A 138,399-nucleotide genomic window follows, 5' to 3' on the forward strand; every position below is an offset into this window, starting at 1 on the left:
TCAAAGTGACTCGAAGCCGTAACGGCAAGACACCCATTAACTCGTGGGAAAAGCTTAAGAAGCACCTTCGTGCTACCTTTTTGCCGCATAACTATGATAGAACCGTCTACAACCGTCTACAGAACCTCCGACAAGGGTCAAGGTCTGTTGACGACTATGCTGAGGAGTTCTCTCTCTTGCTTACTCGAACGGAAATCTTCGATAGTCAAGAGCAACTCGTAGCACGGTTCATCGGTGGTCTCCGGTCGCAATTGCAGACAGCAATGGCGCAATTTGATCCCATGACGATCGCTGAGGCTCACCGTCGCGCAGCAACATTCGAACAGCAGCAGAAAACGTCTCCTTGGGGTAATCAGTCCTCTCGTGCTCGTTCAAATGATTCGTCAGCACCGCCTACCCAGGCTAAAGAAACGGACTCCGCAGTGCAGGCGAATCGTTCTACAGCACATCCAGAAGATCAGAATCTGCGCCGTTCTACTCGTCCTACTACAATCAAGTGTTATGGCTGTGGGGAGACAGGACATCGTTTATCAGCTTGTCCCAATCAGACAAAGCGAGGTTTGCTTGCTGAGGGCGGCAAGGAGGATCAAACTCCTGTTTATGATTCTTATGAAGACGAAGATGATGCTGATAACGAGAACAGAGACGGTCTTGAAACAGAGGGGGACAAGGGTCGTCTCCTCGTGGTCCGACGTTCCTGTACTCTGCCGCGACGTCAAGATGAGCAATGGCTCCGGACAAATATCTTTAAGTCCACTTGCACTATCAGGGGTCGTGTATGCACTTTCATTATCGACTCTGGCAGTTCACGCAATGTCATCTCCGACGACGCTGTGAATAAGTTGGGTTTGCTCAGAGAACACCATCCAGTTCCCTACACCCTTGGCTGGATCACTGAATCTAGCTGCGTGCGTGTTACTCAACGAGTGCTTGTTCCCTTCTCCATTGGTCCTCATTATAAGGATCGCACCTATTTTGACATCGCACCGATGGATATAAGTCATCTTATTCTTGGACGCCCATGGGAGTTTGACAGAAAAATCATACATGATGGCGCAAGAAACACATACAGTTTTATTTGGGAGACTCACCAAATAGTTCTCACGCCTTCTCGCGATCCTGTTACTCCACCACCACCACCAGAGCGTCCGATAGCACAACCTACAACTCTGTTGTGTTCCTACTCGGCGTTTGTTTCAGAACTGCAACTAGAAGGCTTCGCCCTGGCTCTTTTTCCAGCTTCTGATTCGCGGGTCTCGACGCTGCAACCGACTGCATCTTTGACGTCTGTTCTTAGTGAGTTCGAAGATGTATTCCCTGCAGAACTACCTCACGGTTTGCCTCCTTTGAGATCGATACAACATCAAATCGATTTAGTTCCAGGGGCAACTTTACCAAACCGACCGCATTATAGGATGAGTCCAGCAGAGCATGAGGAGCTTCGCCGCCAAGTTGAAGAGCTCTTACGCAAAGGACATATCAAGGAAAGCCTTAGTCCGTGTGCGGTACCTGCATTACTGATTCCTAAGAAGGATGGTTCATGGAGAATGTGCGTTGACAGTCGAGCTATCAACAAAATCACCATCCGTTACAGGTTCCCCATTCCCCGTCTAGACGATCTCTTAGACCAGATTGGTTCAGCCAAAATCTTCTCCAAGATTGATCTCAAGAGTGGTTATAATCAGATTCGAATCAAGCCTGGGGATGAATGGAAAACGGCTTTCAAGACAAGAGAAGGCCTGTTTGAGTGGCTAGTAATGCCGTTTGGATTGTCTAATGCGCCAAGCACGTTCATGAGGATAATGAATCAGGCCTTGCGACCCTTTATTGGTCGTTTTGTGGTTGTCTACTTCGACGATATCCTTATTTTCAGCACGTCCTTGGAGGAGCACAGAGATCACTTGCGTAAGGTATTAACGGTCTTACGCTCGGAGCAGCTTTTCGCAGCAAAACAAAAATGCGAGTTTGGAGTATCTGAGGTTCTTTTTCTCGGTTATGTAATCTCGGATAAGGGCTTATCAGTCGATGCTACTAAGATAGAAGCTGTCCGCTCCTGGCCAATACCCAAGACTGTCTCCGAGGTTCGAAGCTTCCATGGTCTTGCTTCTTTTTATCGCAGGTTTGTCAACAATTTCAGTGCTATCATGGCACCAATCACTAATTGTATGAAGGAAGGGAAGTTTGAATGGACTGAGGAAGCATCGCAGGCGTTTGAGCTTATCAAGCAGCGTCTCACATCAGCGCCTATCTTAGTCTTGCCGGATTTTTCTGCAACTTTTGAACTCCATTGTGATGCTTCTAAGCTCGGTATTGGAGCTGTCCTTAGTCAGAATGGCCGACCAGTAGCATTCTATAGCGAAAAACTTGCAGGCGCACGTGGTCGTTACAGCACCTATGATGTTGAGTTTTACGCTATTGTCCAGGCAATTAAGCATTGGCGTCATTATCTGGTCCATCGTGAGTTTATACTCTTCACTGACCACGATGCTCTGCGACACCTTGATAGTCAAGCTAAGGTCTCTGCTAGACATGCAGGATGGATTTCTTATTTGCAGCAATTCACTTTCGCGATTCGTCATCAGTCCGGAAAGTCTAATAGGGTTGCCGATGCGTTGAGTAGGAGACATACATTGTTAACAACTCTTCACTCTACGGTTCCAGGCTTTGCCGTTTTCGCTGACTTGTACCCTACAGACCCATTTTTCTCGCGGATTTTTGCAGAAACTTCAAAGGGTCCGTACGAAGATTATACTTTGCAGGATGGTTACTTGTTCAAAGCTACAAGGCTGTGCGTCCCAGAGAGCAGTATGCGTCTACAGATCATACAAGAACTTCACAACGAAGGGCATGTTGGCAGGGATCGCACGTTGCAGCTGGTGACAGAGTCTTATTTTTGGCCGACAGCCAGGCGGGATGTGGAACGCTTGGTGGAAAGATGCCGCATTTGTCAACAAGCCAAAGGCAAGGCCTCTAACTCCGGCCTTTATCTCCCGTTGCCAATACCAACGCAACCTTGGACTGATGTTAGCATGGATTTTGTCCTCGGCTTGCCACGAACACAGCGGGGTCACGATTCGATCTTCGTTGTGGTAGACAGATTTTCGAAAATGGCACACTTCATTGCTTGCAAGAAGACCACTGATGCTGTTAGTGTGGCGACTCTGTTCTTTCGCGAGATATACAGGTTGCATGGGCTTCCCACTTCGATTGTATCTGACAGGGATACACGTTTCCTAAGCCATTTTTGGCGTTCGTTATGGAAGCTATTAGGCACTTCGTTGGATATGATTACAGCCTACCATCCGCAGTCAGATGGTCAGACTGAGGTCGTTAATAGGTCACTAGGTAACCTCCTTCGTTGCCTTGTTGGTGACAATATACGGTCATGGGATTTGAAGCTCGGTCAGGCTGAGTTTGCTCATAACCACGCCATTAATAGGAGTCTGGGTCTCTCTCCATTTCGTGTCGTCTACGGCGTTATACCGCGTTGTCCTCTTGACTTGGCAACAACGCCGGATCGCACACGCCATCATGGGGAAGCAATTGACTTCCTTGAAGAGCTTCAGTTGGTGCATCGACAGGCGCAGGAGAATCTCACTTCCTCTGCAGCAAGGTATAAAGCAGCAGCTGACACTAAGAGACGTGAAGTTCTCTTCTCCCCGGGGGATCTTGTGTGGGTGTATTTGACTCGTGACAGGCTACCTTTACGCGAGTACAACAAGCTCAAGTCCAAGAAGATTGGTCCAGTGAAAGTTCTTGAACGCATTAACCCGAATGCGTATCGCGTGGAGCTCCCTTCTCACTTACGAACTGCTAACGTTTTCAACGTCAAGCATTTGTCTCTTTTTCATGGCGAGCCAGACCATCCAGATTCGTGGACGAATCCTTCTCCACCCGGAGGAACCTGATGTAGCGTACGAAGCCTCTCTTAGGCCCATCGGTTTTACATTTTATTTACTAAAGTTTGTGTTTTGGTTTTAATAGGATAATTACAGATCTTTGTAGATTAGTATGGATTTTATTTACGAGGTCTTTATAATCACCTCTCAACTACTTGTAAAGTCACGTTTTATTGAATACCTATTTGCAATTGCAACAGAGCTATCTTAGCACTAGAGGAGTACTCTAATCTATCTTTGAATCTGTCGAGAGCATCGCCATCTTCAAAGACCCCCTTGTCTTGTTGAGAGTATCAACATCACCAAGGAACTACTGATTCTTCGAGTTCTCTTCTGAGTTCTTGTTGGATCTCGTTAGTAAGCTTCCGCTACTCTATCACTAACTATAACCCACATGCTAGAACCGAATCATAACCTCACAAAACTTGACATCCTTTTGAGAGGCTGAAGCTCCTTACGCAAATAAGAATTATACAATCTAACTTTCTTGTGTCTCAAGTCTCATCTCACACACAAACACATATTTCATAACCTAGCCACTATCAAGATGAGTCATAGGTATATCCAAATCCAATCAATTGGTATCAGAGAGAGCTTAGCTTACATGAAGAAGAACGCGGTGATGACGAGGCCAATCGCTAGAGTGAACACAGACAACGTCGGGTACATAGCAACCGGAATCGGACTCGCAATCGGTTTCGCCGTCTTCTCACCGGAGAGAACATGAAAACAGAAACTGTAAGAAATGGAACCGATCAAAATTCAGGTGATGGAGGGATCTGCATTTACCATTTTCGCTAGAGAGACTTCTCCTTCTAGGCTTCGATCTGAGGAACGATGGAAATCGATTGTGAAGCAAGCTCTCCCGGTTTAAACCGGACCGGAACGGTTTACGCAGCTACGGAAATTTAATGTTTTTTTTTTTGCTTTTTGCCCATAGTGAGTCGATTCAGTTTGACCAAAAAAAAATTGATTCCGATTCATCACTAGGCCCCAATACAACTTGCACACTTGTATTTTCTTAAAATACTGTAAAACCGAGGTGCAAAACCTCCAAAATTCAAAAGTTTATGTATTTTATAGACAAGCAAAATTAATCTGTGTATTTTTTGGAAAGTCTAAAAAGTTCGTGTATTTTTTCAGCAAATGAAATTCAGTCTGTGTATTTTTAAGGAATTTTTTCTTTTTTTAATGATCCAGTGCAAATGGTCTAGTCAATCAGAATTAGACATGTAGTAAAATATAATAAAAATAAATTATTTTTTCTTTTTATTTGACATGTGTCACTAATATATATTCAAATTAATTTTTATTTATTTTTTTTCAAAAAAAATTCAATAATTTTTTATTTTCCTAAAAATTTACAATCAAAACAAATCGACGATAATTTTGTTTTTTTTTTTTGAAATTTCTCTCTCTTAAAAATCACTTTGCCTTCTCTCTTCTGTATGATCTTCCTAAGTTCCACTATTCGTTTGGTTCCGGTGGCTTTCTCAGCACCGAAACCATTCCTTCTTCTTAGTTTTTGTTTGTTTGTTGGTGGTTGGTAGTGTAAATTGTGTTGGAAGATTAGGTTTATGGTGTGGCTGAAAGATAATTCTGATTGGGATCCTTTCAATCTGTTTTTGTTTTAGTTAAAGAAGGAAAAGATAGGGAGATTTTCATTGCCATATCCGTATTAGGTTATAGTTATTAATATGAAAATATATTTATTTAAATAGTGTCAAAAAATAACCTACACACCAGTCTTATTGAAATTTAATCAACAATATTAATATATTATATTACATGGAATAGTATGAATTATTATTCATGGTAATAATTACGTGGATGTGAGTGGTCAAAACCATATTATTGTAATAATATATATGTATACTTAATCAAAGTAATGATAGGGTGGATTTGGATTGACATATCAATATTTGGATATAATGATCTAAATTAGGGTATAGATTTATATTGGCGAAATGTTTAACCAATTATCCCAGATTACTCAAATTACTAAAAACGATTAATATTATACGAAATAAAATAGTATTAATTAATTGATTTACAATTTACACTCTGTCAACATATGGTTACTTTGCATTTATAAACTTCTTCACACTGTTTTCAAGTGAATGTTTGTTTAATAAATCAAGATAATTATAAGCTGGATTTCGGTTGACATATCCATATTAGAGAATAGTTAACCATATAATCCCAGATTACTACAACTAACTCGATAACTATACTATACACTATGACATAGAATAGTATATAAAATGGTGATGAGCTTGTATACTTCTAAAAGCGTTTTCCGGTAATTATATGCTGGATTTGGGTTGACATATCCATATTAGGGTATAGTTATCCATTTCCATAGATTACGCCAACTAACTCGTTGACCATATTATACCACTTACCATAGAATACTATACGCTATGACATAGAATAGTATATAAGCTGGTGATGAGCTTGTATACTTCTAAATGCGTTTTCCGGTAATTATAGGCTGGATTTGGGTTGACATATTCATATTAGAGTATGGTTACCCGTATTAAAGTATAGTTATCCATTTCCACAGATTACACCAACTAACACAATGACCATACTATACCACATACCATAGAATAATACGTTATAGGGTGAGCAGCATCCTGAATTATGAAATTTTTTCATTCTTCTAATTTTCCAGGGAGTTGTACTTTAATATATCAGATGTTATAGTATTAAATATAGGGAGAAGCTTGGTCACTTCATATGCGGCCAAAACAGTAGACCGTATGCGAGTAAGAATGGGTGTGATGTGGTTAATTTTCTTTCCTCAGATATGTATAGTGCACGGTAAATACAAACTATATTTATTTGGACCTACGTGGACTTACTTTCTCCTTTTCACCGTCTACTTGTTTGCCACATGGTTATAACCGGAGGAAAATAGGCACAATTGTTAGTTTCTTAATTCAGTCAAAATCAATATACTGCACCTAATTAACTTGTCAAACTTAGACATCTCGCAAATAAGTCATATGGTTTATTAAGACAAAATGGTTTTAAAACCTACTACTTTCTTTGTTCACTTTTTTTTTGTTCACCTTTTAAAACCTACTACTCTCTTAACAATTTTAGAAGGCATTAAATTTGTAATTTAATTTGGTTCAACAAGGTTACATAGCTAAACTACTTTAAAATAGATCTCGTGAAACACATCTAATCTATTAAAACTGAAGTACAAAAAAGAAATAACCCTTAGTTTTTCTCAAAAATTACCAACTTATGCCATTGAGTTAATAAACTGTAGTTTTAATTAATACCTAACCAGCAAAAAAGTTCACGCCACTTAACATTTAATAACACTAACCAAACAGAAATTCGAAACTGTCCTTTCATTGTCTCCAGCATCATCGGTCTATCTTTCTCTGCAAATTAAAACCATATAAATATTTATTAACCACATGTGCTACTTAACAACATAATTCGATGCAAAATATATAATGCTTTCAAATTTATACATTCAAATAAACATTCTTCGCCATGCAAGGAACTTTTGTTCATATAAACCATTGATTTGATGTATGTATTTTGTGTTTAATATGATCTTTTTATGATCAATTGTATAGTTTGTAACAATGTATTTTTTAATCATGGAAAAAATGTATGTATTTTGTGTTTAATCTGATCTTTTTATGATCAATTGTATAGTTTGTAACAACGTATTTTTGTAATCATGGAAAATGTTATATTAAAAAATAAACTACGTATTTAGTTAACTAATAAGATTTTTTAATATTCTTAAACGTTACCTACTACCACAACATAAATCAAACCACGGCGATACAATTGGTCAAGCGAATAAAATCTAATCTTGCTAATCATGTAGAACTATTAATTTTTTTCTATTTTATCGCACTCTCATCATAACAAAAAAGAAAATCATAAACTAAAAAATTGGTATATTCTTAAAATCATAACTTACAAATCACGTTAAGCTAATCTTGAAAATTTAAACTTGCTAATCACATAGGACTAAAATTCAATTATTCCTATACAACATTCCAAAGTTTTTCCTATTTAATCGCACTCATCATAACAGAAAGGAAATCATTAAATAACCAAATCGACATATTAATCTTTACAAGCAAGATTTTCCTTTTTCTATGATCATTTAAATAAACACAAGGAATGTGTATTTAATAATTCAAAACTGTATATTCTACTATCAAATATTCTGAATCACCAGTTACAAAAAAAAAATTCTGAATCACACCTAACAATTTTTTTTCTTTAAATACTACAGCTAGATTTTTGACCCGTTCGACCGAGCGGAAGTCAATTTTCATTTTTATCTTTGATTGTGCTTATGTTATACATGATTTACAATGTGTGTACTAATATAACATTTTGAGAAATAACAATGTGCTTAATTATATAGAATATTATTTTTTCGTATACGGTAAATTATATGACCGATATTTATTGGAAATAATATAAACAAATCCAAATTTTGTATAATTAAATTTATGTTAAATTTATATTAATCTTTATGTTGCTGATGTATCTATATTATTAAGTACACAATTGGATTGTTTGGAAACAAAGATACTATAATAAATGAGATATGTTTGGAAACATCGATATTAGAGATAAATATTTTCTTTTATTTACACATTTGTTCATTGTATTTTTAATAAATTAATAACAAATGAGAATTGTTTAGAAACATGAATAACATATTTAATACTTCTTTTTATTTAAACATTTAGCCATTGTTTTATAATAAATTAAGCAACACTCTTTCTATATTTCTTTTTATTTACAATTATATCACTATATTTACAATTCTATATGGTGAAAATAAAAACACAAACTGAAATATAAATACTATATAATATAAAACAATTTAAAAACTGTATTATTACCTTATTTAGTTTAGTCAAATATAAAAATTTCAAGTGTTCAATTTTCAAAAAAAAAAATCATAAAAGTAAGAAAAAAAGTAATGGCTTATGTTATTAATAAAAATTGGAAATCCATTATATCAGTTTTAAAATATATAAAATGGACTAATCTAATTACCTAAAAACATTGTTTTGTCTAAAATAATCATAAAATAAAATTTAAATTTCATATACATATTTAAAATCATAATAATAATTTAAAGTTGATTTATATCAAAAATTTATTTAAAATATGTATATATTCAAAAGAATATTTTTACTAAAATATTTTCGAATAACCATTATTAAAAGATGTTTTCAATATATATAAAAAATACAACAAAAAGATTAATTTCATATACCAACTTAAATTATAGTTTTTATATTTCACATTAAACTTTAAGAAAATAATATATGTGATTATTTATAAAAAGGTACATATAAAATACTATTAATTATATGATTATTTATATGACGGATCAATACAATTAATTATATGATGACATATATATGATACATAATAGTGACTAGGACTGGGCGTTAGGTATCCATTCCGGTTCGTTTCAGATCTCTTTGGGTTTCAGGTTTCCGAGGTCAAAAGATTTCATTCTCATTCATATATTTCTAAATTTCAGTTCGAATTATGACTAGGGCTGGGCGTTCAGGTATCCATTCGGGTTTGTTTCGAATCTGTTTGGATTTTGGGTTTCCGTGGTCAAAGATTTCAGCCACATTCAGATATTTCTAAATTTTAGTTCGAATTATATTCGGATCTTTGCGGGTTCAGTTCGGGTTCAAATAACCCATTTAAATTATTTTTTAAATTCATTATATATTTTTAATTTCTTAAAAACTATAAATAAAATAATATATTGTATATAAATCTAAATAACATATGTCAAAATACCTAAACTTAACATATAAATTGGTTTGGTTTAAATTTTGGATCAAATAAAAATTATTTTAAATATTTTTGGTGTTTTGAGTGTATTTCCACTATGTTAGATATTTACATTTGACTATTTTATATATTTTCAAGTATTTAAACCAACCTAAAAGATCATATATATTCTGGATGCTTTTATATACATTAAAACTAAAAATAATTAATATATATATATATATAAGTGTATAAATCTTTTTCGGATACATTTTGATATCCAAAATACTTTGGTTTGAATTGGTTATGATTTCGGTTGTCTAAATATCAAAATTTTGAATAAGTTGGATATTTAATCAATTTTTGTTCGGGTTTGGTATTACTATTTCGGATCGTGATCGGTTCGGTTCTTCAGATTTGAATTTTTTTATCTAACTTTGATATTGACATGAAAAATAAATTAACAACAATATATTTTTGAAATATATACCCGCACGGGCGTGCGGGTCAAAATCTAGTACATCTTTATAAATAAAGTTGACTCATTAGTCATTACAAAAAGACAGATAAACAACTAGCAAATGGTGGTTGAACCGTTGAAATTAAGCTTAAAATCTATATTATAATTGATCATCTTATCGACATGTACAATTGCTTAAATTTGGGTGAAATAAACAACTGCAGATGCTTGACAAAAAAAAACAAACTGCGGATAATTTTTTTTTATCAAATACTATTTTTTAATAATAAAGAAAGAGAAATGAAAAAAAAAAAGAAATAGAAATGAAGAAGATAGACATCTACTCATATTTCGATAATTCGATGTACTTGGTTAAATTTTAAAATGAGTCAAAACCTAAGCTTGCGTATGCAATGCCAGACTAATCTTTTATATTGTCCCAATCTAAATTTAAAATTGTACCCGTATGTATAATTTTTTTCAACACATTGTGCATAATTTTTTTAGTCAACACTTTGTACATAATTTATCAAGACCACAAAACAGTCTAAAAAGTAAAAACAACATAAATTTTTATTTAGAAAATCAAATTCCATAGTCTACTATCGTATAAAATATAAATTTAATTATATATTTAATTTTTAACAAATTCATAAATATTTTTGAAAAGTCCAACAAATCTTATTTTAACTCAAAATGTCTAATAAATAATATTTTTACAAAAAACCCACAAAATTTATTTATTTATCAATACTAATAATTTTTTTTCCGAAAATATACACCATTAATTTGGATGATAAGCATAAGCCCAACAAATCTTATTCTAACTAAAAATACCTAATAAATAATATTTTAACAAAATAACCAATAAAATTTATTTATTTATCAATACTAATATTTTTTTTTGAAAAATATGCCCCATTAATTTGGATGATAAGTCCAACAAATCTTAGTCTAACTAAAAATGCCTAATAAGTAATATTTAAACAAAATAACCCACAAATTTTATTTATTTATCAATACTAAATTTTTTTTTGAAAATAGCCCTTAATAATCCAAAATACCTAAATTTAATATATATAAATATATAAATTGATTCTGGATACATTCGGATATCCAAATACTTATATATATTTGAATAGATCAAAAAGTAGTATCAAACATTCGGATAATATATTTGAATAATATATATAAATATATAAATCTATTCTGGATATATTCGGATATCCAAAATATTTCAGTTTGGATTTGATTTCGGTTATTTAAATACAAAATTTTTGAATAATTTGGATATTTAAACAATTTCGGTTCATGTTTGATACTACTTTTTGGATCGGGATCGGTTCGATATTTTGGATTCGGGTTTTTTGCTCAACTCTAATATTGACATAAAAATAGCAACATATTTTAGAAAAATACATCCGCGCGGACGCGCGGATCAAAATCTAGTGCCCCATTAATTTAGATGCCCCAATCTTTGATTTCGATGACTTTCCCTCTACGCCGGCCCTGTGCGTATGTAAAGCTGTATGTGTATCTAATACACATACGCGTATAAATATCGATCTCGTGAACTCACATTTTTCATCTAGTAGAAAAAAAAAATCAACTAAAGAAGCGTGGAAAGTGGAATTAAAAAGATAGGCATCTTCTCAGATCTCAATGTACCTGCTTAATTTTAAAGTTAATATAAAACCTAAGCGTAGCGTTTGCAAAGCTGTATTTTAATAAAAGAGTATACAAAGCTGTATGTACATTTATAAATACCGATCAATGAAATCACATTTTCTTCATCCAGTAACATTCAAATCTAATCAACTACATAAACTCAAAAAAGGATGAATCCTATGTTTTACTTCCTTCTTCCCTTAACCGCTGTTTTGGCCGCGACTGCGAACGCCGGCAAACCAATTCTCGATTCTAATGGTTATCGTGTCATAACCAACGCCAGTTACTACGCTAGGCCTCTTGTTAGCATGTTCGAACTTGCAGGTGGCGGCCTAACTCTCAACACCTTTGGTGTCAACAATTGCCCCTTCTATGTTGGAAAGGAACAATCAGAGTTCGAAGATGGCATTCCCGTCAAATTCTCAGACTGGGAGTCTGGCGATGGGTTCGTTCCCGAATCAGAGAACCTCAACATTGAGATGGACGTCAAAGACACGGTCTGCTTTGAGCCAACCTATTGGCGTATCTCTACGGCCCCGGTGGTCCCTGTGAGGTTGCTCATAAAGACTGGTCCTAAGTCGTCTAATGGTTTGTTCCAGATCAGAAAAAGTGAACATATACGTACGTAACGTACCCGTTACCAATTTTTCCGTGCTAGTATCTGTTACGAATCAAGTTGCATAACTATACACTTGTATCATATCCGTGATATGTATCAACATATTATATCATATGTATCTGTTACGAATCAAGTTTACCATTTGCTAGTTGTTTGTTGGTCCTTTGCTAGTTGTTTGTTGGTCCTTTTAGCTCTATTTATTCTACTAAGTCATTGAAGTTTATCATCTACGAGCGAGTTCTTCTTCTAGATTATATCTCTATCCTCTTTCTCATTTTATAAAAAAATATTTTATACAAGAGACACACGACAAGAGACTTTCATTGGAGATTGCCTTAAACGAATAGGTTTATGTTTTATTAAGATAAAATGGTTTTAAAACCTACTTTCTTAACATTTTTAGAGGACACTGAATTTGTAATTTAATTTGGTCAACAAGGTTACATACATGACCCCAAAAATAAATAGAGCTCGTGAATCACCTTCCCATTTTATTAGTAAACTTGATTCGTAACAGGAAAGGACCAACAAACAACTAGCAAATGGTGCTTGGAAAGTGAAATCTATATTATCAATAAGACAATAATCATCTTCTTGGCGAGTATAGCTGTTTAAATTTGGGTGAAAATAAACAAATGCGAGAGACCTGTATGTTCATGTATGCACATCCGTTTATAAATACCGACAGGACCTCAAATTTTCTTCATCCAGTAACATAAAAATCTAATCAACTACATAAAATCAAAAAGGATGAAGCCTATGTTTTACTTCTTTCTTGCCTTAACCTCTGTTTTTGCCGCGGCCGCAAACGCCGGCACACCAGTTCTCGATTCTAAAGGTCGTGTCATAACCGAAGGCAGTTACTACGTTAAGCCCCTCGGTGCCCTCTTCGACACTGGAGGTGGCGGTCTAACTCTCTCCACACTTAACGGCAAACAGTGTCCCCTCTTTGTTGGACAGGAAGATTCAGATTCGAACGTGGGCATTCCCGTCAAATTCTCAGACTGGAAGTCTAGCGATGGGTTTGTTCCCGAATCAGAGAACCTCAACATCGAGATGGACATCGAAGAAACGATCTGCTTTGAGTCAACCTATTGGCGTATCACTCCGGCCGACGTGGTCCCTATGGCGTTGTTCATAAAGGCTGGCCCTAAGCCGTCCAGTGGTTTGTTCCAGATCAAGAAAAGTGATCGTTTACGTGGCCGTTACCGTATTTTCTTTTGCCCTGACGGTTACGATTGCACCAAAGTCGGGACATATGTGGACCAACAGGGCGTTCGGCGTTTGGCTTTAAACACTACGGCGTTCTATGAGGTTGCGTTCGTGAAAGCTACCAAGACAGAGACGTCGTCCAAGACTGTGTCTATTATCTGAGATAAATCAAAAACTACAAAATTAAGAAGATAAGTGCTATTGCTCATGACTAATAATAATAAAACACTATCTGTGTCCCTTGTTTTCTTTGTTCACCAATCATCATATATGGAACAGAACATACTATTTACTTTGCAGCTTTGTTTCTTTTTGGTTCTTCCTCTCTAGTTTAAAATTCACATGATTTTTGGAAATTAAACAGAACATAATTAATCTTTAGGATGACCACATAAAAGAGGTCACTTGTTTATTTTCAGTTCTGTCTTTTTGAAAAAGTGGTTTTGTTTTCTCGCCAAATCACTCCGTATCATTACAGCTATATGCAAACGAGAACCATTAACATATTCAGTTATCCAATCCTCCAATCCAAAACTTTTTGTGAATATAACAACCTAATTTTTTTGGGGTATATTCTATGTTGCGGATCTAGAGGAACGGATTGAGTTGTTGAAGACAAGAGCCACATGACATGTTTGATGAAATCCTGATTGCTTTCGTAATGGTTAAATGCACTTTAAACACTGCTGAAGGAACAAACTATCATGAGAACTGATTAAGGGAGAGGATAGGAAGACATACAAGAATAGTGATGGAGAGGAAGATAACTTGTATTTGAGAGTGGATGAATCTGATTATTCTTCAGACGAGGTAATCTTATATCCTCCTCAAGGTTATCTTAACATTATAAGCAGTTGTTACATATAGAAAATCATTCATGGAACTAAATTCTTGCTTGAACTTGATCATTGCATGTTCTGGCAATGCCATGACCATTTCCTTTGATGGATTCAGCTTTAGAAATCACAAAATAATGGTTCCAATGTTATCTAACGGTTTACTTGGTGTTGACGTCGATGTAAGTCTTGCCCTAGAATCCTTCGGGCAATTGACAGATCAAGATATTTAGGAAAGAGATGGCTAAAGATATATGACAAACTTTGTCACTGGTTAGACTTAATACACCACATAAAACAATAAATATTATTCATTAAAAAACAATAAATATCATTCATCATTCACTATATCTTCTTCGGGTGGCATAATAAAATGTTCATCAAAATCTAAATATCACGATAAAACAGTTTATTTGATACTATATATGATTTTACAAAATTGAATAAGATCAATGAATTTGATTCACAACAAAAACATGTAAAACAAAAAAAAAGATGAAAGCATTTGATTCACAATAAATATAAAAACACAGTTTATATGATAGAATTTAGGACATAGAAATAGAATGCTAAACAAATGCTATATATAATTGTAGTACTATATTTTAATTAATGGATTTATTCCGGTTGATTGGTATATATACCAAATCATATCTACTTATCATAATTTCTTAAAAATGATATACATTCACTCTATTTAGTATTATTAAATCCAAATCACTTTTTTTATCTTGGTTCGGTTCGGTTTACCGAATTGAACACCGTTAGTTAGATCGTATTTCTTAGGCTGTTAAATGGGAGAACCAAACCGTTTTTTTAAATGTGTTCCACTCATCATATTCATAACAACTTTTTTAACCAACACACAAATAATCAACTTGAGATTTAGGACATTCATAAATCACAAAACTAACCAGAGATTCTTTAAGAGTTTCCTTGAAGCCACTCTTGAATGGCGGAACGAAGGGCGCGGTTAGGGACAAGGTTACTGTGGGCGAGCTTAAGGTTCGTCATTGGTGAGGTCTCGTGACCATTGTTGAGCCATTCTCTTAAGGCTTCAGTTTCATAGGTGAACCCATCGGCTGCAAAACTAGGCTCTCGCATTACTTCCTGAATAACGAAGAGTCAAATCCATTTAAACTAATTGTGGCCAAATGAATCGAGCAAACCCCAAAATTGTCTAAAATTCAATCAGACACGATCATTTAAAACAAACCGAAATGCACACTCTAGTTCGATAACCTATTGAGTCGACCACTCTAGATGATAACAAATATGACTTAAGTCGTCAATCTAGAAGTAGACATTTTTAAAATATCCTAACAAAAAGGTATGCTATCTAGATGGAGGGTTTAAGTCCTGACCTGTGAAATGGGACAGATAAAATATTGGGGAGGCTCGTTGGAAACCGACCGCTGAAACGAGGATGATGCTGACTCACTGTTGTCCAGGTTTAGAAGTCTCAAAAGCTCTTCAGCTGTTTTGATAGCTTCATCTCGCTCTTTCTCGAACATTTCAAACCGACGGGGGCAGTCAATATAAAGCTGTTCTTCGAGTTCCTTTTGGATCCCCTTCATGTTTTCGTTTTCTGCTCTTACTCTATTTAGTTCCTCCTCCGCTTTTCTCCTGCGTTCCTCAATTTCTAGTCCCCGTCTCTGCTCTTCGTAGTACATTGTCTCAAACCCTCTAGCCTGTTAAAGAACCATATGGATGGAATTGACATCAAACTAGGGTTTTAAGGCATGCATGTGTTGTGTGTTAGGTTTTATAGTAACGGGTGCAGGAAATGAGGCAAATTTGACTAACAAGAAAATTGTTGGATCCTTATATTTTCTTATGTATCACAAATCTCCATAGGTTTTAATACTTTTCAGCTAGGAGAAAGGAATTTCAATTAAGAAAACACTCTTCCACTTGAATGAAAAATGATATGTGCTGACTAAACTTGATTTTACGTACTGAAAAATGCGACTCGTTGTCATGTTCAGCTCTCACTGCTTCCTCGTATGGTACCAGAGCAGAATCAAGGCCCTGTAGGTTGGTTAAGGATTCAGAGGAGTGCGGTGAACCCCTACGATCAAACCGTCCCTCCCTAATAAACATGAAAAACAATATCCTGTTAAATTATTCAAAATTATAGTATAATCCTCCAACATACCTCGTTTGGATGAGGTTTCCATTACACACAAGCCATATTTTACAGCAATGAGGAGCGTGTCTAGTCACATAATCGGTTTTTCTAGATATGATATTAACCATGCCCCTGCATCACCATCAAAATATATATAACCTAGAGTGAGCAATTTCTTGTTTAAAGACTCATCTTTGCATCACACGGTTTCATGGCACAATCGAAGATAAATGATCAACTGAGTCGTAGTGAAAGACACAAGAAGGATTCTCAGTATATCCTTACTCGGAGTATTGGGAATCAGCAGCTGCTCCCATAACAAGCTTCTTGATATTGTTTTCATAGATAAGTTCCACAATCCCTTCGCCAACATTATTTGCCAAAATATTGGAAATATCCACATCTTGTTCGATAATCTGCAACATAAGAAATTCTGTGAATTTCATAAATGCTCACCCCTTGTAGATTTTGATCATAATTGTGTTTAGAAAAAAAGTGAATCGCAACAAGATTCCTTTATTTGTGTGGCACCGAAGTATCATTAAGTTGGAAGAGCACTCACTCCTTCATCTACGCAGATATCACGGTACTTGTGAAGAATCTCATACGAACTCGTCAGTTCGGACGCCTGAATTGCATCGATCTCGCTTTGCTCAAGCCCACTTGCTGGAATTCACAGACAAAAGACCCAACATAAGAAGAAAAAAAAAAGGAAATTAAGATATCAGTTGATTCAAGAAAGTAAAGCTTGGTTTTTAGTCAGTCAAGATATATAGTCGACTCACTCAATAATCAGTCGCTTCACCCACACATTATAAACACTAATAAAGAAACCTAGCTTTAAATCCTACAATCAAGAATCTTTTGATGCTGGCACCAACGAAAGAGAGGCTAAATAAGGTAGAAAAAAAAAGAAGATCAATTTCTTCTACCAGCTGCAACAATTTGAACACTGATCAAAGCTATCTTTTTGGGTAAACTAGTGAGAGAAGAATTAAAAAAAAAAAATACTATGTTGGATTCAAGTTCCCAAGAAGCAGCAAAAATAAAAACATAGAGTAAGGGATCCTTAACAAGTAGGGTCGATGGAAATGGGTTGATGAACATGAAGAAGGTAAAGCTTTTTGAGCTGGAGATGCCTCAACGCCCATGTGAGAGTCAGTCTGCTTTCAGAGACATCTTTGCTTACTGCAACATAAACTGTATCGTCGTCAATCAAAGCCTCTGCCATGGATTTTTTTTTTCTACGCAGAGACGACTTCTCTCTTTCCCAAAACAAGACGATAAGACATCTAACTATTAGAAGTGTTATATATATACACATAATACATGATCGGTCCCTAATTGCAAAGATGTTTCCGACCAGTTGTCTTACTCAACTATATTTACTCTTTTCTAAGAAACAAGTGATGACAATGAAAGAACTGAGACATTGCTCACAAGAATTAAAAATGCAAATACCGGTGAATTTTAGTAGATATCCACGCGCTTCTTTGTTTCTTTTTTTTTTTGGTAATCAGCAGGAATAATCTTGAAGGTGCTCTTGAACAAGTCTTTGGACCACCGTCCGCAAAGCCAAAGTTTGACGAGGCCGTCTCTTCTGTTCCATGCTGTGTCGTTGTCATTAGTGGGAACACTACAAAAAACAAAGCCCACTCCGATAGTATTTACCGAGAACTTCCTTTGTTGGAAAAGACACATCTGATAACAAACCGATACATATGATTTTTGTTGAAATTATCTCGGAACTTTCCAATGAATATATTTTCTAGATGTTTTCTCAATATTTAGTTAGTTATTCAATAATATTATGGTATTCATAATTTTTTCTCGGACATTTTTTAGATGTCCGGCTCCAGTTTAAAGACATTGTTTCTCGGACATTTTTTTTTATTTTGACAAAATTGTTTGTCGGACATCTTGAATCACCGCAACATGGCGTCGTTATGCAAAGTTTCTCCCATGAATTCTTACTGTTTTTTTTTTGGTAAAATGTTAAGTCTTACTGTTTTTTTTCTTCTTCTATTATGCACGAAGGTATTCAATTATGTAATTATTAGGCCATCATTATTGGTGGGCAGCCCTTAACTTTTTTTTTTTTTTTTTTTTTTTTTGTTCATCAAACACTTAAGGGCACATAAGGGCAGCCCTTAGATAAGGGCTGCCCTTATGTGCCCTTAAGTGTTTGATGAACAAAAAAAAAAAAAAAAAAAAAAAAAGTTAAGGGCTGCCCACCAATAATGATGCCCTTAGGGCGAATGAATATATTTTCTAGATGTTTTCTCAATATTTAGTTAGTTATTCAATAATATTATGGTATTCATAATTTTTTCTCGGACATTTTTTAGATGTCCGGCTCCAGTTTAAAGACATTGTTTCTCGGACATTTTTTTTTTTATTTTGACAAAATTGTTTGTCGGACATCTTGAATCACCGCAACATGGCGTCGTTATGCAAAGTTTCTCCCATGAATTCTTACTGTTTTTTTTTGGTAAAATGTTAAGTCTTACTGTTTTTTTTCTTCTTCTATTATGCACGAAGGTATTCAATTATGTAATTATTAGGGCGAGAGACATCATCAACCCATTGCAAGGAGGTTTCGGGCCATTTACGTAACAATTTATCGGTCAGTCGCTGCATGCGTCAGCCTATTTTGTCCCTATTTTATTCAAGCAAGCAGTTGGAACTTTACACTGGTTGTGTATTTATTAGTTTCCGGGAATAGCATGTTTGCGGGTTGATTCTGGACATCCGATGTTAGGCCTTCTATGTTATTAATGGGCCTTCAGTCATCAACACGAGAACTCCCGCTTATACTGTGCGTTTCCAAACTATACAAAAAAACAACGCGATGTTTATATTAGTAAACTAAACGACGGCACGGTGTCAATCAGAGAGGAGAAGTCACTGCTTCCGCTTTCGGTCTTGTTTCACTTGGAATTTTTGAAAACGTAAAAAGAAAAGATGAAACTTGCAGGTCTGAAGTCGATCGAGGAGGCACACGAAGACTTCTATTAAACAGTTCATAGTTTTCCAACTTTACAAAACGACGCGATGTTATGTTGCTAAACTGAAAAACGCCAAGGTATTAAATCAAAGTCACTGGCTCGCTGCTTTCGCTTTCGTCTTGTTCAGTTGTAAACAAACACAGTAAAAAACCTAAAAAGAAAAAGATGAAACTCGCAGGTCTGAAATCGATCGAGAACGCACACGAAGACTCCGTCTGGGCGGCGGCTTGGGTTCCGGCGACTGAGGACCGTCCGTCGTTGCTTCTGACTGGCTCTCTCGACGAAACGGTGAAGCTATGGCGAGCTGACGAGCTGGATCTTGTCCGTACCAATACGGGACACTCCCTGGGAGTAGCAGCTGTGGCGGCGCATCCTTCGGGGATAATCGCGGCGTCTTCTTCGCTTGATAGCTTCGTTCGTGTCTTTGATGTTGACACTAATGCTACTATTGCTGTTCTTGAATCTCCTCCTTCTGAGGTTTGGGGGATGCAGTTTGAACCTATGGTATAATAGACTTTACTCTCTTATCAGATGATATCCGGTTATGTATTGTACCGTTGGTTTAGCTTCCTTTTACTGAACCAATGTAATATATATAGAAAACCATGTAACAAACTCTTACTAAAAAAGCTTTAATTGAAAACATTTTACTGAACCAATGTAATATATATAGAAAACCATGTAACAAACTCTTACTAAAAAAGCTTTAATTGAAAACATTCAATATCTCTGAATCAGTTCTTGACCTGATCTTTACTGTCGAGTAGTGCTTAGAAACTATTTGGAATGTGTAGGGGAAGATCAGATAGGAACTGTTTTGGTTGAGCTTTTAGTTGCTAAGTGCTAACATATTCATTCACATGTTCCAAGGGTACAGTCCTTGCTGTTGCAGGTGGAAGTAGTGCCTCGGTGAAGCTTTGGGACACTGCCAGCTGGAGAATACTCTCGACTCTATCAATCCCACGTCCAGAAGCGCCGAAACCTTCTGACAAAACCAGCAGCAAGAAATTCGTTCTCTCCGTGGCTTGGTCTCCTAACGGGAAACGCCTTGCTTGTGGTTCGATGGATGGCACCATCTGCGTCTTTGATGTTGAACGCTCCAAGCTTCTTCACCAGCTAGAAGGTCACAACATGCCTGTAAGGTCGCTTGTGTTCTCCCCTGTAGACCCGAGAGTCCTCTTCTCAGGATCTGATGATGGGCATGTGAACATGCACGACGCAGAAGGGAAAACGCTGGTGGGGTCCATGTCGGGGCACACGAGCTGGGTGCTGAGCGTTGATGCTAGCCCAGATGGCGGAGCTATAGCAACGGGGTCCAGCGACAGAACTGTGAGGCTATGGGATCTTAAGATGAGAGCGGCTGTTCAGACAATGAGTAACCACAATGATCAGGTTTGGTCTGTAGCGTTTAGACCACCTGGTGGAACTGGTGTCCGTGCTGGTCGTCTCGCTAGTGTCTCTGATGACAAGAGTGTATCTCTGTATGATTACTCATGAAAAGAAAAAAAAAACCTTTGTGATGCATCCTCCAATACTAGTTTACGAGGATTCACTAGTTGTAACGATGTACTCTTGCAACAGCTACTTGTTTGTTCAAACTTAAAGTTAGAACTTATTACAAAACTGAGAAACAGATAAAGATAACACAAAGAGGAGTCTGATTCTTATGACCTAAGCTTCTGACTTCCTAGGTAACTCTTGAGAACATCCATGACAGCTCCGAAGTCTGCTTTCACTTCAACAGGAGGGTTAGAGAATCTGCAAGCCATGTCAGGAATCGCTTTGGAGTGATAATCAACCTTCGACTGAGTAAACTTCAACCCATGAGCAGTACTCACAACCACCGTCCTATCCGTCGGCGCAATCACTCCTTGCTTCCTCAGCTTAAACAAAGCAGTCAACGCCACACCCGTATGCGGACAAATAAACATCCCAGTAGAATCCGCCTGCGCCATCGCATCCATCAGCTCCTCCTCCGTCGCCTCCTCCACGATCCCATCGCACTGCTGCAGCGCATACACCGCTCTATCGATCGACACAGGGTCACCGATCTGAATCGCGGACGCAAAAGTGGTACTCGCGGTCATGGCCTTGAAGTCTTTCCAACCAGACTTGTAATGCAAGTAAAGAGGGTTCGCATTAGCCGCCTGCGCACACACCAGCCTCGGTATCCTATCCACAAGCCCCAGCTCTTGACACATCTTGAAACCTTTGTAGAACGCGTAGATGTTCCCAAGGTTCCCACCGGGAACAATCACCCACTCTGGAGCTTGCCAATCAAACTGCTGAAGAATCTCGATAGCCGCAGTCTTCTGCCCTTCTAACCTCAAACTATTCAAAGAGTTCGCCAAGTAGATCGGCAACTCCGAAGTCACCTCCCTGATCAGCTTCATACACCCGTCGAAATCAGTATCGATACTCAACACAAACGCGCCGTTAGCTATCGGCTGAACAAGCTGAGCCATAGAGATCTTATTCGCGGGTAAAAACACAATCGAAGGTATCCCAGCCGCTGCACAGTAAGCGGACAAAGCAGCTGACGTGTCACCGGTCGAAGCGCACCCCACACCAACAACAGGCCGGTTCATTTTCCTTAACCGGTTCACCTGACTAACCAAAACAGTCATACCGAGATCTTTAAAGCTCCCGGTATGGCTAATCCCACAGTGTTTCACCCAAAGGTCGTTCATCTCGAGAAACCGTTTCCCGAACCTCTCGGCCCAGAAGAGATTCGAGTTACCTTCGAAGGCCGAGACGATGTCGTCGTCGTCGATCTCGGGTAGGACCCACTCTTTTTTCGACCAGACTCCCGATCCGTACGGCCACGTGCTCTTGCCGACGCGCGAGTCGAAGAGGTCGCGCCAGTAGGCTCCGTCGAAGCGCTTGAGAGCTTCCATGTCGTGCTCGACGTCGAGGAGGCCGCCGGAGCGGCTGCGGTAGACGATCTCGTCGAGGGAGTAGTGCTCGGTGGAGTTCGGGGGAGCGTTGAAGGGGACGTATCTGGCGGAGAAGGGGTTCACGGCGGTGGAGCGGTGGAGACGAGCGTCGTCGCGGATTGTGTTCTCCGTGCGGCGAGGTTTGACGGATGTCTCGATCGGAGTGGTGTTGTTGTTGGTGTTTCCGTCGGCGCAGGAGATGGCGACGGGGCGGTGGCGGAGGAGGGAGGGAGAGGGGTGGCGGCGGATGGGGTGTTGATTAGGGTTTAGGGGAGAGAGAGAGGCATTGAAGAGAGAAGAGGAAGCCATTTCTAGAGAGAGAAAGAGAAGTGAGATTTGCGGCTGCGGGAGGGAGAGAGAGTGAGAAAGGAGAAGAAAGGCTTAAATTCAGATAAATCTTGGTTATACTAAACCGGTTTTGAACCGGGTATTAGGTTTTCTTAAATCTAACACATGGGCGTAGCGATCCTTGGGCCCATGAACCCATTCAAATATGAGTCCACATCTCTCATTTGTCACGTTTCAGGTGAATTAAGTGCATATTATAAGGTAGATCCATTTGACCAAACAAGAAAACAAAATTAAATTGGAAGATGTATTTTTATCGGTCACGTTTATGAAAGATATATCCATCATCAGGGCCGGCTCTGAACAATGCCTAATGAAACATTTGCAACAGGCCCTCGAAAATTTTGAAGAAAATTACATAGATATAAGCCCCCAAAATTTTTTTAGGCCCCCAAAATTTTTATTTACATAGACAGTGTAACCTAGGTTGCACGGAAGCTTCATCGGATGTCCGCTTCCCGCTTCGAAATCGGAATCGGAATCGGAATCTTGTGGAAGCTTACGGAATCTCGCTTCCAAAACGTTTCCAAAATATTCTTTTTAAAAACACGTTGAAAGCTTACGATTCCATTTTGGAATCACGCTTCCATTCTATTTTAAAATCCATTGTCATGGTTCATAAAAATATAAAATCATAGTTTTTAATTAATATAAAATCTAAATTTTAATAGTAATAAATTAAAGAGAATAGAAATATACAAATATTAAAACTAATACTATAAATTATCTTTATGCATTAATGTTTTTATTAAAGATATAGCACATATTCAAATATATTATGTCAATAAATTTATGAAGTTTTAAAATAATTAATATCATAATTTATTTTAAACTTAATTTATGTGTATTTTTATAGTTTTAATATGAAATCATTTCAAAATTATTATAAATTAATAAATGCTTTATTTTAAGTTTAAATCATATGATTTTTAGTCTTAAATTATATAAATATTTCTTATATATTTAATATATATACATATATATGTATATATAAATATACGCTTCCAACACGTACCCGCTTCCTAAATTTTTTGAAAATTTTGCTTCTGCGCTTCCATACGCTTCCGCTTCCACGTACCCGCTTCCGTTTCCATGTAACGTAGAGTGTAACAGACCCCCAAAATCTCAAGGCCGGCACTGTCCATCGTCTAGCTTTTAAATAAAATTTGAACTTTTCAGCGTGATTTTACGATCACTGTTGACCATTTTAGCATGGAAAAAACCAGCATCAAGACTCTAATCTATGGAACGTGTCGTTATCTTATTTTAGAAACTGCTCGGTGATCAAAGAAGAAAGAATTACACTACGGGTCACTTTCTATATTTATAATTACATCATAAGACAGTTTGTACTATCAAAACACTTAATATATTTTATTGATACAGTATATATGAATTTGAAGCATTTAAGTTTTAAAAATGAAATTTATTTTATGTAAGAAAATTTGTAATAATTTCAAAATTTTAAAGTATCTTATTTTTTATAATTTATAGATATTTTATTATTTATAATTTAGTATGATACTTAAAATAAAACAATTTAAAAACATGGTAATGTTTTTTATATTTAAAAAATCACTATATTTTAATAAATTTTAATGGTATTTTTTCAATATTTTATTGCTATTTATTTTATTATTTTAAAACAATGTATTGATTAGTTTATAAAAAAAACAAGAATACAGCAATATCGAAAACTAAAAACTAAAAACCAAAAATTTAAAATCAAAAATAAAAACCAAAAATCAAAGACCAAAATCTAAAATCAAAATCTAAAAACCAAAACTAAAACTAAAAATTAATAGAAATTACAATCATCATCTACCTCAATCATTAGACCATCCGCAATGCGGATTGTAAAAGAGTTTTTAAGAGGGGTGGAATCCATAAATAAAAAGAAAAGAGGAAGATAGTTGCGAATGAAGAAACGAGTTTTGTCTGTTTCTTCCACTTTTTTGCGGACCCTACAACACGTAGCGATTGACTCCGCTTTTTTTTTAATCAGATAAAAAAAAATTTAGAAACCCAAACGAGTTTTACTGTTGTTGATGCTCTTAGGTGTTTTATTTGATGAAAAGGCCAACTTTAAGTAAAAAAATCGACCAACTGATATATAGAAATCACAAGTCAGCCACCACCAACGTTATCGGTTGTCTTGTACTGCACGCGATCAGATCCGAGATTTTTGAGAGATTTCAAAGGGCTTATGTAGGTATGGCTAACAAAGAATCAAGTGAGCTGGGGAATTTACCAACATCCCCAATGGCTGAGCGGGCCCGAACGTGTGAAACTACCGGAGAACGGCTACGTAATCGTGAGCTGGCCTATGTAAGTAGTACTATTCCTTATGATATGGTTTTGAATTCATGGTCGTTTTACTTTTGGAGTCTCACAGAATAAATTAATTTTTGCTAGGGTTTTGATCTGGATTACAAGAATGATCCGCCTACATTAGTTCCGTGTACTTGGAGTAAAAACTATGCTATCGGTCTCTATGGTAGGATTGGACTCCAATGCTACAATCTTCAGAATGTAAAAAAACTAACTAACTAACTGATATCATCAATCATCACTTATTATTCTCTAATGTCTTTTTTTGTTTTTTTATGTTTCTGAATTTTTCGGTTTTGTTTGTTTTCCCGTTTTGACAGGGAACAAACTTAAAGTTTAAACGCTTGGAGAAACATAGTACCAAGCGGACTGGTAGGTACTCCAGTGTCTACATAACTTTGGACGCAACCGATCCGGCCACTGGCTCTGTCTGCTCTTTTCAGACTCAGTTTAGCAATGCAGGAAGCCACCTTCGGTTGAGGGCTAGGATTACCTGGTTGACCTTTGCCGCCAGAATCAAACAAATACGTAAGATTTCTTCTTATTCAATCAGGACTGTTAACTGTTTTCAAAGGTGACTCTTTTTAAAAAGTGTATTTAGAGGACTAACTGTTTTCTGACATCAGCTAACGAGCCTATAGATGATGACTGGGACGAGGACACACCTGGAATAAATGAGTTCTACAAAGTTCCATTGCCCAAATGGTTTTCTGATGAACGTGGCAGTAAAAAGTATTACGTGGTAATAACATCAGATGATCTATTGATCATGGAGTTTTTTTGACTTGTATATGTTTCAGTTAGTAACCCTTAGGTATCATCATTCGTTTCCTCCGCAGGTGCCAGAATCAGAGCTGCATGACAATGACTGGCTTCAACTTCTCATGGAAGTCGCCTTCTTCTCCAAAGCAAATCGTGTATGTACTTTTCTTTCTTTCTTTTTTTTTTTGTTTTTTTTAAACAATTTTCTTGTCCTCTCTCTCCCAAAGCAACAAAACTTGAGACTTGTTCTTCTCTTACACACATGTAACTGCAGCGTTTGGATGCTTACCTACCCCTGGAGCTCAACAGTGTTGTTGTGGAAACTTTGGAAGATGAGCCTCGTGACAAGCTCAAAGCTGATAACGCAATCTTCTACATTAGTTACAAGTGTTGCGCCGATCCTTGTTCAACGCCTTTGGCTGGTGATCACCGTGCCGTAGTAAGGAAAACCATGGATGGCAAACCAGGCCACATGTGTCTTGAGGTTGCTTTTACCAAAGAACAGAACAAGAATGAAGAAGAGTAATCTGCCTTGTTAGGTTCTATCATCAGTTCTAGTTTATGCAGTTATGTTTTCCAGACTTTTCTTTTGTTTCATGTTTTGTGTTTATTTATCTCCTCTATATGCACACACGATGTTGTGTGTTGTTTTGCTGGTGTTTTTATGTATTCAACACTCTTTTGAACATGTATTTTTGGAATATATATATATATATATATATATTTATTTATTTATTTAACCTCCAACTGAGTTATTCATGTTTGCCTGTGCGCAATTAGAACCGTAGAACTATAAATCCACAAGCTTTTGTTTTAAGAAAAAAATAATTGATCGAAACATTTTAAATTTTTAAAATCTATGGTAGAAGTCAATTTCAGGAGGCATCTACATAACACTCTGAAGAGATGGAATGTGATGATAGTTCCCATACTTCTCTTGCTAGACGACAACTGAACGGTATATGTTCTGTTGTTTCTACTCCTTCTCCACAAAAAAAAACAGCAATCTGGTTCAACTTTCATCTTTCTTTTAAGCATATATTGTCTGCAACAGGAAGGGCCTTATGTAAAACCTTCCACCAGAAATGTTTGAGCTTTGGTGGTATAGGGAGATTCCAAATAGATGTCCAGAGCTTTTGTGGAACTTGATCTTCAGTAGTTTCTGAATTTAACTTTTGAAGTTGATGGTATCCAGACTTACATGTATAACGTCCATCTCTTGTAAAGATCCAGGTTGGGATAATCCGGGGAGCTTGTGATTCTTGGCCGTATGCGAGTTATTAATGGGACATCTTCCATGTGAATTACTTGAGAGATCTTTCTTGTGTTCCATGCATGCTCTTTGATTTTGTTTCACCAAACCTGAAACCACAAGTTGGTCGTTAGCTATCAAGGCTCTTGGCCTGGCAGGTCTTGGTGGATTTTCTATCCAGTTGTCTTTCCAAACTTTTATGTGTTTCCATCTCCAACCCTCCACTTTATCCCCTGTTTTAGTAATGCCCCTTCATAGATACTTCTCCAAGCATGACTAGGTATGTGCTCCAGAGTTGTTAAGTTTTCCATAAATTTAAAAGGCTCTATAAAAGTAAAATAAATTGTACACGCCGAACATGAAACAATAATAGTTCTGGGGTTTGTGGATCTGAATGACAAGTTTGGGGATATGGAGGAGGAAATTGGGAATGATGAGTGGCTGATTGATGATTTTATGTATGGCGAAGAAGTAAAATGTAAAAAGTAAAATGTTGTTTTTTTAGATACATCAGGTAAAAGTCGAGCTTCGGGATGAGGAATGGGACGAAAGCACGGTACATGATTTCTACAAAGGTCCGATGCCCAAATGGTTTTCTGATGAGGCCTTGGAACGTGACAGTAAAAAGTATTACGTGGTAATAAACATCATTCATTGAGTTAATAACTTGTGTTTCTTTTAGTTAGTAGCTTTAGGTATCATTCATTTGTTTCGCAGATGCCAGAATCAGAGCTGCATGACAATGACTGGCTGCAACTACTCATGGAAGTCGCCTTCTTCTCCAACTCAGATCGTGTAAGTCATTCAGTTTTAATATTCCTGTTCTCTCCCTATAAGCAGAACTTGAAACTTGTTTGTTCTCTTACACATGTAATTGCAGTGTTTGGATGCTTACCTACCCTTGGAGCTCAAAAGTGTTGTTGTGGAAACTTTTGAAGATGAGCCTCGTGACAATCTCATGGCAAACAGTGCAATCTTCTACCTAAGTTACAAGTGTTGCGCCGATCCTTGTTCAAAGCCTTTGGCTGGTGATCACCTTTACATTGTAAGGAAAACCATGGATGGGAAACCAGGCCACTTGAGTCTTGAAGTTGCTTTAAAAAAGAACAAGAAAAAAGAGTAGACATGTCACATGTGAATCATTTGTCATATTTAGCACGTTATGTTTTCCAAACTTTTATTATCTACGTGCGATGTTTATGTTTCTTTGGACTAGAACGAGTTGATTCGTATTTAACCTCCACTGATGAATTTCTGTTAATTGGATTGAAACCAAGTAACCCAACACGTCTTCCATATGCACAACTTCTTTTAAGATAACAAGCTAAAACATGTAATATTAACCAATCCAGGTTTTACATTTTTTAAGCATGGTCTTTTTTCGCGAGTATATGCTCCCCAGAATTCTCAAGAGAAGAAACAATATGCAAAACTAGAAACTAAAAAATCAAACATTAAACCAACAACAAATATTAAAAGTTAAAAGAACACAACTAAAATACTGGTTCAAAAGAATAAAACTGCAGAAAAGTTTCTGTAACTTCAATGGCTTGGATATTTATACAGAGGACCTATATCTGCCTGAAATTCAGGGGACAAAAACAAAAAGTGTGATTCTCATTTTTCTATCAATAGTCTTCCTTAAAGGGGGCAAAAACAAAAAACAAATTCTGCAGTTTTATTCATTTGATTTAGTATTTTTTTAGTTCTGATTCTAGTGGTCTCTATAATGTTGGTAGAAACTAATCACTATCCCAAATTCAGAAAATATTTAGTTTATGGCTTATGTGGGTGTGTATGAATAACTTTAAAAAAATATATATAAAAATGTAAGATTATATAAGTTTTGGTATGACAACTAAAAGATTATAACTTAACGTATTTACAAATTGAAATCGTATTAGTGAGTTGTGCTTTAGTATTTTTGCTACTTAGGACTTAGGAATGGAGTGCTTTATTCTTACCATGAATTTTAAGTTTTCTTATTTTCAAAATTTAAAGGCAATTTATACACATATTTTAATTCTTATTGTATCTCCCAAATTCCAGTCTATTAGAAAATATAGATTTTGTCAATAAAATCCATCAAATGGAATTTTGTGGAGTTCGCATAATATTTTATATTAAAAAATTAATGAATCGAAATACCACCTTCAATGATGGTATTTGAATTTTTTTTGCTGAGGCTACCCTTTCACCAAAAATCAGTCATCTTGGACAGGGGCGAGCCAGTAAAAGGATAAAGGATGCACGTGCCCCCACAATTTTTTTAAAAACTAGTGTGTTATTTCACTAATTGTTATATGTACCTATTAAAATTTATAGTTTTACACGTTGGTGCACCCAGTAATTATCACATCTGGATTAGCTACTGATCTTGGACAAAAACAACTTCTCTTTTTTTGCTGCCATGTCCACAACATTAAAAAACTGCCACCGAAAGAAAGCTTGATAAAACTGTTCTGGAGGATACCATTTCCACTTCCAGAGCGCAAGGAACTCAAAGAAGCTACAGATTTGGCTCTGTTTTGTTAAGAGATTCTAGACAGAAGCACTAAGCAAAAACCTTGCAAACTGCGCTGAACTCGTCCACTGATATACCTTGACCACGTTTTTCAGATTGTTTCCCATCTCCATTTTCTGTATCGGCATGAGCTTTTCTCAAGCCTTGAGTATATGACATCAAAAGTTCTTCGCAAGATTGGATATGGTTCAGCTGCAAAAAAAAAATGCTTTTCACCGCTTCCAGACCATAAAACAATCATACGAGATCTTCAGTAGTCTCCTGTCTCAGATTGTTTCTCTGCTTTAAATCAGCAACTTTTATTGAGCCGCATTAGTAGCATCTTGAGACTGTGTTTCAGGGGAGGGGAGTTTATCTCTGCTCCCAAACTTCTGTTATGGACGTCCCTGTCAACAAGTAACCTCAACCAGAGCACGAGAAAGTTTAACTTCAATTTTCTTTTCATAGTAAACCACAACTTACTCTATGTTCTGACTTGGTAAGTTGTACATATCTCTTTGCGTGTGTTTACTTGGTTCTCAGTCTAAACACGCAATGAAAACATGAAGTTAAATAACGATCCCACTCACCAGTTATAAGTCCAAAAAGAGTTGAATACATAAATACCAGCTAACACACACAGCATCGTCCACATAGATAATAAATAAAACATGCTCCAAAAGATAGTTTGCAAAAACATAACTGCTAAAATGTAACACAGACGAGCTCCAAATGTCTACTCTTTTTCTTGTTTTTTGGTGCGAGAAACTTCAAGCATCATGTGTTCTGGTTTCCCATCCATGGTCTTCCTCACAACGGCATGGTGATCACCAGCCAAAGTCGTTGGATCATGGGGATAACCAGACAAAGTCACGGAAGAAGGATCGGTGCAACACTTGTAACTTATGTAGAAGATGGCATTATCAGCCTTAAGCTTCTCACGCGCCTCTGTTGTGTAATCTTCACGAGTTTCCACAACAACACTGTTGAGCTCCAAGGGTAGGTAAGCCTTCAAACCCTGCAATTACATTGTGTAAGAGAAACAACAAGTTTGTTCAATTTGTTTTGTAAGAGATAAGAGGAGTTGCCAAAAAAAAAACAAAAAAGACTTACACGATCTGCTTTGGAGAAGAAGGCGACTTCCATGAGAAGTTGAAGCCAGTCATTGTCATGCAGCTCTGATTCTGGCACCTGTGAATTGAATGAATAAATGATACCAAAGGTTAATATAACTAGAGCAAACTACTAATACATACAAAAAAAAAATTATTAGTTAAATAAAAAAAAAAACTCCACGAATGATCATCATCTGATGTTATTATTACCACGTAATACTTTTTACTGTCACAAGCCAAGGCCTCATCTGAAAACCATTCGCGCAGTGGACCTTTGTAGAAGTCGTGTATTGCAGGCGTGTCCTCGTCCCAGTACTCATCCACAGGCTGCTTACCAATAGGAGTTATTCTGGAGACTATGTTGATCAACGAAAGTCTGGCACCCAATCGTCTGGGACCTCCTTGGTCGCATACCAGCGTTTGGAAAGAGAAGACAGAGCCGTTGGCCGGATCCATTGCCTCCAAAGTTACGTAGAAGTCCATGGATCCAGTCATCTGCATACTATGTTTCTCCCAGCGTATAAACTTAAAGTTTGTTCCCTGCCAAAACCAAAAAGAACAAAAAAGAAGAATCAGAAAAAAGGTGATAGATGTATGATGAGTAGTTAGTTAGTTATACCTTTTGAAAATTGTGGCATTGGAGTCCAATCCTACCATAGAGACCGATATTATAGTCCTTCCCCCACTCAGGCTCAATTAATGAAGGCGGATCGCTGTTGAAATCCAGATCAAATCCCTAACAAGTTTTTACTTGTTCCGTGAGACTCCAGATCATAATACAAAACCAACGACCATGTATTGAAAACCATATCATGAGAAATCTCGGAGATTACTTACGTAGTCCATTACGGAACGTTGCAACGCTAGCAAGGGAGGTAATCGTACTGGTACTGGTAGCCGTTCTTCGGACGATTCACACATTTTCGCCCGCTTATCCATTGACCGAGAGCTTACTTAATCTCAGATCTTATATCTTATATAGGAGTTGGGTATCCTTTATCATAAGGGAAAAAAAAGAATACGCTAAAAATAATCAAGGAGTGAAAATAACATGCAGGAAGCCCTAAATGTTCTTTTTTCGGAAGATAAAAAATTACAGTAATGCCATTCATTTAAACAAAAAGACACAGTTAAGGGTTGAACCCGCAAGAAAGAAGCGAATGACCACATAATGCTGCCACCAGACCAGATTAAACCGTAAACAGTCCAATATATAGTCTTTTTATTTGAATATATGCATATTTCTGAATCATTTTTTGATATAAATCAACTTTAAATTATTATTTTGATTTAAAATATATATATAAAGTTTAAATTTTGTTTTATAACTATTTTAGACAAAATATGTTTTTAGATAATTAGATTAGCTCGTTTTTCGTATATTTTAAAACTCGCTCAAATAGATAGTTTCTCATAATATAATAGATTTTCAATTTTTTTTAATAACATAAATATTTTTTATTAATATATTATTATCTATGTTTCCAAACAACATTATATTATTTTTATACTGATATTCATGTTTTCAAATATATATTTTTTATAGTCTACTATCCATGTTCCAAACAATCATTTCTTTTTAAACTACTATTCATATTTCCAAATAAACATAATTTGTACTTCAATTTTAATAATATAGATAGATATTAGGGTTAGATTTAAATTGGAAACTAAATAAAAATATAAGAAATAAGTAAAATCCAAATACAAATATATTTAAATTTTGTTAAGTTTTATACTAGATATTCATATAAATATTTCAATACACAAAATATTTCATTATTGGACGCAAAGCTAATTATAAAAATGTATAGATTTGTTTTATTATTGCTTTACCAACTTGGTTCTCAGTTTAGTCTAGTTTCACACGAGTTAGAGTTGAGTCCGTATATACACTAGAATAGAATCCCCACGAGTTTTATTTACAGTTTTATTAGTAAATTTAAAATTATATAAATTTAAGTACTTGTTTTTTTTTCTTTATATTTGGAATCTTATATAATATATCCAACATTTATTAAGTCCACGTAAATTAAAACCATAGTTCAATAAAAATAAACATATATAATTAATATAAGATGTAAAAGTTTGATAATGATATAAATGGAAAGTGGGATTTGGTTTAGAGATAAGACAAAATAGTTTGAAATTTGGATTATAATAGAACTAGTGTAGTAGGACAATAGATAGCTTTTTCTAAATTACAATATCTTCAACTTTGTTACATTGAATAAATGATAAAAGAACTCCACTAATGGCGAAAATAATAATTATGTTATTTCAAACAATGATTTAAAACAGATAGAAAGTTGCGATTTCCGCCGTCTGATACACAAATATTGTGATGGGTATTATTACACCTTTTCGCCAAAATATAATTAAAATTAACACTTTCTTGTTTCTTCAATTAACAATAAAATAAAATACAAAAAATGTTGGGGTTGGTTTGTAGTGGAGGTAGAGAATGTAACTCCACGTTCAATATAAACTGAAGCCTAGTAATAAATAAATTAGAAAAGATGAATTTTAGTCCATTATATCATTTGTATGATCTTGAGACTGATCCTATGATATTTAACTAGTCTCTTAATATCTATCTAGTTTTGTAAGGAAACACGTTTGATTTATACAAGAGTTGCCAAAACTCGATGTTCTAACGTAAGATTTGAAAGGGTTGATATATCTATGCTTTTCTCAACTAGAATACTTATATTTAACAATTAATTGATTTTAATAAATCAATTAGTATACTTTTCATATATATTTTTTGTGCACAATACTTTTCATATATACAAGAAGAATCTATCACTGAATTCACTAAAAAGTTGAAATAATTCACATGCTGATACTACAACACTAGTCTAGTAATTACCATATAGGTAGACGTAAAGGGATTGAGACTATTTGAATTTGTTATATAGTGCAACGCATGAAAGGTCTATAAGATCTACAAAGAAGACCTAATTTAAACAAAAACTAAAGTCATTGTTATGAAAACTGGGTTTGCCTAACATATTCGTAACTGATAATGATTTTTGAGGCATATATTCTAGATTGGACCATTAATTTATAACATTAGTGATTGGTAATGGAGGTTACATGGCATGCATGCAAAGGTGTAGTAGTGTCATAATTACTTAGAGCAAACCCCAAAGTTTATATATATAGGGCACTAAGCCAGCACTGTCTTGAGCCACTCTTTCGCATAATGACCTTTCCACTACAATATGACAAATGCTATATTTAGTTCACATGAAACCTTATCTCTCTTTTTAGAAAGGTTTTCATTAACAAAAAATTTACGAAATGCAAAATCTTAAACCATAATAACCCAAACAGGTCTGGTTTACAAATACTAGTTTAAACCAGAAGCTGACCTTCCAATCAAACCTAGAAAATAATATAACCAATTTGCATGTGTCAATCTGGTTATTGGTTAAAGATATTTTACTAGTATTCTAATCCGTGATTCAAAGTTCTAATTTAAGAATATTAATACTCAAATGTAGTACCTAAAACAATGTTCCATGAGTTGAACATCCATACAAATTTATTTAAAAAGAAAAATTAATTTATACCATGGAAAAATGATTAAAACCTATACAAAAGATAATGGAATAAGAAAGATAACACTATTCAAAAAGCAATAAAATAAAAGCACATTCCATGATGAAGTGAGGCAACTTATGTTTACACAAAGAACAATGCGGTCAAGTTCCACTTTTCTTGGATCATAATTAATTTCTCCTTTTCCCTGTTATAAAGCACCAATATATATAAATAACAGCAAAAAGAAGTAACCTGAGATTTTCATAAAACTAATAAAACAGCAATTAATTAAAAGCCAAATTAAGCTAATCAACAAAGGAAACTTGGATTCTGTTGGGTAGACATGTGCCCATGAATCCTTCCTCCTCGTATACCTCCCCTTGGTCAATCATATCTATACCCCTCAAACATAGGTTAATTACACTTATGCCCTCTTTCCCGCCCTTTTTGACCGTTACTAAACCCGTTTGAAAAACATCTTTCACCCACTCTTCAAACAAACCGTTAGCAAAAAACCCACACCCTCTGTAAAACTTCTCGATCAGTTCCGGCTCCACTGTAAACCCGAATCTCTCTTCATGCTGCCCGAGGATCTCCTCGCATGAATCTTTGATCTTCGCCACGAAAAACTTGGTTATATCTTCGTTGGACAAAACTGTGAAATCAAACCGGTTCTTGATAGAATCAAGAAAATTTTCTTGAGTGGCTGATTTAGCTGCTGCTTCCTCTTCTTCTTCTTCTTCGGCGTCAACTCTTAAGTTAAGATCAAGTTCACTTGATCTGAAATTCAACTGTCTTGAGAACTCTTTCTTGATGTTGCTTATGTCGCAAGCCACATCCTCCTCTTCTTGGATTCTTGCATTCTTCATCTTAATCATCGTCGGTGCAGCCTCAGATTCTGGTTTCCTCTTGTTGTTCACCAAACCAGAACTTGATTTCTTACACTTCAGCACCATTGGTATGACAACATGTTCGTTGTCTTCACATTCATCATCTTCTCTCGTCAAAAGGAAGACCATATGGCTCTTCTTCCCTTGAGAATCATCCAAATCTCCTGACTTTCTAGCCTCAACTCTATCAACAAGAAGCTTCAAGAACCGGTCGTCGGCTAAATCAACTCCCTCTATCAAAACAAGAACCTTTTCTCGGTCTTTCAATGCCTTCTCGAGCTCCTCGCACGCTTCACTTGCCTTCGACGTTTTTAGATTGATCTTCAACATGTTATCGACTGACCCGAAAAGAGAAGTTGTGATTGTGAGAGCCAGTCTTCTTTTCGCAGTCACATCGTTACCTGAAACCAGCATCCAAGCATCTCTCTTCTTACTCCTCTTTACAGATTCCTCCATGGCTTCTACAACTGAAGGAAGAACTTCCCCTTGCCATGGAATGTTCTGATGAAGCTTTTCTGATAACTCTCTCATTGTAATGGCTCTCTCTGGTTCTTCTTCATCATCGGATGGAAATGGAGAATGACCAAGTGCAAGAGTAATCTTGGCTTCCACACCTTCATCGTTGCTAATCTTGAACCCATCCAAACTCAGTTCATCGGTTAGATTCTTCTTCAGACCTTCTTCATGATTAGCTCCGAAACTAAACTCGATAGTACACGAGTTCTGTCGTCTGAACTTAGCCACCGAGCTAGATGCACGTGAGTTTGGTTTCAGACCTGACGAGTCCACAAAAGAAACAGAGCTGCTCTGTTCTGCACTCCAGCCAAAGGTTTGAGTAGTCATACCGGGTTTCATGTGGTGAAGAGCTTGACAAAACCGGTTCCATTTCTTCCTCAGTCCACTCAATTCATCTTGAAACTAAAACACATAAAAAAACGGTTCAAGTAAGCTATAGAAACAATAATAAATAAAATGTATATTTCATTTATCAACAATTTTTTACCTTTTGGTTAATGTTGTTGTTGTCTCCATGAGGTTGTAGCCAAGGTGGTAAGATTTTGTGTTGAGCTGATATAAAAGCTTTTGCTTCTTTCTCATAGTTAAAAGCACATTCTCCACAAAAGTTGAGTTTATCTTCTTCCTCTTCTTGTCTTATTCCTTCTTCCTTAACTCTAAAAGGCTTCATCTCCATCACTTGAGGAGCCATCTCAGAACTGTGACCACTGAAAACATCAAGTACTTTAGTGATCAATGGTCTGGAAAAAAATAAAAAAAATAAAAAAGAAGAATAAAGAAAAACCTGGAAGCATGGAGGGTTAGCGAAAGTTCTCCTGAAGGAATTGAAACAGCTTGAAGAGCCCATTGAACATCAAGTGGAGGCTGCTTCATTTGACACCTCATGTATGTTTGGTAAGAAGCTGTCCCCAAGAGCCAAACCTTGGCTCCTGAGTTGCTATACTCATACACCAGTCTCCCCATCTCCTCCACTAGATGATCCGCTGCGCTGTAATGCGATGATGATGCGCTGTTTTCGCCGCTCCACACTGCCCAGTTAAGATCTCCAAGACAAACAATCACACCTTTGCTACTCCATGATGTGAATGAATCTATTTTCCTCTTCAGCTCCCTAACTTGTCCCTCTATATCCTCCTTCTTCATGAAGTTCAAACCAACTTGTGAGAACTGAAACTTGATGAAGTGAGTTTGCTTTAAATCTTCTGGAACTTCTCCTCTCTCTATTCTTCCCATAAGTTTTGCAACCACTCCTTCTGTTAGAGAGACAGAGTCTCCAACAATGACTGTGTTCCTCTTCTTGTTGTGTTTCTTCCCTAGAAGCACTTCAATGACCGGGTTTGCGTCTTCTCTCATTGGAGAAGCTTGCTCAGGAGCAAAGGTTTTTCCTTTAGGGAAGTGGAAGAAAGGGTTCTGCTCAAAAGAGTGATGATTGGTCAAGTGCCCATGCCAAATCTTACTAGGGTTAGGGCTTAAAGTCCCTCCTCCTTGATTGTTTTCACTAGAAGTAGGAGAGCAAGGAGAAGAGAAGACACCAACAGAGGAAGAAGATCCATAGAAAACAGGGGAAACAACAGAGGAGTCATCATCTATGTTACCCTTCACAGAAACGCTAGAGAGTCCAGCTTCTCTCATCACTCTGCTCACACTAGGATCATCAAGAATCGACACAACGAGCTGCTCCAGCTCGACTTTAACCGCCAAGAAGGGTTGGTTCTGCTGGCTCTGCTGCTGCTCCACGCACCCTCTCCTCTGATGCGCCTGAGCTCTCTTCAGAGCCGCGACCAAAGCGTTGGAGAGCGAAGGCTGAGTCTGAAACAGAGGGTTTGGGTTCGTTGGAAGCCTGTTGAGAGCAACGTTGAAACAGAGCTCGAGGGCTCGGCAATGGAGTGAAGGGTGAGCCATTTGTCGACCGAGGGCTGTGAAAGGATGAGACTTTAGACATGCCCGTCGGAAAAGATTGGATCTTGTTGAAGTTAAGAGCGTTGAAGCTACGTGAAGTGGAGTGACCTGAGAATGGCCTCTTCTTCTTGCTAAGGTTAGAGATTGCTTCAAAACTGAAGCAGCCTCTGGTGTTAGTGTCTGGTGCACGGTATAAGCCCCTGTACGCATCACTAAACTACTCACCTTAAATCTTTACTCGAACGCAAAAAAAAACAAAAAAGGTTGATACTTTGAAATTTTTTTTGAAGCTTAAAGGAAGAAACAGAGTAATGGTCGAAGTAAGCTTAGTGTTAATAAGATATGTTTTAATGTTTAGTGTGAGAGAAGTATCGAGGAGATGATGGCCGATCAAGTTATGGTTTTATAATGTTGAGTTGGTTTCATACTTTTGATGTTGTTTTTCTTTAGTATTTTTTTATTAATTTAAATATCATTTTTCTTTTATGTTTTTTTTGTTTTAAATAAATTATACTCTCCTTTTGCTTTCGTCTTTTGAATAGCAAAACAGCTTTCTGAAGCTTTTTTGAATTTCCCACTTCCTTCAAGCTTCGTTTCCCTCCACAGGTTCAAGTTAAAAATGTACTGGAACTATATTTAAATGTCATCTTTATATGTTACATATGAATATTGATGGCCGGCTTAATAATAGCGGAGGGCCAGTGAATTTTTTAAAGCATGGTTATACTTTTTATATATACAAATAGCATTAGTATATAGGGCACTCTAAAAGTTTTTTAATTTCCAGTTTTTTTTTGGAAGAGAAATTTTGAAATAGAACTATTTTGGCTTTACCATAGAAATACTTGTTTTGGTATCATAGGACGTAGTAGATACTCATCTATATTTCCCTTGTTTTCTTGAATCTGCTTCTACATCCGGACTTTATCTAGGTCCGTACCGTATAGTTTTCATGACCCGAAAACAACATTATCGTAAGAAACTTCAGAAAGTTTATAATTAACAAGAAAAAATGTAAAATTATGCACATGACATTCATATGCATGGATGTGCCTTGTGCATATTGTGCATATTGTGCATATTGTGCATATATATGTATACATAAATATTGGTCCTTCAAAAGTTGATTGGGTATTTTAACAATTTTCTTAAAAAATTGATTGAAAATAAGTTCTAACTATTTAAGATTATATACAAACGAGGGGATGTTTGATTGTTCCAGGACATGACTGATCCTAGATCGACAATTTAAAACGCGATTTTGATCCTTCAACCAAAAAATGGTAAATGTTGCCCCGCCGCATGTTTTTAGTCTACCAAAACATCTATCTATATATATATATAAATTAGTGGGAGGACTGAAAGTTGTATTTTAAGTTGTGTTCGAGCAATCTATGTGACCATATTGAATATTTTGAACCGAAAAAGAGTTTTTCGTGATGAGGAAGATCCGACTTCTGAACCTCTGGTCCATGTTCATTTTAATATTTTAAATCATTTTGGTATTCATAAAAAATAAGTTATGTTACTAATGTAATCGGAGAGTCATCACAAACTTAAATTTAAGAAAGACACGTATTAAAATTTACGAGAATTTGATAAAAGGAAATTTACAAGAATATGTAATAAGAAATTTAAATTAAGGAATTTTTTTACAAGAATATTATGCTCAACTAAGTGAGCTATCCAACAAGATTATACTCTTTAAGGTTTTTTTTACTCTTTAAGGTTAATAAAAAGGTATATATTATTTTCTTTTATGTACGAAATAGTATCATATAAAAGAAAGAGTCATCTTTAATCGATTTTCTTCTTCTTGAATTCTCTCAGGTCTCGATCTTCCTAGAACTAAAGAACTCAAAGAACGTAACCACAAAGAAAAGCAAAAGTTAATAGTAAAGAGACGTGAAAGTAATTAAATTTTGCAATATATCAAATGTATATAAACCAAAATATATTATATAAGTTGAAGTTATGTCACTGTTTTTGAGGATGATATTTGAAGAGAGACAGAATTTCATTCTTCAAGTCCCCAAAAGAAAGGAACAATCTGTCTCCTATCTTTCAATTCAAAGCACTATCTTCTATCTTTCTATCTCTAAGCACATAATATACATGTGGGTATGTTTATTTAACCTCAAATATATAATTTGAGCAACTTATATCCAAATATCTTACATTCGAGTATCTATTCAGTGTAATCTAGTAATGTTATAAAACGTAATATATTCTCTTAAGATCTTGACTGAAAAATCTTAGGGGAAAAATATTGAGTTTTTTACACTCTAAGGCAGTTTTAAGATTTTAATTACAATTTAGGGCAGTTTATACTCTTGAGGTAGTTTTTTGTGACTAGAAACCAACTATTATCAACTAGAATCGTTTTATCTAACTAGAGTGGTCCTATATTTTTTTAAAGTTTCTTACCTTTATTTCTCCTTCTTTTTTTCCTTCGTCTTCTTCCTCATTCATTCTCTATTTTTTTTAGAAATTTCATATTTGATTCTTAAATTTCTTTTTTCAAATTTTTTTTATGAAATCGTTTTCTCCATCACTAGATCTATCTTTTGAGATCTGTGAAGCTATAGTTTTGAGATATATGTTAGACGCCCAACATGTTCTAAAGTTGTGTACATTCATTAGTGTACATGTGTACAATAAAAGTTAATGTGTAAAGTTGTATATAGTTGTGTATATGTGTACATTCGTTAGTGTACATGTGTTGAGTTAGTGTAAAGTTGTGTATATGTGTACATTCGTTAGTGTACATGTGTTAGTGTATATGTGTACATTCGTTTTACATATCTACATGAATTTTTTTTATAATAGTGTTCTGTTAAATGATAGTTACATGTACACATATATACTGCTATACGATTTGGATGTGTACACAAAGTGAGGTGTACATGTGTACACGTAATACATCATTTGAGCAATTTCTCTCTGGTTTCTTGATTTGTTTTATTCATTATCTTCGTACATAGTGAGATAATACTTGTATAATAATAATGATGTACATGTCATATTCATTTTGACTGTGTATGTGTAAGATAAAGTATAAATAATGTACATGTGTACAAATATAGAGGTGTACATGTGTACGATAAATATGATAGTGTACATATTTGGGTCAATGATTATATTTGGGTTTAGTCAGATTTCAAGAATGCCCTTACCATGTGTGTACATGGAAAGAAAAAATCCACATGTACATTGTGTACACAATCACTTTGATGTATAATACAAAATTAATGTACAATCATTTTGATGTATAATACAAAATTAGGTGTACACATGTACAGTTGAATGTAATGTACACATGATTTTTTTCATTAATGTTGTAAAATTACGAGAATAACCTCATCTTCTTCCTTAGCCATTGTCGACCAAAAACCCAAATTTCCACATATCTCGCCTATTGTCTTCAATTATTTACATCTCAACTTATTTTTAATGTATTTTTACCCAGACTTGATAGGTTTCAATCTTAATTCATAGCTTTAATCTTAAAAATTTGAACAAAAGTGATTTTTTGGTTTCTGATTTGTTGAAAGATTTGTTCCATCAAAAATATAGCTTGACATATCTTAAAAGATAGATTGAATAATAAATATACTGATTATAAATATATTTTCTTTAAAAAATGAAGAAAAAACAACATTCATTTTAGAAAAAGAAATAGAACATAAGAGAAAGAAACAAAAAAAATAATACATGGGACCCACTTTTTAGTTGGTAAAAAATGACTAACTCGTTCAAGGAAAGGAGAATCAAGAGAAATAGTTAGCATAAACTGACTTAGTAGTTGAAACTGCCCCATTGTGTAAAAGAAAACTTAAAACTGCCCTATGGTGTAATTCTTTCAAAAATATTAGGTTTCTTGTTAGGGTTTTGCCACCACACCTAATGTTATCGAATTACTAGAGAACATTAGTGTATGCATATATATATTACGACATCACATAATAAACTGAATACAAATTGCGTTTCTGCGTTATTGTTTGATGGGAAATTGCATCCTATAAACTTCAAACAAATTAAAATTTACTTAGTATCTAAAATTTCTATCTCACCTATACAACTTACCTCTTATACATGATATTGTCATATTATCCTCACATGCAATCGGTGAAACCTGCAAAAAAAAAAACTAATTAATAATAATAATAAAAAAGTAATTTGTGGCTTGAAAATCACACTCTCTCATATATAACTAATTTTGATGACTTTGAAAAAGTAAAAATCTTCTTCTTAGATTTGTTCTTGAATTGATTTCTTCTCACTAGAAGGACAATCAATTGTGGTAAACAAGAGGTAACGGTGAAGGCGTACACGGTGAACAGACACACCAACTCTTTTATTTCTTTTCTTCCTTTTCTTAACTTATTGATTTTCAGTTTTACAATCATGATTTTGCTTTCATACTTTATTTTCGTTTTTGAATCTTGCAAATGAGATTGAAATTATCACATCAGGGTTAGATCCATGATGCTTTACATATCTAGCGGTGAAAAATAACAATGGCGGGTCGGTAAAAGTGTCGCCATGTCAGAAAAGAGAGAGGAGATGAAGACGATCTCTATATGGTGGTGAAAAATAATGACGGTGATTTAAATGAATTTGTATCCGCATGTTAAAAAAAAGAACTGAAGAAGATGAATTCTCCGTTTATACTATATTCGGTGAAATGAATAGTATAGTATGTATTCTTTAGTGTTGCTTTATGTAAAGGTATCATACTATTTAAGACATATTTATATACTGTTCCTTTAAAATGTAATAATTTGTCATGTCTTAAAATTTGATAGTTCTGTTCTCTGTCATTTTGTGTAATTGATTGTAATATGAAATTCATACTATATTGGTTTATGTGTAATGATTAAAAATCAAATTTAGTTAGATATCAAATAAACTCTTATATTAGTGTACTATACTATATTTCTATTTGATAAAAAATACTATATTTCTATACTATATTGGTTTATGCGCAATGATCAAAACTAAGCATTTACAAAGTCAATTTGAGACAATATTTCAATAGTATTTGAGATAATAATTATATACTATTCCTTAAATATATAATATTTGTCATGTTTTTAAATTTGATAGTTCTCTTCTCTGTCATTTTGTGTGATTGATTGTAATATGAAATTCATTTTCTGATTGTTGGAAAATTTGATTATTTAGGACGTTCATTATTACCATTTTCTAGTTTATAAATCTAAGTCTATATAAATATTATTTATATAGTATAGTTTAATATTACATAATATTATGTATTATTTTAGATTTTGATATTTGGATTTAGAGTTTATATTTGGGTTTAGGGTTTAATGTGGTTTAGTATTTATGGGAATAGGAGTGAGTTTGAGATGAGCATTAGATTTTGAGATTTGGGTTTAAAATTTAGGGTTTAATATTTATATTTGGGTTTAGGGTTTAGTATCTATAAGGTGAGGGTTGAGGTTGAGTTCATCATTAGTGTATAGAGTTTATGATTTAGTATTCAGGGATTAGTGATAATCGTTTAGGTTTGGAGTTTAGTAATTAGGAGTTGGGTTTAGAGTTTAGTATTCTATTTTCCTTCTCTATATAGTATAGTTTAATATCACAAAATATTTTATACAATTTCAGATTTTAATTTTATTATGAAATTATAAATATATGATATAGTTTGCATTTGAGTTTGGGTTTACTGGTAACCGTTTAGGGTTTAGTATTTTGAAATTGGGTTGAGCTTAGATTTATATTTAGATATATGGATTATATTTGGGTTTAGGATTTACTGATTAGGATTACGATTTAGGATTTAGTATTTAAGGATTAAAGTGAGATTATGATAAGTTTTAGTATCTAGATTTAAGGGATAAAATCGATATTCTATATTATTTGACTGATATGAAATAGAATTAATGAAATGTTTGTGGTTGTTATATACGTGACGCGACTGTATTATTTTCCTTCTGTTAGTGACAGTTTGCATTAATTATTGGTCATACTTGATTTTGTCAACGTCATCTCTACATCTTTAAAACACGGGCAATTTATATAAATTAAGGATAAAACTGGTGCAAATGAAATACAATTGTTAAATAATGAAATACAATTGTTAACTAATACATTATATGTCAAAATCAATATTCTGCACTTAATTTATTTCCCAGACTTGGTCATTTCACAAATTCTCCATTGTTTGATTTATAAAATCGCAGTAACACTAATAGCCTAACCTAAAATTGGACCTTTACCGTAATATAGTATAAGTATGAACTCTTCCGGTTTCATAGCTTTGATCTTAAACTTCATTCCCCCTAATGCATGCTTCTTCTAAATGGTGAATTTTCGAAAATTTCCTTATATAACTTTGATATTCCCTTAAGTATTATTCGGATCATACAATAAACCTATATGGCTATATCTAAAGCTAACAGAAAAGATTGGTGGTCCTCGCTGGCGCGCGATTGGTGTCAGGATGAAATAAACATTGCATGTTATGTAGAATGTTAAGCTTTATTGTGTGATGCAGTTAAGTTACCACAACTTTTGATCATGTATGGTACTCGAATTATTACCATCTTTTTATCATTAGTTAATTATTTTTATACAACATGTATACGTATTTCATAATCATTATGTCTTCTCCCATGCAAAAGCTACACCTCACGTACCAAATTTTCTAATCATGTTTAAAGTATTTCAATAATCAGTACATGTACATGAGCTTATACAAACACATGGTTGCTTCTTCTGAATGGTTTCTGACATATAATTGCAGACTCTATCGCAATTCAAAAATATTTTCCTGGAAACATTTATCACGGTCGTTGGTACAAAAAATACATTTATCACCGTCGTTCATAGCAAAATTTAACTTAGTAATTTTGTCCGAAGTTCGGACAAGATCTCTCCCCTCCCCCCCACCAAATCTGAGGCCGGCAGATGCTAATATCTCATGACATGACACAAACATCATTCCTGACAGAAATTGAAGCTATGGGCGCAATGTATATGGGTCGATGAATTCAATGTTAGTTGCTGATATGGTTGAAACCCATAAATTTATATCGTTAAGGTGGAGATGGACAATTTAGTGTCCAAAGTCGATGGCCAGTTTAGAAATATTATAATCCCAAAACTCTAAATTTTATTACTAATAAAATTAAAATAGTGGTTTTTAACACTGGTCATCGAGTAAATCATAATATAATATATATTATGTATTATATAAATATAATGAACAACTATTTGTAACATATGTGAACATGATTCTTCACATAACATTTGGATAGACAATGGTTATGCATGTACGACATCTTCGATAGACATACTTTCTCCGCCAAACCACAACAAATGGCCCTACAACACTTTGGAACCTCCGAAGAACTTGCATTTTATAATCCGTAGAAATTTGCGGTTCTTCTGAGAATCAAACCTCGGACCTAGTATAGAAACCTTTAAACCTTGGACCATGGTGCTTCCACAAAAGAAATAGTGATTAATCAGTATATAAAATGACTCAAATCTCATGCGTACAAAATCTTACATCTTAAATGTTTATTTAGTGTAAAAGCAACTTTAAATCGTAGTAAAATGGTTGATAAAAGTCAAATTCCATGTCCAATCCAAATATACAATATTCTTTGTGAATTGTAGAAGATCGTCTTTTTGAGGCTTCAACATACTAAGCTGAATTTTTAACATGGCAGTCTGTTGCATGTTACATTTTCATTTGCATGTAGTTAGTCTTATCTGCAGAACGATCACTAATGGTGGCAGGCGGATTCAGTAACCGATATTGTATATGTACGTACCTAAGAACCGATTAATTCTAAGCTACATATTATTGGCAACCAATGTTAACTTTTGGGGGTAAAGGAACGTTATTAGAGAGACAAGTCGGGAACAAAAGAAAGGACCAAAAGGAAAATAAAAACAAATAAAGCAAGTAAAAGAATAAAGAAGGGAGCTGTGAAGCGCTTTTGCTACTGAAATCTAAGAGAATGTGATTAAAGTTACACCCCAAGAAAAAAATAAAGCAAAAAGAAAAGTTTATAAAAAGACATATACATGTCTTTAATACGTTTAGTAAGTACTTTCGCTTTCTCGTTTTGCTTCATAATGTATGACTAAATATATTACTGCATGCATCAAAAGATGACGTATTAACTGATCATTGCTGCCACATTCTTTCTCCGATCTCTTAGTTTCTCTGATCCCAACGAGAATATTTCTCTTTATTGTTTTTCTTTTTCCTTGCTTTATAAATCTTCTTTTTATGTGAATTTAAAGATTTTGTTTTCAAAAGAAAGTAAATCTTCCAATGGTATAAAGGGTACAGCTTAGGGTTACTTTTATCAGATCGATTATCTTTTCTTCAATAAAATCATAACCTCCAGGTTAGATTAAAGAATCAGATTTAAAGTCGAATAAAAAAGTAAGAAAAAACAAGGCCATCATTATATTTTCACAACTTTAGGGCTATTGTATTTGGATAGAGAAAATTAGCTTAACCAAATTGGATACATATAACTTGGTAATGTTTATTCATTCCATAAAAGATAATTAGCTTAACCAAATTTATGTACTTTAACAAAGCAAGTAAAACTTGAACTATTAAAACTATCTAGGGAAAACAGAATTATTCTATATAAAATGTACATTTGTGTTTCCAGAAACATAAGATTGAAGCGCCAAAATAAAAAAAAATAGAAAAATTGAAGCGACTTTGTTTAATTCATTCTCTATTAGTATTTTTTTGTAATCGTCTATATGAACTATGCTATTTAGAGATTGATTGTTTACAGATTTTAAAGTAGTTTTAAGCATTTTCTTTTGAAAAAAAACTATTTTTCTAGACAATCAAGTTTTTAGAGAATTAGATTCTCTAAAATCTAAGGAAACTAGTTTTTTCTAATAACTGTATTTTCTAAAGAAAAACAAAAATCTAAGTTTTTATAGTTTTTTCAAAAACCAACGATAGTTTCCCCTTCTTTTTAAAAAAAATTAAAATTTTCATATATTTATGCTTTGATACATTAAAAGAAACAAAGACAATAACTACTATAAACAAATCAGCTCCTAGTAAAATCCTTTGTTTAATAATACAATACAAAAATGATTTCTATTAAGAACGTTTTTAAACTTCTCAATAAAATAATATTTGTTATTTAAATTTATTTTTATGAAAAGTTTATATGTTTTTTGATAATCTACTTTTTCTTTAAAAAGAACTAAAATCTAAATTCTGTTTTTTCCCCTACGACCAAATTGATTGTTTTAAACCAAATAATTTTAGTTATATTTTTATGACATAGATGTTATAGAAATTAATTAAAGTTTTAAGTATATGTATTGTAACTTTGTTACACTTAATTTATTTTTTTATTTAAAAAGTTAGCTATTAACTTTATATATAGTAGTTGAATAGAATATAAAACTAAAATCACATATAAATTAAAAATTATGCTTACTCAAAGAATCAATTTTTTTTTAAAAATATTTTATGGCATAAATATACATACTATCAAATTTATGTATCTATGTAAACAATAGTTTTATTTTGTGTTTATATTGTTTTTTAATAATTATATTATACAATTTATATCTTTTATGACAGTATTTTATTATTATTTTAAAATACATATTTTACTAATATTTTTATTTTATTAATTTTTAAAGGAAACCCATAATCTAAAACTAAAAGCTGAAACAACCAATCATGTTTTTCGAAAAACTAAAAATTATTGCAGAATCAAAAACCGAAAATCAAAAACTAAAATCTACAAACTAAAAACCAAAAGCCAAAGGAACCAAAATCCAAAAACTAATAAAATAATCATCACCTTAATTTCACTTTATGGTGTACATGGTTCGGTTTACTCAAAGTCCACATACAAACATGCAAGCAAATTTAATACAAACCAGCTGATTAGTTATGGTTACTAAGCTTTAGTACGCTAATATCTATACTATTAAAAATAATCCCTAATAAGATTATATTCTTGATTATTTAAGTTATTTAAAATGGCTTGTCATTACCTTTTTTTATTTTTAAAAATGCCCATAGTAAATATTTCTCAATAATTAAGTTATCTCTTTTATTCCTTAATAAAGTGTTTAATTCTTACAGATAGTTTTAGGCAGCAATCTATATCATTTAATGTAACTAATCGTGTACATAAATATATTGCATACGAGTTTCCAAATTATGGTTACAATTTTTTCACATTTCATAAAATAAATCCGTAAATATTCAAACAAGTAAATAAAATATATATTTTAGGTTCCATAAATTATAGCCTCTCTAATATGCTGAATTTTCTTTTTTCATATTAATTTTTTTTAGTAAATGGGCTTTGAGTTCGATTTAATTCTGTTAAAATTTAATAATTATTGATCATCCAAAACATAGAAACAATTATTAAATAATGTATTTAAACTAACTGTTAAAGAATGTTACAAAATACATATATATAATTTAAGTGCAAATATTATGTTATAAAATTAATATTTAAAAATAAACAATAAAAGTGTGGCTTAAAATCTTGTTGATTTGTTAAAGTTTATTTTTTGTTGTCGACAGTTCGGTAATTATGTTCGTTATATAGACTGCCAATTGATTTGATCTAATAACAACTTACAGTTATTGGAGAGTATTTATATTCTTTCTGTATTTCATGTTTCATGATATTTAATTATTAATTTTAAAAGAAAAGGAAAAAAATGAAAAGAGGAAAATTAAAGTGACTATACGATATTACGAAATGTAGTACAGTCTTCAACTATTGCAGTCAAAAAAGCATTTGCTAACCTTTTACATCGGGATAGTTTTCACTATCTTTATAACTTAAAAAGAATATATTTTGGTTTCACAAATAATTCTTTTGATCATCTAGCGACGTATCCAGAAATAAAGGTCAGATGATATATATACGTATCTTTCCTTTTTTTTTGCTGGGAACATTAACTTTTTTTTTGGGAACGTTAACTTATAATCTATTTGTGATCACTTTAGCTTTGTAATATATTATTCACGAAGGATATGCTTAGGCTTAAGGTGAGAATATATATAATTCATTTTTGAGGAGTTTTAACAGTTTTCAAAGTAGTGTCTAGTCGAGTTTATTTGAACAAATTAATCTGGCATGAAAATAATTTTCTGTCAAAAATGTAGCAAATTAAAGCCCGGATTATTGTTTATTTGATGAAACGCATAATTGTTTTTTTTTTTAAAAATGTTAAATTAATTCAAATAAAAAAGTTGTTTTACATTTTGTGTTACATTGGAGTAGAAGTTTTTTAATCAAGAGCTAAACAAAACAGCGTTTGAAGTAGCTATCGAGTGGCAAACCATTTGGCCAATCCTCCTGTGTGCACCGTGTCACGGATGGATGAGAGCCTGTTGCGAACAATCCTGTCCACCGTTTGGATTATCTGTCCATATGTCCTTGGAGTTTCTCCGTGCTTTCGCTGATTACGTTCCCTCCATATAGCATATAGAGTAGCTTGGAACACATATCTCACTATGAATAATTCAGTCTTGTCTCTGTTTTTATCCAGCAGTAGTTGTATGACTTGAATAATTGACACAAATAAGTAGTACGTACTGCCTAATTTGATATCAAATTTACCTCAAAAAGGAAAAGGGAAAACGAAAACCTGAACAAATTATTGAAGAGGATCGGTCAAAGAGGAATAATTAAGCTCTTTCTTTTTAGCAACTTCTATTGTGATGCACTTTTATATTTGTCTTTTGCTGCGTACAGTTGAACGAATGTTTCTTTACTTCCATCACAAGACAAATAAATAATTCAGTAGATAAATTTTTGTAATGGTTTTACTTTTCTCTCAACCAGAACGAATGTTTTTATATTTAGGATATTTGGATATAATTGTGGGTATCTTTAGCTTCTTGGTTCAGATTTTGGGAAGAATTGTAGGTATTTTTTGAGTTTTGAATTTTTAAAGTATTTTTGAGTTTTTGAATATTTATTGGGTTGTTGGTTTTCAGGTTCAAGTGAAGTACTTCAAATTCTTTTTGAATATTTTTAAATACCAAAACCGATACATGTATTTTATATTTACCTTAATTATAAACACAAACTAATTCGAAATCCGAACTGAGATTTTTTAAATAGTTAAATCTAAATGTATAGAACACCTAAAATTGATATAAGAACTGATCTAAATCTGACTCGAATGCATATCTAATATTTATGTTGCGCTTATGTTAACATTTATTGTGTATTAATTTTAACTAGATTTTGATTCGCGTTTTCAAAATGCGGAATATTTTTGAAACAAACCAAATTTATATGATATAAATTGTATTTTTGATTATGTGTCTACATTTAAATGTTACACATGAAATATTATATTTAATATTCTGAAACTCGACCATGACCTGCGATTTAACCTGCAAAATCGCTGACCTTATATTTAATTCGGTTTGGTTTAAAAAACTCGTTATTTAAAAGTTCTATCCACTTGAACCGATGGATGACCAATTATGCAATACAATATGACTTAAAATTTTCATATTTAAAGTATTCTTATTCATGAATGTTTAGATAAATGGTGGATAAATTATGAATATTATGTTCCAATTTTACAAAGTTCGCTATATCAGAGTTTTAGTCAAACTAATTAAATTAAAATTTATATTAATATAATTTATGAAAATAAGATAATTCATTTATATAACCCCTGATATCAAGTTTACTTATATTTTTTAAAAATTAATTATAGTAAAAAATTATTTTAATTTTTATATTGGTCAAAATTTATTTTATTATTATATTTTTCATCATTATTATATAAATTAACCATTGTCATTTAACTCGTCTCATACTTGATAAATTTAATAAATTGTTTTTAATATTATAATTTAAAATATATATATATATATATATATATATATTTAATTATTTATTAGTTTATATATCTTACTTTATTATTTGTTTTAATAAGTTGAGGTATGTTATAAAATTTATTAATATATTTTATTCTGTTATTTTATAATTTATAAAATAGCTAATAAATGGATTAAGTTATTTTATATTTATTAATTGGTGTAGTAATTTAATTATGAACATAAATTTTTGATTATAGAAATATCATAGAAAATGTTATTTCTTATTATATAAATGAAAATGAATCAATGATTCGTTTTTAATTATAGTTAATATTAATTATGATCTTTATTATTTTAAATTAAATATTAAAAAACTTGTATTTATATTTTAAATAAAAAATATTAAAAGATATTATCAAAATGTAATCTTAGGAAAAAAAATACTTCAAATATCTTTTTAGATATTTTATTTTGAAAATATTAAAATAGTTGGTTAGATATGATATTTCATCCGTTTCTAAAAGAGCCATATTTTAGAGAAAAGTTTTGTTTCTAAAAGATCTATTTTTGTATTTTTAATACATATTTTATTAAATTATTGTAAATTAAAAAAAAACTTAATTGCACTTATTGGATTTTTATTTGTTTAAAACTGTGGAAAAAAATAATCACTAAAAACTATGAAAATTTAATATATTTTCTTAATATAAGTAAAATCCTAGGAAATATAATAGAAAATTAAATTAATGTAATGGTCTAACATATATTATTTGCAAATAGATAAAAAGTTTTCTTGTTTTAATATTATTGATAAACAGACATTTTTATTTTTTTAATTGTATGCGTAAATGCTACACGCAAAACTGATAATCATATTTTTCTTTTAACACACTCAAATTGTAGTGCATACTTGAGTACAATACAAACTTTAGATATTCGAACGCGTGAAACCCATAATGCATTTTTGTCTGGGCTAAACTCATAATATAAATACTTCTGTTCGATATATGCCCACTTAGGCCCAAATTATTTTTGCACATTTTGAAAAATTTTCCGGTTCAAAAAAAAATGGAGTAGTCTAACCGAAATCTTTAAGATAAGTGAAATTTTATATAATTGATTCACCTCAGATTTTGAGATATGGGGTGGTTTTTTTTTTTCTTTTTAACTTAATGGCAAAAGTCAATCGATTATTCTATGGACCCCGACGATACTGATATTTTTAAAGAGGGAGTTTTACATAACTGATTCTTTCTTTGGTTATACTTTTAAGGTGCCTTAACCGAAATCTCATCGTAACAGTAGAAATCGCAATGTTAATTAGATTGAGCTGAAAATGAAAATAAGTTGGATCACTCGTTTTTTCTATACTAAAAATATTAGATTTTAAAAGACAAATTCAAAATATGAGCTGCGATTGTATTAAAAATACTCCATATATTTCCTAGCATTTGTTTTGTTACACAAAAATATCATTTTATAATTCCATTGCAAATTAGATTTAATTTTAGCTGAAAACTAATTATAAAATGCATTGATATTATAAATAATTTTATTTATCTCAAATGCTATTAGTCAGAAAAGTGTAATTAATAACAATTTACATATATTTCCGTCACTTTCTTATTCTATCTGAAAAATGTTAAAGTGATATTTATATAGAAACGGATGAAGCAATAGCTAAGTTTAGCTCCACATAAATGCATTCTTCTAGAAGTTGAGTTTTTAACTGAAATAGAAATAAGTTAGGATCCAGATTTATGAATGTTTCACATATATTTACAAGGTGAGTCATCCAAATATGAATTTTCCGCTAAACTGGCTTTTACTTGATATCTTTTGCTTTTTTCACTAAAATTTCATTCATTCATTTGAGGAATATATTTATGGGATACAAAGCTGACAGATTGTAAAATTTCCAGAGACATAGCTCCAAAAAAGGAGAAGTAAAGCCCAATGATCGGGAATCCAAACTAACAAAATATTGCATCTGGATGTTTCTCAATCTCTGTGCATCAGTAAAAATCCAATACTAGTTGGGTACGATATGTTTTTTCGGTTTAAGAAATTTAATTTTTCTAGATAAGTATGTATTTATATAGAAAAAAGAAAATCGAGTTTTTTTTGGACCGCTATAAATATGGGTCTAAGGATTTGTAAGATTATTCGTTCACATAATAATAAAAAATCTTAAACGAGTATTTGCCTCAATTTATTTTGTTTTTGTACTATCGTCTGAGTTAGTTCGCGTTTGTTCATAATACAAAAACGAAACCAAAACATATTAAATAAGGACAAGGATTGTAGAAAGCAGTAAGAGCAACAAAAAATGACAGCAACCCAAAAAAAAAGCAAGTACACCTGAACTCCAAATGCCTTTGATAGAAACTTACCACACCAATTGGTAAATGAAACCTCCTATAGTGAATATCACAGAGAAATGCACGTAGACCACAGCTTTAGGACCGGCAGTTCATTCCAGACACCGCAGAGTCGGCTGAGAAGCAACTCAAGATACCTAATATCTTATGCTATCCAGTGTAAATAATTAATGCACATAAAAATTGCATATTAAAAAGTTTAAATGAGTTCTTAAACAAAAACCATATCAAGTATCCATACGCTTTTTAGCAAAAAAAGAAAAGAAAAAAAAAGTATCCATACGCTTGGTACTAACAGAAGTATGTTAACATATTTTTATTTACCCAAATGAATTTTATTATAATTATCTCTGATCACCAAGACATGTTGCCCCACCCAAGCCACTGGCTTAATGTTAAGACAAAATCGCAAGGAACAAAACACTGTTTGTTTTTTCCTTTGATTAAACAAAAAAAGAAATTCGAACCCTTGATGGAAGAGAGTTTTTGGTTGTATCTTTTGTTACGTTTCCTTAATTCTCATAGACTGTTGCATGTCAACTTTGACGAAGAGCCAGAGAGACGTAGAGGCTATCAGCATAGGCTTGAAGAAGAGCCAGAGAGACATATTTGATGCAGAACAGATAGATCATACGAAAAATAACATGTGCTAAACCTTCCATTCGAATTTCGATGCGTCGTTTTGGAATATATTTGAATCTGCCAAGTCTTTACTTAACAATGTAATTAACTTAAAGTTTTTTTAATTGAATTCAAGAAGTTCTGGACTAAAACCTATAAATCTCCTGGACTCGAATAAGACTTTAAGGTTTATAGTTATATTCACACGTAAGAACTTAAAACATCATTAAATAAGACTCAAATCAGGGCTCCACTTGACCGAGCGGGTCAACTCAGATAATATAAAACGGGTTAAACATTTTCCTCGTGGGAAATCAAATAAATGGGTTGAGTGTGTACAAGTACGCGTTTGTGCTCGTCAGCTTCAGATACGAATAAATACTTGTCCAAAGTAAAAGTCCCCACTCAATTCTTTACGATTTTAAAATCAAACAATTAAAAGCTGATACACCCAAATCTAAAATTCAAATCTCATATTATGTAAATTATTGCAGATTGCAGAAAATTCAAATTTCAAGTTTCGGAGAAAATGATTTATTAAACAATTATACAGACAACAAAAGAAATACTTACAAAAAATCTTCGACATGGTTAAAGTAAATCTGGTCAGAAATAAATCTTCATATGACAGCTCAGGTGATGCTTACAGTTAAGCGTAAATCTTCATAAAATATGTAATATTGTCGGTTGTTAAATTATCTATATAATCTTTTTTCATAATTCTAATATCATAATAAATCAGCATTAAAAAAAAATCAGACGAGCTAAAAAATATTTTTTTCAAGTTCCATAAATATCAATGCCGTCGCGTAAAAAAAATGCATTTGTAATTTGACGAATTAGTTATCATTTAGCACCTATGATTTCTATAACATGTGATTATTCCGACATTATATTGTTTTTACCTTTGCTAAAGCCACCTCGGTTTATTTCATAACCATATATACCTAACAAGACTATTTGTACTCAAAACATCTCTTAATTTAATAAAATGTTGTAAAGAAATATGTGACTAATCCAGATTGTGAGTGAAATAGAAAGATACCCCAATCTATGGAATTTCTATAATTTATTGGATAAAAGGAATCAATTCTTCTAGATCTCTTAATTGAACGGTCAAGATCATACATTTTTCAGGAGATTAAGATCCAACATATTTATTTCCACGTGCCTAAAACTGTACTTCTCTATGAGTCAGACTCTTTGGTCTATTAAATCCTCGGCCCACAGCTGCTTGAAGACAGTAGTACACTAAATAAAAAGACAGAGAGAAAGTAGAAACAAAACCTTCTGTTTCAAGAAAGCATCGTTTGGTGTGTGTGTGTGTGTCCGAAAATGGAAGATCTTGACATTGAGTACAAGAATTACTGGGAAACCACAATGTTCTTCCAGAATCAAGAACTTGAATTTGACAGGTACTTCCAGAATCTTGTAAATTTCCCCCTCTTTTTTTTCTTTTGCTTCTTTTATATTTGGTTGGTCATTAGTTAATGGAAGTGTTAATATAATAAATCTAGTTGGCCGTTGGAAGAAGCGTTTTCGGGTTCAGGAGACTCGAGTTCGCCGGACGGAGCAGCAACGTCGCTGGCGTCATCGAAGAACCTCGTCTCTGAGAGGAACAGAAGGCAAAAGCTTAATCAGAGAATCATGGCTCTCCGATCTGTCGTTCCCAAAATAAGCAAGGTGTGATTAGTTTTATTAATGGTTTCTCTTATTAATTTAATCAACGTTCTCTTTTTTTTTGTGTGCAACTAATCAACTGTCTCTTTTATTTTAATTCAAAAATAAATATATATTCAATCTGGTTAAACCAAATCCAACCAACGTTAAATAAAAAGATAAGCCAAACTATATTTTAGTCCCTAATATATTATAACTCTTTACGTGTAGTGACTGATTAGAATAGGATTCAATTAATATATTAATGGGTTATATTAACATAGTTGGACAAGGCATCTGTCATCAAAGATTCGATCGATTATATGCAAGAACTTATTGATCAAGAAAAGAAGCTAGCAGCAGAGATCAGAGAGCTGGAGTCACAATCATTATTGATAGAAAATCCTACAAGAGATTACGATTGCATCAATAATTTCCCGGAAAATCAGCAGCAAAATCTCTCAGACGTTAATGTCCTGAGATCCAAGAAGTCCAGACAGATGGATTACAATACTTCTGGATCATCAATTACTAGAGTACATAATCATTCACTCATCGAAGTACTGGAAGTAAGTATTGTGTCGTATGCATTTTCTTGCATGTTTTTGTTTGTAGGTTTCAAAATAGTATGATTCCAATTTTATTTTATTTTATAAAAATGAAAAGATGAAGGTGACTTGGATGGGAGAGAAGACAGTAGTGGTATGCATAGCATGTAGCAAGAAGAGAGAGACTTTGTTGCAGCTCTGTAAAGTGTTGGAGTCTTTGGATCTCAACATCATCACCACTAACTTCTCTTCCTTCTCATCTCGTCTCTCTACCACTCTCTTCTTACAGGTCTCACCTTTCTCTCTTTGAGTCTTTGGTATGTTTGATGAAATTACTAAATTTAGTGTTAATTAGCACAAAAGTAGTGTAACATATGTCACTGTTTGGTGAAATTACTACACTTAACTGTTGTTTGCTTTTGGTAATTCACTAACTTGTGACCAAAATGGTCTCCTGACGGCACGTAGACAAATCCTTAGATGTATATCAATCAGTCAAATACGAGTGAAATGCTCTCGTAAAGTGGATTGTTCTCTTTTGGTTGCTCTTGTACATTATACAATAGTTGAAATAATCCAGGAAATGTTTGGGAATATCACTATCAAATTCAACTGGAAAACGGACCCGTTTAGTTACAGTACTAAACTATCTCACACGTCTTAAAAAAGAAAACTGCAATATATATTATTATAATAATAGATTTTATATTTCTTTTGAGAAAATTATATTATAATATTACTATATATGGTGAAAGATTTTTTCGGATAATTTCGATGCGGATAATTTAACACATTAATAAACAAAATAATGATATTTTTATCATCTTTTTTGGCTGATTGATTATAATATTCTCAATACCATAATCTAGTCAATCAATTAAAGCTCCAGTTATTGAGGTGACCAATTGAGCCCATCACATTTGTTTTTAATTTCACCTTGACTTTTTCCCCGGGGTTAGGTTCTCCCAAAAGCTAATGTGATGTGAAATCTAAATGCCTCGTGTCGCATAATGCGTCATCCTCCACTGGAGTACCTCCAGATATACAGTAGCAGCTGTAATATTACAGCTTACATTTTTTTTTTGCCATCTAAAGTATTATTATTAAGATAAAAAGTCCACAAGACCAAAATACAAGAGGCCTAAACGACCGAGCCCAAGAAAAAAACCTACAAAGCCCAACTTCCGCAAAATAAATACCAGATCCAAAAAACCAGCACACACCATTCCATGTGTTGCAACGTGAAACCAAAAAGGAACGTGTGGTTCTGGTTTCAGAAACGTCATCTCCGATGACTGGAAAGTACCGCTCGGACCTGCAAACGTTCCTCCGCCGGTTCAGTAGTCACCATCTTCACTCCAAGTGAAAAGTCGTCGCTGACCCAAACAAGACCAAATCATCCCCGGAACACCACCGGAAAACTCCATGAAAACCGAAAGCCACTCCCAACAACAAATATTAGAAATATCGGATTCAGTTTCATCAACTCACACGCCGCAGCTTCAGAGAACTTTCATCGAGTAAAGAAATCGATATCTCATCCAAGCTCGGCCACCACACCCAAGGAAAAATCTTCTTACAACGCGAGCACTTCCAAGGAGATAAAGCTGGCGACCACCACCGAAGAGAAAACGGCATGATCCCAGAGGCAATTGCCAGCCATCCATCAAGAGGGAGATGCGATGCCGGGATCAAAAGAGCCGACGATGAGAAAACGAGAAGGTCTCATCATCCCGGAGCCAAAGAAAATGAAAGAAAAAAGAACCTGCATGTCCCTTCTTCGCCGAAAGCATGTACAGGACAGAGAAAAGAAAAAGAAAAGACAAGGGATGCCGGACCGGCGGTGGCTTTGAGAGCCAAACCGCCGGTCGGAGAACAGTAAACACGGCTTTTGTTTTAGTGAGAAGGCAGAACGTTTATTCTAGAGAGATTTAATCTAGTGATACTTAAAAGCTTACATTGATTGTATACCCCTTAACACGAATAGTAAATGCCGGCTATAAGAATTACATTGCTCACAATTTCGTGATTTTATTTTCTGATAAATTGATTATGATAGAGCATGCTGGAGGTAGGGCTGCGTATTTGATTTGTTAAATTTAATTTCATTCGTTATTTATTTTGATTTTATCTAAATATTTTGGATATCTATAAATTTTTGAAACAAAACAAATATTAAAAATTAATATCCGTTAAAATCGAAATAATTCACAAATATTAAAATGTTGAGAAGCGGATATCTATTCCGATCCGACAATATATAAATACATGTATATTTTGATTATATTTAAAATTTTAAATGTATAAAATTATATAATTATTATTATAATATATGATTTGATAAATTATATTCATATTACTATTTATATAAAAGTATTACATAAAAAAAGAGAAAAAAATTATGATAACTATAATTTTTTCTTAAATATTGTGTTATTTTAATTGTTAATTAAGTTTAAAATTTTTTAAAATATGTAGATTTATTATTTCTATAAAACATTTGTAAATTTTCTGGATATCTGTTTACCAGATATATTTTTTTCGAAGCAAAATAAATAAAAAAATTAGACATTTATAACATATAAACCAAATAACAAATACCTTTAAACAATACTCTGTTTTCGTCCACCTTTAGACATCGATAATATAAAGCAAATAACAAATAATCGTATTTGTTGTGATTGTTTTCTTTTCCAACCTACAATCACAACAAATACGATTATTTCTTGCCTAACATATGAATATAATAACAATACTGTGCTGTTTTCGCCCACCTTTATAACATTTAAGTTTTTCTTAATATATAATATTACCAGATGATAAAAGTACAGGAAGGTAGACCAGTGAAAAATCGACTCATGGGAGTTGGTGAAGTTACTCAATCATTTTTTCTATAACAAAATGTGGATATTTCATTTTCTAACCCTCTTTTCTCCACTATATAATTACATATATTACTACTATCCTAGATCTTCAAATGGGTTAACAGACTCCTTGGCAGAATTTCATCTCTATACTGAAAACCCTGGTCGAACCACTTCGTTTAAGCCTTAATGATAAGTTTACGTTGCGCGAAAAAGTTATATATTAATATAAATTTAAATGTTTTATATATAGGATTATTCATTAAGATTCGGATAATAACATTTAGGATTCAAATATATTTTGCAATATCGTACCAAATACATCCAGAAATTTTGTATATAAATCGAATATGGATTTATGGATTAGTTTGACCAAATTTTGATATAGTTTAAATTGACAGCTGACAAAAAAATATCGTTAGATTTTTTTGGTTCTGATCTCAAATTCCAATTTGTTTTATCTAAGCGTACTTACGTATGTACATGTTCTGATTTATTATGTCTTATTATGTCTGGTATAAAAAAGAATAATCAGGTATTGCAGTTAAATCAGTTTAATTTTGGAATGAATTTTTTAATTATCTTTAGGATTATGTTCAAACGTAACCTATAACCTATAACCTATTTGTTATGATGGTTTTTCTATTAATTTGGTTATGGATGTATTAGATATATACTACTGCGATATATTAACTTATGAATAAATTACTTATGGTAATGTAATGCTGAACTTGCAGGCGGATGAAGAAGAGAGGAGTACAATAGAGACAAAGATACAAACAGCAATCACAGCTTACAATGATCCAAATTGTCTCATCACCTTATAATCTTACTTCCATGTACTAAATAAAACCGTTCTTTTATGCACTATATGTGAAGAGTTACTGTTGTTAGAATGTACTATTCTAAAAGTTCATTTGAGCTTCAAAACATCTGATGGGTATTATTTAAAATTAGTTTAAATAACACATACAAACTGAATAATACAAAAGCTACATGATACATTCTTATTAGTCTCAAGTTCTCAACGAATCTAAACGATTACCAAAACTTGTCAAGAGATCTAAGTTTTTTTTGTTATCTGCTCTCCTTGATCTCTGCTGTTGGAACATAAACTACCGAGTCTTCTTCATGTAAACTAGAATAAGACTTGCCTAATTTTTTACGGCCTTTCGGTGTTCTAAATCTCTCAAGCCTCTGCGTTACATCCAGTAACTTGTTTTCTGCCCTACAGAGCATCTCCATTACTGCTTCCAGTTCTTCCTCTTTCTTCCTCTCCTTATCCTCAAGAGATGTCTCTAAGCTCATTTGGCTGCTTACCTCTTCCTGTGGCTGTACACAAATAAAGAACAAATAACTTTAAGAATCTATAACTTTTCCAAACAACTGGCCAAGGCAAGTTCATAGGAGCAAATACTACTGAATCAATAACTAGTTATGCTCTATAATAAACTCATTAGTTATATCATACCAGTAGAGTGAGAGAAGAGTCTTTCTGCTCCACATACGGTTGACTTTTTTGATCTTCTATGGGTGTAGGAAAGGAATTATTGGCTTGTTGAATTTCCTCATGACAGGGAGAAACTGTTGTCTGATTCGTAGGATCATTAAACTTGAGCAGAACAGACTTGTCCATGGTATCTTGAATTTCATTGGCTTCTGTGATAGTCTCGCCGTCCATGGTATTTTCAACTTCATTTGTTTCTGTGTTTTTCTCCATGGCAGCCTCATCCACGGTCTCTTGAATTTCATTTGTTTCTGTGTTAGTCTCGCCGTCCATGGTGTCTTGAACTTCATTTGTTTCTGTGTTTTTCTCCACGACACTCTCGTCCAGGGTCTCTTGAACTTCATTCGTCTCTGTGCGTTCTTCCACTACAGTCTCCTCCACGGTATCTTGAATTTCATTCGTTTCTTTGCTTTCCTCCGTGACAGTCTCGTCCACGGTCTCTTGGACTTCACTTGCTTCGGTATTTTTCTCCACGACAGCGTCGTCCATGGTATCTTGAACCTCATTGGTTTCTTTGTTTTCCTCCACGGTATCTTGAATCTCATTTGCTTCTGTGTTTTTCTCCATGGCTGCTGCTTCTGGCACAGAATCTCCAGAGGACGCCTTCGACTCCTCAGGTTGTTTCACACTCTCCGCCTGTAATAGAATCCACACAATGTTTATATGTGACAGTGAAACAAGTAAAAGCGATAACTTTGTAATGAGTTCTTTACCTTCCTATTCTTCAATGCCATGTACCGCGTATTCTTGAACCATTTGCTGACCTGTAAAAAATGAAACATAAGCACGCAGGCAGCCAAGAAAAATACTAAGAAACATCCCTAAGATTATTAGTTTAAGTGTTAACCTTCTCTGGATCAAGACTCAACTCTTTTGAAAGACTATCCCTCACAGATTTTGAAGGAAGCTCATTCTCTGCAAACACTTGACGCAGCTTCTGGTACATTTTATGCAAACAACTTTAAAAACTTAGTAAAGTCTTTTTTTTTTTTTTTAAGATAAAGAGACCAAAACTGGGAAGTAGCAACTTCAGACCTCAACAGCAGCTCTTGGGATTCTGAAAATTGGCCGTCTCCCTCCTTTACCTTCTACAGAAACAGAATCTCTCTCACTCTGTTCAACTGTTTCTTCAACAACATCTTGATCTCTCTTACTGTTCTCACACATAGCAACAGCATCAGATTCCTTTCTTCTCTTCCTTCTGTCACTCGGACCCCAGTCTTCGTCTTCACTACCTTGCTCTTGCAAAACAGCATCCTTCCCAAACATTTCCTGATTACAAAATAAACAAAACATCATCAGATAACACATCAAAGGCATTTTTAAAATCCATGGGTGATGTTGTACTCACATGGTATAGCTTTGTATAGTCAACAGTCTTCCTCTGTCTTGGCCCATGTACAGTTTCTTCATTACTCGTCTCCCCTGATTCCACCACATTCCCAAATTCTTGACCTTCCCACGATCCTGTTGAAAGAGCTACACCATCAGAAGCTAAACTCACGCTAGTAGAAATGCTTTCTCCATCATTATCACCACCACCACCACCACCACTATCGCTTCTGCTGTTGCTTCTTTCCTTCATTTCAGGGTCATAATCACCATCCTCAGAGTCATCCGAAGGCCAATCTGCTTCTTTGTTAAGTGCAGCTTCAGATCCAACACGAAGACTAGCTTCTTCGTTGAAGATATCCTTAAAAGAGTGTAAAGGTTTCAAAACTAGAAGAGTAAAGCAGAGTTATGATAGTGAAGTGTCTCTATCTCTAGTACTTTCCAAAAGGTTTACCTGCCAGTTGCTGTCCACAGGGTATTGAGTTCCTATTTGCGCATTCATCGTATCGATGATTTCGATTTTGCAATCACAAAACTTGCAAAACCAGCCTTGATCTCCAGGAGGTACTGTTGAGATTACATAGAAGAAAATAAAATCAGGTGGAGAAGCTAAACACTGTATAGACTCTCTTAAAAGCCAATAGATAGACAAAAGCATACTGCTTTCTGTTTCCAAAGGAGGGTCAAGGCACTTCTGGTGAAATGCACGGTTACACGTTCCATCACAAAGTATTATATCGTTGTCCAGAGAAGCTTCTCGTGAATTGCACTCCGCACAAAAGATCTGCAAAAAAGGTCAAAGAAACCCCATCAGGTAAAACATAACATGTTAATGATTCTTTCTCCCAATAAAAATCAAATTTTTTTACATGGTCATGATGAATAGAACCATCTGGACCCATCACTTTCTCCTCCATCCTTCCCACCGAGCTAAGAAGATCCAACTGACGAATGGCTTCTCGTAGTCCAAGCTTGCAGTCTAAGATATGTTTTCGTGCTCTCTCCAGCTCCTTGTCCGGTCTTATCTTTTCCCGGCTGGATAAAAAGTGTGCAAAACCACATTAACTGTTTGCTTAACAAAACATTGAGCTAGAAGAGAGTAAAATGTAGTACCTCTGACCTTTCCAACCTTCAGCTGCGTAAGCATCGATAAGATTCTGCTGCATCTTCATCTTAATAAGCAAATACCTTGTTCGCCTCTGCAACCGTAGAGCTTCGTCAACCTCCTCCACAACCTTATTACCCTTTTGCTGTGTCTTGCTTTTCCTCTTCCTCCTTTTCTTACCTTCATCCTCCTCCTCTCCTAGAGAATACTTCTTGTTGCTGAACTTTGAACAGATCTCTTCCTCGGTTTTGCGCTTATTGTACTTTCTCTTACTCGTTGTTTCTTTTCCTTTCTTCTTCACAAGAGATGAGAGTAGAGTAGACTCAGCTCTCTCAACCGAAACACAAGCCTTTTCGGTTTCTTTCTTGACCTTCTTCCCCTTTGTTTCACTCTCTTCCATATCTAGTTCCTTCCCGGACTTATATATCCTCTTACAAGATCATTTCATACAAGGTCTTACTCTGAACATACAGAAAAAAAAAACAGTACCCTAAATGAGTGAACAAATGCAATTTGAGAACAAACCATTCCCATCATTAACAACATCTCACAGTACAAATCAAGTTTTGTACGGGTTAACAAGTACACATACACATTAAAAACACTGCTAAACTCAGGCAAGTTTTTGACTTTTGGTTGAAACTGGCACTTGCAGTGACAAAGATAAAGATACAGATCGAATAATCAAGAAAACTATAGCCTCTTCACCTCATTCATTTACTATATGTTCCCCTGACACAATATATATGAAAACTCTGACCTAACACTTTTCTGAGTTTTAGACAGAATTAAGCAAACCTGGAAGAAATGGGATTGAAGATTGCAGTGAAGAGAGGAGCAATCACGGATTGAGAAAGTGAGATTTTGAGATACTTTTTGCTTAGGACGGTTTGGAGTCACCGGCGACGGCGACTTGAAAGGGTGCGGTTGCGTTTACGTCACTCTCTCTCTCTCTCTCTCTCTCTCTCTCTATCTCTCTCTCTATGTGGCTTTCTTTACTTTCAACTCTTTATTTATTTTCACATCAGGTCCCTTTATTTTAATAGTTCGTTTCGAATCGTCCTTTATTGTTTGGAAAATACATTTTAACCCCAGTAAAAATTTACGCTCCTTTCTTGTTGCCTTTCAGCTCAGTTTATAAAAACTTTACGGGAACGAGTAAGAGCGATTTGGTTCGCATTGGCTTTAAAGAACCTTTGGCGATTCCATGGCTCGAAGACATTCAGGTACATACTCACTCTCATGCTTACTCATTTTTGTAGATAAAAAAAGTAGCAAATGAAAACGTTCTGACCGTATGTTAAGGTGAATGAGTAAGAAAAATGAGGATTAAATGGGAACATATCTAAGACTAAGACCAACTTGGTCGAAATGGGACAAGTCAACAGCAGCAAAAGGGTAAAAACATGAAAACTGCAGCGCGCGCACATTCAACTAAAATTCGAGTCTCAAAAGTTAAAAATTATATGTACTTTTCACAGACGACAGAGTAAGAGCATGAAGAAGGTTTGAGAGAGAGAGTCTAGTCTATGTTGTGGAAGCCAGGGAGTAGTGAAGTTATGAAGCCGAAAACTATCATCTGAATCTCTTTCACTATCCCCCACCACTGATTCCCTCCTTGTCCTCCATCCACATTTTCATTTCCGTTTGCCCTAATCCCATCACCACCTTCGTTCTCTTGTCCCTCTGCACACACAAAGAAAAAAAAAAGAGAAACAAATCGTTTCTGCATAAGTTGTTGCTGTTATGGCTGGCTTCAATTTATACCAACACGGTAGTGAGAGAGAGAGAGATATATTACCGGGAACGGCATCTTGGTTTAGTGGCATTGCAGCTGCGGGATCATTATCAGCTCTCGCAGCAGGTCGTTGAGCTCGAGGTGGTGGTACTGCTGCTCTATGCATACCTTGTGATAGCCATCGGATAAAAGGTGCAAGGGCTCCAGTTTGGTATCTGTTAAAAGAGTTTCCAAAACAGAGGATCAGCTACAAACACCAAAACACTTCACGAACCATGCCATACGAATAAAGATCGAAACCAGATTCTCGAGGTTTACAAGTAGATTACGGTAGCGAAAATCACAAGAAGAGCAAGCCGTTGTCTTGATCCATCTTGGTTGAACAAGTAGATGACAGCAGCAAGCTTGAGTATGAGGAATATGTCAAGCTGAAACGCAATCTCAAACCTCCGTACCACCACTTGCCTTTGACCTGCAGGTTGTTGCTGCTGCACCTGACCCTGCCCGGCTTGTGCTTGGTTCTCTCCCCCAGCCTCAGTCTCATTGCTAGGTCTAGTTCTAAACCAACACACAAAAAAAAAGATTCAACAAAGTCATCTCAAAAGAACAACCACCAGTGATATGAACCACCTAAAAGGATCAACTTTCTATAATATGTTCCTTCAATCTTCAGGCAGTAACAGGAGATGCTATACTCTCACGAGGTTGTAGAGCCAAAAAGTTATCAGAGCAAAGCTTAAGTGACATCCGTAGCATGGTACCTACTATTTACGACTTCACAATGAAGCCAAACCTAGCCATGAAAGATCAGATAGCAATGCAAAACGTCTTATTCACTTGTCCACATCATACATTAACATTGATTAAAGCCAGAGAAACAGATGCATAGAGATCAAACAAGACACAACAACCAAATACATATCACTTGTTCTCTTATTCAGACACAGACGAAATCAACTAGTTTTTCTCCTTCTCCTTCTCAAATTCTTTCACCACTTCCTTCAAATCATCAGTACTTTCTTGCAATTCAACACTTTAAGTTTCAAGACATCAATCTTCTCACTAGTCTGACGGTTGTCGTAAGCTCGCACAAACTGGTTGTAAGCAAACCCCGACACGAGGACCCCAGCACCAACAAAAAATCCGGTGAACATCTCAGAGAAAGCCTCGCACGCTTGAAGTGTATCACTAAACTGAACCGGAGAAGTTTGCTTCACTCCACTCGCACGCTTGTAGTTCATGGAGGCTTGTGAGCGCAATAAGGCAAACTTTGCCAGTGGAGTGAAGCAAACTTTTCCAGTTCAGTTTAGTGATACACTTCAAGCGTGCGAGGCTTTCTCTGAGACGTTCACCGGATTTTTTGTGGGCGCTGGGGTCCTCGTGTCGGGGTTTGCTTACAACCAGTTTGTGCGAGCTTACGACAACCGTCAGACTAGTGAGAAGATTGATGTCTTGAAGCTTAAAGTGTTGAATTGCAAGAAAGCTACTGATGATTTGAAGGAAGTGGTGAAAGAATTTGAGAAGGAGAAGGAGAAAAACTAGTTGATTTCGTCTGTGTCTGAATAAGAGAACAAGTGATAGGTATTTGGTTGTTGTGTCTTGTTTGATCTCTATGCATCTGTTTCTCTGGCTTTAATCAATGTTAATGTATGATGTGAATAAGACGTTTTGCATTGCTATCTGATCTTTCATGGCTAGGTTTGGCTTCATTGTGAAGTCATCTAGTGGCGTAAATAGTAGGTACCATGCTACAGATGTCACTTAAGCTTTGTTCTGATAATTTTTTTGGCTCTACAACCTCGTGAGAGTATAGCATCTCCTGTTACTGCCTGAAGAATGAAGATTGAAGGAACATATTATAGAAATAATGCACATTTGCAAATAATTCACCAATGAATATGATTCCTCTCTATCAATAATGTATTACACATTACTCAAGTACTTACGTGGGAACATTGTAAGTGAGAGGGATGAGATAGTTTGAGGGAAGACCCGTCACATGTCCTCCAAACTGATGTACAGGAACCGCATAGATGCCAGCTCCACGGTTCATTTGTTCATCGTACTGTCCAGGACTCGACCCGGGAACAAGACCCGGATATAAAACCGGATACTTTAGAGAAACACCATGATCCGGATCCTGATCAAAATTGAATCGTCGAGTCAAATTCAACATCAAACCCCCTTGAAAGATCCAAGAGAAAAGGTGGAAACTTTAACTGTTCATCAACACTTAATCCAAAATCAAAAGTCACAAACCTGAGGCTTGATCTCAGCATCTTCCGGTTTCTTGTCGGAAGAACGTTGATGTAATGATGAAGAAGACGCCTTCTGTGGCTCTTCCGCCATTTTTTTCTAGAAAGGGTTATGCTTTTAATACGCAGAAGCTCCCCTTCTCTCCGACAAATTAGTTTCTTCCCCCTTCGGTCTGATAAATTCTCGAGAAGGAGATGAGTTGCTCTGTTTAATTCGTCAGCTCCTCCAATCACAATCAGACATGTCGCTAATGCTTGCGATGTTATTAGTTACTTTGTATTTATAATAAATTGCATATAAACTCCTCGTACTTTTAAGATGATAGATTTTTCACCTGATTATTTGTTTTTGTTTACCAGATTATCAAATCCAAATCGGATTCAGTTGTTTTTGTAATTAGAGAAAAAAAGTTGACTACTAGAAAAAATAATCAGATTGAAGATTAGTTTGGCTAACCAAAGGAGTAGTGGGCCTTATTAGTAATACCTATATTTCAACTGAGCCCAAATAAAGGTCCAGAATGCTAAAGTCTTTTGAGAGTCTTCAAAATAAATTTTGGATTGGATCCGGTTTAAAACTTCTGAACCGGATATTTTGCCAGCACCCTAACCAGAAAAAAGTGAAATCAGTACCAATCGAATTGGAAATAAATATAAGCAAAACATAAATTTTGCAGGCAAAACCGAACTAAATCAAAACAGAAACCAAACCGTGTATATCATTTACTTTCTCAACCAAAAACCTAACCGAAACCCGGTTTAGATACCTTTTAACTTCTTAAAAAAAAAACAAAGAAACTCCAATTCACTGTTTTCATTTTATCTCCAGCTTCCAAAAGTCTTCTCTCTCGATCCCCAATTCGTTTCCTAGGGTTTCAAAAAAGAGTAAGATCGAAATGGCGATGAGGAGAATCTACAGTGAGATCAAGGGGAAGAAGGTGAAGGAGCTCCCCGCCTACATCAAATCGACGTTTTCAGTCGAAACCGTGAAGACATCCGTGAGGAAAGGTCTCGATAACTACAACGACAAGTACATCCAGACGAGCTCCGTAGAGCCTCTCCTTCATATCTGCTTCGGAGGCATGGCCTTCTCTTACCTCGTCGCTCTCCCCAACGAGCGCCGCCATCTCGAGCACCAGCAGCACGCCAAGGAGCACGGTGGCCATTGATATCTCGACGAATCTTTCTCCGATCCCTCCATGTGTTTTTAGGTAATTTTATATAAAGTTTCGATCTTTGTGTTCTCCTGATTCATGGGTTGTTTGGTTCGTATAAATGGCGTGAATAAGTGACAGAACCTCAAAGAGTTATAGCTTTTATAGATTGCTTTAAAGTATGTCTGATTTTTCAAATGGCTGTTGAGATGTGTGATGTTTAGGTTTATCAGTTTAGTTTAGGCTCTTGGGCTTGGGCAGTTCTTGTCTGTTGAAAGAGTTGACCTTTCTAGGTTCCTCTTTAAGTATATGTCTGGTTTCAAATGGTTATTGAGATGTGTAATACTGTAATGTTTGAGTTTATGTATCACTGCATCATCACATCGATCTCTTTTTTATTTGCTTTGTTGTTTGGTATATGAGGGTTTGATGTGTGAAGCGATAATTGGCTAGCGTTATAGTAGTTCTCTGTTATCAGTTTTTCTAATGAGTGGGTGCTTTTGTTTCTGTTTATGTATGCAGATTTTGCTTTGAAGTCTTTCTGCGATGGTGACCGACTCGAGATTGCGTCTTTATTGTTTTTTTTTTCTTGAATTTTCCTGGAAACTGTTGAAGGAAAGAAAGGTCCTTTTGGATTGCTCTTGATAGAGGCAATAACTGAATCATGATGATATTGATGAATAAAAAAAACTGTTTATTTTTTTTACGTTAGAATCGTGAAGCTAATGATTCAGCTTTCGTTTTTGTCATATTTAGTGTTTCGGTTTTGATCTGTTCGAGAGTTGGATCAAGTAGAAAATAGTGTACTATCGATCATACCTATCAATCCGAGAGAATATCAGGAAACCCATTCTAACATATCATTCATTGTTTTTGTTGAAATCTTGACTGTCATCTGCTCATTTTCTATCAAAGTCTACTGCTTTTTTCAGAAAGATTTTTTTGTGGACTGATGAACATTTGGTAGTTCTATAATAGATTAGTCAATTCGGATTTGGGGGATTAAGGGGAGGTTAGGTAGAATCCATCATCCTTGGAGAGTTGGAGAGCTAGTCAAGGTAGAACATTGGCTTGAAGGGTATGCTTAGCTCTTTGTTAAGTTTTCATTGTTTGTATGTGGTCATCTCAAAGAATATTAGTTGCAGATTATGTTTTATGTACAGAACAACGTGTTCGGGTTCGGTTTCATAGGTCTCATTCTAGTATGTGTCGGGATCGAAAAATATGACTATATCTATATCTCAAAGAAAATAAAAGTAATATTTAAATGAATATCTCAAATATTGAAAACCTCTCACTCAGTATATATAAAGTTCTTACGTATAGGTTCGACACTGGAGGCCAAGTTGAGCAACGAAAGCCTGACATCCCATGCATGGGCACATCCATAATCACATAACATCGACTGAAAAGAGAAGACAGAGCCGGTGGCCGGATCCGTTGCCTAGAAAGTTATGTAATAGTACATGGCTCCAGTGTACTCCAAGCGTTTAAACTTAAAGTTTGATCCTTATCACAACCAGAAAAAAAATTGATCATATCGATTGTCGTAGTGATGAATAATCAATCGGTAGGATTGGACTCTACTGATTATTAACAGATTCAGAACCATAGCTAGCTTGCTTCAGTCGCAGCTTATCATCAACAAATTCCACAGAAACGTCATCAATCTCTTTATTATAAGAAAGTTGATCATTACCACTCCCAGTCATGACAATCCTTAGATCTCTTCTGTTTTAGGAGAACTGAAGTTTCCATTAAATTCTTCTATTATTCAATTATATTGTATTTCATCAATTCTTGTGTTATTGGATTATGTATTTGAAATCATTTTCTAAAATTCTTTAGATTCTAGTGTTATTCAATTAACTAATTTTCTAATTCTATTAAATATTTGTGTCATTCAATTTTTTGTTGCTTTCATGGTAATTATATTTGAAAAGAATTTAATGAAAAATTAATCATAAAATGTAAATAGCAAATTCTTAAGATTCAACTTAGGATTTGAAGAGAATTTTTTTATAGCATTTATTTATTAGATATGTACGTTAAACTTATAAATATGATAGATTTGGAATCTAATATTTGTTATCAATTTATATTAACGTTTTGAAGAAATGACAAAATTAAATTATTTTCTGTAATCCATACTATAGTAGATAATTTTTATATATATTAAAATCAATTGGTTTTATTATTTTTTGTTAGTAGAGTTTTTATCCACTTTTAAAATTAATTTATTTGTTTACATGGTATATAAATGATTAATGGTTCAATTATTTTTATTGTGAAAACCTTATCCACTTTTTGTGCAGTTTTTTTATCTAGTATCTCTTTTGTCCAACAGCAACAAACTCTGTAAGCAAACGTCCTGGTGTAGCAAAAGTACTCCACTAACTTAGTCTCATAAACCATCACATCTTATCTTTTCACGTACCCATCGTCCTCAGAAGTTAGACCATGATAAACATCAGTCATCAGTCCATAGAAACATGAAAAAAATGAGATACATGATATAGATTAGCTCTCAACACAAACTAATTGATTAAATCACTTACACAATCCTTAAAGTTGGCAAACATGTGTAACTTCGCAGCAATATGTTTTTCTGTAAATAAAAACATGCTTTCTTAAGAGTCAATGACGCAACACTTCCCATCACTTTGAAGTGAAGAATATCTTCGGGTAAGACAGTATTTTCACATCCCTTGAACTTCCAATCTTGATATTTTGATATGTTGTGTTCTAGTGCATACTCGATGTATGCTGCTACTTGTTTCATTGACATGTGAATAGGAACAAGATCGAGCAGATATTACCATGAAAAATCAACAAATTGCCAGATATATGTAACACATCGCGCAATACTTATCAGCTTTATGACTATAACAGCCCAAGCTATCACTGCAAATATAAACAAAATGTCAAAGAATCATATATTACATATTGTCAAGCACACTGCACAAGAGAAATGAGTGTAGAAGAAACTAATAAGGATGCTCGACAAGTTGCAAGGATCCAAACTCTCGATTACAATTTGTACAAGTCCTTTATGCCTGAAACTGAAATCAGTTTAAAACACAACACAAATGGTCTAACATCAAATTGTTATAAAGTCGGAAACGACTTGTGAAAATTGCTTGTGTTGGATCACTTGTGTTGTTAATTTTATCTTCCGAAGATTGTGGCTTGGAGTCCAATCCTACCATAGAGATTGATAGCATAGTCATTTGGGATATACTCAATGCTAAAATTCATTTAACAAACGTGAAGTTTCATTCAGATTTAAGTATTGTTCTCATCATTTGTCTTCAAACTTATATTTTGTTGCTCATATTTTCTTTTCCACATTATTTTACGGTTTTCATTATGTAATTTTAAGTTTTTTTTTTTGCATTATCATGTGATGCATTTGTGGTGAATGTTGTAAAGTTATAGTCATTTTGAAGATTTCATATTCTTTTGTTATATGTTTTTGGGTTCTTGTACACTGAGGAAAGATAATGTTTTGGAAAAGTCGAGTGTATTCAATCCAAGCAAATGATAAATTGCAGTTATACATTGTTGAGACCACATGTTAGCATCCACTTCTTTATTTCTAAACTCAGTTTGATGATTTAGTTCATGTTTTTCCAATATAAGATCGAAAGTAGAGATTTTGATTTACTCTCATCTTCGTCTAATGTTGTGTAAGAAAGTGTTGCTCTTAGACTTTCTCTTTCTTTTACATGTAACAATAAATGTAAAACATTATGTGTTGATGCTTATGAAATCTAGTTTCCCATTAATTACTGTTTCTCTAACCACGAGACAATTTCTACAATAAAGATTGCAACAAGTTCCAGAGATTAGAGTCTTGATTCCGGTTTTCTCCATACAGCAATAGTGTATTTTTGTAATCATAAAATTTAGGAAATAAGTAAAAGTGAGATACAAATATTATAGTATAACTTTAAGTATTAAAGAATATATTGGATTTTGAAAATATTTTTATTTTTCTGTATTAATAGGAAACTTAATATTTTCTCTATTTAAACTACTGCACTTGTACCATCTTTGATTAAGAGTTATGACATATTCAGTTTGGTATTTGGTCCTTCTTGTTTGATATTGAGAGTTGACAAGAGGTATTCAGTAGTTTTGGTATTCAAAGTCAACAAATAGACTGAGAATACACAAGGCTAAAACTATTTAAGACAAGAATGCACAATGCTAAACTTATTTTAAAATTGAGTGTGTTTGTTCTCTGCTGCGTTTTTAGCTTAAAGAAGAGCATGTTGTTTAATCAACAGTGTCTCTGAGGCTGCAACCATCTCTCCTTCGATGGTCATGAGTGGGTACCAGTACCACCGTTAGAGGGTTAGTGATATTCAAAGTGCACTCCAATTTCCTTTCACTCTCCTCTCCGCTCTTGTGTTTTGGACATTTTGAACTGATAGATATTGGTTAAAATTATGCACTCCGTTTCTAGAAAGGGGAATATATTTAGTTACTTGCCCTCATCCAAATAGACTAGATTAGTATTTCTTTGTTTCCTAACTATGCTTTAAGACAAGGAACGGATGCAGATGAACTTATAACAGACACGATCCACATGTCTACTCTTCTTCTTGTTCTTTGGTTAGAGAAACTTCGAGACTCATGTGTTCTGGTTTCCCATCCATGGTCTTCCTCACAACGACAAGTTGATCACCAGCCAAACGCACTAAAGAAGGATCGGTGCAACACTTGTAACTTATGTAGAAGATGGCATTATCAGCCTTAAGCTTCTCACGAGGCTCTGTTGTGTAATCTTCAAGAGTTTCCACAACAACACTGTTGAGCTCCAAGGGTAGGTAAGCCTTCAAACACTGCAATTACATGTGTAAGAGAAACAACAAGTTTGTTCAATTTGTTCTGTAAGAGATAAGAGAAGTTGCAAAAAAAAAAAAAAAAATTAAAGTACATACACGACTTGCTTTGGAGAAGAAGGCGATTTCCATGAGAAGTTGCAACCAGTCATTGTCATACAGCTCTGATGCTGGCACCTGCGAAGGAAACGAATGATGATACCTAAGGGTTACTAACTTAAACTACGCGGTGGTGGTGGTGGATAAATTAGCTAACATACTACCTGACGACCAACAGCTTAAGTCTAACTACATCAGTTACAATCTTCTTCATGTTTTATTTTAATTTTAATCAACTTTTAAGTGCATTAAACGTTTTGTAGTATCTTGTTACAGTAAAATAACATACAGCTTTTTTACAAAAAAATAAAATAACATACAGCTACATCAATAAAAATTACCGACTAAATCTTACAACAAAACTTTTATGTCTACAGTCCAACTAATCATCTCATTTATGTTTATGGATTGGGGAAAGTTACAACGAGAACCAAAATTTTGACATGAAGTTCTTTTGATTAAGAAAATTTTATATTATTATCCTTAAAAGCGAGATAATTTTTGACTGATAAAAAAATATTTCTGGTATTATATTTTTCTATATAATTTTTTATTATTCTAAATAATTTTTTCATTTTACTCATTTTACATTAATCAATTCCTTTCTAAATATTTTTAACTAAAATGATCTAATATTTTAATATATTTTATTGTATTTGATAAATCTTTTACGTTTTGGTGGTATAATACGCAAAATAGCAACCATATATATATACATCAAAAGTAACATAATTATTATTTTATAGTAATTTAATTTCTTTATGAAATGCATATAAAATTTTATAGATTTTCATTTTTATTTAATAGAATTGATAGAATTATTAATAATTTATTATAATATTATACTAAATAAGAAATGATTTAATTAATAAAAGTAAAAATTTTAAAAGAAAAATTGTTTAAACTACCACATTCTTAATATTATTTTTCATGTTTACATTAATCACATTTACTTTTACTTATAAAGATATAAATAAACACTTATACACTTATGATTAACTAATATAGACTTAGGGTTTATATTTGAGAGATATGATTTAGGATTTTAAAAATAAATAAATACTAAAATTTTAATAAAAATTCTAAAAATAGTTACAAAAATAATTTTTGGGTTTCAAAATAAAAATTTGAGTTTTTTTGAATAATTATTTATATTTTATAAATCTATAAAATAAAGGTATAAGTGTCTTTGCCTCTTTAATGAAGTTTCATATTTTTAAGTATTTATGAAAATGTATTTCTAATGAAGATAAACATGAAAACTGATACAAAATTAATACGAAGTAAAAGCAGAATTTCTCCCTTTTAAAATTATGTTAAACTTCTTGTGGGTTATTGAAGTCACAGTTTTTTTGTTTTGCAATATTGTTCAAACTTTAATTGGCATAATATCACTGAAACATATGGGAGGTGAATACATTTTCCATCAAGTATATCATATCATAATCTGATTACATATTTTGACCTCAACCGTTTCAAATGCAGATGTTTGCATTTGGTAGAGGACTGTACAGAACTCTGAGGGCATATACTTGCAAAGATAATACTTCAAAAATGTGAAACTTGGATTCGTTAATATTATATGTTTGACTTGGTATCTTAAAAGAAGCTGTGCATATATTCTTTCCTTTTAGACGTCTTGTTTTGTGTTACTTGGTTCTCAATCAAATTATGCACTGCAAACAGAAATCCCACAGAGGAGGTTAGATATAGATCCCACTAGTTAAATAACTGCTAAACTATAACAGACCAGATCCACATGTCTCTCTGTCTCTACTCATTTTCTTGTTCTTTGGTAAAAGCAACCTCAAGACACATGTGGCCTGGTTTGCCATCCATGGTTTTCCTTACTACGGCACGGTGATCACCAGCCAAAGGCGTTGAACAAGGATCGGCGCAACACTTGTAACTAATGTAGAAGATTGCGTTATCAGCTTTGAGCTTGTCACGAGGCTCATCTTCCAAGGTTTCCACAACAACACTGTTGAGCTCCAAGGGTAGGTAAGCATCCAAACGCTGCAGTTACATGTGTGTAAGAGAAGAACAAGTTTCAAGTTTTGTTGTTTTGGGAGAGAGAGGACAAGAAAATTGTAAAAAAAAACAAAAAAAAGAAAGAAAGAAAAGTACATACACGATTTGCTTTGGAGAAGAAGGCGACTTCCATGAGAAGTTGAAGCCAGTCATTGTCATGAAGCTCTGATTCTGGCACCTACGAAGGAAACGAATGATGATACCTAAGGGTTACTAACTTAAACATATACAAGTCAAAAAAAACTCCATGAATAGATCATCTGATGTTATTACCACGTAATACTTTTTACTGCCACGTTCATCAGAAAACCATTTGGGCAATGGAACTTTGTAGAACTCATTTATTCCAGGTGTGTCCTCGTCCCAGTCATCATCTATAGGCTCGTTAGCTGATGTCAGAAAACAGTTAGTTCTCTAAATACACTTTTTAAAAAGAGTCACCTTTGAAAACAGTTAACAGTCCTGATTGAATAAGAAGAAATCTTACGTATTTGTTTGATTCTGGCGGCAAAGGTCAACCAGGTAATCCTAGCCCTCAACCGAAGGTGGCTTCCTGCATTGCTAAACTGAGTCTGAAAAGAGCAGACAGAGCCAGTGGCCGGATCGGTTGCGTCCAAAGTTATGTAGACACTGGAGTACCGACCAGTCCGCTTGGTACTATGTTTCTCCAAGCGTTTAAACTTTAAGTTTGTTCCCTGTCAAAACGGGAAAACAAACAAACCGAAAAATTCAGAAACATAAAAAAAAAAGACATTAGAGAATAATAAGTGATGATTAATGATATCAGTTAGTTAGTTAGTTTTTTTACATTCTGAAGATTGTAGCATTGGAGTCCAATCCTACCATAGAGACCGATAGCATAGTTTTTACTCCAAGTACACGGAACTAATGTAGGCGGATCATTCTTGTAATCCAGATCAAAACCCTAACAAAAAAAATAATTTATTCTGTGAGACTCACAGATCATCCAAAAGTAAAACGACCATGAATTCAAAACCATATCATAAGGAATAGTACTACTTACATAGGCCAGCTCACGATTTCTCAAGGCGACCGGTAGCCATTCTTCGGTAGTTTCACACATGTGGGCCTGCTTAGCACTCCCCAATTCACTAGATTCTTTTTCAGTCATACCCTCCATTAATTTGACTTGATTCGCTTGTGAAGAAAACGACCTAACAGCTTAAGGTCTAACTGATTCACGCGCTAGTGGTTATAGATCTCGAGAATCAATATAAGAAACACTCTTTTTTTTATTGCTTTAGAAAAATAGCTCAAAAACTAAATTCTCAATCACACACACACAAATCATAAGTTATACAACATATGACATCTCTTTATATAACTTACAAATTTTCTAAACTCTATCACAAAATAGATAATTTCTTTTTTTATAACTAGATAGGAAATCAATAGCTTACTCTTCAAGCTACTTCAATCTTAGCTCAATATTCTCTCCCTTTAAGCTTTAACTCATATTTACACACATCTTGAACTTCAATAAGTTCTCATCTCTTTAAATTTGATCTTTCCAAGCAATTTGGTTAGTATGTCAGGTTCTTTCTCTGCTCATTTTCGGACACATGTTTGATTTCAACTTGCTCATTCTCTACACACTCTTGTATAAAGTGAAATCTCCTAAGTAAAGTTTACTTCGGCCATAAAATACAAGGGTTTTAGCAAGTGCAATTGCAAATTTATTATCAACCCGTATTGTCATTTTCTCACAAGCATTACCGACCACTTCACTGAATAACTCATGCAGCCAAATTGCTTGTTTAGCAGCTTTTGTAGCAGCCTTTGAAGCGACCTCAATTAATTATAGATAATCCGCAATAAGTAGCTATCTTCTAATTAAACATATTGTATTGATAAATTTTAAGATTTATACATGATCGAATTGCTTTTATATTTATATAATTTTTGTTTGTTTATATATTTTATTTATATGAGTATATAAAATTTATATATTTTTTATTTTGAAGTTAAACTAATTTTCAGAACATCAGATTTTTACTTTCTTTTTTACAACATAAGATAAAAAATTAAAATATTAAAAAACAATTACAAATTAGATTAAACTTATAATTTGAAGTATAGTGTGGTTATGAACCACATTAAAACAACATAAAATTTTGGGGTCCGATTATTATTTTACTTAAGGCCCAAATATGTAAAGATGATAGTATTATTTGTTTGTAACCATATTTTGTATATGATGAAAGTTAGGTTAACGTGATATTTCTTATACATTATTTGAGAAGTGGTTTTGCCTTGTGAATTCTCTGCAAGTGAATCACTTTAAAAGAAGAGTAGTTGCAGATTATGAGTTTCTTTGGTTAAGCAATTAATAAAATGTATGAGCATCGGGTTACCGGCGAGGCGACCATCAAATTGCAACTTGCAATAGAAGGTTGCTTTGCCAAGTTCATATGAACAAGTCTTGCAACTAATTACATAACAACGGCAAACAACAATTTTAGCACATGTCTGAATATTTCTTTATGATGTTTTGAGGTCAAGACTCAGAACCAAAGAACATATATATATGCAAAGAAGCTCTATAAACCTGTAAAAGTTTGTGTTCTTCATCATTCTGAACAAAAATATAAAACCTATCCACAAAAAAAAAAATAGACGAGAATTCTCTTTTTCACAACAGTTGAAGTAAACAAATATGAGATGTAAGGGAAAACAGAGTAGCTAAAAGAATAAAACCAACGTGCCAATTGAAAGAAGTTCTCAATACCTCCTCCTTAGGTTTCTAGATCATCTAGTGTTACAGCTTCTATGGATCTTTATGAGAATACTCTTCAAATGTCATGTGGATGAGGAATCCGACGTTGGTCAAAGAATCTTAGTGTATAGAAGAAGATAATACCCCTTTTAAATCACAGTTGCCAAGAGACTGATTTTGTGTAATTTGAGAAGAGATCCAACAGCTTATCGAGCGTATCCGGGTGAAACTTCCTTCCAAACAAGTAGCAAGGTCTTTTGATTCCGTTCCACATACAAGGCATCCATATCTCTTCACCCTATTGTTATTCAAAAGTATGTGATTGTTTTGTATTAATTCCTGGAACAGATCAGAGCTAAAATACAATGTGAAAACTGGTTTGAAAGTGCGTACCTCTCCAACACTTGTGACATGCACGACTGTGTCAGTAGACTGCAAGATAGATAAATCAAAATCTTATGAGATTTATAGAGTTTCTTTTGCATATATATATATGTAGATTTAATCAAAAGCAATGGAAGAGACTGAAGCGAAGATGAAGCTTTAGATACCGTGAGGTTGTTTAGTAACTCGTGTGTGACATCTTCAGGCATATATGTTTTGGGATGCCACTTTCTCTCAGACCAATCAACTTGTGTTACAGTCCAGTTAGAAATGCCAGTGGGATCAAGCATCTGCAACCGAAATATATATAAGAGATGAAAAAAGACAATATGAGATTTTATTTCTTTTACTTTTGAGTTGAAACGGTTTCTTACATGAAAGAATGTTGGCAGATAGTGTTCATCAGCTATACAGTTCTTGTTGTTCTCTATACCTGGCTGAAGAAAACAAAAATTCAGGAATGAATAATTGTTTATTCCCGTAGATGATAACATATACCATTGAGGGTTTTATTATATATACTCACCCCACAGTAATCCCGGAACTTAGAGTAGTAAAGACTGTCTGCCATAGTTGCTACAGCATGTTGTCGCTTCATGGTGAACCACTGCACAAAATGAAACTTAACTCATCAACATCGAAGAGTACTTAGGGGTTTCTGAATGGAGAACTTTTCAGACACAAGTTTGGTCTATTACTAGTCTCACAAAGGATCTACTTGAGACTTCTGCCATGTTAATAGGAATATTGTTTTACCTGAGCACCCTTTCGAAAATCCTTCTTCTGAATTTCAGGCAGCATGTGATTCATATGCCTGCCTGATCCATGTTGACCTGGATCGTCAAAGCTGAAGAGTAGAAGGGAATCATACACATATGTAAAGAAACATTACAGAGGTTGGGAAGAAGAGTGAGAAGTAAATACCAGTCAACATAGCTAACGTTGCTGTACATGAGGTAGTTGTAAATGTATTCAAAACTTCGAAGAGGTACACAACTACAAAACCAGAAACACTCAAAACGTGTCAGGCCAACCCTAACAGAGTGATCACAATGAAAGCAGGGATAATCAATCACCTATCAGAGAGTAAAACAAATTGCTGGTTTGTAGGGTCTCTAAGAGCATTAGCCAACAACCGTCTCTCTGCATCAACCATTGATATTCTTCCCCACACCACCTGCAAACACACACATTCATTTTCACATTAACGGATAAGTAAAACGAACAAGAACTCACTACAAAGATACAAACCTCATCACTGCGAATCTCACGGCTGACAAAGTAACGACTATAGTGAACTGGCCTCTCCTTCGATGCATGTATATAAACAGAGAACTTCCCTTCATGTCCCTGGAAGAACCTGTCCCACAGCCTCTCGAAAGGCAACGCACCAGGAGTCAAGAACATGAAGGCAATCTTGGAATCTTTTCTAATCACGGGAGGGTTACTCAGTATCTCGCTGATCACAACGCGAGCCGCGATCTCGTCGTCGGAGTACTCCCTCAGAGAAGGCGGGAGCCAATCGGCCAAGGCCTTGCACCCTCTCGAGGAGATCATGTAGCAAGCGCGTTTGCTGTGGTGAGGGTACATGTAAGCCACGACAGCGAAGAACGTTATCAGTGAGAGGGCGGTGATGATCCATAGACGTGCTCGTCTCTTTACAGGAGCAGCACCACGGTGGCGAGGTCCAGGTAAAGAAGACGCCATGTCACGTAGGTTTCCAAGACTCCACCTCTTAGCTGCTGCTGCCTTCATCTCCCAGTGGTGGGCCCGCCTAACGTAACTAACTTGTGGTGATTGATTGATTCAGGAATCAATGCGGGAAGCTGTAAAGGTACAGAAATAGGAACAATGATTTGAATGAATATTCAATCCAAATATAGATTACATACGAGATGGAATCTTTCTGTATTCCAATTCGAATCTCTGTAAGATGTGAATGTAAATTAATTTTCTCGGAGAATTCATTCGATTTTTTCCCGGGAAAATTCAGATTCTCTCCTTCCCTAGCGAATCCAAAAGCGATATGAAATCAAGTGGAATGAAATGTGAACAAGAATAGGAACCTTGAAAGCTTGATAGAGAAAGCAGATCAAAAGAGTCTCCGTATTGGTTCCAAAAACTCCAGGAGGACTCTGGAGAGCAAATGAAACGTATATATATTTTATATATATATATATAGATCGCCCTTGATCGTATGTTTGTATGTAAATGTCTCTTCCTTTCGTTTTCTCTCTCTCTATCTCTCTCGGTCTTGGTACAGAGGAAATGGTGACGAAGAAGAAGAAGAAGACGAAGACGAAGATGCCAATTACGTTCGAAACAGAGGAAGGAAAGCGGAGATATAATTAATAAAAATGAATTTGGCGGAATAAATAATAATTATGACGTGTAATTTTACTAATGGCCAAATGAGAACACTTGTCTTTTACTACATGATTCCTTTTGAATGATTGTCGCTGTGGCTAATTAAAATTAATTTTAGTGGTTAATTACTACAAGTGAGTTCAGTAATTAACTAAAATGAGATCGCTTTTCTTTTAATTTTGGAGTAATTATGATGGTAATTTAATTCTGTAAGGTACGACTATTGTAAGAAATGTACAAAATTTGAAGTTTTTTTTCTTTGGAACATCGTATAATTAAATACGCTATGAAACTTAATAACTTTTACATTAGGTACAAATCTGCATCTACCAATCCCACGTTTATGCAATGTCATGGGCCTACCTTGGATTCATATGTTTTTTAGATTTGGATATATTTATATAAATAAATAGGGTCCGTTGGATCTGAGAACATGACTTCTAAAGTCGGTTTTACCCTTGCTATCAAAAGTTTGACCAAGTCAATATCAAGTCTTGGCCCGCCCCGTCAAAGAAGGCGCGTAGGGGTTTGTTGTGTTTGGTCCCTACTCCTAGCGATCGTGATTAAGAAGGATCTGCGTGTTAGCACACCTTCAATATTTGACCATCTCATAATTTTCATATTAAAAAGACTCTTTCTGGTTTGAAAATTAGTTCTGACTTTGAATAAGACACTCGATTGATTACCCCTAATATGTAAACAATTGTCAGCCATAATTCACCCACTTGGATGGATCATTATCTTTGTTATTTTAAGTTTATTCATTTGGAAGAACCTTCTCTCCCAGATCGATTCAAGTGTAAACTAATTTTATATGTTTTTAAAAAGAAATAGATTAAAATTGAGCAACTTGGCTTATATATTTCATGTGATCTTAGCCAGCCATGCACGATGTCTACATCATTATTGTATTGTATTGTTCAAACAGTCGAGCAATCTTGTCTGAGTCCATGCATTCCATGCACCCCCACTTCCTTTAATACACCCTTTAATTAATTATATGATACATAGTATTGCTTTTTGAGAGTAATTAAATATTTCACCATTGAAAAAGCTTTATATAGATGCGGTTTCTTTTTTATTTTATCTTTTGTTTGGTTGTAAAAGCTTCGCTGTATATTTAAAGCCAAAAAGGTTAGAGACTTTTTGTTGCCGATTATGTTAAGTAAATTGGCTACAAAATGGTTTCAGTTATTTAAAAATAAAATAAAACAAACAACTAGATAATTTGTGAGTTTGGATGCCGATTCTAATACAATTTTCCTATGATATAATTACAGATTCATACATTTATCTTTTACGTTTTCATCACTACTACATCACTACTACATGATCCAAGTAATGAATCCATTTGGCTTCATATAAGACACTACTTTTTTCGTTCAGAACAAAGTTAAATATCATCGTTAAACTTAGATACCGATCACTTTTCACTTGAATCTAAATGGAAGAAGTTTTTTTAAGATCATCACTAAATAACGTCTATATACAAAGGTTTGGAGTTTATTTTAAATTTATCTAACAACTGATTTCTATTTTAGATGATTTTAAGGTTTTGTTTTGTTACTCAGATATTTGATAGATTATATCTAAATCATGCAGATCGGTGTTAATGAAATTGGAGTAGCAACGACGAACTTCTGTTTTTGGGTGATCGAGCTTAGTTCCTGAAATTAAAAATCTATTCCATTAAAGCATTGGAATCTAAAAGACGTTGCGGAATCAAAATATATAGGTACTTATACTAAATTGATATTGATCTGTGTTGGATTATAAGCCTATAGGAGAAAAGACAAACTCATATGCGAATGTACGTAGTGCAGAAAGGAGAAGAGGAGCAAGTCACCAATGATGACGTGGAGGACGAGGACTCTAGCTGAGTTTGTTACGAGTCAGTTAGAGTTTGTTGGAAGTTAGTCGAGTTGATCATTGAGTATAAATAAGCGTTTGTAAGAGTTTGTAAGTAGCTTTTGAGTATTGAGTCCAAAGGATCCTTAGACGTGAGGTCTTGGATATTGGCCGAGATTTGTATTTGGCTACTTGTTTCATAAATAACACATACAAGCTTAAGCGAGTATCAGTCCTTCATCTTTAGTCATCTCAACCGCAAACCCACTAAAACGGACAGAGGTTTATTCTTTTGCTTTTATGCCACTAATCTGCCAGTTCATCGTTGCCCATCCTTCTTGACTAAGCTCACAAACTTGATGTTTTTACAAGTGAGATCTAACGAAAAAATCGTGTAAGCTTAGTTGATTAGAACTTTTCGCCTAACACATGCAGGGTTAAACTTATTTTCACTTGGCATTTCAGCATCACGCAGTATGAACCATGAACATGCAGAGAAAATGCTTATGAATAACCGTTATAATAGTTTACTTATTACAACCATCCAGGTTAAAATATGTAGGAAAAAAATACGATTCGGCTTTACTTATTCAAAAAAGAAAAAAATAACCTAGCAAGGGTATTCACAGTTGCACAATAAAGTATGGGCGAGACTGTCACAAGATCCAACTCCACCAGGGTACTTTTGTGCACAACTTTGATTGCAACACGGTTTCCCACATTTAGTGCCGCAAAGGCCAGCCCCGCCAGAGCAGCGTTTGGTTGGAGGAGGACCTGGTGGACGTGGTGCTGGTCCACATATATAATCGCACGTGCATAGGTTATATCGGTCGCACGTACCTCGACCCGTTGGCCCGTGTCTGGCCTTGCACCTCTCATCACATTGGTTACAAATTCCTAGACCTTCCGTGCATATATTTGCGTTCACCTTATTTTTAACTGTAACAGAGTATGTATCATTAATTTCTTTTAGAAAATCATCGATAGAAACATCTGAGTCTAGGACAATTAAACAGATTATAAAACATTTTCCCACTTAAAAACATATTTGTTATAAGCTGTTAATAAAATAAGATAGTTGTTAGATAGAAAATTTGATTTTGGAAATATATGATTGGATCAAACCCCACAACAATTTCTTACATTATATTTTATGCTCAGGATTAGCATTTGGTAACAAACGTAAGATATATAGAACGAATCATGCAAACGTTGTGATTTGGTGGAGTCAACAAATAAAGGCATGAAAGTATCAAGTATTTAAGAGACTTAGTAACTGACTGAACAAGCTAAAAGAAGGGGGAAAAACGACCAGAGGCAAGCATGATAGAGAAGATAATGAAAACCGCAAGTGAGAGTGCCTTCTTCATTCTCAGTTTTTCTCTCTCTTCGACAGTTGATTGAGAAATTATTAGTATATCATTAGAACATTTTGTTGATCTATATATAATGTATTGCACCTCCAAAAAATTATAAATACGTTGCCAGATAAAGATTTTATACTATAAAGAAAGTCAAAATAAGTTTGAATTCATAAGTGAATGACTATAAATAAAATGGCCAGAAAAACTAAAATATCTGAGTTTAGTCATATAGTTTGTAACGTTTTGCACACATATAAAGAAAAGAATAAAAAAATTGTTCTATCTTTATTTTAAAAATTTAGTCAATCAAAACTTTTGAATGATTATAAATATATTGCCAAGATTCAAAACTTTGATCTTTATTTTTTTTTAAAAGATTTTTACATACAAATTAAGAAAATTATTAAATTCTCAATTTTATTCCTATTTAATATATTATTTGTTTGATTTTGATAAATAGTGAATGAAAATAAGAATAAAACTGAAAATATTCAACATATGCATTTAAAGTGTAAACGAAACTTATGAAACATATAGAGTATTATTTTCGTTTATACTTCTAAAAGTAAGACTAGAAGTGTATTAAAATTTGACTCATTTGTAATTACAAAGTAAATAACTTCTTGCACATAAAAGAATCATTCAGACTAGAATAAACTAGTTGATTCGTCCGCATATATATGCAGATATAAATATTTAAGAAAAAAATAAATTGTGATATTAGTTTAGTTTTACATATTTAGTGAGTTATTAAATTGTGATTTTTAATGTGCTTGATTTTAAAGAATACTCGAATTTTCAAAGAAATTTGTTTCTAAATCCTAGTTTCATTTTATTCTGGTACAATTTGTTTTTACTGTTTATGTGGTTATTTTAGTTATAATTTCATATTTGTTATTTGGGTTTATATTGGAGTTTGTGAATTTTCTGAAAGTTAAAAAATCATTAATAAAATTTATAATTAATAAAATTCCAAAATTAAAACTATTGTTTAAGACCAGTTTAAAATTGCATTATTTAAAATATAACTTTACGTTAAAGATACATATGTTAACATAAACTCAATAAATCTACTTAATCTTTAAGAAAACTTCCTCATAAACAACATATTTGTTTTTTTGTGAAGGCAACAATCAGTAAAAATTGTATGCACCGCATTTTAAAGTGAGACCTTATTTGTAACGGAGTAAAAAACATTATAGGTATTAAACCTTTAAGATGACTATGTTACATATTATAAATGTTGACTTGTAAAATGTGTAGTTATTTGAGTTATTTGAATCTTCTTCTATTATATAGTTATTGTATCATATTCACCTTGATCTTTCATCTATTCAAAAATAAATAGATAACTATAACAAAAACGATGAATGTGTTTTTTTATAGAAGAAATCATGATTTTTCATGAATAAAATAGAATTTTAGATATTGAAATATTTGCGTTGATGATTCAAATTGGAAAGAATTAGTTGTTTATTTATATTAGATATATGCACATCCATAAGAATACTGATTTAACCAAAGTGATTTAGGATTTGTTTCCCCCCCCCCCTTAAAGAACATGTTATCCAAAAGGATAATATATGTTTTGAAGTATAATATAAAATAATTATTTTTTCTTAAATTATAGGGTTTAAACTAAATGTAAAATTGCAGAATTTCTTTACTCCATTGGTTTGATTAGAAGTTTAATAATACTTCTACTCCATCAGGTCTGAGATTCAAACCCTCAGTAAACTGAGGTCCGGTGGTAATAAAAGAAACATCACTCTCTTCTCCTTCTCAGCTTCTTTTCATTGACCGTAATACCTGAAACTTTAGAATATATTTATTTATTTATTTTAGGAAAATTGCTAAAACAAAACAAAAATAATAATATGGTTGTCTCTTTGGTAGAACAAAAAATAATATGGTTCTCCTTTGGTATAAATTTTTTTGTCCATTTTTCTATTTTTATCTTTTTCATCTTTAAAATTTAATAAAATAAATAGTTTTATGAATAAAAAATTATAAAAAATAGAAACAATTGATAAAACACTCATATACACAAACTGGTATTTTTTTGAAAAAATTGATAAATTAAAATTTTAAATTATGTTATATTAAAAGTAGATTTCGTCTTCTACAAAAAATGGGTTAGTAGAAATTGAATTCCCGATTAAACAAATATATCTACTTTTTTAGAACGAACAATCTACTTTTAAATAAACTTCTGAATATGGAGAATGTGAATTTTACTAATTGTAAAGTTAGCTAATTTTTCGAATGCAGTTTTTATTTTATGAGGTATTTTGAAATTATAGGAATACAAAATCTAAATACTACTATGCAATCTTCTTATGGAATTTTTGTTTTGGTTCTACGCTGTTAGAAAGTGCATTTTACGGATAAGAAAACCTGATTTTGGCAAAAATTATGGAAGTTTCAGTTAAAAATATTTTTAAAATTTTTGTAATATTCTAACTTCCTAAAACATATATATGTCGATTTACCTTGTTAAAAACATTTTTTCTTTTTATTAAACTTTTTAATAAAAAAATTAACTGTTTTTAATTTTAAAAATTTTAAAAACATTTGTAAAAAAATAAAAATAGAACTTTGTAAAACGTTTTTAATAAAAATAAATCTTTGTAAAATGTTTTTAATAAAACTTTAATAAAAATAAACTTTGTAAACTTTATAGAAATAATAATAAAATAATATTTTTTCAATAAAAACGTTAATTAAACTTTATAAAAAAATACAAAGTTTTATTTTAATAAAAAGTTTAAAAATGTTTGTAAAATTTTTAGTTTATTAAAAACTTTAATAAAAATAAAAATTTAAACTTTGATGTCTTAAAAACTTTTTTCCTATTTTTAAATTTTTGAAAATTCAATTAAACTATTAAATTGTGCTTAATTTGTTTAGTTTAATTAATCAAGAGTTACTTTTTGGATTATGAAAAAATTATACTAAATAAACAATTTAAAGATGATATTATACCAAAAGAACAACCATGGTATTTTTGTTCCATTTTGGGAAATGTGTAAAGGGTTTTAGATTCTCTACTCATTCGTTTTGGGAAATGTTCCATACCAAAAGGACAATCATGGTATAAACAAATGTCTAAAGGGTTTTAGATTCTCTACTCATTCATTTCATAATTACCATAATGCAGAAGATAGTTTAAGAGTGCTTGGCTTTACCGTGACCTTACAAATTCACAATTTAAGCAAAAAGAACCACAACTTTAAACACAGAGAAACGTTTGTATGTCGTTAATTAATGTCATGTTGCTTACTTGCTTATTACAGCTGTTTCAAGCGATTTAATAATTACATGTTAGGAAACTGATAAATCTTGTTCTTAGTCTTGCAGTTTCTTGGACACGTTGAAATTGAACAGAAGTATAGAGAGAAAATGGGATGTCCTAATTCAAAGTTAGTAAGTGACGATGATGAAAAGATCTGCAAAGACAGGAAACGTTTCATCAAACAAGCAGTTGAACATAGGACCAGCTTTGCTTCTGCTCACATTGCCTATATCCAGTGACTCTAAGAAACGTTTCAGACGCTCTACGTAAATACATCCAAGGAGACGACGAGCCACATACTTGATGGCTAGTGGAACCAGATCTGTTCAGGTTCAAGAGACACCACCTGAAGAGACTTACAAGGTTGAGACTTATGGAACTGATAGTTTAGGAATAGGCTGTGCACATAACTCTCAGTGGGACTTCTTTTGGAATCCATACACGCCTTGGACTATAACATGTTAATGAGGAGTTCAGATACAGTGAACGCAAAGCTGAGAATGAGAGGGACATGAACTACATTGAGGTTACAACAGATAATGCAAAAGGAGAAGAAACACATGGCTACACTGTGTATTTGATCACCAAACGCCAACGAGCATGGGAGAAATTATCAAAGATCTTGAAGATCAGTTTGGAACTATATGTATCTCTGCTAATGAAGTTTCCGGTTTACTGGAAGCTAATCGAGTGCATGATACAACCTCTAGTGAACTCAGCGGTAAGGTGTTATATAATTATATTTTGTTATAATGACTCTAGGGTTCTGAAACTTTTCTTATTTCAGCCAAGAAAATGGTTCTGAATCCAGTAGCTTTGTTCTCATCAAGATCTTTTTCCTCCTCCTCATCAAGATTCTTGATCAGTTCTTAAAGCAGCAGTGTCTTTGCAGAAGAGTCTTGTATGTTATCAGGTAGCCATCAATCAACATTGGACCGACTATACGTGTAGGAGAAGAAATTCTATGATGAAGTTAAGGTAATGTAATAACTTAGTAACAGAGGTTTCAGTTCACATTGTGTCTCTATGGTTAAACTAGCTTGTGATGAAAGTCAGGAGAACGTGTAAGGATTGCATATGAGAAGAAATGTTTAGCTCTAAGTAACCATGACGTGAAAGGAGATGACTCTTCCTCTGTTGGTAAAACAAGAGTTTTAGTCAGAGATCTACATACTCAGATGAAGGTTTCTACAATAGAGTCTATCTCTGCAAGGATAGAGACTCATCGTGACCAAGAACTGCTTCCACAGATTCTTGAGCTTCTTCAAAGGTAATGTGTGGCTCTGATACGTTTCTCTTTGACTAGTAACTAACAATGATAAGAACGTTTTACAGACTAGCTCGGATGTGGAAAGTGATGGCAGACTGACACCAGATACAGAAGAGAACGTTGGATAAAGCCAAGCTATTACTTGCTGCAACCATGCCTCGTAACCATCATCACAAGAAGATCGACACTGAGAGACTAGCTGGATCGGCTTTAAATCTTGTGGCTCAGCTACTAAACTGGAGAGCTTGCTCCATCCAAGCATGGATCACCGCTCAGAGGTCATACGTATTGTCTTTAACTGGATGGTTACTCAGATGTTTCAGATGCCATCCTGACCAGAGAAAGTCACATTATCAACGTGCCCTCACCTGATCTTTGAAGTCTGCATAGGATGGTCAAGGCTGCTCAATGGGTTAAACGAGAAGCATGCATGGTACACAAACTAGATTTCTTTGCTTCTTGGATGAGTTCCCTCTTTGCTCTAAATCTTAAAGAAGAACCATACTCAGGAAGAGAGAGCATGGCGCTTGCTAAAGCTGACAAGGTGGAGAAGATGGCTGAGGTTGCAGTTAAAGTAGCCTGCCATGGAATGTCAGTTGCAGTGAGCTCGTAAGCTGAGTTTGCAATTACCTCAGCTGGTGAACATTCAAACCTCGTTAACCATCCAGAGGATGCCACATCAGAGCAGCAACAGGAGCAAACCGGGAGAAAGTGATTTTGTTAGACTAAAACACAAAGCAGAGGTTTCTTGTAAAGCAAGCAATGTCACCACTCTTTCTTGATTGTCTTTCAAAATTGGTCACTGTTAAGTTTGAATCACTGTTCTAAAAATAGGTTTGGCAGTTAGGCACTAATCCTCTATGAAACCCTAAAAATCATCTAATTACCGTCTTACTATTTTTTAACATATCTTAATATGATCAAGACGTGGGATACAAGAGATAGAACAATAAGAAAACTTTATTATTATTATTATTTGTTAACTGTTACAATCCTTTTATTCATTATTCAGTTGATAGTGTCTGTTTATTATATGGTGATTTCCATGACCAAACCAGTTTAAAGTTCAAACTAGTAAAGTTCTATTCATTATTAACATTTAATCCATAAGCTCAGATATGCTGAAGGGAGAAGTTGTGTTTCCGTCAAACGCTGCGACAGCTATCACAGTATTAATTATTTCCGTGGTGTGCACGTTATCCCAAAAAATGTATTCGTTTCGGTTAGGACAAACCGGTCCGTTTTCTGCACAAAGCTCTTCACCAGGATTAACGGTACAGCAACTCCTGTCACCAACAGTAATCCCTAGAGTGTTCCACGAGAAAAGCAAAATGAATCATTACAAGTTCTTAATTAAATCTTTTTACAAAAAAAGTTCTTAATTAAAAATATTTCATAGTTTGCTTTTGAGTATGCTATTACCTAGAGCGGCGAAGTCTTCAGCATTTCCAGAGAAGAGGTCAACGTAAGTGAACTTAACACTAGAAAGTCTGTCGTTGAAGTCTGCGCCTAGGGCTTCGAGTTTATTGTTGAAGAGATCCACGGCTTGGTTCACTTCTTCTGCGCAGCCAACACCACCACCAAGGCTAGCAATAATACGTGGTGTACACCCAATCTTACCGATTCCAAACAAAGCCACATTCCTCGCTCCTAGTAGGTAGAGTTGCTAAAACAGATATACAAACCACATATTAGTTTAAATTTGGTAGAAACAAAAAAAGTATATCACTAGAATTTCCGATCAATTTTTATTCTTCTATCGGAGAACTTCAACAAAACTCTTAATGGTTTCCGATTCAAAAATGTGTTCTCGGACTTTCGTCACAAATTTTGATCGAAAACAAAAGATTTGCATATCGTAAGAAATATTTGACGAAATTCTGATGAAAATCTTTTAAAATTAACTAGGTGATTTTCCCGTGCTCATGCACGGATGTAAATATTAACAAAACAAAAATATTATTAGAATTAGTTAATATGTATTTTAATTTTTAATTATTATGTAATTTGTATGTATGATTATTTATAAATAATAATATATTATTTTAATTAGGCATGTGATTTTGGATAATATTTAATCAGGTCGATAATTATTTAGGTATATTAGATTGAATATAATTTTCTAAATTCAACAATAACCTTTTTTATTTTTAACAGATTAAAATTTTGATTAATTTAATTATTTGCATTTTGTTGATTGTTTTTTAGATTCCTAAATATAGTTTAATAAGTTTATGTAGATTCATATAAGAAAATAGCTTAATATACAAAGAAATTTTTTTTATTAGTTTTAAAATTATATAATATGTCTCATATTTCTGCTTATGTAACTAATTGTATTTTCTTGTCTTATATACGATTCTTTAACTCTATTTGTACTTTGGTATATGAATAAAACTTGTTCAAACAATACATATGTATATAAAATTATTTACGATTATTTTTAAAGTAAATATATAATTTTAATATCAATTAGTAATATGTATAGTATATATTTTTGTTTATAAAATTTATCATTGTTCGTTCAATTAATATTTCATTTTCATCGTGTATGTTATTTAGAAATAATATAGAAAGGAAACAAAAATTAAAAAACAAATAAAAAAATTGATAGTAAGAGTTAGATATAATATTTTAATTTATTAAGTTTACTTATGTAAGTTGTCAAAAAAAAAGTTTACTTATGTAATTAATCATCATAAAAATTAAAATAAGAGATACACGTAGAAAAATGACTTCTCTAATTATACACTTTGAATTATTTGTTCCAAACTAATTTATATTAAAAATATGTTAGTTTCTTATAGATAGTTTTATCTATGTAATTTAAAAAATATATAAAGAAAGTCTATAACAAATTTAAAATTAAAAAGAAAACTATTTTGAAAATATAAATAAAACATCTCTGTACTTTTAATTCTAAAATATTTTTAGCTCATTAAAAGTGTTTTGGTAATGTTATTGAAGTTGTTTTTAATCATATGAGAAAATATATTGAAAAATAAAATAATTATACAACTTAGTATAAATATTATGTTATTTAAGATTATATTTTAAAAGAAAGAAATTATTTTTAATCCAACATTATTTTTTGGGAAATTTCCTTTTTATGAATACATAATGTTAATTTTCGTTTTTAAAATAATAAATGTTTCTCTGATAAATGTTTTCTTTTATTATATATGTTATTTGGAAATAATACAAAAAGAAAAAAAATAGAAAAGTTGATAATGGAAATTAGATTTAATATTTTTGATTCATTAATGGTAGCTATGTAATTAACCATCGTGAGAGTTAACGTGAACGCGACACATAGGAAACTAACTTCTCAAATAATATTATAGAAAAACAAAAATTTCTTAGTACTGTAGATTTTATTTTTAACCATTATTTCAAAATAAATTTGATTTAATTAAACATAAAATTAAGATAATTTTTTTTGAAAATCATATTTAAAATATATTTATATATTTAAGATATATTTATATATTTAAAATTATAATATTAGATATATTTTAATCTATTTATTTTGGTTAAATATATTAAATCAACATATATATATTAATAAAATTGATATAAAATTAATAATTATCAAAAATTAAAACTAAACAATATTTATAAAATTTGTAGATATATAAGAAACTAGGTGATTTTCCCGTGCTCATGCACGGATATAAATATTTATAAAGTAAATGAATTATAATAATTTATTTACAATATAATAGTTTATTAATATATTGTTTTTAAATTTTAATTATTCTGATATTTTATATTGTAATTAATATGCATGGTTTATTTTAAATAAAACTATGTTATTTTAATTAGACGTATAATTTTGGATATATAATATCATGACTGTTTGATTATTATTTGGATATATTAGTTAAGATTGAATTTTTCGATTCAACTAAGATATTTTTGTTATACAGATTAAAATTTTGTTATTTTTATGTAATTTGGTTCTTGTCTTATATCTGAATATATATTTTGTAAGATTATGTATAATTTAATATATGTTATTTTGAGAATCAAATAGTAAAAATGAACTAAAGTGTTGATCAGTTCAAAGTTACATAAATAAATATAACAATGATAGTTAATTGTAATAGTTGGTTACTATATTTGTAATATTATTTGAGAATTTCATATTTATTTAGTAATATGTTGAGTCGTTCAATAATTTATATGTATTAAAAATTAGTATAAATGAAAATATATTATTTTTATTTAATGTTTGACTTTGTATAAAAAAATTGGATTGGTCTTGTTACTCATTTGTGGGTATATTGTATTACTTATATTCCGTCAAATTCAAATATAATTTTCTAAGCTAATCCAACCATATAAAATTATAGGACTTAGTAATTTGGTGTATGTTAATATTCAAAAATAAATTATAAAACAACGTGATGATAGATACAATTGCATTAAAACATAATGATACATTCTAAAAATGAAGACTAATTCTTTATTTTGATATCAAGATTATTTTTCTAAACTTTCCTTTTTATAAAATCACATTATATATAAAAAAATATTTTCGCTTTAAGTTTTATAAATACTTTCTTTATCATATATGTTATTTTAAAATATGAAAAGGAGCATAAAATATTAAATCAAATTTTATTCATCAAAGAAATCTTAGTTTATGTTATTTAAATTGTTTTGTAATAATTTTATAAATAGATTGATTTAAATAAAATGTTTAATACTTTTAAAATATATATTATGTTGTTTAAGATTATTTTTAAAAGGAAAGGTTATTTATTTACTTTAAAATAAGAATATTTGTAAACTTCCCTTGTTATGAATTACACTATATATAAAAGATATTTTCGTTTTTTAATTTATAAATTTTCTTTATTATATAGGCTATTTGAGAAAAAAAGGAAACCTAAATATAAAAGAAAATAAAACAAATATTTAACACTGATAATTAGATAAATTTGATTTATTAAGGGTATTATTGTAATCAACCAACATGAGAATTAACGTGAGCGCGACACATAAGAAACTGACTTTTCAAATAATATTATAGAGATAACTACCCTTATTTTGATAATAAAAATATAATTTATAAATTGATGAAAAATTAAATTCGTATTTATTATATATATAATTATATTATTTTAATAGATATAGAAAAGTTATTAGGTATTACCATATTTCTAAAATCTTACCAAAATGGATATTTGTAGAAAAATAGTATTTTAATATAAAATTTATTAGTTATTACTATATTATGAAACTTGCCAAAGATATGAATTCGTATATAGAAAATAGTCATTACCATTATTTAAGAAATCTTACCAAAAATATAAATCTTAATATAGAATATTTTACATGTCACAATTAAATTGATGTCATGTCATATTTTTTTAAGCCATGTCATCGTTTTTTTGCTAGACTGATTTTGGTGATGACATGTGTCAAAATCACTTCGCAAATAATGTCTAGGGGATTTGATTTTAGGATTTAATTTTTATAATTTTCTAAAAATATGTATATATTTTTGAAATATTTTTAATTTAAATGATATTTCGAAATTTGAAATACCATAATTGAATATATTTATTTTAATGATGATTTATGAGTTATTACCATATTTTAAAAAATTCCAAAGATATAAATCGAAAATAAATGTAATATATGAGTTATTACCATATTTTAAAAAGTTTACCAAAAATATAAATTAACATTAAATATAATTGTCCATGTCATATTAATCTATAAGACATGTCATCAATTTTAGTAGCCATGTCATATTATTTTTGTGAGAATGATTGTAGAGAAGACATGTGGCAAAATCACTTCTCAAATATAGTCTAGGGGATTAATGATTTAAGTTTAAGTTTTTTATAACTTTTAAAAAATTGTAGAAAATTATGAAAATTAAAAATAATAAAAAAAATTATAGTTATAAAATATAATTAAATAAGATTTCGAAATTAGTAATGTTCATGTTTGTATATACTTTTTTTAATAAGGACCTATGCGTTATTACCATATTCTAAAAAGTTTACCAAAAATATGAATCCATAAATGTAATGTATGAGTTATTACTATATTCCAAAAAGTTTACCAAAAATGTAAATTAATATTAAATGTAGTTGTCCATGTCATATTTTACCATATGCCATCTCATCAAGTTTAGTAGACATGTCATAATTGTTTGGTGAAATTGATTCTAAAGAAAACATGTGGCAAAATCACTTCTCAAATATAGTTTAGGGGATACTCCTACCGTTTCTTAAAAAAATGTCAGTTTAACATTTTTCCCACTGATTAAAAAAATAACTAACATAAAAATTATAAATTGTGTTTCTTATATGAGATGAATGAAATTATTTATAAGGTCAATGCAATTTGTGTTTCTTATACACCTTTTTGGAAACCGATGTTTTATGAGAATTTTTGCATCTGTAGAAAATTTTATTTTAGTGTATATTTTATCCCCTAGTCTGTATTTGAGAAGTGATTTGCCATGTGTCATCACCATATTAATTTTGAAAAAAAAATGATGACATAGCACACTAAATTGATGACATGGTTTGAAGCAAATTATGACATAGACATTTACATTTATTGTTGATTTATATTTTAGGTAATTTTTTAAAAATGACAATAGCTTATAGATCATCATATAATAACAATAAATAATAATATAATAAAATATAAATACAATAATAACTAAATTTTCGAAATATTATTTAGCTATATTTTTAAATATATAAATTTTATTATTAAAACAATTCTTCGAAATACTATGCATTTTAAGAAAAGAATATATTTTTTTAAATTGTAACATGGATATTTACATTTAATGTTTATTTTTTATTTTTAATAAGTTTTTAAAATATGGTAATAACTCATAGACCATCATTAATATAGCAGTACATAATATAATATTATAAAGATTTTTAAAATTTCAAAATTAATACTATTTTATAGTTATATAATTATTGATAGTAAGACAATTCTTCAAAATTATAAAGTTTTTAAATGTAATTTTCTAATCTCAATATTATTAGTTTATTTTAATATCCATAAATTTTAGAAATATTATTTAGTTCTATTTTTTTATAGTTAAATACTTAAAAAAGTTTCTCTTAAATTTACAGAATTTGATTTAATATATTTTAACCAAAAGATATACATAAAGGAATATATTCAAAATTGTAATTTTAAATATATACATATATGGTGTTTCAAAAAAAAAAATATATATATATATATACATATATTACTAAATATAAATTTAATAAAAATATTTATTTATTCTTAAATTTTTACATATGATTAAATTAAAATTATGTATTGTAAACAAATAAAAAATCAAAAATTAACAAAAAAATATTTTAAAATAAATTTTAAAATTTAAAAGTTTTATTTCTGCACATGGTGCAGGAAAATACCTAATTTTAATTTTTAGTATATTTGTTGCATATTTAAGTGTATATTGCGTGCAGCGCAAAAATTACAGATGGAAAGCATAAACTCCAAATCCTAGAATTTTCTCCAAAATTAGTTGTCGTTAGAAAATTTCTCCATATGTTTTAGATAACATGTTTTAGTCTTTTAGATAACATATGAATTAGGTCTATTTCTTTCCTCTCTCTAGAGAATACTTACTTTCAAATAGATATTGTAGAGGCGTATGAGAGTTTCAGCAAACTGTTCAGGATTATAACGGCGACGAGCTGGGGTAGTAGGTTGCAAGAAGTAGTTGTTAAGGTAATCATTGCTTCCAATGTTGATTGTGTATAGACATCGTCGTAGCTGACTCCGTGGCACCGCCGCTTTTATAATCGCCGACAGATGATTGTTTATTTGCCTTCTCAAACTGATTCTTTCACCCTATACATCAATTTATCGGTAGATTATTGTAGATGATATACAATCGTTATATTATATCGTTTGTTACCAAATTTTGGCTGGTTTCTTCTCGGATCCCAGCGCCACCGGAAGCATAGTTGAGTCCGATGTTAGCCTGTGCCGGTGATGCTGTGGCGAATGGTGGAATGGAGTCATTGAAACCCGCTAGTTCAGCTATAACAAAAATATTCAAGTCTTTGTACCAAAAATTATATATAAACATGATCATAGTGGACAGAAAAACAATAGTAAAAATATTTAAAATATATTTTCTTTCAGGTTACTAAATTTTTTTTTTCAAGTTATCAATGAATTAATTAAGTAATCTTTTCAATTGATCATATATATATATATATTACAGCGAAAGAAACACTTAATTAACTTAAGCTATTGCCCAACACGGAAATTCCATATATATAAGGCAAAAATAATGAAATTTTTGAAAGTTTCGATGAACTGGTCTTATTAATCAACCAGTAATAATAACGAACTAAGAGCATCTTTAATGCAGGTTGCTTGGGAGGGGAGCTTAAGGAGAGAGAAGAAGAAAATAGGAGAAAAGAGGAAGCATCGATATAAAAAATGCTTAATTAAGCAGCGAAGCTTGTGATATTATATGGGCCCCATGCAATATGGTGGCCTATGATTGGTTCTGGTTTTTTTTTTTTTTTTTTTTAAATCAGATGAAAAGAAAAAATTAAAAAATAAGCACCTCTAATGAAGTGCTGCGTTAATGATGCTCTAATGTCATGTCTTGCTTTTCAAAACATTGACTAAAATCAAGAAAATTAAACATATACTGTATATTATGCATAACACGTTTTGAAAACCTTTTTTTTCTTAAAAAAAACACGTTTTGAAAACTTAATTTGCAAACTAGATTTATTTTAAAGAATCTCGCATGATCATCCGGTATATTACGTAAGAGGTAATTACACAACATGTAACAATCGAATAAAAATTTGGATTGAACAAGATTAAGAAAACCGGTTTAGAATCTAACCGATAACGTCTGGAATGTTGCGTCCGTTGCTAAAGCGACCGGTTGGACCTTCCGGAAAATCTTTACCATAAGGTAAATAGTTGACCTTTGCAATGGTGTCTAAGACATTGTTGTTACCGTTGTCGAATTGAGAGTCTCCGAACACGAAGTAACACGGTGCTTGTTGTCCACAAGCCACTTGTGCGACCGCCGCGGCTACTGCAAACACGGTGGCCACAACAATCCACAATGCCTTGGGCATTCCCTTAACCATTTTCAAAGATCGAGTTATATATACGAAAAATGAGGAGAGAATGTTGAAGAGAAGGCTCGCTTATATTATATATAGATGAACGAGATTTTCAAATTCTGATTAGTATGCAAGTGCTTCGATAATTAGGAAACTGTAAGACTATATAAAGGATGAAACCACGAGTGAATTAAGAGGAGACTTCGAAAACTATATGCATTGTTTTGCATGAATTAAGAGAGACTTTATTTTTAATACGTGTCTACTTGAGGTGGACAGTTTAGAAAACTAATTCTCGTACTATATATATTCATTAAGCATAATATATGTTCACTAATGACAAAATACCTTGAGAAATTTATAATAATTTTTTAAAAAAATCATTTTCAAATTCAAAATGACTGTTGATATATAACAGTCTTTTAGCATATACATGCAATTCGAAAATTGTAAAAGCTTACTGCACTAGTAATAATAATATTTCAAGGTTAATATGTCATAAAACTTAAATAATAAAAGGTTATTCTCTTTACTTAAATATGCTTAGACAAAATCTCCCAAACTAAACACATGCACGATGGGCCATGCAAAAAGTTTGGTCAAGATATACCAGATATCCACCGAATGCAAATGAAACCTAACTATAAATACTTTGAATCGTAACTTCAAAACTATCCAAAAAAAAAAAAAAAAAAAAAAAAAAAAAAAAAACTTCAAAACTATCCACTAAAATTTTGTTATTTTTCTCCATCCACTAATAGCTTATCTTTCTTTCCCAAAGAGAATTTAGTAACTAACTATATACTTCTAATACTAGGACTACAGCTCTATTTATTAATATTTTCATGCTTTCTTTAAAAATATATATATATATAATAAAATAATATATACATATATATATATATAATAAACCAACATTGTTTTTGAACACACCAACAATTTTTGCATACCATTTAAATGGTTACAATTGCCGTATTCAGAAGGTAAACTCCACATACTTTTATTTGACTATATGTTAGTCCCGTGTATAATACGGATCAATAAGGTCAACTAATGCCTTACATTTTTTCGGTAAAAATAAAGAAAAACAAGTTGAATGTTTTGATATAGAAGTTTTACAAAACAAAAATGTTTTGATATAGTTGGCCATTTAGGACTTTATACAAAATAATTAGCAACCATTAATCCTTTTAAGGTCAACTTGTACCATAAATAAACTTTGATAGATGACTTTGCATATTTCTTAAGTATATTAATGATGCAACTAACTAGTTATTTGTATTTGGAGATAAATCGGATGATAATATATTAAAAGAACCATTAGTTGTAGAAAACCAATTATTAAAAACTTATTATGTGTGAATGTTCAAAATATGATATTATATGATAGTGTCCAGTTTTAACACTCGCCATTCATAATCTGATGACTGGTGATAACATGTAATGTTTTTAGTTAGTTTTAGTACTGTCCTTTGATATTGCAATATGTCCGAGTTATATTGACATTTTTGATATAATCAACATAACTAGTCTATAATCAATCTAATAAAACTTAGATATAGTTCAGTTCAACCAGTACAATATTGTACTTTGTAAAGTCTATCAAGTGTTGTGTTTCTTACAAAAAGTCTTGCATCATTAATTGTCCTAATGTCCTACTTAATTAACTTCAGTTTTAGTTAACACATTTTTCTTATGTATAAATAGTTTTTGTTATATATTTCCTTAGATAAGGGCTGCCCTTATGTGCCCTTAAGTGTTTGATGAACAAAAAAAAAAAAAAAAAAAAAAAAAAAGTTAAGGGCTGCCCACCAATAATGATGCCCTAAGGAACCATGATGTGAAAGAAGATGACTCTTCCTCAGTTCATAAAACAAGAGTTATAGTCAGAGATCTATACACTCAGATGAAGGTTTCTCTACACCCAGTAGGGTCTTATCTCAAAGGATAGAGTCTCCGCAACCAAGAACTGCTTCCGCAGATTCTTGAGCTTCTTCAAGGGTAAGGTGTGGCTTTGAAACGTCTCTCTTTTACTAGTAAGTAACTGACACTGATTATAACGTTTTACAGACTAGCTCGGATGTGGAAAGTGATGGAAGAGTGTCACCAGATACAGAAGAGAACGTTGGATGAAGCCAAGCTATTACTTGCTGCAACCATTCCTTGTAACCATCATCACAAGAAGATCAACACTGAGAGTCTAGCTTGAACGGCTTTAAATCTTGTGGCTCAGCTACTAAACTGGAGAGCTTGCTCCATCCAAGCATGGATCACCCCTCAGAGGTCATACGTGTTGTCTTTAACTGGATGGTTACTCAGATGTTTCAGATGCCACCCTGACCAGAGAAAGTCACATTATCAACGTGCCCTCACCTGATCTTTGAAGTCTGCATAGGATGGCCAAGGCTCATCGATAGAAGCGGTAAACAGACTCACTTCTTTGTCTCTGGGATGAGTTCAATCTTTGCTCTAAAGCTTAAAAAAGAACCATACTCAGGAACAACAGAGAGAATAAAGCTTGTTACCAGAGTTCGGACTATCATATCCAGGGTAGGTCCTGAGATTTTAGAGGTTATAGGTGATTTAGTAAAGATTTCAACAAAATTTGTTTCTTCTTTTCTTACGAATTTGGGAGCTTTTACATCTATGCAATTTTGCTCAATTTTTTGGGGCCATATGGTACATAGACGAATGTTTCATTTAGGTTTACCCAGGACTGATCATGATTGTGTCAGAGGTCCTTACTTTGAGTGACCACTGGGACGAAACTAATATTACATATTATTGTTTTATGACTGGGTGATTACATGATTCGGTTCAGAACCTCCGTATTCAAAAAAAAAAAGAATGACGCTTGTTGTAACTTGTAACTGATAATGTGGACAAGATGATGAAAGCTGAGGAGTTGGCTAAATTGCAGTTAAAGTAGTCTTCCATGGAATCTCAGTTGTAGTGAGCTCAGAAGCTGTGTTTGCAATCACCTCAGCTGATGAACACTCGATGCTCGTTAACCATCCCGCGGACGTCACATCAGAGAACAGCATGTAAAGTTCGATATATTACATGGAGTAACAGAAATAAGAACAGACAGATAGGTTTGTAATTATTATTATTATTTTTGTTATTTGGAAACTATTACAATCCATTTATTCATTATTCATTTGATAGTATATGAATATTATACGGTTTCCATGACCCATCCAGTTTAAAGCTTAAACTAGTAAAGTCATGTCCATATTATAAGCTAATTCACAAGCTGAGATATGCTGAAGGGAGAAGTTATGTTTCCGTTAAACGATGCGATAGCTATCACTGTATTAATAATATCCGTGGTATGCACGTTATCCCAAAATATGTATTTGGTTCGGTCAGGACAAATCGGTCTGTTCTGCGCACAAAGCTCTTCACCCGGGTTAACCGTACAACAACTCCTATCACCAACAGTAACCCCTAGAGTGTTCCACAAGAAAACCAAAATGAATCATTACAAGTTCTTGACTAAACAAAAGTCATTGTTTTTTCTGAGTATATATGGTATTACCAAGAGCGGCGAAATCTTCAGCATTTCCAGAGAAGAGGTCAACGTAAGTGAACTTAGCACTAGAGAGTTTGTTGTTGAAGTCTGTTACTAGGGCTTTGAGTTTATTGTTGAAGAGATCCACGGCTTGGTTCACTTCTTCTGCGCAGCCAACGCCACCACCAAGGGTAGCAACAATACGTGGTATACACCCAATCTTACCGATTCCAAACAAAGCCACATTCCTCGCTCCTAGTAGGTACAATTGCTGAAACAGAAATATATAAACCACATATTAGTTTATACAGTATTTGGTAGAAACTAAAAGTATATCATTACAGAAAAAAAGATGGGATTTGGACAGAACTTGTGTCCAAATTTTTTCTGTCGAAATTTCAAACGAATTCCAATAGATTAGCAGATTTTCCTTGTTTTTTTTTAAAAAAAAAGTTAAGGTTCGTTGTATCTTTATAAAAATGACGTAATTTCACTGGAAATGATATTCGTATTCGTATAAACGGCCGATTTCTCATAAACCGACTAATTTCTCAAGATTTGTATTAATTAAAATTTGGGTTTTTGGTGTCTATTTGTGTGCAAATAGTTTCTAGATAATCATAAAATTCAATTTTATAATTTTATGTTCCAAAATTGGTTATATTTCTCCATATATTTTATATAACATTTTTTGCTCAGTATTTAGATAACATATTAATTAGGTTTGTATGATTTCTCCCTCTAAATAATACTGCTTACTTTCAAATATATATTGTAGAGGCGTATGAGAGATTCAGCAAACTCGTCAGGAGTATACTGACGACGAGCTGGGGTAGTAGGTTGCAAGAAGTAGTTGTTGAGGTAATCGTTGCTTCCGATGTTGATTGTATATAGACATCGCAGTAGCTGACTCCGTGGCACTGCCGCGTTTATAATGGCCGATAGGTGGTTGTTAATTTGCCTTCTCAAGCTGATTCTTTCACCCTATATATACAAATATCAATTTATCGGTAGATTATTTTCAGATGGTATACAATCGTTATATTATATTGTTTGTTACCAAATTTTGGCTGGTTTCTTCCCGGATTCCACCGCCACCTGAAGCATAGTTGAGTCCGATGTTGGCTTGTGCCGGTGATGCTCCGGCGAATGGTGGAATGGTATCATTGAAACCCGCTAGTTCAGCTATAACAAAATATTCAAAAGTAAAATATTATATATAAACAATAGCAATCACAATGGGCGTAAAGACAATAATGGTCCCAAATTTTCTTAATTTGGTAACTCTTTTAGTTAAATACCTTTAAGTAATCTTTTCAGTTTTATCATATCCTCACACATTGATATTTAAAATATATAAAAAATTAGAAATTTCGTTAATCACCCAGTAATAATGAGTCGGTGTTTGTCTGGTTTTCAAAACATTGACTAAAATCAAGAAAGTTACAAGACATTACGGCTAATAATCTAAACAATAATTTTTTTTTTGACAAAAACAATAATTTGCACATGTTTTGAAAACTTAATTTGTAAAGTAGCAATTTAAAAAAAAAATCCCGCATGATCCGATATATTACATAACAGGTACACAACATGTAACAATCGAATAAACAATTGGATTGAACTAAATTAAGATTAAAAATGGTTTAAAACTAACCGATAACGTCTGGAATGATACGTCCGTTGCTAAACCGACCGGTTGGACCTTCGGGATAATCTATACCATAAGGTAAATAGTTGACCTTTGCAGTGGTGTTTAGCGCATTGTTATTACCGTTGTCGAAGACAGAGTCTCCGAACACGAAGTAACACCGCGCTTCTGGTCCATGCACCACTGTTGTGGCCGCAGCGGTTACTGCAAACACGGTGGCCACAACAATCCACAATACCTTGGACACTTTCTCGACCATTTTTTCAAAGATCGAGTTATATGAAATATGAGGAGAGAAATGTTGAAAAGAGAAAAAATGTTGGTTTATTAGTATATATATGGATGAGATTTGCAAATTCTGATTAGTAGATAGTTGCAAGTGCTTCGAGAATTAGGTTACTGTAAGACTATATAAAGGATGAAGCCATGAGTGAATCAAGGGGAGACTTCGAAAACTATATATTGTTTTGCATAAATTAAGGGATATATTCTTTTAATATTTGTCTACTTGAGGTGGACACGGTTGAAAATAATTTTCGTTTAGTATAATTTTCTTAAGCACAAAATACTTTTCAACATAGGCTCATGATATAAAAAATATAGTATATCTGGATCCGCACAACTGTGCGGATAATTTTATATAATTAGTATATATTTTAAAGGTTACTTATATATTTAAATGAGTATATTTTTAAATACAATAATTTTATATTTTTATACTGTAGATTAATTAATTATTTCAAATAATCACATATATATATATTAGTTTTAGAATATATTTGTCCTATTGAATTTGCATTTGACAATAAAATAAAAATTTTAATTTGTTTTTAAAATATCACACATAAATAAATCATGTCTTCTATTTTAATAAATAAGATAAAGAATAAAATATTGGTTTGTTAAGAGATCCGATTTTGTAGGAGTTGATGGTTAATTTAGGCGTGACATATTATTAAACATATTTTTAGTAATACATGAATGATAACTGATTTCTAATTAGAATCTATTTAAAAAAATTACACATGAATCAAGATTGTGACTTTTATTTTAATATATAAGATATATATTTCACCAAGGCCAAAGGACTATTTTGAGAAATTTTCAAATTTACATAATTTTAAAACAATTCATTTTCAAATTCAACAATACTGTTGATATATAATAGTCTTTTAGTGTATACATGCAATTCAAAATTATAACATCTTACTGCATTAGGAATAAGGGAAAGTCCCATTAAAAATTTCCAAAGTGGCCATGATTTCCACTTTACACCTTTGAAAACTTCCATAATAAACCTTCAAATTAACAGCATTTTTAACAAAAACAATGAGAGTGGCTTACGAGTTTCTTTATTATGTGTTTCTTTATTATGATGATGGACATAATTGTAAATACTACTCCGTTTGTTTTACTTAAAACATATGTTTTATTAAATTTTGTCTTTTTAATAAACTAAACTAGATTGTGACCCGCCCTTGAAAGAGCAGGTTTTTTTTGTTGTTTTTTTCAGTATAAAGATTAACTATTATTTGTCGGGTTGTTCGTAGCCAAGTGGCAACTGAGCTTTTTCTTCGGGTCCTGACATTAAGAGTTCGATCTCTCTTTACTTCAGTTTGAGGATTTCGGTCTAAAATGACCATTGACAAAAAAAAAGATTAACTATTATTCGTTTTATTATATAAACTGTAACATGATCAAGTTTCAATTATGCGGGTTTGTAATAGTGTATACAGTATGGCGAAATTTAAAATGCGTCATACAACCGTTTTATGTTTGTAAATAAGTTAAACAATGTTTTATCCAAAATTTTTACTTGGGCTATTATATAATTTTAAAGATTTATAATTATATAAATTATTGCTAAACATATAAAGTGGTCAATATTTTGTTTTTTCTCTTAAAAATAAAAATAAATAGAACAAATATGTGGTCAAGAGTGATTTGCATGAATTTATAACTTTTTATTAAAGAACATATAATTAATTTTTTTTTTGAAAATAATGTTTGAATTTTAAAAAGTGTTTTCATATTCGACCCAGATCTGCTGAACTGGTAGACCCGTACCATGTATATAATCTAGTTCGGATTTAATGAAAAAATCGTTAATTAAAATTCCGATAGAACCCGGTAAAAACCCCAAAATTCATTATTAACCTGTGATCTAATACCAATGATTGAATAAAACACAAAATATCTGATAGTATTTTTATTTTTATTAAAATAATCACATACTTTTTAATACTACATAAATGTGTGGTCTTTAAACTTAGACTCAACTTTTATTATGTCATCCAAATAAAAAAAAGATAATATAAAAACTTATTAATATGATAATATTAGTTTATTTTTGTTATTAATGACCTATTATAAGTTTGTATTTTTCTATTTCTTATTTTTGATTTAAAATTAATTTTATGATACATTGATTTAAGAAAATAACATTATAATGTCATTATGTTTTTTTATTAATTTAGTTTCAGAATATATATGTCTAATATTTGAGCATAAAATATTTATATTGAATAAAAGTAACATATTTTATAAATATGTGTAAGTCTATTATTTGTTGATCCATTTAAATATATTTCTACAGGCCCAAAACTAAAAGACTCAAATGCCATTAATGAGTTTTATTAATCCTTTATAAAAATAAGAGTATTTTTGGAAAACTTAAAACATTCATTAAGGGTATAATTCAGGAATGATTCTAATTTAATGGTATTGATTTTCTTCCATTGTCTCTTCTTCAAGTTCTACAAAAAAAAACTAAATAAGAATCACACATTGGGACACATAAATATGAATTAAAAAGATTAAAATATTAAAGATATCATTATTTTATATCGCCTCTAACATATACACATGGTTTCCTCACTTTTTGGTTTTTTGTATGGAATTTTTGTTAATATTTTTCTTCTCAAAATTTTACGACTGCTCTACACAAAAAACCGGTTAAATTTTTTAAATTAATTCATCAAGTCAACAAAATAAAAATATGTTTTGGTAACAAATTAGTTAATTTTGTTAAATTATATGTTCAATAAAATTAATGGAGTTAAGCATCAAGTCAACGGTGTTTATAATTATATCTACCATACTAATAAAGAAAACACGTGAACTACTTTCGTATTTTTTTGTTAAAAATATTATTAATTTGAGGGGTTATTATGAAAGTTTAAAATAGAAATAATGACTGCTTTATAGGGTTTTAAGTGGGATTTTCCCTTAGGAATAATAATCTTTTAAGATTAATATGTCATAGACAGCCTGTTAATAAAGCCTGTTACAAAAAGAGAGATTAATATGTCATAAAACTCAAATAAATAAAAGGTTTTTCTCTTTTCTTTACTAAAAAATGCTTAGACAAAATCTCCCAAACTTAACACATGCCCGACGAGTCCATACAAAAGTTTGGTCAAGATATGCCAGATTTCCACCAAATGCAAAAAAGAACCTAACTAAAAATACTTTGAATTGTAACTTCAAAACTAACCATAAATTTTTTATTTCTCTCCATCCACTAATAGCTTATCTTTATTTCTCATAGAGAGTTCAGTACTAACTAACTAAATACTTCTAAATCTAGGGACTACAACTCAAATTTAAATGTTTTCATAGATTCTTTTTAAAATATAATAATAATCAATCAATATATACATACATATATATATATATATTATAATTAGTGGTGGATCTAAAACTTATTTTAATCCGGAGCAAAAAATATAATCTATTAACAGAAAATAGTATATAAACATGGGTATTCATTCAAAACTTAAAGAAATTACCCTAATTTTTTTTTAAAAATCATGGTGGGAAATTGGCCCTCCCTTAGTGCATGTAGCTTCCCCACTGTATGTAATATACCAACAAAAATGGTTACAATTCGCGTATTCAGAAGGTAAACTCCATATATATGTATTTTGAGTATGTGTTAGTCCCGTGTATAATACGGATCAATAAGGTCAACTCATGCCCAAGCAACACAGCCGATAAAGAAATATCTCACTAAGAAAGTTATAAATCCGGCAACACAAGGCAGAGAAGAATCGATCCTCACTAGAACGATTACATGCAAGACGGATGCAGCTTGGGATCGAAACCGCAATGTGGCAGGCTAGCTTGGAACTTCACAGATCAATCATCACAGCAACCAATCGAAGGCTCCATGGTTCAGCCGTATGTTGCCTCCCCCCTGATAGCGGAAGGATTGGCAATCGTGGCGGCTCTGGTATCTACAAAGGATCTTGGCGTCACAAACATCAAAGTTTTCTCAGACTGTTCAACGCTCATCGGAGCAATCAAAGGATTAACCCAGAGGAAAGAGTTGATCGGAATCATCTCGGACATCCGATCAATCTCATCTGGCTTCACCGCAATCACGTTTTCTTATTTTTCTAGGAATCAAAACTCTCTCTCTGATCGATTAGCCAAGACGGCTCTTTGTTGTTCTGTAACGAGTCCCCCTGTGGGCTGAACGTCTTTTTCTTGTTTTCCTCTTTTAGCTTGTGCCAGGCCCAGAATGAATGAATTTCGTGACAAAAAAAAAAGAAGGTCAACTCATGCCTTACTTTTTCGGTTAAATAAAGAAAAACAAGTTGAATGTTTTGATGGAGAATTGGAGATTGCCATTTGCGACTTTTACAAACTAGTTGGTAACCGTTATCCTTTTTAGGGGGGTCAACTTTATAACTATAAACTTCTTTTTTTTTTGAGAAAATCTTATAACTATAAACTTCGATAGACGACTTTTCATTTTTTTCTTCTTATTAGTGATGCAACTAGTTATTTGTATCTAGAGATAAATCAGATGATATTAGATTAAAAGAACCATTAGTTGTAAAATCCGATAATTCAGAACATATGATGTGTGAATGCTAGCTTGTTAAAAAAATGATGTGTGAATGCTAGCAGTTGTCCATTTTTAACTCTCGACCATTTATAATCTGATGACCGATGATAACATACAATGCTTATAGTTTTGCAGTTTTAGTAGTGTCCTTTGATATCGCAATATATCTGTTGTATTGACATTTCTGATAAAATTAACATAACGATAATAAATCTAACCAAACTTAGATATGATTCAGTACAACCAATACATTATTATACATTGTTGTTGTAAATGCAAACAAAATTTCTACATTGGAAGTTTAGACAAATAATATCTAATATATAAAGAGATGTTCAACTCTGATTAGTACGAAGCTTTTTAGAAATGAATCTAAAACTAAATCCATGCAAATTTTGCCTTCAAATCTAAAATGGACAATATTGTATTATTCGGTTTAGGGAGAATTGGACATAGACTTAGAAAAATATGAACAACTGGTATCAGAGTCAGATTGACAAAAATATACAAAAATACCAAAATACACCTACAAATTCGAATTGCTCCACTTTTGATGGGAAGAGAGAGTACATCGCAGATGCCAGTCAAAAGATTTTGGAAGTTTCGGTTGAAGGAAGAGAATCAGACAACATCATGATTAAGTGGTGCCGGAGACTTGTATTGAAAGTCTCTCCCTAAAAACGATACAAAAATTAGGTGGATATTCCTAACAGTGCTGTAAGGGTTAGGTGGTAAATAGCCTAATGGTGCTGCAAAGATTGAATGAATAAATTCTAAAAGTGTAATAAGGTTAGGTGAAAAATCCTGTTGGTGATTACGCGGTAAAAAGATGTGTATCAGATTTTGTTGGAGGTTGGAAACTAATGGTTTGAATGGTATTTGGTTTGAGAGGAGATTTATTATGAATAAAAACAAAATACCATTTTATAAGTTTAGACTTAAGATTAACAAGATTAAGTTCTTTTTCAGTGCTATTTAGGTATTATTAGTTCTGAATTACTCAGTAAGCATATTTTATTTCAAAAATATATATAACAAAGTTATACTGTGTGAGAAAAATATTAATAAAGTTAAAGGTTTGTTATTCAGTGTAAATTTGATAACTACTACTAAAATTAGAACTGTAATGTTCTTAGAAACGCTAATGGGGTTTGCTCATTTGTTGATGGTAATGGTATTTGGAAAAGAGAATATAATCTTTTAATAATCGGTAATTAAGACACGATTAACACAAACTACAAAAAAATATATTTTCATTCTTGTCTGCCACTAACCAACCACACCTTGCTAGAAAGTTTATACTAATATAGTTTAAATTTTTAGAATAAGAAATGCTCAATGAGTGTCAAGCTATATAGAGCACCGTATCTCAGCCGTTCTGCGGCGGCTCAACCACCATCTTCCATTCCATGCTGTGGGCGGCGATATTGACATATGTTGAGGTCGATTTAGGAGGCAATCGTTGTCAATTAAAAGGACAAAATCAGTGTCGTTTTAATGAATTATATCGATTGGAGCTGAAAGTGTACTACTGTACTTTACCATGGTCGGCTTTTGATATTTATCAACCGTTGTTATAAATTGAAAATTTAGTTTGATGTATACATTATCTGAAAGACAATAAACTACTATTCTCCTACCAAAAAGTTTAACTTCTTCCATGCTATAACCAAAATGCATTTGTTAAAGGTTTAACAAACAAAAAGATCAGCATTTGTAAAAGATGTATAATTTTCATAAGCTACTGGTGATTACTATAGAAATAATTTGAATTGAAAAATATATATCATATAGTCTTTTTCGTCATCCAGAGTCATAAGCATATGCTAAACATATTCACCGATGATTTTGATCCAAACATTCCACTAACTATGTGGTTTGGGTATGTTTTGTATATTGCAGTTTGGTTCACCTCATATAATATTAATATGTGAATCATTTTGCTTAATCTTATGAAAATTATTGAGCGCTTTCAAATATTATAATGAGAAATTGTATAACACGGACGTACATGAATAGGTGGAAAATATTTTAATTGGGGAGCACTCAATCCAAAATTTCTGTTCATTTCGGTCCCATATAAACGCTGGCACGAACATGTCAAGATTATACTAATGTTTGTTCTTTTCTTGGCAACGGAAGTTTATGCTAATTTCTGTTAGCAAAAAAAGAAGTTTATGCTAGTTTTTAATCGATTATTCATTACGTAACTAGTATATGTTTTCTGTGATTATCTATTACTCAAGTACTCTTTAAACGTCGGGTTGAGTTAATACCAATTGAACAATTGAATTCTCAACTAATTTACTTTCGAGTGAGTCATCATCTCTCTGCTGCCCAAGAGGGAGTACGTGAGCTTGAAGATTATACTTTGTACGTATTCAATACCATATCAATCAAAATCATAAATTAGTTTGAGGTAATGTAGCAGATTGCAATTCAAATAAACACTATAGACATGCAATTACAAAATTACTTAAAGAAGTCAGATATAAAATGTTTAAATTCTTTAAAAAAACTTAAGCTGGAGTGTCTTTTTTTCTTGGGAAAGCTAACAAATATTTGCTGCTTACACATATTATTACATGGATAGAAAAAAAAGAATTTGGTCTGTTTTTTTTCATTTACATCAAATCAAACGACTATTTTATTGTTCAAACTAAATGTGATCTGACAACCATACAAAAATATATCAACCAATAAAACAAAGTTTCATATGAAAAGATTTTGATGTTCTAGTTAGAGTATCTGAATTGCATTTTCCCTCGAACAATGCAGAATATCTTGAATGCTTGAAATCGTCTTTATTTTTTTTAATTCTTTCACTTATGTTAAAATTTTTGGCCATGCATAAACTTCTTTATTTATGATGACCGGATTTTTGCAGTCCGTTCTAAAATTCTAACAAGTTGAATAACGTAACATATTCTCCATTGTCCAAATCGATGCTTCTAACTTTAAATACAAAGATGACTCTTGTCCTTATGTGTTCCGTGTCCCATTAATTATATATGGTCTATTTTTCTATCAACGAAGATGAAGATTTGTCTATTTTAATCATCTAAGGAAGTTAATTCATCAAACTTCTCTTTCTTTCTCACATTCATGAAAATAATTCTAATTAATCATTAAGAACTCTATATTTTTTTTAACCAATACTGGAGATAGAGAGAAATGTACAATAAACAACCTTTAAAGTTAGAGACTTAAATGTAATAGTACCCTTTGTTTTGTTCTCCTATTTTGTGCATAGTTTTATTTTAGTGCTTAATTCTGATGTTAGGAACTTATTGTTAATATTAGACGTTCATCCATCAACTTTTCTCACTTTCCCTAATTAATAACGGTATTAAGAGAATAAAGTATGAAAATATTAACTTGATGGAAATAATCTGAACTTCTTACCTCTAAAAGGAAAAAAATAAATAGAAAAGGAGATGTGACCAAATTTATTAGTGAATATAATTACACACCTCTAGAGTCGATGGTTTTTGTTCTTCTGCTTTTGCTTTATCAGACCAGTTGTTCAAAACCTGAAGCTTTAGATGTAATAAAAACATTGATGAATTAATTATATTTGGTCCAAAAAAAAAATTAATTATAAAAATAATTTTAATTGCGACAGAAGTCGATTCATTACAATTTTTCTCCAAAGGTCTAAATCTTTTGTGTTGACTACTCTGTTTTTCTTTTGTCGTGAAGAATCAAAAGAGTTTTAACGAGGCTGTGATGGGTTGTCTTGTGGGTTAGTGATAAGCACGCCTGGCTTCTCATCATTCCCTCCAACCTTATTCACCTCTCTCTCTCTCTTAAAAACTGTTTCTTCTCTCTCTAATAAAAGGCTTCAATTGTTTATCAGCTTCTTCTTCTCTCTCTAGATAAAGCTTTCAATTCAATTCTCTCTCTCTCTCTGTTACTTTTTCCTCTGCTTCTGTTCATCTCTTGCTTCGTCTCCTATTGAAAGGAAACAACTTTGACTAAAAAGATCAATACTTTTACAATTATTTCTCATCAGATTGGATCTGGTCTTGGAGCTGAACAGCGTAGGTAAGAACATACTCCATGTTTTAATCTTCTCTCTGAGACTTTTCAGTTTCTGGGTTCTGTTGTAGTTGTAGATTTATCTTTTGATCTGATGGTTTCTTGGTTCTTGCAAATGTTTAGTTTAATTAGTGAAATAGATTTGTAGAGTTATAAAAAACCTTGAGCTTTGTGATCATGATGATGATGGCTATGATGATGTTTGAATGGAAAGGTTCTTCTTCTTCTTTTTTGTTTCCTCAGGTGGTCTCTGCCTTGTTTTCATCTGTTTGTTTTGTCTGGGGAATTGAAAATTCACATGAACTCTATTTCCAATGTAACATAAATTTCAGAGTTTTATTCTTTTTGGGATTACCTGAGAGCAGATATTTCATTAATAACATCTTGACTGATTTTGACTTGAGATGATGTTGACCTGTTTGGATTCTGAAGTTGTTGTATATTTCAATTTATTAGACCATTTTTTTTCTATCTACAATTGGTTTCTGGTTTCTCTTCTATTCATCAGCTGAACACAGTCTGTATAACTCTGTTTGTAGAGTGAAAGAGTTGGTAAATACTGCTTAAAGCATGTCTGTTTCAATGAGAGATTTGGATCCAGCTTTCCAAGGAGCTGGACAAAAAGCGTATCCTTCATACTCCAATCTCTTACTCTAGACTTCATTAGGATCCTTTGATTTTTCAATTTTGTTATTGATCTCTACATGATGTTCTCCTTAACGGTAACTTTAGCGGTATTGAGGTATGGCGTATAGAGAATTTCAGCCCTGCACCCATTCCTAAGTCTTCCATTGGGAAGTTTTTCACCGGAGATTCTTACATAGTACTGAAGGTAAACTACTAATGCTTAGTAACTAACTATTCTTATTGCCGTGAGTTTTCTTGATGGATCAATCTTTTATGGTCAGACAACGGCGCTAAAAACAGGTGCTTTGCGTCATGATATCCATTACTGGCTTGGTAAAGATACCTCTCAGGTAAATCACCATTTTAACATTTCCTTTTATATGTTCTTCCTTTAGTAGAATGAACAGAGAACTTTTGAGATATCGGATTGTTTAAAAAAAAAAAAAAAAAACTAGGATGAAGCTGGGACGGCTGCAGTTAAAACGGTTGAACTAGATGCAGCTCTAGGAGGCCGTGCAGTTCAGTACCGGGAAGTTCAAGGCCACGAAACCGAGAAGTTCTTGTCATATTTTAAGCCATGTATCATACCTCAAGAAGGTGGAGTAGCTTCAGGATTCAAACATGTGGAAGCTGAAGAACATATCACCCGTTTGTTCGTCTGCAGAGGAAAGCATGTTGTTCATGTCAAAGAGGCAAGTCACATTACTCCTTTATCCGTTTGTCTTTGATCTCTCACATACTAACGGTCTGAGCTGACTACAGGTTCCGTTTGCTCGGAGTTCTTTGAACCATGACGATATATACATTCTTGACACAAAGTCCAAGATTTTCCAGTTCAATGGATCAAATTCAAGTATCCAAGAGAGAGCAAAAGCATTGGAAGTGGTTCAGTACATCAAAGATACTTACCATGATGGCACATGTGAAGTTGCTACAGTTGGTTAGTGATCCGAGAGGTTTTAAGTATCTTTACTATCGCTCTTTAGTTCGGTCTTTAACTGCATATATGTTTCATATTGCAGAGGATGGGAGACTTATGGCTGATGCTGAGAGTGGAGAGTTTTGGGGCTTCTTTGGTGGTTTCGCTCCGCTACCTAGAAAAACAGCTAGTGATGAAGACAAAACTTACAACTCCGATATCACAAAATTGTTTTGGTAACATCTTGTTTTTAATACATATAATATGAGCTCATGATGATTCAACTGAACACTGTTTTCTTATCTGAAACTGAAGTGTGGAGAAGGGACAAGCAAATCCTGTTGAAGGAGATTCTTTGAAAAGAGAGATGCTGGATACAAGCAAGTGTTACATTCTTGATTGTGGACTCGAAGTGTTTGTTTGGATGGGTAGAACCACATCTCTTGATGATAGAAAAGTAGCGAGTGGAGCAGCAGAAGTAAAGCTTTTTTTTTTCTATATCAAATCAAAAGAAAGTCATTACAATCTTTTTTTGTTGTGTGTATGCTGATGTTAGAAAGAATCATGCAGGAAATGATTCGTTCATCTGAACGACCCAAATCGCAAATGATCCGCATAATAGAAGGGTTTGAAACCGTGACGTTCAGATCAAAGTTTGATACCTGGACTCAAGAAACTAATAATACAACCGTGTCAGAGGACGGTAGAGGCAGAGTTGCTGGTCCGTAAATCTAAATTTTAAAATGATTCCAAATACTTACTAGCAGGTGAAATGTTATTATTGAATGTTTCTTTTGTGATTTGTTTTGATTTGTAGCACTTTTGCAACGACAAGGAGTGAATGTGAGAGGCCTAATGAAAGCTGCTCCACCTAAAGAAGAGCCACAAGCTTTCATTGATTGCACGGGGAATCTGCAGGTTTGGCGTGTGAATGGTCAGGAAAAGATACTCCTTCAAGCTTCTGATCATTCGAAGTTCTACAGTGGAGATTGCTATGTTTTCCAGTATTCCTATCCCGGAGAAGAAAAAGAAGAAGTTCTTATAGGAACTTGGTTCGGCAAGCAAAGTGTGGAGGTGAGCTCTTCAGTTAACAAAAGCAAGTTCTTACATGTTTCTGTCACATATATTCTGTGCAAGTAGTTTTAAAATTGCCTGTTTGTGATGTGTTGTAGGAAGAAAGAGCTTCTGCAGTCTCTATGGCTAGCAAAATGGTTGAGTCAATGAAGTTTGTGCCAGCCCAAGTAAACTCCATCTGCAGTCATTCAAAAAGTCTATGCTGTTAGCTTTATCTTCTTCTGAATTATTTTCATTTTCATGTCTTTAGGCTCGCATCTATGAAGGAAAAGAACCTCTTCAGTTCTTTGTGATTATGCAAAGCTTTATAGTTTTCAAGGTTTGGCGAAAATATAGTTTCATTCCGCAGTTTGTTTTAACCAACCATCTTCTCTTTTATAAACATGGCTGAATCTTTACAGGGTGGTATTAGCAATGGATACAAGAAATACATAGCAGAGAAAGAAGTGGATGATGATACATACAATGAGAATGGTCTTGCTCTATTCCGCATTCAAGGGTCTGGTCCTGAGAATATGCAAGCTATACAAGTTGACCCGGTATGTCACTTCACCATTTTTTTTCTTTAAAACCTTTAGAAATCATACAGAAGTGAGAACCATTTTTGAGGTCACAAACACACTCTTACAGGTTGCTTCATCGCTGAACTCCTCATACTGTTACATACTACATAATGGTTCTTCTGTCTTTACTTGGATCGGGAATCTAGCAACCTCAACTGACCAGGAACTCGTTGAGAGACAGCTCGATCTTATCAAGGTAAGATAAGTTTCTTCTTAATTTCTATAAGCATAAGACTCTTACTTATGTTTCAATATAAGACTAACAAATACATCTGTTTTTTTTCTTTGTTCAGCCAAACCTACAGACTAGAGCACAAAAGGAAGGTTCAGAGTCTGAACAGTTCTGGGAGTTATTAGGAGGCAAAACCGAATATCGGAGCCAGAAGCTCACAAAAGAACCAGAGAGTGACCCTCACTTGTTCTCCTGCTCTTTCTCTAAAGGTACAGAAGATCATATATTATTCATAGAAGTTTTAATCCGAAGCTGTTGTATATATATGCACACAATGACTCTGTTTCTTTTTCTTTTCAGACATTCTGAAGGTGCGTGCCTTAAACTTTCATAATCTACTCTTACCTATAAAGGTTTTATGCAATCATAATTGGAGAATGCTTTGGGATGTGGCACTTTGTAATCTTTTGGCAGGTGACAGAGATATATAACTTCACTCAAGATGACTTGATGACAGAAGATATATTTATTGTTGACTGTCACTCAGAGATCTTTGTGTGGGTTGGCCAAGAAGTAGCCCCCAAGAATAAGTTGCAAGCTTTAACTATTGGAGAGGTCAGGTTTCTAAAGATACAATTGCAAACAAAACCTCTCCTAACTCTTGAGAGTATTAGTCTTAGAGATAAGTTTCTCAAGTATACCTTTGTTTCTTTTAGAAATTCATAGAGAAAGATTCTCTCCTGGAAAAGTTATCCCCTGAAGCTCCTATCTATGTGATCATGGAAGGTGGTGAGCCAAGTTTCTTCACCCGGTTTTTCACTTCTTGGGATTCCTCTAAATCAGCTGTAAGTACTGAACACTTCAATTGGTATCTCAGAAGTAAAAAAAAAAGTGTTAGAACATTCTTGTTTTGTTTGCAGATGCATGGAAACTCATTCCAAAGAAAACTTAGAATTGTGAAAAATGGTGGAACTCCAGTTGCAGAAGTAATGACACTCCTCATGCTTTTCCTCTTAACTGATTCTTCTTCTTCATCAGAGTGTGCTTTTCTAAAATTTGTTTGTTCATTTATCTCTTTGATGAGTAGAAACCGAAGCGAAGAACTCCAGCTTCATATAGTGGACGAGCCAGCGTTCCTGACAAGTCACAGCAGCGGACGAGAAGCATGTCGTTTAGTCCAGAGAGGGTTCGTGTGAGGGGAAGATCTCCAGCGTTCAATGCACTGGCAGCAACATTCGAGAGTCAAAATGCAAGAAACCTCTCAACTCCTCCACCAGTAGTTAGAAAACTCTACCCGAGATCTGTCACTCCTGATTCATCAAAGCTTGCTCCCAAGTCTTCAGCCATTTCTTCTCGTAGTGCCCTTTTCGAACAACGGTTAAAGACACCTCCCCGAGAACCTTCCGTTTCAAAACCTCCCAAAGGTAGTTTCAATGTTTTCATGTATTGGCTTATTAATTCTCATCTCTCTTCTTTTGTGTATTGTTGACATTTTTGAACTCTATGGTGCATGAAGCGAGCCCGAAGACACCTGAGTCTCCAGCTCCAGAATCCAGCTCAAAAGGAAAGGAAGAGAAGAAGGAAAATGACAAGGAGGAGGAGGAGAAATCAATGAGCAGCAGGATAGAATCTCTGACGATTCAAGAAGATGCTAAAGAAGGTGTGGAAGAGGAAGAAGACTTACCAGCTCACCCATACGAACGTCTCAAGACAACTTCATCTGATCCTGTCTCAGACATTGATGTAACAAGGAGAGAGGTAAGTTCAAACCAACAAACGAGTGAGAAAGTTTTCAGTGGAAAGAAGATCTTTACTGTTCTTGGTCTCTCTGTTATAGGCTTACCTGTCATCAGAAGAGTTCAAAGAGAAGTTTGGTATGACTAAAGAAGCTTTCTACAAGCTGCCTAAATGGAAACAAAACAAATTCAAGATGGCTGTTCAACTCTTCTGAGATATAACCCTTCTTCTTCTCCATCAAAAGCGCGGTAACACAAAAAAAAAACAGAACATAAACATCTATTCAGACAGAGAAATTGAAGTTTTGTTTGGTTTTCTTTTCTGTGTTTCAGCTATTAGGGGAGGACACTCACGGGACAGTGTCAGTGCATTTTAAGCTGCTTCTGCTCCCCCCATGAGAAGCTCAATAACATATTTTTCATGGCTTGTTTATGAAAAACAACCCATTTTTTTTTCTTTCTTTTATCTTCTTCAAAATCTTTCACCTCTGTTTATCATCATCTGCTTGCTTGTCTCTCTGTTATCATTTCTAAATTTTTTTTTCCTTTTTTATAAGTTTGATGGGTTGAGGTTAAGATTGTTCCTTACTCAGGTCACAGGGTTTGGCCTTGAGTCTTTGATTTATTTATTCTTGGGGGTTATTTTTGCTACCAAATTAGGGATATTTGGTAGCAAAAATGAAGATTTTATTGAAACAATTAGAGACTGTAGAAGTTGAGAATTGGGTGTATTTTGTGTGTACAGCAAAGTTTACAAACTAAACTGTTTTCTGTTATATATCAAGTGATTTCAGGTTATTATAATTGAATAAGTTTATCATAATTACAGAAATACTGCTTGTTACTTTGTTAGCTAGAGAGTAGAGAGAAAGTGAGAGATCAGAAACTGCTCAAGTGTACGTATAAGCGAAGTGCTATTATTATCTGTAAACTGCTTACAATAAAACAAGATTTTTTTTCCTTCTGATTGCACCATTCTAAATTGATTTATGAAGTTCCACACTTGACCGATTTTGTTTGTACCATATTTAGAAAAATGTAACTATTCGGGATTGAAACTCAAATTACTTGGCATAAATTCATTAATGAGGATTTCTACATGCTTGTGATATGTAAAGTTTAGACTAACAATTGCGTAAGCAATGTAGAAAATATGTTCTGAATTTAAGTTTTATGTACAACACCGTCATATAATTCGTGACCCTTAGTCTATTGTTCCACTCTCAAAATTTCGCTGATGTGAATTGAACACACTCTCGTCTTGTTATTACCTTCCTCATCTGTCTTGATGTTGAAGTTAAACAATATAGCACCAAATGAAGAACAAATCAATGTGAAGAAGAAGAAATAAAAGGTGAATGCTTTAAATAAACAACTACAGAAGCCTTAGTTCAAAAAAATAATAATAAGCAACTACAAAAAAAAAAGAAACAGAGCATAAAATGTTTCATTTTTATTTTATGCTTTGACCAAAAAGTTCTTTCATATTTTGTGTAACATTGTTTGTTTTCTTGTGAAACATAGTTATTATTTAATTAAACAGTAAGATTGTCATAAGATAATATCAAATTTCGTTCTCTAAAAAAATGTGTTATTTTATCTAAATTTACATCATGTTGTTTGAGCTACTAGCATGATATATGTTATTATCTAAAACCTACGAGTGCCAATATGTCATCCAACTTATTTGTGTTAATTTTTCAAATAAATACGATTCATGGTAATTAGTTATCTAGTTTAGTAAAAGTTTATATTTATATTTATATTTATTATTATCTTCATGGAGTCTTGTCAAGCCCACTAGATTGTTGATATTTTCATTGACCGACAAAAACAAAAGAGAGAACAAATCTTCTTTTTTTTACTCGTGAGAACCCAAATTTCATCTTTGTTTTTCGTAGATTTTTAGTTCCTTTTTGGGCAAAACAAGAAACTTTCATGTTCCTTTACTATATAAAAAAAGAAGAGTATTTTGTTCAAAAAAAAAAAAAAAAAAAGAAGAGTAGCTTTAAAACCAAATAAAACGAAGACAAAGATGAAAAGATGTGAAGGAGGGTGAGACTCGTAGTTGCAATTCCTACCAAATACAAGAAAATCTTTACTGTGTTTCCCTGTCATCTTCTAATTTTTTTAGTTCCATTATTTGTCCTGCCAATAGTTTAACATTATAACTATTTTGATTCATTTTTTATTATTTGAAAGCATCATGTCAAATTAATACTACAAAATATAATTCTTTTGTTGTAGTTAGAAATGTTAGCTTGTGTTATCAAGGACTAGTTTTAAACAGTGAAAGAATTTTTCTAGTATATAACACTAAAACTAGCTGAAAAGACCACCAAAACAAGTTAACATATACACAATGTTTTCCAATATGGACGGAAACAAATCAATAAATCTAAACACTATCTACAAAACAACAGTAACAGTATATGATAAAGACGGGGACACATGGTAATGCAAAATGATCAGGAAAAGGAGTATATATATTATCATATACACTAGTAAAAGCACTATATATAAGTTGTTTATATGTCTTGTTGTATAATCTCGCAGTTTAATATTCAACCTCCTTTTGAAGGTAAACTCTTGTACTCATTTCCAAAAATATTGTTCACGGTCTCTAAGAAGGGACATTACACTTAAGATATGTAGACGAACGTTTTGTTAAAAGGAAAAGTGCTGGCAAGTGCACGTGGTAACGTGGGGACATTTGTGAAATAGCTCCAAAGGAACAATAAAAACAAAACACTCGAATTCAAACCCTACCCACATGAGATGCGTCCCTCCCAAATTCCAAGCCATATCTTTTCTCCTCTATCTGGGTCCGCTTTTTTAATTATTGTAGGTGATTGGTTCGGCTTTAACTTTCTACTTTAGCTTTATTTATTTTTAAAGCATTAAACTTTATCAATCATATTGTAGCTTTATTTTTGTTAGTCAAAACCTACAACAAATTACTATTAACTTTTACCAATCATGCTTTAGATTTATTTTTAAAACTACAGCAAAAAATTTAAAGCAAATTTTTCTCTTATGTATTTTACGCAAAAAATCTACATCCTTATTTTATAGGCTGTAGAAACTTTAAAATGAAAAAACTATTTACGATATCAAATAAATTAGATAATCATAATAAAAACATTTATAAATATTTTACTTTAATTCTGGGTGTTTTCAAAACTGTTGAAATATTTTAAATAACATAAAATATTATTTATATATCACATTTTAAATAACAGTAAACTATGATAATTTATAAAAATTATTAATAAAAATTATTTTAGTTGATAAAAATAATTATTTTATATATACATCACATATTTTATTTTGAAATATCTACAACATATAACCTACACCTACAACATATAACCTACAATTACAACAAATTTAACTACAGCAAAAGTCTCTGCAAAAAAAAATTACAGTAACGATTTTACAGCTACAACCAACTTACCTACATCTAAACTTTTACAGCTAAATTTTTACAGCTACAGTCGAGCCAATCACCCCCATTATCGCTTACGTTTTTACATAGTATAACTAATTAAAATGCAATAGTATAAAAGAAAACAAAATTGAAGAACAGCACGAGTAAGTCATAATATGCCATTTACAATATTCGATATCAGTCTTACTGACCTTACAAATTTATTCTGACAGTTTTGTACGATTTCTTTGTGGTTAATTCATACAGACAAAATATTTCTGTATTTCAATATTAGTTGCATTGGTTGTATTCGCTGAGTATTCGCTGTATCTTATTGTTTTTTATAAGGGTATTATAATAAGTATTGAATAATTCGATTCTTGTTTTTACCTAGCTTGGTTGTGTGATTGGAGGAAAGCATACATTTATTTCTGACAATATTTTCAACGTGAGTTGTTGAAATAGTTAAAGGTTAACCAAGCGAGGACGGCCTAGTGGTCTTGAGGGAGCTTCGGCCCCAATACGGACCCGGGTTCGAATCCCGCTGGCCACTGGGGGTTAAATTTAAAATCTGGGCTCCCCCAGCGTCCGGTGACCGAGGCGTACTCCGGCCGATAATGTAGGCTGATACGGACACTCGCCGCTAGTCTGGATCTACTTCGGTGGATGCCAGGATACACCGGGTTATTCAAAAAAAAAAAAAAAAAAAAAAAAAAAAAAGAAATAGTTAAAGGTTGAAAATCATTAAGCAAAATTCCAAGAAACTTTTCGTGATAATATGGTTATCGTTGATTGTCTATTTCATAACAATCTAGTATAACATTGTGTCAATGAGTACAAATGCTTTGACATCTTGTTTATTCTATTTTACCAAAAAAAAAAAAATCTTGTTTATTCTAACGGCTTAGTGATTTGGTGCTTTGTCACTTTTGCCTTCACAAAACTAGTTTTTTTTCTTTTTTTGAGAAAGGGCTTTCACAAAACTAGTTGCTATTACAATCCCGTGTTTCAGACCACTGTATCTGCTCTCTGATTCCGTTTGCATCACTTCACTTTACATCGAGGTAAAAGGACTTTTCCATTTAGTTGTTTAAGTGTGGACGTTGCTTCTATCCATTATCTATGTTTTCCGCTTTGGTGTTATACGGTGTGTTTTTGGCTTTGTTATTGTGTACTTTAAACAATTTCTGTTTTGGTGGAGTGTGATCTTTTTATAAAAGTAAGGTTTGACCAAAAAACAATCTAGTACTATATATTAGTAATCTAACTTTGACTAAAGTTATCGACGCATCTGGATGGTTAAACACATGTTGATCACGTTTAATCAAAGATTATGGGATTGCATTCAAATAATAAGAATATTTAAAAGAGCTACAAGAAATTTTAGATTTATTCTCAAAAAAAAAAGAAATTTTAGATATCATTGGTGCATTAAATAATAATCTACTAACCCCTTGACTTTTCTGCGGTTGGATAAAGAACACAACAAAACCAATAAGAGAACATTCAGTTTTTGCTGTTAACATCAAAAGCTAGTAATGTATGTATTGCATGTTTTATCGATTAAGAGACAACTTGTAATGTCTATCAACCGGCCATGTTTAGTAGCTGCAGATACTATTCTTTGGAAATTTCATTTAATATATACTTTATTAAAACTAAATAATTGCTCTACATCTATATTATTTAAACTGAAATGATTTTTAAAATTGTTTGAAAACGTGGATAGCAGTAAAAAAATATAATTTTGTTTGAAATATGAATATAGATATATTTAGAAAAGATAAAAGTAATAGGCTTATGTTATTAAAAAAATTACAATTCGTTATATTATGAGAAATTATTTATATATGTCAGTTTTAAAATATAAGAAAATAACATAATCTAATTATCTAAAGCATCTTTTGTATAAAATAACTATAAAAAAAATTGTAATTTTATACACATATTTCAAATCAAAATAATAATTTATAATTGATTTATATCAAAAATTGATTCAAAATTTACATATATTCAAAATTTGATTTTTACTATAATATTCTCCAATAACCATTATAAAAATGTTTTCAATATATATAAAAAATACAATACAAAGCCCAAGTTCAAACACCAACTTAAATTATGATTTTTATATTTCACACTAAATTTTTGAAGATATTTGTAATTTGCTTCGAATGTTACGGATATCTAATTTTCTGATTTGCTTTACTTCGAAAAATACGGATATTCGGAAAAACGGATATCCTGAAAATAAATAGATATTTGCGAATACTTACGGATATCTCAGTTGTTTTGATTTATACAAATAATCTTAAAAATTCGATACAATTTTTTGTTTTACATGATATAAAAGATAAAAATTAAAAGAAATAGTGAATCTACATATTTTGTAAATTTTCAAACTTAGTTAACAACTATAATAATACAAAACTTAAAAAAATCTATAATTGTCATAAATGTTTTCTCTTCCTTTTTATATAAGTAATAATGTGAATATAATCTGTCAAATTACATATTAGAGTAATAATTATATAGTTTTATACATTTAAAACTTTAAATATAATAAAATACATGTATTTATATATTGACGGATAGGATCGGATTTTCGCTTCCAAAATTTTTAATATTTGTGATTTGTTTCGATTTTAACAGATGTTGAGTTTTAGTATTTGTTTTGCTTCGAAAGCTTACGGATATCTTTGGATCGGATAGCAACAAATAACGAAATCGAATCAAATTTAACGGATAAAATATCTAGCCCTATGTATTAGTGATACCTGAAGTCCTTGAAAAAAATAAAAAATAAAAGCATTCAAAATCCAGCTAGTGACCATAGTTTTTTCTTAACTGTAATTATTAAATTAGAGTTTTTTCTTTCATAGATATCAAATATTAGTTTTACAATCTATTTTTTTCTGGTTTATCCTCTTCTTGTTAACTTCAAAAACAAGACTTTGATGTTTATTGATCAATGACACATTAGAGTTTTTCACTTTAGGATATCAATTTCTTTGTCTTACTAAGACTATGATTTCTAAATTTACTTTCGAAATTTTATTTTGCCATATTTACATATTTAAACTACTCAGTTAAGAAAAAGATTTTAGATAAAAGATCATAAATACCAAATCATAGAAGAAAAATGTATCATAATGTTGTTTCTAAATATTTGTTCGTATTTATCATGTTTCCATTTTCTTTTATCTTCAAATTCCATATGATTTGAAAATAAAGTGATTGAAAATATTTTTTTAAAGTTGTTAATAATGACACGTCTGTTTATTACTTTGGTTAACGAAAACATTAAAGATACACTTCTAAATATTTTGATAAACATTTAACATTTTTAATTCGTATTCGAATCAATATTTTTGGAAAACATACATTTCAAACCGATTCATGGTGTCAAATTAAAAAAAATCACTCCTAAATTAAATAAGTACTATTTACCAAAAAAAATCAATATCATGGAAAACATATCCTACAACGTAACTTTGTCACATATTTTTGCTTTTAAAATTTATATTTGTTTAGGACATAAAAGATTTCAATCTTTTACATTAACTAAATATTATGTAATTTGGTGTAGTACATAAGAATTTTTAAGGAAACAATATTTATTATGTATTTTGTAATTTTATTTATTAAAATTATTTATGGTTAAGAGTAAAAAAAGAATGGCATTCACTTGTAATTTTTAAGGAAAAATCGAGATTATTTCAAATTTGTACTTGTAGTTTATTCTTGTTTAGATTTGTATACGCCACACCCACATTAGTCACAGTAGCAAATAAAAGTCAAATTCGGATATATCTTGACGCTTTGCACCTCAGATGACCGGCTGAAACTACCATTATTATTGATTTATAATCAATTTTCTAGCAATTACCATCTACTTTTAGCTAGCAAAAAAATAAAAAATACTGCATCCCAAATTTTCTATCCAAAGATTGCAAAAGAATTGAATACTGAAACCAAATTCATCACACGTGCAAAAGGACAAAGGGTCAAATGTAATATATGAGGGAGACTTAGATTATGTACGTAATATTGGTAGAAATTACGTAGTTTGATCCAGATTAGGGAAATCAAAGGACACATGCATATATATACATATACCAAGTGGTGAGTGTGGGTATGACCGTATGAGAGTGAGAGAGAGGAACATGTGAAGGCATTAAGAGGAGGTGGGGTTTGTATTGATGTCTTGTTCTTGGAATGGAGCCACATGGTAAGAGGGACTCTCAAACCATTTCTCTTAGGGGTAGTTGTGATGCAGCCAAATAAGAGCCTTTGCATGTGACTCCATGTGTTTTTTTCTCCCTCAACCTTTTTTCTTCTCCTATCTAAAATATATATAATTACTTTCATGTAATCGAATCTTTATTGTGATATTCTACATCCTTGTCTTTTTCGTTTATACTTCGAAAACAATAAAAGAATCTATATAGTTGTAATATAGGTATTATATTGTTATCTCAATAGTTTTAAGAAAAGATTATTCTTTTTTAGAAATAGTCTTAAGAAAATATAATATACTTATGTTTTCCTGTATATGGAAACATATTACCTCATATATATGTATACAAACTAACTTCAAAATATGTTCCACAGATTAAAAATACTTATTACATCATCAGCCATTGTTACATAGAAACAAACCTAGGACCCACTCTTCTCTTTCTTTCTATCCCTCACATACTCTTAAGTTTCCTATATATGTAAAGCTTCTCCCTTGTAGACTTTCCTTTGTAGCAAGAATAAATTTTCATATGGAGAGGCAAATGATAAACAAGAAGAAACGAGTATTCTCTTTTGAACCAACCAAGCTACCCCCTAGTGAAGTTTTTACGAGGAAATACATAAGCCACTTAGTTCCTGCACTCAAGAAGCTCAATATGGGAAAGAGCTCTCCACAAATCAACCAACTAACTGTGAAGCGTGAAGTAGACAAGGCTTTGGCTTTGTCTGCTCAAGAATTTGCATGGAGCCGTTTCTTGCTACAGAAGCTGTCGTCCTCGAACAATCCAACCACTACTACAAGTTCTTCTTCCATTCAAACTCAGATTCTAGAAAGATCCAACGACGAAGATGGAGAGATAGAGGAGAAACTGAAGGAATTACAGAAGCTTTTGCCAGGTGGAGAAGAGATGAATGTGGAAGAAATCTTGACTGAGATTGGCAATTACATTAAGTGTCTTGAGTTGCAGACGAGTGCTCTTAAGTCGATTGTTCAAGATGCTACTTGACTTTTAGTTTTTTTTTTTTTTTTTTTGAAAACAGGCCTCTCGTTTTACCCTGTAATTTTAGTTTTTTTTTATGTTTGTCCTTGGACTAGAGTCATCTCTGTCTGTTATTTTCTCTCGTTTTCTTCAAGAACAAGAGCATATCTAGTAATACTACTATGTATATGGGTTTTATTTTCTTCTCTTATGGTCAACGAATAAACAATTATGTAAATCAATCAAAAATCTGATCATTGTTGTTTGAATGTTTGTGATGCAAAATAAACTTGTTATTACGAATCCTCATGTTGTCTTTGTTTTAATGTATTTAATATTCCTATTATTTTAAGTTGACAAACATGTGTATATTTTAATTGTCTCTGCAGTGGTTTCAGTTTTTTTCTCTTTGAATCAAAACTACTCTTTTTGTGTAACAAATAAAAATCAGGAAACTATTTTATTACGGAACAAAAAAGTAGGTTATTTTCAATTTTTCTATTAAATTTTTGATACGTAATTATTAGTCACAAGTCACCTTTACTGAGTAAAACAAATTAATACTAGTAATATCCAGCAGCAGATCTTTTTACAAAAATGAGGAAATTCAGATGAGATAATGCAAGTATGTAAGTCATAATATTCAATTTCAAGTCATCATCCATATCTTTGCACGTGTCTCAAAATCACTCGCACTCAATCAATCTCTATTTCTCTCAAGATTCTTGCCGTACTACTACTACACAACTTGTCTCATGCCATGTTTTTAAATGAGATTTTTTAAAAAAATGCTTTTGATTGATTTTTTCAGTGAAAACAAAGCAAAAAAAATTAGTTTGGATTATTTCCTCTTTTCAGACAATTTCCCATTTTAAAATTGCAAATTGTCTGTTGTCTTGTCCTCTGGTAGTTACAACATTAAGGTCCACAATAGCTTTTTGTTTTTGGTAAGCAAATGAAAATAGAAAGCTACAAATTTGTTTAGGAAGAAAGAAGATAAGGCTTACATAGGCCCATGGAATAAGAGCAAAGAAGAGTGTGCTATGTCAAGTGCCAAACACAAAGGCATGCCTTGATTCTTCAAAAGAGGTTACACATTGAAGTCGGAGAAACAAGAAAACTAACAATAGGATTTGGGAAGAGTTATGGCAATAAACAAAGATCTCTCCCTATGTAAACAATAACCTTAAGAGGTGGTGAAGAACAAAAACAAGAACATATTAGACAGTATAGTGTCCTGGAGTGTCAATGTCCAAGCCCTTTAGCTTCACTACTGATTCCACATGTCCCTTGAGTGTATGCAGCTCCCTAAGCCTGTTATTAACATATAAAACATTCAGTTAAGTGTTTTCCATTTTAAAGAAAAAACATGTATCTATTTCTTTTTTTTCATGTATCTATTTCAAGATTTAGATAAGTGCTCTTATATATTACCTAGCGATCTCAGCTCTTCTCTTAGCTTGCTCAGCAATCTCAGACAATTCTCTGTAACTTCCTTTCTCATGGAAGATGTTAACAGCTTCTTTTGGCTGCAAACCATGAAGTGTTCTCTGAGCAAGTGCCCATTGAGCCTCTCTCTCTTCTTTTCCATAATCTTTCTTCATTGTGAATGCTGTCTTGTTCTCAAACAAGTTGAGCCAAGCCTTTCCACTCAAGATGTATCTAATAGCAAACTTGAAAATGTCTTGTGGGAAGTATGTTACAATACTGTATAGCCAGATCACTCCAGCCCATCCCCATCCAATACCTCTAACCTTTGCAAACTCCCAGTTGGCGTAAACCGCAATCAAAGTAGCAACCTGCATTTTGTAAAGATCCAATGAATGAGAACATTTATTGTGGAGGAAGAAAAACTTCAAAAAATGTGGAGTTATAATGATCTTACAAGCTGTGCAATGAGGAAAGCAACCATCAGTAACGCCCCAGGACGTTCAACAAATGACCAACTTCTTGATCTTGTGACGAAGATCAAAGCTTGACTAATGATACTAACTTGCAGGTACACTGCACCCATTAGCTCGTTGTTGTTGTCTCTAATGGACCTCACACCAAACGTGTCCTGTGAATCCAAAGTGAAACTTAGTTTACATACAATCACATGTAAGAATAATGAGAAGTGAATGAATATATATTACCGAGAAAAAGTCTGTCTTATGTGCCGCCCAGAAGAAGATAACACTCATCATGGCTTGGTAGCCTCCAAGGACAACTCCAGTAGCGAAAATCTCTTTAAGTTTCCAGCTATCAGGTGTGGGAGATGGCTTGACTCTGTCCTTTGAGATTGTCATGATAGTACCATCGTTAAGAATGGCAATGATCAGAACCATGAACGCTGAGAAGTCAAACTCCCATATCAGAGCAATGAGCATGAAACCAAACACAATACGGATTGTGATGGAAACAGCATAGATAGTGTAGTTCTTCATCCTCTGGAAAATAGCTCTGCTGGTGAGAACAGCACTGATGATGACACTGAGTCCAGGCTCAGTGAGAACTATATCTGAAGCGCCACGAGCAGCATCAGTAGCATCAGCCACAGCTATACCAATATCAGCTTTCTTCAAAGCTGGAGCATCATTAACACCATCACCAGTCATGCCAACGATATGTTTCCTCTCCTGCAACTTCTTCACAATCTCATACTTGTGCTCTGCAGATATACAAAACAAAGAAGGCTTTAGATCTAACATAACATAACATAACCATCTTTGCAATGAACAATAAGTCCATAAGTGAGATATCAACCTGGGAAGACTCCAGCAAATCCATCAGCCTTTTCTATCAACTCCTCAACAGGAATGGATGCAAGGTTTGCATCCTTGTGAGTACCGAGAAGAGCTGAAGATGGATACATGTTTGTTCCCATTCCAAGTCTCCGACCAGTTTCCTTACCAATAGCAAGTTGGTCACCTGGTCACACACATTCAAGAGAATATTAAAGGAGGGGAATGTAATAGGTTTGTTTAGTTACAAGGACAAGATTATTACCAGTGATCATCTTGACATTAACACCGAGATTCAAAGCCCTTCTAATGGTTTCAGCACTGTCATGTCTTGGTGGATCAAAGAGTGGCAACAAGCCAACAAACTCCCATGGTCCACCTAGACTTTCCTTTGTTTTCTCTGGCACCACCTGACGAGCAACAGCCAAAGACCTGAGACCACGCTCTGCATACTTGTCGATGATAGAGAGCACCTTCTTGCTAAGATCACTGTTGGCTTTAGCAAGCTCAAGGATCTGCTCAGGAGCACCTTTACTAACTCTATGCCAGTTACCACTAGAGTCTATGTAAGTCAGAGCAGTTCTCTTATCCACAGGGTTAAACGGAAGGAAGTGAACCTCTCTGATGCCAGCTCTAGCCTCCTTTGGATCAGCAAGCATCCCAACCATGGCTGCATCAATGGCATCTTGGTTCTCAATCCTAGAAGCCATAGCTGCAAACAACAGAACCTGATCTTTCTCCACACCCTTGCAGAAAACCTCAACCAAGTTCTTATCCACACTTAGCTTATTGAGAGTTAGCGTCCCGGTTTTGTCACTACACAGCACATCCATACCCGCCATTTCTTCAATAGCAGTCATGCGTTTGGTGATAGCACCTTGCTGAGACAGCCTGTGAGAGCCAATAGCCATGGTGACAGACAAGACTGTAGGCATAGCAATGGGGATACCACCGATCAGCAGAACCAAGAGGTTATCAATCCCATCTCTGTACTTTCTTCTCTGGATAGGGTACATGACTATAATCTCAATCACCATACCAATGGCAATGGAGCAGATACAGAAGTTTCCAATGGCTGTAAGAACTTTCTGGAAGTGTCCAACTTGGTTTGTGCTGTCCACAAGGTGAGCAGCTTTGCCAAAGAAAGTGTGAACACCTGTGGCGATAACAACGGCTTCAATCTCTCCTTGTTTGCAGGTTGAGCCAGAGTAAACTTCTTGACCAGAGTGCTTGGTTACAGGGAGAGACTCCCCTGTTAGAGCAGATTGGTCCACCTTTAAAGGATCACCTTCAAGTAGACGAGCGTCTGCAGGGATGATGTCTCCAAGTTTGATGCTGACGATGTCTCCTGGGACGAGAATAGCAGCTTCTTGTTCACTCCATTTACCATCTCTAAGAACCTGAAACAGAGACACACACACACAATTAATCATTAAGCTTTAGCAAAAGCTCTGCTGTTTTTGTCGAACCAAATTTTTCGGTTTTCGGTTTGGCTATGGTCTTGAGTTCAGTTTAATTTGGTATGGTTTTGGAAATTATTTGATTTTCGGTTCAGTTTTTGGTTTTTTAAAAAAATATTAAAAACGAACTGAACTAATCGAACTAACCTGAAATAAACAAAAATAATCGAATATACCCAAAACTATACGATCATTTTTAAAAATTATACAGAATTCTAACCCAAAAGATAAAAACCAAAAAAATCAGTTATTTTCGAAAATAAAAGTGAATACCAAAATTAACCGATAACGGAACGAAATGTAGTTTGCTTAATTTCGGAATTATTTTTCAAACTTTTGGTTACCAAAAACTAAAAATTCCGTTCTGTTTCGTAAAACCAAAATAGCAGGGCTTATATAGAAACATCAACTTCACAAAGCATTCTCTTGTGACGTTACCTTTGTTTTTGGAGCAAGACCAGCCATTAGAGCAGCAGCGGCGTTACCAGCGTTGTTCTCTTCGATGAAACTGATGGTGGAGTTGATAACGAGAAGACAGATGATACCAACAAAGTCCTGCCAATCTGGAGGCCTACCATCACCGTTGGCTAAAGCAATAGCCATGATGGCAGCAGCTTCCATGACCCATGAGAGTGGGTTCCACATAAACCCCAAGAACTTGAGAATCTTGCTCTCCTGCAAGATCATTCATCACCAGACACTAACTCAGTAAACAATGAAACAAAGAGGAGCTACTTGTTTTGTCTGAGAAAAGCAGAATAAAGTTGAAACCTTTTTCTCTTCGAGTTTGTTGGGTCCGAAGATTTGGATCCTCTCTTCTCCTTCCTGTGTTGTTAAACCTTCTCTTGTACATTTTAGCTGCTGGAACACTTCCTCTATCGGAATCTTTTCCTGTAAAAGTTCAAAGATTGCAGATTTTGATAAGATAGTGAATTCACATGCACGAGCTAGATTCTTGATCTTTAAAAGAACTAAAGGAGTAACCTTTGTTTGAACAAAGATAAAATAAAGAACGTGTTGATCGAGTTCAGTTCTAGTGACTACAACAAGTTGCAACGTGTGTTTTGTTTTCTTTTTTTTTTTCTGTTGCTAAGTACATCAAAATTGAACGTACCACGGGTCCACGGAAAGGTACTTTAGAAAGATTATAATTTCTTGTTTTCAGACAAAAGATTAAAATCATTTTTTACTTAAATTTTTACCGAAATTAATACTTAATTAATTCGCTGTAAACAAAAAGTTAAGATTCTTTTCGAGTACTAAAAGAAACTCTCTTTAATTAGTAGTATTTCTTATCTCTATATATATATGCAGTATATGCTATTTACATGATGCGTGGATCTACTCTTTGTCTTATGAACAAACTCTACATGTAAACCATAGCAAAGGGACAGAACATCTAATCTAAAATGAGGGTAACAAAACTAAAATAAAGAAACAGTTTGTTGGCATGATGATGATCATAACAAAAAAAATGTGTGACTATATTGTTTTTTTACCAGATCAACAGTCTCGTTCTTGATATCCTCGAGACTCATCTCTCCCCCCTCTAAACAGCTGCGGGGAAGTAGCACTTAGAACGACAAGTATGCCCCCCGTTTCACTCGAGCATATAAGGATTACAGGTTACAGCGAGAGAAAGGAGGAGGAAGGATTAGGGAAAGCGAGCTATCTGTTTGCAGAGTCGATACGAGGCCTCCTTTTATACCACTCTAAACGAGGAATTTGTCCACCGTTTTAGTTCTTGATGGGTCCCAACAGGTAGTCTCCATTTGTTACCTCTTATCCTTAATGATTTTATAAAATTAAAAATTTGTTGTTTATTTTGGCTCTTAACCCTTTGGCAGTTGATTATTGTTGCCTTTGATTATAACAGAATTAACAATAGTATACACCTGCTGAATAAATTTGAAATTCATTGAAAAGCCCTTAGTCAGAAAAAATTGAAATGCACTAAAAAATTAGTGTATATATAATATACACCTTGATGAAGCAGGAGATCAATTAGCTTAAATTATGAAGAAACTAGTTTTGTTTGAAGCTAAAATTTTACTTACATATACCAATTGTTGTGAATGGTCAACAACTAGCGGGTAGAGTATGCTACACAAATATGTCGGACTCTGCAATTCTAATATGTTTTAACTCCTTTATTCAAGGATTCATGATCTTTTCCAATAGATAAATGAAAAATAATCATAAATAAATATGTACCTAAAAATATGTATTAAAATATTCAATATAAAATAATCAATAGACAATAGTATACCTTTAATATAAGTATTTTGACCTAAAGAAAATAGTTGTATAATGTTTACAAAACAGGGTTGTATAATGATTGTAGAAAATGGTATACATTATCTATTCAGCTACGAGAATAGTATTAAATCATAACAATTCAGAAGAGTTAAGTACAAGATTAGGAGAAAGTGGTGCATTTTCTAATAATACGTGAATTCGGATAGCCAGATTTTGATATTGAAAAGCGACCTCTTACCAAAATTTATAACCATTTATATTTTCAAAAAATTGGCCTTTCATTTAAATTAAAAATCTTAATGACCTTGTATATTCTCCTCTTCGATTTGTCTTCGACTATTTAATACCTCACTGAAAAAAGGGTTCAGTTTTTGTATACAAGCAACAAAATAAGTCGAAATATGTGTCCGATTGGTAATCATTTCTAAACAAAGAGGTTATAATTTTTAAATAACTGTAAACAGAATAGATAAAAAAGCAATTAGAGCTAGTGAATAAAAACTAGAACTACCACCATTATATAATCTGCATTTAAAAAAAAAAAATCTGATATCATATTATTTCGCTAATCGCTACTAAAAAAAAATTCTCTTAGGGACGTATACACTTTTTGTTTTCTTTAACTCCTAAAAACATATTTTGCTAGGGAGTTATATAAAGCTTTACAGGAATTATCTCTGATGTCAAATTAGTGGGCGATAAATAATGTTCATTTTCATTATGGAATAAACTTTAATCAACTGATAATACCTTAAGGTGAAAACTCTTTTCAACGGTCATTCAGTAGAAAACAGGCGTTTTGAATTATTATACAGTTACCAGTTGTAGTCTTTTTGTCAATACGTTATTTTCATTTTCATTTTGATATGATGTTTAGTTGTCTATACTAGTTATGTCAAGAAACATAAGCAACACATGTTTGTTTCTTTAACATTTACAAGCAACGCATGTTGCCATTCAAATCCTTGTTTTTAAAACAGTTCCTTGGTTAGCAAATTTTTATAATCAATAATTTCTAAACATTTGATTCATACATTCATCTTTTTGGAATATGGATTAAAACATGTATAATATAGTAAACAGAGATTTGGATATTCGATTTTCGGTCCCAGTTTGGTTTTTCAATGAGGTTTAATATCTATTTAGGTATTTAAAAATATTAGTTCAGTTTCAGTTTGATTTGTTAGACTATCGGTTTTTTTGGTTCTTAGTTCGGTTCGGTTGGATTTATGATTTGTTAGACTATCGGTTTTTTTGGTTCTTAGTTCGGTTCGGTTGGATTTATTTGGTTCTTGGTTCAGTTTGGATAATAAAATTAGAAACCAACTAATATATGAGATCATTTGGATTGGTTTCGATTCTTTTCCAGTTCGGTTCCATATTTTGGTTAATTCATGTTAAAAATAGTAAATTTGAATTTTTGAATTAAATATTAGACTTTTTGAGTTTACGGATAAAATTTTGGATAATCCATATAATTTTATTTTTGGATAAAATTCTAGTCATTTGATTTTGGGTATGTCTCTTTATAAATAATATTTTAAATTATTGGATTATTTTAAAATTAAATATAGTAAATATTTATAAGTATATAAATTATACTATAGAAATTTGCATATACATTTGGTTCTTAATTCAATTCTGATTTTTTGGTTCTAGAAATTTAAGATCAGTTTGGATAACTGGTATAATCCAAATCCAAACCAAATTTTTTTTTATTTAAATCAATTCAATTTTTCGGTTCCGGATAAATGTATTTATATATGTCTATGTCTAGCCGCTGGTATGAACATGTAAAACAGCTTTGGATCCATTATTTGTTTTAATAACCGGCGTGAACTTTTCATTGAACGCCGAGCTGGATTTTAATGAGAGGCGAGGAGAAGGAGAACAAGTTGTGGTGGGACTTTGGGGGACTTCACCTAATCTAACGCCACCACTACCTGTTATGAAGAAGAATCTATCATTTTATGTACATGGCAGACATTAAATCCCTATATCATTTCTAGCCACGTCTACTTTCTACTACCATATTATTGCTACTTGCAACTGCTTTCTCTGTTCAGGATAAAACGTTAATCCATTGAACCTTTTTTTTTTGACAAAGTTAATCCATTGAACCTTGTGATGTGTAAACCACTTGAACAACCTTTTTCACTTTTTGCTTGGCCGCCTCCATTTTTCTTCTAACAACCGACCATGTTCTGAAATTATCAAAACCTCCTCACTGCTGAGGTTTTGTTTTTTCCGATAATGAAGTTACGTACTCACAATATTGGACTTGGAGGAGAAGTATTATGCGAACTTTTAAACATTGGGGAGAAATGAAAATTATGAACAAAATGAGATGGTAACAAGGTAAAATGGTAGTAAAATAAAAGAATCGTTGTTGTAGTTTTTGTTTATCAGCGTGAGTTTACCTTCGGTGGTACAAATTTAAGCCCTTTCGTTCATTAGATTAATATATTCGTTTTATTGAAAAAAAATAAAGAATCGCCAATTATACACGGATCGGATATCCGAATTTTTCAAAGTATTTATGATTTACTTAGAATGTTACAGATATCTATTTTTTGAGTTACTTTGTTTCGAAAAAATACAGATATTCAGAAAAACGAATATCTGGAAAATAAATAGATATTTACGGATATTTGCGGATACTTATGAATATCTCTTTTGTTTTGATTAATACAAATAATCTTAAAAATTCGATACAGATTTGTTTTGTAAAATATTTTCTTTGCATGATATAAAAGATAAAAACTAAAAGATATAGTGAATCTACATATTTTGTAAATTTTAAAACTTAGTTTACAATTATAATAACACAAAATTTAAGAATTTTTTTTTATAATTTTCATAGATATTTTTTTTCTTTTTATGTAATACTTTTATATATGTATCAATGTGAATAGAATCTGTCAAATAATATGTTGGAATAATAATTATATAATTTTATATATTTAAAACTTTAAATATAATCAAAATATACATGTATTTATATATTGACGGATCGGATATTCGCTTTCCAAAATTTTAATATTTGTGATTTGCTTCGACTTTAACGGATATTGAATTTTAGTATTTGCTTTACTTTGAAAGCCTACGGATATTCGAAATTTTCGGATCGAATAGCAATGGATAACGAATCGAATCAAATTTAACGGATAAAATGTTCACCCCTAATTATATGTATGTTTTATGCTTTTGGCATTGCAAATATGTTTCCACGATCTTTTCTCTATTAGTAACTCATCTACAAATCGCTTTATGAGTCAATATACGCTCTGCATATAACCTTTGAAAACCTGTATGTCTTATATATGCCAACTGTGATTAAAACTTTGTTGGAATTTTTTCAGTCCTGAAAACATATATATTCTTCCTTCCAATAGCATGTGAGATTGTATCACCATTCACCAATATTTCTAGTCATAATGTTGCATTCAGATGTATCCTTTTTTTACTCAACTTACAGAGTAAAATCTTTTCTGCGAAAAAAAATATACCACAATTTTAATTCTCTTGGTTTTATAAAAAATTAAGCGAAGTACACGTACATATGTATATACATGTGTGGAAAAGTTGGCCAAGGGTGGATAAGGAGAAACAAACCAAAGTTTAGAGAACTTGGCACATTGAGATGGTGAGAGACATAATTAGACCGAAATTTTAGAAATAAATAAACCTTTGTGTCCCATCTTTTGGCGCAAGCAAGCATGTCGTTTATGTAAACGGGTGAGTATATGTCGTAATATATATACTACAACAATTTATACTGTTTATCTGATAAATTATAAAATATTGAATAGCAATCCAATAATACTATGACATATTCGCAGTTGATATACCTTCTCCTTCACATAATGGCCTAAACGGTATGAACTGTGACATGCATCACAATGTTTTGGATTTATAATATTTATAATAGGTTATCATTATCATTTTTTTTTTTAAATAAAAGGGTTAAACCCGGTCAATGATGACACAAGCCTAACCTCCGGGTGGAGGTACAGCCCACGGATAGACCCTCTCCTGGACATTCAAATGAGCCGAAAACAATAGCTCATATCCGTGTGGCCGGTGGGGTTTGAACCTGGATTCGCCTTATTGGGTTTTTTAAATCCCTCGAAGTTATCATTATCATCTACATTCAAACTCGTATACTTTATAGTATTGAACAACAATGTAAACTGTACAATTTTTATGATCTGTGTAGTAGCATGTATTTTATGAAAATAGAATGTAAACTAGTAATTGATTTCTTTTACAACCTACTGTATATATACAATGGATAAAAGTTAACCACGCATGTAATAAACAAACTCGTGAGTGGCTAATAATAAAATTTACGGGTTGAGAAAATATAGGAAATTTGTTTTTTACAGATTTATTAAACATAGTAAATATTGTTTTTCTTTTGCAGGAGTTCACGAAAGGCAAGCTAGTGCATGTTCTGATAACTTACGATACCACTATTCTGGTATAGAACTAGAAACTGGTCACTGGTGTGTATATTTAACCGATGAAGTCGGTAAGCAAATAATTGGGTGAAATAGTAAATATATTTATCAAACATAACATGTCAATTTTGTGAAACACGTGATGTAATCATGTAATTGTATCACTTTCTACCACCTTATACTTCTCGGTTAACTAATATTCAAAATTACAGAGCTGCGTGAAAGTAACTCTAAAAGTCGTCAACACTACAAGCTAATGGCTGGTCAACCAAAGAGACTAGGATGTTGAACTTACACCTAATGCGACCAAAGAGAAATAAAGTGACATTTGTTTTTGAATATTGAAAGAGATGTAAAAAGGATTCACACAGAATTTGTGTAAATAGTAAAAATTTATTTGAAACTTTTGACTATTAAAAGACTGAATATTTTTTATGTTAAATAATATTTGTGTAAATAGTAAAAGGTTATTTGAAACTTCAAAAAAATCAAATTGTTAGAATAACCGGAGCTACTAGAACATCTTTCACAAATGTAAGCTATGATAAACTAATATTCGTTGAGCTAAAATTAACTTTGTTGTACGAACGTACAAAGATTCCCACGGAAAAAAAGTAATACTAGTTTAAATCCATTAAACCAATAACAACTGAAATTTAATTTCTTGGAGGATTGGTGTCATTGCACCGTTGTGTCTTCTTACACTTCTTGTAAGCCAATCCACACACATATATTAAATACATGCGGGTCCACCTATATACGCACAAATACATATCACTAATACTACATATACACATCATGCATCCATGTGCAAGTTCATTAAAGTTTCTCTCTTATAGAGAAACAAAATTGTTCAAGTGATCTTGGTGCGCTGGATTTTATCATCATTTCGCAATGACTCGTAGCTTTCATAATAAATATAATCGCCCTAATAGGTTTTAAAAATCTGATAACTAAAAACAATTCAATAGTAGCTTTCAAGTTGCCTCATTTTTGTTTGATTTTAACCAAACTAAATTATCTGAGACAAAAAAAAAATATTATCTGAGACATAATCAGACCATTTGATGGGATTTTTTCAGGATAGACCTAAGAATTGAAGTCAAATGCAAAACCAAACCTTTTTTTTTCTCATTACTATTCACCTATGAATTTTCCAAACCATCCTTATGTTTTCAAAATATTTACAAAACTGCCATTATTATTATTTTTTTTTTTAAATCGAAAATGAGTAAAAACCAACTACACCCTAAGCATCTTTTCTTATTTACAACAATGCCATCATCTTCAATTTTGCAACCACCATTGAACCACCATGTTTGAGCTCATAAAAGCTCAATAACTCAATTTTAACCACTTTTTCTCTTCTCTAACTCAACAAATCTTTCATTTCCTCTACATTTCTATCTAAAAAACTGTCACAACTTTCATTTTCATCCCACAAATTTCACATTTTCGAGTTTCTTCATTAGTAAATCGTCAAAGATGCTTCCTTTTGCTCGATTTATGAGTTTGGACGGTTGAAAGGGTCGGAATCGAGGTTCACACCGGAAAAAGGTAACTGTTTACATGGTTTTCACCACTTTTTCAGTCTGTGTCGCGATGGTAGACTGCTTTATATGTCTACACCAATGTGTAGACGTACGATTCCGTCTATTTGTCAACGAACAAGTCAGTTTCGCAATTGACTTTTTTAACTTTTTTTTGGAACGCAGACTTCCCCAGCAGTCTACATCCTTACCTTTGGCTACAAAAACAAAAATCTACGTAGACCTACCAAGACGGCTACGAAAAAGAGGTTGGTTTTACATTTGACCGAACTTTTGACTTTCTTAAGTAGACTTCAAAGGAAGTCTACGAAATGTAGTCTGCCAATGAAGTCTACTTAAGGTCAGTTTTGCATTTGACCAAAACATTGACTTCGTTGAATAGGTTAGTATTGTATTTGACTAAAATGTTTTTAAATAAAATAAATATTTTTTAAATTGTAGACTTCCAATGCAGTCTACGCATTTTTCACAAAAAAATATAGACTGTTCTTGAAGTCTACATATTTATTTTGGTCAAATGCAAAACCAACTCATGGGTTTTAAAGTTATAACTTATGCGAAGTCTACAAATCTGTAGACTACATATGAAATCTACATTCGAAAGTCAAACAATGGTCAATTGCAAAACCAACCTATGGGGTTTGAAGTTAGACCTTATTCGAAGTCTATGAAACATGTAGACTACATATGAAATCTACCTTCGAAAGTCAAAACTTGGGTGAATTCTGGTCAAACTAACCTTTTCAATGTGGTAGACTAAAACGGAAGTCTAAATGTATAAAGTCAAAACTTGGATGAGTTTCTGGTCAAATAAAAAAAGTAACCCGTAAAATTTTCAATTGCAAAAACTAACCCAAAAAGTAGACTGACAGGGACATCTACATTGTTGTAGACTGACAGGGACGTCTACATTCTTGTAGACTGACACGAACGTCTACACTGTCGTAGACTGATTGAAAAGTCTACGTAAGAAAAAAAATTAAACCTGCAAAGTAAGATACAGTTATGAGAAAAAAATAAGATACAAAAATAAATCAT

The 138,399-nt window shown here is 32.9% G+C and overlaps 23 protein-coding genes and 1 pseudogene across 26 annotated transcripts in view; 10 read left to right on the forward strand and 14 right to left on the reverse strand.

Moving 5' to 3' along the window:
• LOC108821673 (uncharacterized) overlaps window positions 1-4,831 on the reverse strand; it is a 6,241-nt gene extending 1,410 nt beyond the window's left edge. Inside the window, exons 1-2 of the mRNA XM_018594666.2 lie at window positions 4,689-4,831; window positions 4,504-4,604 (exon numbers count right to left, since the gene is read on the reverse strand). Of these exons, the coding sequence (XP_018450168.1) occupies window positions 4,504-4,604; window positions 4,689-4,691 (104 nt within the window). The 5' untranslated portion in view covers window positions 4,692-4,831. The remainder of the gene's footprint in view (window positions 1-4,503; window positions 4,605-4,688) is intronic.
• A 7,072-nt stretch (window positions 4,832-11,903) lies between these two features.
• Window positions 11,904-12,674, forward strand: LOC108822552 (kunitz trypsin inhibitor 4-like). The gene has a single exon (XM_018595666.2). The coding sequence runs from the start codon at window positions 11,997-11,999 to the stop codon at window positions 12,453-12,455; it is 459 nt and encodes a 152-aa protein (XP_018451168.1). The 5' UTR covers window positions 11,904-11,996; the 3' UTR covers window positions 12,456-12,674.
• A 459-nt stretch (window positions 12,675-13,133) lies between these two features.
• Window positions 13,134-14,003, forward strand: LOC130498834 (kunitz trypsin inhibitor 4-like). The gene has a single exon (XM_056992475.1). It carries the CDS (start codon window positions 13,196-13,198, stop codon window positions 13,817-13,819), a length of 624 nt encoding a protein of 207 aa, XP_056848455.1. The 5' UTR covers window positions 13,134-13,195; the 3' UTR covers window positions 13,820-14,003.
• A 1,138-nt stretch (window positions 14,004-15,141) lies between these two features.
• Window positions 15,142-17,948, reverse strand: LOC130498833 (U-box domain-containing protein 56-like). The gene is made up of 7 exons (XM_056992474.1): window positions 17,699-17,948; window positions 17,187-17,290; window positions 16,910-17,040; window positions 16,652-16,756; window positions 16,453-16,585; window positions 15,858-16,184; window positions 15,142-15,603 (listed from the first exon to the last, which is right to left on the reverse strand). Exons 1-7 carry the CDS (start codon window positions 17,946-17,948, stop codon window positions 15,418-15,420), a joined length of 1,236 nt encoding a protein of 411 aa, XP_056848454.1. The 3' UTR covers window positions 15,142-15,417.
• Window positions 17,949-19,772: 1,824 nt separating this feature from the next.
• LOC108822550 (WD repeat-containing protein VIP3) lies at window positions 19,773-21,156 on the forward strand. Its single transcript, XM_018595664.2, has 2 exons — window positions 19,773-20,136; window positions 20,503-21,156. The coding sequence occupies exons 1-2, from the start codon at window positions 19,798-19,800 to the stop codon at window positions 21,127-21,129; spliced, it is 966 nt and encodes a 321-aa protein (XP_018451166.1). The 5' UTR covers window positions 19,773-19,797; the 3' UTR covers window positions 21,130-21,156.
• A 29-nt stretch (window positions 21,157-21,185) lies between these two features.
• On the reverse strand, window positions 21,186-22,936 carry LOC108822547 (threonine synthase 1, chloroplastic). Its single transcript, XM_018595662.2, has one exon. It carries the CDS (start codon window positions 22,875-22,877, stop codon window positions 21,297-21,299), a length of 1,581 nt encoding a protein of 526 aa, XP_018451164.1. The 5' UTR covers window positions 22,878-22,936; the 3' UTR covers window positions 21,186-21,296.
• Window positions 22,937-24,944: 2,008 nt separating this feature from the next.
• On the forward strand, window positions 24,945-26,740 carry LOC108821609 (UPF0725 protein At5g63820-like). Of its 2 annotated transcripts, none has more exons than XM_056991827.1 (6): window positions 24,945-25,244; window positions 25,332-25,448; window positions 25,568-25,775; window positions 25,874-25,986; window positions 26,087-26,164; window positions 26,284-26,740. In XM_056991827.1, exons 1-6 carry the CDS (start codon window positions 24,987-24,989, stop codon window positions 26,533-26,535), a joined length of 1,026 nt encoding a protein of 341 aa, XP_056847807.1. In that variant the 5' UTR covers window positions 24,945-24,986; the 3' UTR covers window positions 26,536-26,740. The 2 variants fall into 2 exon arrangements, with proteins under 2 accessions (XP_056847807.1, XP_018450110.2); XM_018594608.2 differs by having other exon boundaries at window positions 24,948-25,244; window positions 25,874-25,989.
• A 932-nt stretch (window positions 26,741-27,672) lies between these two features.
• Window positions 27,673-28,384, forward strand: LOC130498961 (UPF0725 protein At4g29550-like). Its single transcript, XM_056992825.1, has 4 exons — window positions 27,673-27,732; window positions 27,776-27,898; window positions 27,979-28,056; window positions 28,142-28,384. The coding sequence occupies exons 1-4, from the start codon at window positions 27,673-27,675 to the stop codon at window positions 28,382-28,384; spliced, it is 504 nt and encodes a 167-aa protein (XP_056848805.1).
• A 1,944-nt stretch (window positions 28,385-30,328) lies between these two features.
• LOC108821804 (UPF0725 protein At5g63820-like) lies at window positions 30,329-31,887 on the reverse strand. Its single transcript, XM_018594798.2, has 5 exons — window positions 31,717-31,887; window positions 31,499-31,615; window positions 31,090-31,419; window positions 30,878-30,955; window positions 30,329-30,782 (listed from the first exon to the last, which is right to left on the reverse strand). Exons 1-5 carry the CDS (start codon window positions 31,816-31,818, stop codon window positions 30,501-30,503), a joined length of 909 nt encoding a protein of 302 aa, XP_018450300.2. The 5' UTR covers window positions 31,819-31,887; the 3' UTR covers window positions 30,329-30,500.
• Window positions 31,888-34,584: 2,697 nt separating this feature from the next.
• Window positions 34,585-38,115, reverse strand: LOC108821800 (protein SMAX1-LIKE 4). Its single transcript, XM_018594794.2, has 3 exons — window positions 36,619-38,115; window positions 36,322-36,541; window positions 34,585-36,236 (listed from the first exon to the last, which is right to left on the reverse strand). Exons 1-3 carry the CDS (start codon window positions 37,941-37,943, stop codon window positions 34,734-34,736), a joined length of 3,048 nt encoding a protein of 1,015 aa, XP_018450296.2. The 5' UTR covers window positions 37,944-38,115; the 3' UTR covers window positions 34,585-34,733.
• Window positions 38,116-54,822: 16,707 nt separating this feature from the next.
• LOC108821806 (transcription factor bHLH27) lies at window positions 54,823-59,591 on the forward strand. Its single transcript, XM_018594802.2, has 5 exons — window positions 54,823-55,003; window positions 55,106-55,271; window positions 55,532-55,816; window positions 55,914-56,084; window positions 59,397-59,591. The coding sequence occupies exons 1-5, from the start codon at window positions 54,924-54,926 to the stop codon at window positions 59,484-59,486; spliced, it is 792 nt and encodes a 263-aa protein (XP_018450304.1). The 5' UTR covers window positions 54,823-54,923; the 3' UTR covers window positions 59,487-59,591.
• On the reverse strand, window positions 59,576-63,580 carry LOC108821801 (pathogenesis-related homeodomain protein-like). Its single transcript, XM_018594795.2, has 11 exons — window positions 63,402-63,580; window positions 62,612-63,064; window positions 62,368-62,533; window positions 62,159-62,282; window positions 61,953-62,065; window positions 61,518-61,859; window positions 61,202-61,438; window positions 61,014-61,103; window positions 60,880-60,930; window positions 60,131-60,802; window positions 59,576-59,991 (listed from the first exon to the last, which is right to left on the reverse strand). The coding sequence occupies exons 2-11, from the start codon at window positions 63,001-63,003 to the stop codon at window positions 59,737-59,739; spliced, it is 2,442 nt and encodes an 813-aa protein (XP_018450297.2). The 5' UTR covers window positions 63,004-63,064; window positions 63,402-63,580; the 3' UTR covers window positions 59,576-59,736.
• Window positions 63,581-63,932: 352 nt separating this feature from the next.
• Window positions 63,933-66,827, reverse strand: LOC108821805 (uncharacterized). The gene is made up of 5 exons (XM_018594801.2): window positions 66,601-66,827; window positions 66,288-66,481; window positions 64,660-64,899; window positions 64,405-64,556; window positions 63,933-64,289 (listed from the first exon to the last, which is right to left on the reverse strand). The coding sequence occupies exons 1-5, from the start codon at window positions 66,688-66,690 to the stop codon at window positions 64,126-64,128; spliced, it is 840 nt and encodes a 279-aa protein (XP_018450303.1). The 5' UTR covers window positions 66,691-66,827; the 3' UTR covers window positions 63,933-64,125.
• Window positions 66,828-67,396: 569 nt separating this feature from the next.
• Window positions 67,397-68,456, forward strand: LOC108821807 (uncharacterized). The gene is made up of 2 exons (XM_018594803.2): window positions 67,397-67,807; window positions 68,273-68,456. The coding sequence occupies exon 1, from the start codon at window positions 67,493-67,495 to the stop codon at window positions 67,763-67,765; it is 273 nt and encodes a 90-aa protein (XP_018450305.1). The 5' UTR covers window positions 67,397-67,492; the 3' UTR covers window positions 67,766-67,807; window positions 68,273-68,456.
• Window positions 68,457-72,091: 3,635 nt separating this feature from the next.
• On the reverse strand, window positions 72,092-72,811 carry LOC130498527 (UPF0725 protein At4g29550-like). Its single transcript, XM_056991969.1, has 2 exons — window positions 72,700-72,811; window positions 72,092-72,600 (listed from the first exon to the last, which is right to left on the reverse strand). The coding sequence occupies exons 1-2, from the start codon at window positions 72,730-72,732 to the stop codon at window positions 72,349-72,351; spliced, it is 285 nt and encodes a 94-aa protein (XP_056847949.1). The 5' UTR covers window positions 72,733-72,811; the 3' UTR covers window positions 72,092-72,348.
• Window positions 72,812-74,343: 1,532 nt separating this feature from the next.
• Window positions 74,344-76,017, reverse strand: LOC108819893 (UPF0725 protein At5g63820-like). Its single transcript, XM_056991968.1, has 6 exons — window positions 75,755-76,017; window positions 75,539-75,655; window positions 75,218-75,425; window positions 75,004-75,119; window positions 74,831-74,908; window positions 74,344-74,715 (listed from the first exon to the last, which is right to left on the reverse strand). Exons 1-6 carry the CDS (start codon window positions 75,869-75,871, stop codon window positions 74,473-74,475), a joined length of 879 nt encoding a protein of 292 aa, XP_056847948.1. The 5' UTR covers window positions 75,872-76,017; the 3' UTR covers window positions 74,344-74,472.
• A 1,258-nt stretch (window positions 76,018-77,275) lies between these two features.
• LOC108821802 (glycosyltransferase BC10) lies at window positions 77,276-80,158 on the reverse strand. 2 transcript variants are annotated; one of them, XM_018594797.2, is made up of 10 exons: window positions 79,918-80,158; window positions 79,103-79,677; window positions 78,928-79,028; window positions 78,776-78,847; window positions 78,608-78,698; window positions 78,378-78,458; window positions 78,226-78,288; window positions 78,019-78,141; window positions 77,861-77,899; window positions 77,276-77,765 (listed from the first exon to the last, which is right to left on the reverse strand). In XM_018594797.2, the coding sequence occupies exons 2-10, from the start codon at window positions 79,604-79,606 to the stop codon at window positions 77,622-77,624; spliced, it is 1,218 nt and encodes a 405-aa protein (XP_018450299.2). In that variant the 5' UTR covers window positions 79,607-79,677; window positions 79,918-80,158; the 3' UTR covers window positions 77,276-77,621. The 2 variants fall into 2 exon arrangements, with proteins under 2 accessions (XP_018450299.2, XP_056847578.1); XM_056991598.1 differs by lacking the exon at window positions 79,918-80,158 and having other exon boundaries at window positions 79,103-79,885.
• A 2,472-nt stretch (window positions 80,159-82,630) lies between these two features.
• On the reverse strand, window positions 82,631-83,448 carry LOC108821721 (defensin-like protein 183). The gene is made up of 2 exons (XM_018594712.2): window positions 83,379-83,448; window positions 82,631-83,005 (listed from the first exon to the last, which is right to left on the reverse strand). The coding sequence occupies exons 1-2, from the start codon at window positions 83,434-83,436 to the stop codon at window positions 82,677-82,679; spliced, it is 387 nt and encodes a 128-aa protein (XP_018450214.1). The 5' UTR covers window positions 83,437-83,448; the 3' UTR covers window positions 82,631-82,676.
• Window positions 83,449-87,028: 3,580 nt separating this feature from the next.
• LOC108819894 (protein ALTERED PHOSPHATE STARVATION RESPONSE 1-like) lies at window positions 87,029-88,710 on the forward strand (annotated as a pseudogene).
• A 227-nt stretch (window positions 88,711-88,937) lies between these two features.
• LOC108838669 (GDSL esterase/lipase At4g30140) lies at window positions 88,938-97,316 on the reverse strand. 2 transcript variants are annotated; one of them, XM_056992395.1, is made up of 5 exons: window positions 96,874-97,316; window positions 95,920-95,999; window positions 95,628-95,852; window positions 89,418-89,661; window positions 88,938-89,300 (listed from the first exon to the last, which is right to left on the reverse strand). In XM_056992395.1, the coding sequence occupies exons 1-5, from the start codon at window positions 97,124-97,126 to the stop codon at window positions 89,095-89,097; spliced, it is 1,008 nt and encodes a 335-aa protein (XP_056848375.1). In that variant the 5' UTR covers window positions 97,127-97,316; the 3' UTR covers window positions 88,938-89,094. The 2 variants fall into 2 exon arrangements, with proteins under 2 accessions (XP_056848375.1, XP_056848374.1); XM_056992394.1 differs by having other exon boundaries at window positions 95,920-96,044; window positions 96,874-97,301.
• Window positions 97,317-100,194: 2,878 nt separating this feature from the next.
• LOC108836040 (GDSL esterase/lipase At4g30140-like) lies at window positions 100,195-102,659 on the reverse strand. The gene is made up of 5 exons (XM_018609252.2): window positions 102,274-102,659; window positions 101,677-101,801; window positions 101,376-101,600; window positions 100,644-100,887; window positions 100,195-100,552 (listed from the first exon to the last, which is right to left on the reverse strand). Exons 1-5 carry the CDS (start codon window positions 102,524-102,526, stop codon window positions 100,347-100,349), a joined length of 1,053 nt encoding a protein of 350 aa, XP_018464754.2. The 5' UTR covers window positions 102,527-102,659; the 3' UTR covers window positions 100,195-100,346.
• Window positions 102,660-110,872: 8,213 nt separating this feature from the next.
• LOC108822600 (villin-4) lies at window positions 110,873-117,052 on the forward strand. The gene is made up of 23 exons (XM_018595718.2): window positions 110,873-111,169; window positions 111,703-111,789; window positions 111,896-111,995; window positions 112,072-112,140; window positions 112,246-112,482; window positions 112,553-112,730; window positions 112,813-112,945; window positions 113,025-113,187; window positions 113,280-113,430; window positions 113,527-113,783; window positions 113,882-113,950; window positions 114,034-114,102; window positions 114,185-114,322; window positions 114,414-114,542; window positions 114,640-114,787; window positions 114,879-114,889; window positions 114,993-115,133; window positions 115,235-115,363; window positions 115,439-115,504; window positions 115,606-115,942; window positions 116,035-116,276; window positions 116,356-116,503; window positions 116,588-117,052. The coding sequence occupies exons 2-22, from the start codon at window positions 111,734-111,736 to the stop codon at window positions 116,467-116,469; spliced, it is 2,937 nt and encodes a 978-aa protein (XP_018451220.1). The 5' UTR covers window positions 110,873-111,169; window positions 111,703-111,733; the 3' UTR covers window positions 116,470-116,503; window positions 116,588-117,052.
• Window positions 117,053-124,352: 7,300 nt separating this feature from the next.
• LOC108821102 (transcription factor bHLH146) lies at window positions 124,353-125,111 on the forward strand. The gene has a single exon (XM_018594151.2). It carries the CDS (start codon window positions 124,457-124,459, stop codon window positions 124,931-124,933), a length of 477 nt encoding a protein of 158 aa, XP_018449653.2. The 5' UTR covers window positions 124,353-124,456; the 3' UTR covers window positions 124,934-125,111.
• Window positions 125,112-125,950: 839 nt separating this feature from the next.
• Window positions 125,951-130,768, reverse strand: LOC108819180 (ATPase 2, plasma membrane-type). Its single transcript, XM_018592175.2, has 9 exons — window positions 130,589-130,768; window positions 129,861-129,980; window positions 129,528-129,764; window positions 127,895-129,029; window positions 127,652-127,816; window positions 127,042-127,556; window positions 126,792-126,965; window positions 126,341-126,705; window positions 125,951-126,220 (listed from the first exon to the last, which is right to left on the reverse strand). The coding sequence occupies exons 1-9, from the start codon at window positions 130,625-130,627 to the stop codon at window positions 126,127-126,129; spliced, it is 2,844 nt and encodes a 947-aa protein (XP_018447677.2). The 5' UTR covers window positions 130,628-130,768; the 3' UTR covers window positions 125,951-126,126.
• Between the last annotated feature and the right edge of the window lie 7,631 nt (window positions 130,769-138,399).

This window comes from Raphanus sativus, chromosome 8, assembly GCF_000801105.2.
Source record: "Raphanus sativus cultivar WK10039 chromosome 8, ASM80110v3, whole genome shotgun sequence".
NCBI lineage: Eukaryota > Viridiplantae > Streptophyta > Magnoliopsida > Brassicales > Brassicaceae > Raphanus > Raphanus sativus.

Excerpts from the sequence above, each read along its gene's own strand:
- LOC108821806 (XM_018594802.2), top strand. The coding sequence starts at position 54,924 with ATGGAAGATCTTGACATTGAGTACAAGAATTACTGGGAAACCACAATG. Across the intron at positions 55,004-55,105 it reads CAAGAACTTGAATTTGACAG|TTGGCCGTTGGAAGAAGCGT; the intron begins GTACTTCCAGAA and ends TAATAAATCTAG. Across the intron at positions 55,817-55,913 it reads CACTCATCGAAGTACTGGAA|ATGAAGGTGACTTGGATGGG; the intron begins GTAAGTATTGTG and ends AAAAATGAAAAG.
- LOC108819893 (XM_056991968.1), bottom strand. The coding sequence starts at position 75,871 with ATGGAGGGTATGACTGAAAAAGAATCTAGTGAATTGGGGAGTGCTAAG. Across the intron at positions 75,426-75,538 it reads AATGCTACAATCTTCAGAAT|GGAACAAACTTAAAGTTTAA; the intron begins GTAAAAAAACTA and ends CCGTTTTGACAG. Across the intron at positions 74,716-74,830 it reads TCTTCTCCAAAGCAAATCGT|CGTTTGGATGCTTACCTACC; the intron begins GTATGTACTTTT and ends ATGTAACTGCAG.
- LOC108821804 (XM_018594798.2), bottom strand. The coding sequence starts at position 31,818 with ATGGATAAGCGGGCGAAAATGTGTGAATCGTCCGAAGAACGGCTACCA. Across the intron at positions 30,956-31,089 it reads ACAGTAAAAAGTATTACGTG|GTGCCAGAATCAGAGCTGCA; the intron begins GTAATAATAACA and ends TTCAATTCACAG. Across the intron at positions 30,783-30,877 it reads TCTTCTCCAAAGCAGATCGT|GGTTTGAAGGCTTACCTACC; the intron begins GTAAGTCTTTTT and ends ATGTAATTGCAG.
- LOC108822552 (XM_018595666.2), top strand. The coding sequence starts at position 11,997 with ATGAATCCTATGTTTTACTTCCTTCTTCCCTTAACCGCTGTTTTGGCC.
- LOC108821805 (XM_018594801.2), bottom strand. The coding sequence starts at position 66,690 with ATGGCGGAAGAGCCACAGAAGGCGTCTTCTTCATCATTACATCAACGT. Across the intron at positions 64,900-66,287 it reads CTCACTTACAATGTTCCCAC|AACTAGACCTAGCAATGAGA; the intron begins GTAAGTACTTGA and ends GTGTTGGTTTAG. Across the intron at positions 64,290-64,404 it reads AAACCAAGATGCCGTTCCCG|AGGGACAAGAGAACGAAGGT; the intron begins GTAATATATCTC and ends TTGTGTGTGCAG.
- LOC108819180 (XM_018592175.2), bottom strand. The coding sequence starts at position 130,627 with ATGAGTCTCGAGGATATCAAGAACGAGACTGTTGATCTG. Across the intron at positions 129,765-129,860 it reads ACAAACTCGAAGAGAAAAAG|GAGAGCAAGATTCTCAAGTT; the intron begins GTTTCAACTTTA and ends ATGATCTTGCAG. Across the intron at positions 126,706-126,791 it reads CTTTCCTCATTGCACAGCTT|GTTGCTACTTTGATTGCGGT; the intron begins GTAAGATCATTA and ends TACAAAATGCAG.
- LOC130498527 (XM_056991969.1), bottom strand. The coding sequence starts at position 72,732 with ATGGAAATCGCCTTCTTCTCCAAAGCAAGTCGT. Across the intron at positions 72,601-72,699 it reads TCTTCTCCAAAGCAAGTCGT|TGTTTGAAGGCTTACCTACC; the intron begins GTATGTACTTTA and ends ATGTAATTGCAG.
- LOC108822600 (XM_018595718.2), top strand. The coding sequence starts at position 111,734 with ATGTCTGTTTCAATGAGAGATTTGGATCCAGCTTTCCAAGGAGCTGGA. Across the intron at positions 115,505-115,605 it reads GTGGAACTCCAGTTGCAGAA|AAACCGAAGCGAAGAACTCC; the intron begins GTAATGACACTC and ends TTTGATGAGTAG. Across the intron at positions 115,943-116,034 it reads CGTTTCAAAACCTCCCAAAG|CGAGCCCGAAGACACCTGAG; the intron begins GTAGTTTCAATG and ends TGGTGCATGAAG.
- LOC130498833 (XM_056992474.1), bottom strand. The coding sequence starts at position 17,948 with ATGTGTATATATATAACACTTCTAATAGTTAGATGTCTTATCGTCTTG. Across the intron at positions 16,586-16,651 it reads GGAAACCTCATCCAAACGAG|GGAGGGACGGTTTGATCGTA; the intron begins GTATGTTGGAGG and ends CATGTTTATTAG. Across the intron at positions 15,604-15,857 it reads TTATCTGTCCCATTTCACAG|GAAGTAATGCGAGAGCCTAG; the intron begins GTCAGGACTTAA and ends TTCGTTATTCAG.
- LOC108822547 (XM_018595662.2), bottom strand. The coding sequence starts at position 22,877 with ATGGCTTCCTCTTCTCTCTTCAATGCCTCTCTCTCTCCCCTAAACCCT.
- LOC108821721 (XM_018594712.2), bottom strand. The coding sequence starts at position 83,436 with ATGAAGAAGGCACTCTCACTTGCGGTTTTCATTATCTTCTCTATCATG. Across the intron at positions 83,006-83,378 it reads CTCTATCATGCTTGCCTCTG|TTAAAAATAAGGTGAACGCA; the intron begins GTCGTTTTTCCC and ends ACTCTGTTACAG.
- LOC130498834 (XM_056992475.1), top strand. The coding sequence starts at position 13,196 with ATGAAGCCTATGTTTTACTTCTTTCTTGCCTTAACCTCTGTTTTTGCC.
- LOC108821609 (XM_018594608.2), top strand. The coding sequence starts at position 24,987 with ATGAAAAGGCCAACTTTAAGTAAAAAAATCGACCAACTGATATATAGA. Across the intron at positions 25,245-25,331 it reads GTAATCGTGAGCTGGCCTAT|GGTTTTGATCTGGATTACAA; the intron begins GTAAGTAGTACT and ends AATTTTTGCTAG. Across the intron at positions 25,776-25,873 it reads CGCCAGAATCAAACAAATAC|CTAACGAGCCTATAGATGAT; the intron begins GTAAGATTTCTT and ends TTCTGACATCAG.
- LOC108838669 (XM_056992394.1), bottom strand. The coding sequence starts at position 97,126 with ATGGTTAAGGGAATGCCCAAGGCATTGTGGATTGTTGTGGCCACCGTG. Across the intron at positions 89,662-95,627 it reads TCTACAATATCTATTTGAAA|CAACTCTACCTACTAGGAGC; the intron begins GTAAGTATTCTC and ends TATCTGTTTTAG. Across the intron at positions 89,301-89,417 it reads TGAAGACTTCGCCGCTCTAG|GGATTACTGTTGGTGACAGG; the intron begins GTAATAGCATAC and ends GGAACACTCTAG.
- LOC130498961 (XM_056992825.1), top strand. The coding sequence starts at position 27,673 with ATGGAGGAGGAAATTGGGAATGATGAGTGGCTGATTGATGATTTTATG. Across the intron at positions 27,733-27,775 it reads ATTTTATGTATGGCGAAGAA|GTAAAAGTCGAGCTTCGGGA; the intron begins GTAAAATGTAAA and ends TAGATACATCAG. Across the intron at positions 28,057-28,141 it reads TCTTCTCCAACTCAGATCGT|TGTTTGGATGCTTACCTACC; the intron begins GTAAGTCATTCA and ends ATGTAATTGCAG.
- LOC108821102 (XM_018594151.2), top strand. The coding sequence starts at position 124,457 with ATGGAGAGGCAAATGATAAACAAGAAGAAACGAGTATTCTCTTTTGAA.
- LOC108821802 (XM_018594797.2), bottom strand. The coding sequence starts at position 79,606 with ATGAAGGCAGCAGCAGCTAAGAGGTGGAGTCTTGGAAACCTACGTGAC. Across the intron at positions 77,900-78,018 it reads AGTTACTAAACAACCTCACG|TCTACTGACACAGTCGTGCA; the intron begins GTATCTAAAGCT and ends TCTATCTTGCAG. Across the intron at positions 77,766-77,860 it reads ATGTCACAAGTGTTGGAGAG|GGTGAAGAGATATGGATGCC; the intron begins GTACGCACTTTC and ends GAATAACAATAG.
- LOC108821800 (XM_018594794.2), bottom strand. The coding sequence starts at position 37,943 with ATGCGTACAGGGGCTTATACCGTGCACCAGACACTAACACCAGAGGCT. Across the intron at positions 36,542-36,618 it reads CTAACCCTCCATGCTTCCAG|TGGTCACAGTTCTGAGATGG; the intron begins GTTTTTCTTTAT and ends TGATGTTTTCAG. Across the intron at positions 36,237-36,321 it reads ACAACAACATTAACCAAAAG|TTTCAAGATGAATTGAGTGG; the intron begins GTAAAAAATTGT and ends TATGTGTTTTAG.
- LOC108836040 (XM_018609252.2), bottom strand. The coding sequence starts at position 102,526 with ATGGTCGAGAAAGTGTCCAAGGTATTGTGGATTGTTGTGGCCACCGTG. Across the intron at positions 101,601-101,676 it reads AAGAAACCAGCCAAAATTTG|GGTGAAAGAATCAGCTTGAG; the intron begins GTAACAAACAAT and ends TTGTATATATAG. Across the intron at positions 100,888-101,375 it reads TCTACAATATATATTTGAAA|CAATTGTACCTACTAGGAGC; the intron begins GTAAGCAGTATT and ends TTTCTGTTTCAG.
- LOC108821807 (XM_018594803.2), top strand. The coding sequence starts at position 67,493 with ATGGCGATGAGGAGAATCTACAGTGAGATCAAGGGGAAGAAGGTGAAG.
- LOC108822550 (XM_018595664.2), top strand. The coding sequence starts at position 19,798 with ATGAAACTCGCAGGTCTGAAATCGATCGAGAACGCACACGAAGACTCC. Across the intron at positions 20,137-20,502 it reads GGATGCAGTTTGAACCTATG|GGTACAGTCCTTGCTGTTGC; the intron begins GTATAATAGACT and ends ACATGTTCCAAG.
- LOC108821801 (XM_018594795.2), bottom strand. The coding sequence starts at position 63,003 with ATGGAAGAGAGTGAAACAAAGGGGAAGAAGGTCAAGAAAGAAACCGAA. Across the intron at positions 62,534-62,611 it reads GAAGGTTGGAAAGGTCAGAG|CCGGGAAAAGATAAGACCGG; the intron begins GTACTACATTTT and ends CTTTTTATCCAG. Across the intron at positions 59,992-60,130 it reads ACTCTTCTCTCACTCTACTG|CCACAGGAAGAGGTAAGCAG; the intron begins GTATGATATAAC and ends ATTTGTGTACAG.